At 38.8% G+C, this 118,400-nt stretch overlaps 2 protein-coding genes across 5 annotated transcripts; one reads left to right on the forward strand and one right to left on the reverse strand.

Annotated features, from left to right (window-relative positions):
• Positions 1–13,193: 13,193 nt before the first annotated feature.
• Positions 13,194–54,470, reverse strand: Plag1 (PLAG1 zinc finger). 3 transcript variants are annotated; one of them, XM_090338635.1, is made up of 5 exons: positions 54,277–54,470; positions 26,397–26,496; positions 18,153–18,251; positions 15,470–15,618; positions 13,194–14,732 (listed from the first exon to the last, which is right to left on the reverse strand). In XM_090338635.1, exons 4-5 carry the CDS (start codon positions 15,589–15,591, stop codon positions 13,475–13,477), a joined length of 1,380 nt encoding a protein of 459 aa, XP_090194761.1. In that variant the 5' UTR covers positions 15,592–15,618; positions 18,153–18,251; positions 26,397–26,496; positions 54,277–54,470; the 3' UTR covers positions 13,194–13,474. The 3 variants fall into 3 exon arrangements, with proteins under 3 accessions (XP_090194761.1, XP_090194762.1, XP_090194760.1); XM_090338636.1 differs by lacking the exon at positions 15,470–15,618; XM_090338634.1 differs by lacking the exons at positions 18,153–18,251; positions 26,397–26,496; positions 54,277–54,470 and having other exon boundaries at positions 15,261–15,592.
• Positions 54,471–54,904: 434 nt separating this feature from the next.
• Positions 54,905–61,352, forward strand: Chchd7 (coiled-coil-helix-coiled-coil-helix domain containing 7). 2 transcript variants are annotated; one of them, XM_090338837.1, is made up of 4 exons: positions 54,905–54,996; positions 58,251–58,318; positions 60,451–60,549; positions 61,215–61,352. In XM_090338837.1, exons 2-4 carry the CDS (start codon positions 58,265–58,267, stop codon positions 61,317–61,319), a joined length of 258 nt encoding a protein of 85 aa, XP_090194963.1. In that variant the 5' UTR covers positions 54,905–54,996; positions 58,251–58,264; the 3' UTR covers positions 61,320–61,352. The 2 variants fall into 2 exon arrangements, with proteins under 2 accessions (XP_090194963.1, XP_090194962.1); XM_090338836.1 differs by lacking the exon at positions 54,905–54,996 and adding an exon at positions 55,007–55,336.
• Positions 61,353–118,400: the final 57,048 nt, after the last annotated feature.

Consider the following 118,400-nt stretch of genomic DNA (forward strand, 5'->3'; position numbering starts at 1 on the left):
TATGAGTTTTATTTATAGAATGTTGTTGGTATTTTGCAATAATATATTTAAAATCATTTGTCCTTTCTTGTTTATAGTAATTTAAAGACTCTACTCTTTCTTGGACGCTACTCTTTCTAGAGCACTATGTGTTTCCTCTGAAACTTCAGAATGATTTGCATAGATGCATTACTTTTCAATTGATGTTTCCTATTATTCATTATAATTTTCTTCTCATCAAACTCATCTTTAATTCATTTTTATCAATTTATTTGATTCTGCTTTATTCTCTCTTTCTTCTTTCCTAAATTGATGTGTTAGAGAGGGAATGGTGTTGCTAAAGCAAAGGCATTCTAAGCCCTGTACTGTTCCTTTAAAAGGAACAGACCTGAGCAGATAGGTGGCCTATTCCATACATCATGTGTGAACTTAAAAACACAGGGACTAGTGGCATGCATCAGCCGCAGAGTCTCTGCTTCTCTGGCTTGAAGCCAAACTCCAATACTTCATCTAGGATCCAGAAGACTCTGACACTCTAGAGAAGAGGTCACTGTACAGAACCACGTAAGGAAAACTGAACCTGTTACCTGCTTTACTAATAGTCCTTGCATGCTTACATTTGTTGTCTATGGCTGCTTTTGACTTACAATGGCAGAGCTGAATTTTTACAGCCTAGACCAAGATGACCCTCAAACCCTTGAAATTACACCCTGAATTATCTTGTCATTTCTTTGTCATGTTTCTATATATCATCAGTAACAACTTCTTTTCTTGTGATCAGTCTAATTCTTTCTTAGTTTCTTTATATCTTTATGGATATTGATAACCAAACTCTTTTTTTTTAATGCTAGTCCTAGAGCTTGAACTCAGGGTGGAGGCACTGTTCTTAAGCTATTTTGCTTAAAGCTAGTACTCTACCACTTAAGCCTCAGCTCTATTACCGGCTTTTTGGTAGTTGGAGATAAGAGTCTCAGCCGGGTACAGGTGGCTCATGCTTGTAAGCTGAGCTCCTCAGGAGGCAGAGATGTGAGGACTACAGTTTGAAGCCAGCCAGTGCTGGAAAGTCCATGGAATTCTTATCTCCAGTTAACAACCAAAAAAATCCAGAAGTGAGGCTGTGACTCAAGTGGTAGAAGGCTAGCCTTGAGTGCAAAAGCTTAGTGACAGTGCACAGGTCCTGAGTTCAAGCCTCAGGATTGGCATATACAAAAAAAGAGTCTCACTGGTTTTCCTTCTGAGGCTGGCTTTGGACCACAATCCTCAGCTCTCATTCTCCTGAGTAGCTTGGATTACAGGCCTGAGCCACTAGCACTTGGCAAATGAATCTATTTTTACTTTTACTTTTTTTTTTTTTGCCAGTCCTGAGGCTTGAACTCAGTGGTATGCACTATCCTTGAGCTTTGTCAAGGCTAGTAATCTACCACTTGAGCCACAGCACCACTTTCAGTTTTTTTTCTGCTCATGTAGTACCAAGGAATTGAACCTAGGGCTTCAGGCATGCTAGGCAAACACTCAACCACTGGGCCATACTCCCAGTTTTAATCTTACTTTTTTACCTTGGTTTTCTTTTTTGCTAGTCCTGGGGCTTGAACTATGAAACTAGGCACTGTTTCTGAGCTTTTATGCTCAAGACTAGCACTCTAGCACTTAAACTAAAGCTCCACTTCCAGCTTTTTAGGTAGTTTGAGTGGAAATAAGAGTCTTATGAACTTTCCTGCCTGGGCTGGCTTTGAACTGCAATCCTCAGATCTCCTAGCTTCCTCAGTAGTTAGGATTACAGGTGTGTTCCACTGGTGCCCAGTTTACCTTTTTTTTTTCTTGGTTCTGGGCTTGGGTTCAGGGCATGAGCAGTATCCTTGTTTTTTGCTGTTGTTGTTGTTTATTTTCATTTATTTATTTATTATTGTTTTTGCCAGTTTGGGACCTTGAACTCAGGGCCTGAGCTGTCCTTGGGCTTTCTCAAGGCTAGCACTCTACCACTTGAGCCACAGCACCACTTCTGGCTGTATTTTTTCCTATGCATGTGGTGCCGAGGAATGGAACCTGGGTCTTCATGCATGCTAGGCAAGCAGTCTACTACTAGGCCAAACTCTTGGCCAGGATGTGTTTTTTTTTTCTCAAGGCTAGAGCTCTACCACTTGAACCTCAACACCACTTCCAGCTTTTTTCTATGTATATGGTACTGAGGAATCGAATCTGGGTCTTTGTGCATGCTAGGCAAGCACTCTACCACTAGGCCAAACTCCTGGCCCCAGTTTACCTTGGTTTTAAGGATGGTATTTGTAAACAATGTGTATATATATATATATATATTTTCCGTCTGTCTGTCTGTCTATCTATCTATCTATCTATCTATCTATCTATCTATCTATCTATATTTTGCCAGTCCTGGGCTTGGGCTCAGGGCCTGAGCACTGTCCTTGGACTTTCTCAAGGCTAGAGCTCTACCACTTGAGCCTCAGCACCACTTCTGGCTTTTTGCTATGTATGTGGTACCGAGGAATCGAACCCGGGTCTTCGTGCATGCTAGGAGCACTCTACCACTAGGCCAAACTCCTGGCCCCAATGTGTATATTTTTAGAAGAAAAAAATCTGTTTTAACAATGTGTATGTTTTTGTAAGTGATTGTAACTTATTATATTTGCATTTGTACTGATTTTAAACTCTAAGCTTATATATATACATAAATAAGTCTGGAATTTCCAGGGAAACATACACATGCACACACACAAACATACTAACAAACATATTTACTATAAGAAATTATTGGCTGTAGGGTTTGGGCATAGTGGTTCATACCTGTAATCCCAGCTCCCTGGGAAGCAGAGATAGGAGGAGGCTGGAAGCCTGCTCAGAACAAATCCTCAGAGGCTAAAAAGGGACTCCATCCCTATTTACTGAAGTTTAGAAATCTACAGCCACAGTCAAGAAAAAAGGTAATCATTTACAGCTACATAATAAGTCAAAAATTTAAAAATGGCTTCTATGCTGTGTTTTCATACCAAAGGCAAGAGAAAACAATATTACTTAGAACAAAATTATGATGCAGATGACAAGTAGCTAATTTCTCTAAGAAAAAAACATACTACAGACCAAAATTAAATCTGAAAATGAGGCAGATCACAGAAGAAAAATACAAACAGCCACGAAATAGACAAAGGCATGTTCAAATTTCCAGGTAAATCAGGGAAATATGAGAAATGTCTGCTTATACACGAGATAGGCAAACATGGAAAAGACATGTACTGTTTCTTGCTAGAGGCTAAGTGAATAAGTGGGTTGTGGTTTTATTTTTTTGTTTGTTTTTTATTTTTTTCGGTTTTTTTGCCAGTCCCGGGCCTTGAACTCAGGGCCCTCATTCTTTTCTCCTTTCCTCCCTGTAAATAGAATTTGTTATGTAAACCATAGACAGTTTAATAATTACCAAATATGATCATTGAGAACATTTGTATTACATGAGGATTTATCTCTTTCAAAAATTGTCAAATAATGAAACTAAGAATTATTAGTCATTTTGATCAAGACTTTTATTCTGCTCTCTGGAGATGTGTGGATGCAGTTTTTGCTTCTTTGGCTATCTGTACTTTTCTTTGTAAAAACATAATTTACTCTTGCGTGCCTTATATGTCAAAGACCACCTTTGGCCTGTTTTGACAACTGGCTTCATATGATTCCTTTCTGCATTTCAGGTCTTGTGTGTGCAAGGTAGAATTCCAGTTCAAATTGCAGTCATCTGGGGCTTGTAGAATTTCCCTTTTCCTAATTCAGAGCTTACAACTCCACTGCTATGGCCTTTGGGTTACAGCTATGAGAACTAGAGTCCTCAAAGATTCATTACTTTTGCTCCATTGTATTGAGTGTTTATTGATTTCGTTCTGAGAAAATAATGCAGAAATGAAGAATTTGCTTCCACTGATGCAGGGAGCCAGAACCAAGTTTTATATGTGACTGTACAATCTTGAATTTCTGAAATGAAATTTTCTAGAGAGCAGAGATTACTGTCAAAGTCGTTTTGTGTTTATTTTCTAGGATCAAACTTTGAAAGGAGAAAGTTTTTTAGTGTATCCTAAAGACTGCTGGAAATCTTTTAAGTAATAACTCTGCTTTTCATCCAACTAGTATAAAATGATTATCTGCCATGTTCTTAGATCTCCATAGAGTTTGCCCCTAACTATCTGGGATAGAACAGACTGTGATTTTACAAACTGTAATAAATGTTTGAAGGGAAATTAAGTTACTGTTTCAGTGAGTTGGACAAGAAACAGCTTCATGGAAGAGAAATTTAAGGAAAGACTAGAGAATGAGTAAGATTCCAATAGGTAGAATTCTTAGAAGAAAAGAAACCATCTAGCCAAAGAGAACATTGCAAAGCGTAAATAGCTCTATAACAAGATCCTTAGACCTGAACTCAAACTTGATATCTGTTGCTTTTGATCATTGGCTAGGACTCTACTAACTGAGCCATGTCTCCAAATAGGACATAATATTTCTATTCTTTTTGTTAGAGCAGACAGAACCTTGGAATGAAGGATATCATAATGAGATATCAGACAAAAAAACAAAAGGTGGACTATGGCCCACGCCTGTAATTCTAGCTACTCAGGAGGCTGAGATCTGAGGATCATAGTTCAAAGCCAGCCAGGGCAAAAAGGACCTGAGACTCTTATTTCCAGTTAACCTCTAGCAAATGGGAAGTGGGGCTTGGCTCAAGGGTAAGGGTAGTAGCCTTGAGCTGAAGAGCTCAGGGACAGAGCCCACATGACCCACCAAAAAAAAAAAAAAAAAAAAAAGGCTGCCACTTCCTACAGGTAAAAGCAAGTTCACTAACTTGAAGCTTTGTCAAAAACGCTAGCAGTTTAGCAATAAATATAGATGCAGGCCATGGACAAAATTATGAAATAGTAAGTATAAAGGTGATGTATGAAAGAGTCACAGTTACATAAGTCAATAAAGAGTGCATTTCTTTTTGGACAGTGTCCCCTCACTGAAAAATTTAACTTAGGAAACTGGATGGTGTCTAACTCACTTTCCTGAAGTCTTCAAGTGAAGACTTTCTTTGTTGTTGTTAAAGCTGCTGATTATCACTCATTCTAGGCTGGGAAACGCTGACCTACCCTAGTATCTTTAAATAGGGTACCATGTGCTTAGGTTATCAGTCTTACACAATGAAAATTCCCAGGGCGTGAAAATCTGGTTATAGGAACCTGCTTAAGAAATGACTTTGGGTGTGTACGAATACTAATGACAGATAATGTATATTTAGAAAGAGAGCAGTTTCCTGACCTGGTTACAATAAGACAACCAACTGCATTGGCAACATAATCAAAAATTTAAAAAATGTTGGGTTTTTTTTTTTGGTCAGTCATGGGGCTTGAACTCAGGGTCTGGGAGCTGTCCTGGAGCTCTTTTGCTTAACAGCTCTAACCTGGATGGCCATTGAGTGGTTAACTGGATGAGTCTCATGGGGACTTTTTTGCCTGGGCTGGCTTTGAACTATGATCTTCAGATCTCAGCCTCCTGAGTAGCAAGGGTTACAGGCATAAGCCACAGGTGTCTAGCTGCAAACACTTTGAGTAGAGACTCAAGAAAGATTAAAGTTTTCAGATAACAAATGGAATAAACTGAAACTTTTCTGCATTCTTTTTCTTCTAGAAATTCTAATACTGTAGGGCAGGAAAGGTCATCTCCGTTATGAGAAGCCTTTTATACCTCCATTCTCATGAGCTCAGAGCCAACAGGTTTCCCTGTGGCATTATTACAAATGGACCAATTGGCTGTTTTCAGAAAAGACTCGTTTACAGAAATCCTCACATGAGCATTTACAATACAGACCCAATAGCTTTCAAGTGTGCTTCGATTAAATAAAGCAGGATCAGCTGTTTACATTTAACAGGATTAATTCATTTGAAGAAATCCATTTTGACCAGCAATTATGGCAGCCAAAGACTGTCAGTACATGGAGAAGGGACTTTTTGGAGGTAGGGGTGTGGCTCAACTAGTAGAGTGCCTCCTGGGAGTAAAATAGCCCAGTGCGAGCTTGAGGCCAGGAATTGAAGCCTCAGCACATCTGAGAACTCTTCCATAGATACAATCACTTTATTTTCTATCCCTTTTCTAGAGCAAACAGAATCAGGGAATGGATCTGGTAAGTTATTATTCAGAAAATTTCTTCTTCCTTCAAAATGAAAAGAAACTCTTCTAAAGAATTAGAAGAGCACCAGTGGCATAGGCCTATTCAGGAGGTTGAGATCTGAGGACCACAGTTCAAAAGTCAGCCCTGGCAGGAGAGTCTGTAAGATTTATTTCCAGAAGTGGAGTTGTGGTTCAAGTGGTAGTGCACTAGACCTGAGCAGCAAAGCTTAGGGATAGAGCCCAAGCACTGAGTACAAGTCCCAGGACATGCAAAAAAAATAAAGAATACATTTGCAATATTAGTGTATTGTAGAGAAAGCCCAATACTTTGTATCTCTAACTGGGTAACAGATTTATTTGAAGGAATTGGCTTACGTGATGGTGAGATTAGCAAATGCTAGACCACAGAGCAGATTGGTGAGCTAGGAAAATTAAGAGTTGAGGTTATAGCTGAGTTTACAGACTGACTAGGAGATGAATTCTCTTACTTGTGAGTTCTCAGTCTTTGCTCTTAAGACCTTCAAATGGTTGTGTGAGCAAGGGCCATCTACATTGTGGAGGGAGATCTGTTCCACTCAAAATCTACTGGCTTAAATATAAATCACACGAAAAAATTCTCTAGAGTAATTGTCTAATACTAAGGCCCAGCTAAGTCGACAAATAAAATGAAACATCAAAGTAGATGAGTCAACATTTTCAGAGTAGAAAGATTTGTAAACATTCTTTTTCCCCCCTTGCTTAAGAAGTATGAGTTGAATCAATGTATAACTAAAGAAAAGTGGCAGCAAAATTCAAGCTTAGTAGTCAGCCTGAATTTTTCCTTCTTCATTTAGTATGAAGATTTCCTTTAATACTAGTGGAAAAAGTCTTTGCCCCACAGGATCTGTGATAAGTAAACTGAATTTTGAATTAACATTTCATAAAGATTATACTTTTCATGAATTAATTCCAAACACACTTTTTCAGAGTCTACTATTCTTGGGTTTTATAATGTTTTTCCTTCTATAAGCTGTCCTTAAAGTATTTCACAGGGATGAACTTAAATAAAAATACATATAGTATTCATTATCAGAATCAATGTGGAAATAGTTTTACATTTTTTGGAATTAGGGGAATGAGGAATAGCTAATATGGGAATTGCTGCTAATTTGCCCTCTAAAGCAGAAAATTCTTCTCATACTTGATGGAGGTGCAGTGAGAGTTACTCAGTTTTTAGAATTAATCTCTTTCTTGGGAGATGTTTTCCTGACTATCACATTTCAGTGTGATAAATTCTGGGTCTATTTGAATGGTCAGTAAGGGATTTTTCAAATTTTAGGAAACAACCCCCTGGTAAACTTCTGAAAAGATGACTTACAGTACTAACAGAAATAGTTATAAAATGAATTTACTAATTTCCAGTACAATCTCAAACAGGAAATATCATTCTCATAGCCATTTATAAATTCTAAATTTACCTAAAGTTTTGTTTTTTTGGGGGAGGGCAGGTCTTGAACTTAGAGCCTGGGTGCTATCCTTGAGCTTCTTTTGCTCAAGGCTAGTGCTACTCCACTTGAACTACAGCACCACTTCCTACTTTTCTGGTAGCTTATTAGAGATGAAAGTCTCATGGACAACCAAAACATGAGAAAGGGTATCAATGTATGTGAAGTGATGCACTTTCTGTCTGGTGAATATAATGTAACTCTTCTATTAATTACAATAAAAATATATGAAAAAAAGTCTCATGGACTTTCCTGTCTAGGCTGGCTTGGAACCATGATCTCAGATCTCAACCTCCTGAATAGTTAGGATTATAGGCATGAGCCACCCCTGGCTCTGGATTAAAGTTTTAGTGTTTCAACTTAAAAAAAAAACCCTATAATTTCTGTGAATAAAAATTTTTAAAAATCAAAACCTCTCAGAACCTTATATATTTCATTTCAATGACAAAAACTGTCCTAGAGGCAATATTTAGAATTCTGTATTTATCAAATAAAAAAAACACTTCATAGTGAAGAAAAAAGTTTAGAGCAAATTATCATCTATGAACACTTCAGGAAGATCTACATTATCTAAAGTCATACTATAATTTTATTTGTATCTTTTGTGGAATTCACATCTTTTTTTTTACAGCAAACATAACACTGTACACCACAAGAAGCTGCAGTACTATTGTTTAATTAGCAGCAAATTAGTATTTTAAATCTGGAAATCTAGCATTAAATAGCCTGCTTTTGGGATGTGAATGTTTTAAAATGTAGTACCACTGCAGCTTCATAATGTGATTGCTATTTTACAGAGCTTGTACACACACACACACACACAAATAAGATCTTTGTCTATATTTTATACAAATACAACAGTAGTTTGTGAATACATTTTTAAGTACATGATATACATGAGAAGCCACTTGATTTCCCAATATCACAGAATAGCAATTTTAAATGCAATAAAAATATAGAAAATTCAGTCTGGAATGCAGATATTTTTCTTCTCTACTTTGATTCAAAACTTTACCATTAGAACATTTTTTAGAGTACTAGTCCAAACACTTTTTCATTAGCTAAAAAATACAATTTCAGCAGTCCAGCTTATGTTCAGGCACGATGTAATCAATCCATTTCCTAGAGGATTCCCAGTTTTCCTTAAATTCAAAGGGCTGCCAGTAACTTACAGCACGTTCTTCACTCCACACCCCATTGTCAAGCCCACTTTCCATTCTGAGTTACAGTCACCTTGTGGACAAAAGCTGGGTTTGTTCTGGTAACATTTGCACATCCAAGATCTCCTTTTGCAAGTGCACATGAATACATTGTGGTGGTGTAAAAGTTTGCTAATGACAAATGAAGTCACAGTATAAAAATATATTGTACACCTTTACACCTAATGTAGTCCTTTTCCTATGGATTAAAAAAATACAACTGAACAAGACAGAGAAGTTTGTAGCACCATGAAGAGTTGTATCCCAAGTTACATTAGCAGCATGATCCAATATAATATGGAAGGAGTGTTTCTGAGAAGATAAGACATTCATTCTGGTTTCTCTGTACCACTGAAGCTTATATAATGAAGGGTTTTATACATTAGCAATAGTTCTGTCATTCCTAGAACTAGATAATTGATCAAACGACACCACCTTCCATCCTCAGAGGCCTAATGTCTTTGTAGAAGGACTTACTGGTGACCTAAGTGTACCATTACCAAGGCTGGTAGCATTGTCTTGCTTTACACGATCTAAAAGGAGCTCTCTATGGGCTTTGAATCACAAATGTACATGATGTGGACCAACGTAATCAATGCATAGGATCTCTGTGTTGCAGACCTGGCAGTTCACACAGTGAGACAAAAACAAGACGTACTCAACTCAGGCACTCATTTGTCAGAGGAAACAGTCTGCCATTGCTAATGACAAATACTCAACATTTAAAAGATCTCCTCCAATGCCACACGGATCTCAGTAGGCTAGAAGCAACTTGGGTGAACTGGTATTTTTTAACTTATAGACTGGGAAGACAGTGTGCTTTGAGACACGTAAACCTTGTAAAAAAATAAACCATTGTAAAACCTTATGAAAAGACACACACTGATTTTGTGCAATATAGCAAATTGATAAGAAAACACTGTAAAAATGTACCTGTTTAAAATATTATCTACCATTTTTGTACACAAAGCATTATATATCAAAGGCCTACATATATATCATCTAATGGCACTTGAAACAAATTATAAGTCTTAAAATAAAAGGCATACCTATAAGAAAGTTTCTGTAAAGGCTTAGATTCATTTTGAAAGTGCTATATCTTGTAATATGTGTAGTATAGAGGTTGACCAAGCTCTATTAAAAAAATATTGGCCTATAATAAGTGTATTGCTCACTAGATGAATGATCCTGAAAATATGTACTCTATAACATTCATTATTAGCTTAATAAAGCAATCAGCTCTGGCTCATGTTTCAGTCAGTATATGGTTTTTAAAAACCGCTACTGTCCAAATTAACACAATATATCACTATTTTCCACAAATGTCTAAGAAAAATAAAGCACAAGCAACAAATAGGCAAACATACACAGCTTGAAAGAAACACTAAATGAAATAAAAATGTTGCACAAAGAGTGGTGCATGGTCAGCCAGGAAAATCAAAATTTAAAAAAACTGAACTTGATAACAAGATTTCAAAATGAAAGTTTAAGTGACCAATAACTATATAAAGATGGTAGGTATTTGCATAAACCAACGGATAATATTGCTTACAGTGCCAAGATGCTTCCACACTCACACTTCTGTGATTGGTGACCTAGTTTGTACCACATGTGGAAGTCAAACTGAATGAGGTTCAATATCTTGTCTGAGGTCCAAATTCTATACTAATACATTTTTATTTCAAGTTAATACCCTCCCCTAGCCCCCATTTCTTCCCCAAGCTAAGGCACTACCAGAAATGTCAAGAATGATGATTCTGGGCACTAAAGAATCAAAACAGCATTGGCAATAACTATTCTTAATCACGTCTACTTCAAATAAAAATTTTACAATTTTTCTAAAAATAAAACCCAATTATGTGTTATATGTTTATTAGAATATCATGCAATTAAACAAATCTGCCTCATCTTTAATAGAAATTCTATCAAAAAGGGTTTAGTGACCACTTCAGTCAATGTAAAAATAAAAATTAGCTGATATTTCTTACCACGAAGTGCTATTTCAAATCTATGGGGCAACAAGAGGCAGAACGGTATATGTAAGAAAATTAAGACTCCACAACTTCAATACTTTGCCCTGAAAATGACTGTTTCAATTCTGTGTTAGGTGAGAATTAGAAAAAACAGATGTGTGTGTGTGTGTGTATATATATATATATATATACACACACATGGACACACACACACATATGGCGCCATTCCCCACTTCCAAAATGCTCTAGTTCATAAATCCAGGTACTCCCTTTTTATTTTTTTAATAGCAGTAAAAAAACAGCCTATTGAAGGCCAACGTATCAATTCACTTATTTGACTTCTTAAGCAAAATTTAGGCAGAACAAAGTAGTGCTTCCACATTTGCTATTTGTGATATCTATTTTAAAATAAGTTTTCTATGTACTTGTGCTCTGTCACCAAATGTCTCTTTTCCTTTTTTATGGTGATTAAAGCAATATTGAACACTAATCATTCAACTGAAGATTTAGGTAAGCAATCTGTTTCATAGAAACTAAAGGAAGCAGTAATGAAGCAGAGCAAAAGCCTACTTTCCATGTAATATTCTCCTAATCAAAAGCTTAGGAGCAGTTTGAAAAAAATTTTAAAATGTATTTCCTTATTAACATATATAATTTTAATGCCTTTGGAACACACTTTTTTAATAAAATGTATTTTTTCATAATAAAATTTAAATACATAAGTATAAAAACTACTGCTCCTAGGATTAAAAAAAATAGGAGCATGATAAAATATCAGGAGCCAAAGCTCCTTCAGAGAGCAACTTTGATTCTATGAAGTGCGATAAACGTGTGTGTGTATAAAATATATATATATAGTGAAACCCCCATTTACATTATTACAATTTACATTCTCTCCACAAATTATACTACTCCCAAATATTTTAAATAATGTATTATGCTCAGTAATCTGCACTCATTTTTAAAATCCGTGGTAAACATTGCAATTTGCAGTGATAAATGGCCCTATGGAAGGAAAGAAGGTCCATATAGGGCTAATGAGTGCTCAGAAATAGTTTTTCTTTTTAAGAGAATATACTCTTCTATAAATTTCCCTCTTTTGTTCTTACCCCAGTAGATGGGGTCCCAATATAAGGCATTAACAAGTGCTTCATAGGTAAGTTTCCTAGGTTGAGGTCGAAATGATCCTTGAAAAAAAAATTGGATCTTTGGACAGATGATGGTGGTTGTCTAATGTGAGGAAAGCCCATGGCTATTTTGTTTTGTGAATACAAAGTTGATTGCTATTTTCCTATTAAGACAATATGTGTTTTATTTTACTTTGTATCCCTCTACAAATTCGACTTCTTTCCAACAATCTCCCATTTCCTAGAGATGTGTAAAGGTGGGGTCTTACTGTATATATTTTTAATTCTGTAAAATTCTGCAGTAATTCATCAAATAGTTTTCTAAGGCATTTGAGTTTTAACTTCTCCATCTGAAAATACCAGGGAAAGCTAGATTTAAGAAGTCATCACAGGAGTATGACTATTGTTTTTGTCTTCTGCTTCTGGCTCTTAAGAGAATGATATATCAAATTCGGCATGTATCAAATTCAGTAAGAAGCAATGAAAATGATACAGTCTTATTTTACTCCTAAAGACTCCAGTTTTCAATCCTGGCAATGCTAGATATGATCCCTAGATAAAGTCCCAGCTTTAATGAATATTTTATATCTACCTTCCTGCGTAAGCATCTGTTACTCCAGAGGCTGACAAGAATATATCCCTGTCCACTCTGGGATTAATGTATCTACTGCCCACAGTTCCACAATGGCTCTAGATTCTGGAGTAACTGTGGACCCATGAGCAAAATAAAATTACTGATGTACCTGAGCTACCCTCTGTCTGGGAAAGGTGGAAAATATTACAGAGTTGTCTATATACTGATGCTGAAGACTCCAATGTCATGAGCTAATTTTATTAAAAGGAGAGATAGTAAGTTAAAAGCTTAAAAAGGCTTACTCCCAGCAAAACAGCCTAATTAAGGGCCAACTATCAATACAGAATGCTATATTACCTTCCTAAGAATCGCTTTTTGCTACAAATACTGGCGCTTTGTGTTTAAGTTTTGTTTCTCTTATTATGTTCATAATATTGTAGCAAATACTTTAGCCAGACTTAGCAAGTCTTCACAACAACTACTGATCTGAAATACGTAGGAATCTGTTATCTCCCAAACTGTATTCTTAAAAAATTATTTAAAAGCACTTGATTATGAATCCATTTAGTGGCTAGTAAAAGATTTAAAACTGAGTTATTCACATACATTTTAAGAAATTTACATTCTACTGCAGATTTTTAAAAAATGAGCCAAATGTCAAAAGGTAAAGCCATTGTTATTGGGAAAAAAAATCTAAAAATAATTTGAATATGGAACATGTAAAACTTCATTAATAATAATGGCTTTTCTATATGGAAAAAAAGCTCTTAAGACTATGGCAACTGGCAGTGAATCAGGATAAAATACCCAGGTAAACATAACTGCACATGAATGTTTCTAAAGCTCATTGAAGAAGCTGGTTTCTATTTTATACTGGCTTAATGAAACCTGGTATTATACAAAAGCAGAAACTTTCATATTGTCTCAAAGGAGGCACTACAAGTCAAACAGTCATTTAAGGCAGGACTACACATACATTTCTGTACTAAGTCCATGTCCCAGAATCCTACTGAAAAGCCTGATGGAAACGTGGTAGGGTGGTGCTGGTGCTTAGGCTACTGGTAAAGGCGGCGGAAAGAGAGTGCAAAGACCCAAGACCTATAGTGTTTGCAGGATCCTGAAGATCCTGTGCTTGTGAGGGGAGCTGTGAAACAGAAGAATGTGCTTCATCTTGGGAATAGCTCATTCCAAGGCTGCCCACTGATATGGGGTTATAGGGCGGGCCATTTAAAGGTATGAAATTAAACAACTGAGAGAAATCCAACGCTGGTGTGTTGAGGGGGTCACTGATAGAGATAGAACTCTTTGACAAGGAAAGATCTCCTGTACCATCACCTAGGGACCCGCTCTGAGGATCCAGCCCTAGCTTAGATGATGATGCTTGAGAATCCTGGGACGAAGAGGGCATGCCTCCTTGTAATTCCATCAGGTAACTCTCAATCTCCCCCTTTAATGGCTGATCTTTTTCAGGAATAGAAATTGCATATGAGGTAGAACTGAATGGATATTTGAAAGAAAGGTGGTGAGAAGGGTGGACAGTATCCATATCTATTGGGCACGTCATTCCCAAAGGTAAAGTTGTGATCATTTGGTGGGCAGATCCCGAGCTCTGCATGGACTGAAATGGAGTGTTATAGAGGTTGAGCTGCAAAGTGTTTGTGAATGGCTTTGATAACAGTTCACTGGAAGGTAAGGACATCACTGGAAGGAGCTCATCTTTTATAGGCACAGACACATTACAGGTAAATGGATCCAGGAAATCTACTGGTTCGGTTTTGACCTTCAGAAGCTCTTGATTGTGACTCTTCTTCATATGTCGAGTCAGGTGATCCTTTCTTCCAAATCTCTGTGCACAGTACTGACAGAGGAAGTCCTTTCTTCCCGTGTGCACTACCATGTGTCTCCGTACATCCTTCCGGGTGTAGAACCTGCGATCACAATGCTCGCACTGGTGCTTTTTCTCTTTCACCCCCCCGGATGACTTGCCTGCATGAGATTTAAGGTGCTCCAGAAGCACTCCTGTGCTTTCAAAAGTCTGCAAACATACCTTGCAAGTAAGGTCACCGCTGGTTGCGGCATGCAAGGCCAAGTGCCGTTTAAACCCGAGCTTAGTATTGTAGTTCTTGCCACATTCTTCACATTTGAATGTCTCTTTGTTAGGGTCATGGGTATGAAGGTGATTCTTTAAATGATCTTTCCGGTGAAACATTTTCTCACAATAATTACACTTGTGGCTTTTCTCAGGAGAGTGGGTAGCCATGTGCCTTTAAACACAGATATATTCTGTTAGTGATGATCACCACAAAAATTGGTTATGTATTCACTTTTCAAATGGGAAACTAACCTATCCTACTAATATAGAACTCCCTTAATAACAGAAATTGCTTAACTTAGTATGAACCATAAGAACAGTTAATATACCTAAATACTGCAAAACTGGAGCCATTTAAGTTGCCACATTAATTTTTTGCTGGTTTTTAGCTAGCATTACAGAAACAAATGAACAACACTGAACATACTCACGTAAATGTCCATACCCTTTTCTTGTCGCAATTTCTTTCTACAAATGGAAATTCTACTCTCATTAAGCATTTTATTAAAAAAACAAACCAAAGACATTAACACATAAAAATATGTGACTTAGAATACTAAGAACTAGCTAAAGTCTAAGCTACTTAACACATACTCTGCAAATCAGCTGAGAAATGTGTATACAAACACATAAGCTTACAATGGCTTCAAAATGGCCAACAAGAGAAAATATAATCTGAAAGACAAATAGAGCGTAATACCTTTGTAATTTGTACTTAGAAACAAAGGCCTTGGTGCAGTCCTGTTGTGTGCACTTGTAGGGCCTCTCTCCTGTGTGAGAGTAGGAGTGAACCTTTAATTTCTCAACACTGTTAAAGGCCTTGTCACACAGTTGGCAAGGAAAGTTTTTTCTTGGTTTGGTTTCACCACGCTTACGTTTCCCTGAAGGGACTTTCTGGGTATCTCTTACTTCTGACAAGTCACCAGGAATGACAGTGGCCATCGCAGCCTAAACCAGGCCTTCTTGTTGGACACTGGGAACTGCCCAACTCCACTAAATGATATAGCTTTAGGTGGCTTCTCAAGTTTCATGTGGTCGTAAAAGAAAGCAAAAAGGGACTGGAAAAAAAAAATAAGAAACAACTAGTTTGTAACTAAACTCAATTTTTTAAAAAAATTATTTGCTATGTGATGCTTTTGAATTAAAAAAGAAACCATAAAATGGATTCAGCTGGTCCAATGTAATATCTGTAGGTTTCTTTATATTAGTCAAAACACATATAAATGCATTGCTCAGAATGAACAGTTCATACATACCCTGAAATTCCACCTGACAATGTTGTATTTAGGCATAGCAGTAGCAGTTTCAGAAACTCTCAGGAGGCATCAAAACATGATTCTAAAAGTGGCATTATTAAGCTTTCATTTTTTCACAAAGGTAAGAGAACATAAATCTGACTAAAATATAAAAATGTTTCAGCAAGTAGTTTAACATCTAAAAACCACTGTAATTCATGCATATACCTAGCCATATTGTACATTATATGAACAAGAACACTTTAGCACTGATAACTTAATCACTAAGTCCATAAAAGTAGTTAAGATGAGACAGTACAGGCCTGAAAGAATTGAATATACCACCTAACGTACAAATTTAGTGTTGCGGTACTGTGTCCACACAGTCCAAAGCAGAATGAGGGGAACGTGTAACAAACACATTCTTGAAATGGCAAAAGCCTTTGGTGGCATATTAGATAAAGGGTATGGTTACTTACTGTCTTGGAGGAAAGATATGCTTTACTTTTCTCAACATTTTTAATAGCATAGAAAATGATTATGTTCACTAGGTATTTTAAGGTGGCAGATAAGCCAATTTCAGTAAGAGCTGAGTGGGATCAGTGAGATAATACCTTTTGGGACTTCTCACTGTAAAACAATATCTGTGCAAGAAGGCATCACAGAAGTGTTTCAGGTGGGTAAAAAGTTATATGAGTTTCAATTCATTATTGGTGTTGTTAAAGAAGAATGAAATGTTTTACCTCGTACTGCAAAACCAATGTCTTTTTTCATTTAAATAAAAAGTTAAAACCTATATAAATGAGAGAACTAAGTGCTATCAACTCTACTTCTCAGACTAAGAAAAGCAACTCTCCAAAGATTTAATGATTCCTCAAGGTTTCTTCAAGGTACTTTAATGAGGTAATATTAAGAGACCACATAAATGATAGCACCTACAACCTCTTTCAAAAAGTTCTGACCTTTTAACTGAAAACGTGAATGTGGACAAATGACTTGTCATTAATTAACTGAAGTTTTCATACTATCATATACCTAAAAAAAAAAAAAAAAAGAAAGCCAACTTCCTTGCTGCACTTGTATTTCTGGTATTAGACTGGCTGGCACCTGCCTTTAAAAGCTAGGTCTAGACTCTATGTTGGAAATGAACTCTACAACTAGGGGAAAGAAGTTGGGAAGAGAAACCTGGGAGTGAATGAGGGAGGGGGTGACATTGTTCAAAAGGGAATGTACTCATTACCTGACTTAACTGTAACCCCTCTATACATCATCTTTACAATCAAATTTTAAAAATTAAATACATTCAAATAAAAGGTAGGTCTATTACACTCACTTTCACAGATTCCCATAGTACTTTTGCAGGAGCTCTAAATACCTATGTTTTCATAAAATTAAAGTGTATGCTACAATAAATCTTCATATTTTAACATAAGAGGCTAGGCTGTCTCTAAACAGACAAAATTTAATAATGATCTACTAACCTGACTACAGCAGCAAAGCATACGGGTAAATTAATCAAGTATTCTTTCTTCTTTATTAGGCCTGCATTGTCTGAAAGCCTCCCCCATCCCTTGCAGGTTAAAAGTGAAAACAGATATTGCTTGTGCTAATAACGTATTCCCTTTGGCTTTACATTTTCTGAATATCAGACCTGTCCTCTTCCTATCTCATTCGGAAGATAGCTTCTTTGCTTCTTTTACAAATTAGAGCTGAACAGCTATTTTGCTGTAATTAGTAATGACGGTAAACTGGCATAAAGAATTCTGTATTGGCAGGAAAAAAATGACTTCCATTATTTTATTTCCTCACATACCTATTTAGATCATCGACAAATTAATCGTGTTCCAACTGCAGAATCAAAGTATTTAAATCCTTACATACAACTAAAATCTGATACAATTTCCAACTGTTGTAATTGTTATTGCTGCAAAATCTAATTGCGATGCAAAGAATTCCAGTTGAGAAAAATAACTTCGGTATTTCAGAAAACAAAAAAAATGTACTAAACTTTTGAAGCAATATATAAACATTTGACTGTGCTAAAATTGGTGATACCCAATATAGAATAATAAATTTGTTTATCTTTGTATGTACATACTGAGCAATGAAGAATTGCACTGATTTCAAATATTACACTTTTCTAAGACCAGCTGAAATTTTTTCATGGCTAATAATGCCTTTTAAATCATCATTACATCACACAATTCAAATTAATTAGCATAGGCACATTTAAAACTATAGGATCATATAAGGTTATGAATGTAATATCTAATAAAAGGCCATATTCACAGTATGTATCAACCAAATACTTCAAAAGTGCATGCACAGAATTACAGTGATTTTTGTTCAGTACATACCTGATTACAGATGGTAAGCGCCTCAGACTTTGATCTTAGCCAGTCCCATTAACTCTTCGTGGAAGAGAGTGGAATCCAATCCTTCCCATTTTGGCTGACCTATAGGGGAAAAAAAAGAATGGACTATACTCTAAATAGAAGGAGCGTGTAAATGATAGAAAATAAAGCACGGAGCAATTGCAGTTTCATGACACATGCTTACATTCCATACTCTGCTGAAGTCATGCATTAACTTTCACCAACTGCATGTTTATTAGTCCTAAGCAGATTTATATGAACGAATGAATGCAGAAATTAAAAGCAAAATAGCATTACCTAGATAAATGGCAATTTGTGATGCTGAATGACTCCTCACTTATTTCTCAAGTTCAACTTTATTAAATGTTTTTAATCGCATGATATTAGGGTTACTGTTTATAAACAAAACTGGTCAAAATGACATTAAGCTTAATTGTATGGGAGAGATGAACTTGGTTTTCTGTCAGAGAGTGCATTTGGAAATACACCAAAGCACCACCACGTATGTCCTATGACAGTGCTCTCACCCACATTGCACACATTTGTGCAACTGGGGCTTCTCAGAGCCACCTCAGTACCTGCCAGTTTTAACTTAAGAATGTGGTAAGGACTGCTGGAATGTAGCAACAACTTTGTATTGTTTAGATTAAAAATAAGGCAAGGGAAATTAAATATGGACTTGATCTGTCATGTGTGTGTGTAGTAATAGAAAGAATTCATCATTTTTTTTAAGATTACAACCATTTTAAAACATTTTAAAAATGCTTACTACCAATATCTTTAGTAGACTGAAAGTACATTTACAAAAGTGTGTTAATAATTCAAATAAATGGCAAGATATGGTCAAAGGCAGATCTAGAATTATTACAGAAGGGTACAAGGGATACAGAGATTAGCAGATTCTAAGTATTTCAGTGTTATGGGGGCTTGAACTCAGGTCCTTTTACTGCTCTGCCACTTCAGTCATACCTCCAGTCAAGTTCTGAGAATTTTTAAGATAACTATTCAGAAATCATTACTTACAAGAACTTGAGAGGGATAAGTAAAATAGTGAAAATTAAAAAAATGATATGTCAATGACAGATTAGGTAAAAATACCTTTGAGATTCAAAATACCAACATGATTTTACTTGAAATAAAATATTCAAATACTTTAAGATTTTGTATTATGTAAGTAAAATATTTAGTAGACATTCAAGCACCATTACAAAAATACCAAAAGTATATGTGAAATCAGCATTATTTTCATAGTTTAAAAGATAAGAAAAATTAAAATTGAGACCAATTAAAGTTATTTAGGATAAGAAGATAAAGCAAAAGCTCCATTCTTTGTAAAGCACAGGACATGCATAAAATGGAAGGACTGAATTCTGCACATAAAAATTGCAAAATAGTAAAATTAACTTTTTAAATACTTACTTGCTTATGGCACATACTGAGTTTTGGTGGGATAATTTATGAAAGACCACTTTAGGTATTGTTATTTTAATACAAATAATATACCTTAGGAGTACAGTGTATTTTCATCTCTATTGTCTTCCCTGAACTCAATAAATCTGGAAGGTGGAAACATTTATCACTGCCAACAACTTGATGGCTTATGCATGATAAGAAAGGGAATTACGTCAAACTCCTATTTGTTATTCAATTGTATTCTATGAGAAGGCAAACCAATTTGAAAGTGGATAAATTTTGTCATACTCAAAAGATCAGAAGAGGCATAAATACCGATTTTCTTTGTTAGTTGTCAAAGAAAAGCTCCGAAAGAATAAGTTTAAGATCTAAAAGACAGCTTACAAAGTAAATATTAAGTACTATTCAAAAATGTTGAAATGACTAGAATATTTAAGAGTGGATAAACAAAATATTTTAGAAACAAATCTAAAAGCAACCAGTAGATAACATATATTTTCTTATCCACCTAATATAAATTTTATTACATCTTTTTTTTTTTTTTTTTTTTTTTGCCAGTCCTGGGCTTGAGCTCAGGGTTTGGGCGCTGTCCTTGGACTTTCTCAAGGCTAGAGCTCTACCACTTGAGCCTCAGCACCACTTTCGGCTTTTCTTTTCCTATATGTGGTACCAAGGAATCGAACCCGGGTCTCTGTGCATGCTAGGCAAGCACTTTAACCACTAGGCCAAACTCCCAGCCCAAATTTTATTACATCTTATATTCATAAAATATTCCTCTATGTTTGCTGTTCAATGGAAATTCAACAGTCATATGTATCTTGTTTTAAGATATTCCAATAGTCAACAAGTCAATGCTGCAATATATCTAATTATAAGCTAAAATAAGTTATTTTAATTTTAGTTTATCCCCAAATACACCTCCCAAATCATGTTTAATTTCCCCACATTCAACCTATTTTGCATTCTTACTAGATGCCAAATACTTTCAAAGAACTGCTATTTCCTAAAATGAATAAACCAGAAACTGATTAGAATTCATCATTATTTAGGTAAAATAAACATATAAAATATATGTAGAGCTTGTTTTTATGTAATTGTAACTACAATTGTCTGTATAATATGTGTGTGTATGTGTTAGCCTTGCAATCTCTAATTCTTGCTTCATTTAAAACTGGTGTTCTACCACTTCCAGCTTTCGCTGGTGAACTGGAATTAAGAGTCTTACAGATTTTTCTGCCTGGGCTGGGTCTGAACTGTGGTCCTTAGATCCTAGACTCCTGAGTAGCTAGAATTAATTAATTAATTATATGCATGAGCTATTGAGGTCCAGCTTTCTTTCAATTTTTATAGGATCAAGAAACACTTGTAAAAAGTTACTTCAATTACTGTTCAAAAAAGCCAGTAATAAAACTTACACTCATCATTTTCTATTTTTTTTTTTTTTAGAAAACTTGTTGAAAGTTTGCTTTTTTTTCAAGTGGTGAGAATTCTTCTTTGCCATGGTCTAAAGAATTATGAAAGACAGTATAAAATACATATACTCATTTTAAATTGAGCTAAAATGCGACTGCAATGATGATATAAGCCTGTAATCCTAGCACTCTGGAAGCTGAGGCAGAAAGATCAAAGGTTTGAGGACAACATGGGGTTTTATAAGCAAGACAAAGGAAAGAGATGGAAAAAAAAGATGAAGGGAGGGAAGGATGAGGGAGGGAGAGAATGAAGGAAAAAAGGAAGGTGTTTTAAGAGAAAATAAGTGTCTTCAGAATATGCTTCCAGTTTCTGAACAGGCTTTCTCCCCTATTCCATTTTGACTTTAAATACATGGTACAGTAATTAGAGGGAACATTCTAAGTTAATACACACAAGTTTTTTTTTTTTTTCTTTCTTCTGCCTGAGTTTTTTTTTTTTTTCTTTCTTCTGTCTGAGTTTCTTTTTTTTTTCTTCGCTATTCCTAGGGCTTGAACACTGTCCTTGGGCCTTCTCAATGCTAGAGCTCTACGACTTGAGCCACAGCACCACTTCTGGCTTTTTTAAAATATATATATGTGATACCGAGGAATTGAACCCAGGTCTTCATGCATGCTAGACAAGCACTCCATCACCAGGCCAAACTCCTGGCCCCTGCCTGACATTTTTAATATAATTTCATTATTACCTTTATCAAGGTGTTATACAGAGGGGTTACCATTTTTTAAGTCAGGTAGTGAGTACATTTGTTTTCTGGATAATGTCACCCCTTTTTACCCTTTCCCCCAGTTTCCCCCTCCCATCCCTGCCCACAAGTTGCATAGTTTTCCACATTGTATATTCTGAACACCATGATTGCATTTGTTCATCCTTCCTGCTTCTCTTGCCAGTGCCCTTTGTCCCCCTAAAAATAACAACAACAAAGAACCCAAAGCAAAACCAAACAATACCAATACCACTATCTTAATCAAAACCCAAAACAAAACCATATTTCCATTTCCTGGAATTTTTGCAATAAATAGCATTTTAAATGTTCGGAGGAGTTATGCCTTTGGATTCCTCCCCTAAGAATATTCTTCTTTAGTAGCTGAATCACTATTTTAGAATAACAAGCAAAAGTAAATCATATCAGCAGGGGTATTAAAACTAATTTTTATGAGGTTCCAGGCAAAGAACAAGACCATATTGAAATCTCTTCTATATTTTAATTTCCATAGTTCTGATAGTGACTTTGTTTACAGCTGTGAAGTTTTACAGTACTTACCTGTATTAGTAACTTTTATATGAAAAGTCAAAACAGATTTTGCTAAGGGAAAATGCTATTCATCATCAAAGTTTAATTCTCCCTTATACTATTCATAAAATAACATTAGTAAACATTTCAGAAAAAGATTGTCAATATTTGTTGAGAACATTTTCCATAGAGAAAGAGAGAGTAAAGAGGTAGATTACAAAAGTAAACTTACCAGTTGTCAACATTTTAACCTATATGAAACACTAAAAGAGTTTTGAATAACAGCAACTGAAATAATAAAAAGCTGTTTAAAATATTTACTTCAAAAATAAGCATTGGATCTTAATTGTAAGGAATCAAGTAGCAAGAGTAAATCACATTAATTGTGCCTTATTTCTAATAAGAAATTTGGAAGTGAAAAGCATGCATGGTACCTATGTGGGTACTTAGCTGAAGCAGGAAAGAAGATGGAAAGTTTGCAAGGGGCTGTTGTTTCCTATAGAAAAGGGCAAGGAGCCACAGTGCTCAGCTAGAAGCAGGCAAGAGAGATGTGCAACTAACTCACCTGACTTATAGTATGTCCGAGAAAACATAGTTAATAACTGGAATATGGAAAACTACAATACTGATTTCCTTCACTAAATGTCATAGCTCATAGCTCCAAAAATCCATATAATGATACCGTTTTAAAAATTACATTGATATTTTCAGCTTATTTTAAGTTCACTTAAGTGTGCTTCTAAGATGATTTTGAAATTTGCCAAAAAAATTAATGTGGTTTCTAGAAATGGCTTGTGTTCAGTAATATATATTAAATGGAGATATGAAAGGAAAGCCAAATTATTTGCTTTGAAGAATTGGAAAACATTGCCAAATTTCAAAGCTGTGATTCTAGAGTTAAATTCCATCATCAGTTTATTGACTCATCTGTTTGGTGATGACATTTCTTTTCAAGGCCCTGAGCTCTATACAGGGCCCAGCCAAATGAACAGACACCTGACGAAGACAGAAGAGTCATAAGTGTGATCTTCCAATTCAGAAGTATTTTCCTCTGTTATTCATTTCAAGGAGCAGAAATGCCAGGGCAAAAATGAAGTTTTTTTTTTCCTTCTTCTTAAAGCTCCCTCTATATGAACCATGACTTAGAAGCTAGCATTTCCTTTTAATAGCTTCGTGTGTGTGTGTGTGTGTGTGTGTGTGTGTGTGTGTGTGTGTGTGTGTGTGTGGTCGGGGCAGGGGTTGATTTCTCTTTGACTGCATGTTTTTATAAAAATAAAAACTGAAAAACACAGATGAGAACATTGGAGTGTTTTCATTTTCTTTACAGAGGGAGTTAGTATTTGCAAATACAAATAGGAGAGGAATTGTACAAAATAGAAGCAATGATGCTAGAAATTGGTAAAGGGAGCACTATGCAAAGAACTACAATTATAATAATAAAAAGTAAGATTTTTGTTGCTTCAAAACCTGTATAAAACATCTCCCAAACACTCTGAGCTAGCTATTACTATGAAATAGGTCATATTTCCAAAGTGTTATAAGCTTTTTGTCTTATTACCAGTAACCATTTAAGTTTCTGGGGGTATAACAAAGATATCTAATATTAGTTATAAAAATGTCAACAGGGAAGGGCCTTAAAGATTTGAAAAGAATTCCTTCATTCTTGAATAATTTCATTGAAATCATGGACCTCTGTATAATGTAACTTAATTTTTAAAATCAGATACACAATAATACAGATTTTATATTTGAACTCTCAAGTACCCACCATACTTTACCTATAAATTCAAATAAAAAGGTAGAAGTTACACGTAACGTAGGAAAAGTGCTAAGGAAAGGAAGTTCAACTTTTACCAAAGCACATGCAGAGAATTAGTTTTAAGCCATCTCAAAGGACAGTGTACTTAAAATATGGGCTTGTGTTATATATAAAGAGGCATAAATGTGTAATGCATATGCGAGTGCTTAAACATACATGCAGAGTCCTACAAACAATGTAATGAAAACTGAATCCGCTCTTGGATTAGTCATTGTATACACCATCACCATATCCTCTCTGTTATGCCTATGTGGCTGTCCAGAATAAAATCACATTCAAAACCACTATGCCTAAAGAGCTGAAGACCAGTCCCAGCTGAAATTGTCAATTCAAGGGTAGGCACTCATTTTTCTACCTCCAGAGACTCCAGGGGATCTCTTGAGTATGGAGAAACCTGTTGGGTTCTTAGTACACCCAAATTTCCAGAACATTTCTGTCTGTAAATGCTCTTCCAATAATTCTTTGGGCATATGTAACCTATTTTGATAGTGACTGGTTTAAAAATAAACAACAAAGTTCTACAGGAAGGAAAAAATAAAACTTTAATTCTAATTCTTATTATGATTTGAGGTACTGGGCCTAGTCCTTGAATGGTTCACTACTTCAAGTGGCTCACTATATGAACCACATCTCAAGCTCTTTCTTTGTTAGCTATTTTGAAGAAGTCTAGTGAACTTTTATGTCTGGGTTAGCCTCAAGCAGCACTCACTCAGATCTTAGCACCCTGAGTAGCAAGGATCACAGCTGTGAGCCACCAGTACCTGCTAACATCTTTCTTTCCTTTTTTATTATTTTGGTCGTCATGGCTCTTGAACTCTGTGCCTGGGTGCTGTCCCTGAGCTCTTCGGCTCAAGGTTAGCACTCTACTACTTGAACCACAGTGCCACTTCCAGTTTCCTGGTGGTTATTTGGAGATAAGAGTCTCACGGACTTCTGTGCCTGGGCTGGTTTTGAACCACAACCCTCAGATCTCAGTCTCTTGAGTAGGTAAGATTACAGGTGTGAGCCACCAGAGTCCGGCTAAAATTCTATTTCTTTAAAGTTGATATCCTTCATGTGAAATTGAAATGTGAGGACGACACTGAAAATGTCAGAGAAACAATTCTGAACAGTCACAGGTACAGGAGGATCAAAAAGGAGAAAGTGTGCATAAATGGAGTCTGGTTTAATATTTCCTTTTCCCCCCCTAGCTACTAAAAAGGTAGCTTCAATAATACCATTTAAATAATGAACACTGATTTTTTTTTTTTGCCAGTCTTGGGCTTTAGCTCAGGGCCTTGAGCTTTCTCAAGGTTAGAGCTCTACCACTTGAGTCTCAGCACCACTTCCAGCTTTTTTCTATGCATGTGGTACCAAGGAATAGAACCCAGGTCTTCGTGCATGCCAGGCAAGCACTCTACTACGGGTCTTCGTGCATGCTAGGCAAGCATTCTACCACTAGGCCAAACACTGATATTTTTTATTAATTTTTTTCTAGTATACAAATGGATAAAAATTTACCCTAACTTGATTTTTATCTCCATAGAATATTGTGCTTATTAGAAAACGTTAGCCAGATTAATTTATGCACCTTTTGTTTTATTTTAAAGATTCCTGGCTTCCATCCTCCTTTGTACTGTCTGCTGTAAATGGAGAATGTAGAATTTGAGTCCACTCCCTGAGTCTAGAAAAAGCCACCATTTTTTCTTCCAGTCTCTCTGGCCTAAGGCTTGTGGTCCTGACCTCTAAACCTCAACCTTGTGTTTGAAGTCCTGTGAACAACTTACCTGGAACAAATAGGTATATGCCTAGATTTCCAAGTATTGCTACAGCTATTCTGTGCCACTGAGCTACATCTACATACAAGTAGGGAAATTTAGATGCATGTTTATGTGTATCCTTTCCTCAATAAAACTAGCAAATGCTCTTGTTGAAATGTGTTCCTCCCTATAGCACCTACCCCATCCTAGGAATCTAATGCTCCCGTTAGTAAGTTTATTCCCAGCATAGCTGGCAACAGGCATAGTCTACAACTCTGTAAGATTCAGGAAAAACAGAGCTTAATTAAGAGTCTATCTGGAAAAAAGGAACAAACAAAATTTTACATTAGCTATGTTTTTTGTCAGAGTGAGGATTGCCACTCTTTATCTTCCATTAGATTGTACATATTACTAAGTCCTGATAATTACAATGCATATTGACCCTAAGTGGTATGCTTGTCAAAGCTTTTAATATTACTCTTATATTACTTAGGAACTAGAATACCTGATTACCTTGAGACTCATGGTATATAAGATCAAAAGCCACCTACCTGAGGCTCTAACTCTAGCCAAGGCAATCTTATTAATAGACCAACACAGAATGAAGCATTCTGAGTGCCAAATACAGCCAAGGTAGCACCAAGAGGCAACCTAGAAGGAAAGAAAGAAGAAATATAGTTAGAAATTAGAAAAGCTAGGGTCAATCTGGTTAACAGCATATAAACCTAATTGTTTACTGCTATTCTTTGTATATATCATTTATACTTTATACTTTATTGAAAAATTAATCTTGTATCCTGCTAGAAATAAATGTGAAGCAAAGTGTTTATGGTTTACATTAAAAAATAGAAACACATCAATTTCTAATTTTGCCCTTGAATCACAGTCATTTAATTATTTTTATTTTCACTGAGTAAAATGTTACCCCAAGTTTATTTCTTATATTGGCCATTTTCTTCTTATATTATAAACAGCTTTCAGTGAAGTCTGGAGGAAATTCTGTTCCTTATGAGTGCTTCTTTGGTTTCTCAATTTTTGTTGTTGTTGTGATTGTTGATCATGGGAGTTCAACCCTGGGCCTGGGCTTTGTCCCTGAGATCTTTAGCTCAAGGCTACTGCCCTACCCCTTGAGCAACATCGCCACTTCCAGTTTTCTGGAGGTTACATGGTGAAAAGAGTTTCATGGACTTTAGTGTCCTGGCTGGCTCTGAGCCATGATCCTCAGATCTCAGCCTCCTGAGTAGCTAGGATTATAGGCATGAGCCACTGTGCCTGGCTGATTTCTCTGTTTAAAGAGAAGTCCTCAGGAGGAGGCAGAAGAAACTGAGTACAATTCATGTGCTTTTTGAGTTTTTCTTTATGATAGGACTAAAATTTACTTTCACATGAATTCCCAGGATCTTTTTTTTTTTTTTTTGCCAGTCCTGGGCTTGAGCTCAGGGCCTAAGCACTGTCCTTGGACTTTCTCAAGGCTAGAGCTCTGCCACTTGAGTATCAACAGCTCTTCTGGCTTTTTTCTAGGTATGTAGTACCGAGGAATCGAACCTGGGTCTTTATACATTGGGGCAAACACTCTACTATTAGGCCAAACTCTTTTTGATTGTGCACTAATGTAATGTAATAGACACTACTGCTGTCTACCACATACAGCACTAACCTGAATTACCATGGGTATACTGACAAGACATGATCTCTACTTTCTGGGAATTGTGTCAGAATGCACACTTTGGGTCATGTTAAGAAATGTATCTGTGAAGTCTATAAGTTAAGAAACTTTCACCAGGTGGTACTGGTAATAATTAATGTGAAATCAACAGGTAGAAACAAATACACACACACATACATACACACATACACACATACACACATACATACATACATACATACATACATACATACATACATACGCTGGTAAAAAGCTCACTGAAGCTCAGAAAAAAGTACTATGGACTTTTTTTGTCTTGAAGAATGTACTGTTAAGACAAGAAAAAGGGGGGGAAAGGAAGAAAAGATAAAGTACAGGGGTCACAATGGTTGGAATAAGTGAGCATGACCGCCAGAACTCAGTGGTTAGAATTGCACATTATTATAAGCTCTATGATGTTCCCTTGGCTGCAGTGTAGTAGAATGAAGTTTAAACATTTCCTATGAACTCAAATGAGTAAAGAACTCTAAGAACAATACTTGGGAAGATAGGTGGAGAGAAGGGATAATGGGGAGAGATTACTTGTTTCCAGGGGGCACAGAAGAAATGTGTTAACAACAGTCCAAACCTGAAGTAAACCCCCCCCCCAAATGTTTTCTACAAAAAAATCCATTTTACATAAGGCCATATAGGATGAGGTCAAACTAATGACCTCAAGGACATGGAAACAAGAGCTTAATTCTGAGTAAATATTGTTCTTAATGTACTATGTTTTTGTTTTTTTTTCTCTCTTCTCTTGTGTTGCCTTTTGGTTAATCTCATATTGTTACAGTATCTGACTTTATTACCTGGTATATTATATATATATTTATTTGTTTATTTGAAATAAGAGGGGAAAAAGATTAGGGGAGCGAGTGGGGGAGGGAAGTGGGGACAAAAACACGAGAAGTGGTATCAATGTGTGAGAAATAACACACGTTCTATCTGGCGAATGTAACTGTAACCCTTCTATACATTAAAGTAAAAGAACAAAGAAAAAAATCCATTTATATGCTTAACAAAATTAATGAAGAGATTAAGAGGAAGGAGGACAAAGTACTGGTTAACTCACCTGAATCCCAATGACCATCATCAGGAGACACACAATGAGGTCACTCCAGGATAAGGAAAAGGTGAAAAATACTACTAAGAGCTAGAGAATAGACCTACAATTCTTACCAAATGGTCTCCACGTAGGCATGAAGACACTAAAATTCCCTAAGGAAAAGAATAGGTTGGGATAGGGGAATGTGGGAATGGAGAGAAAGACAAGATCAAGGAATGAGGGAATGGAGAGACAGAAAAGCTAGTAGCCAAATGATAAGGAAATAATTTTCAACAGAAGGCTACTTCAGAATTTTGTACCTACTGAAAAGAGAATAACTAAAGTTAGGGTGATAATTAAAGGAAAACTTAGGATCCCAGGTAAAGAAGAGGAGAGACAGTGTTCTGTGCTGAGGTGGCAACAGAGCAGAGTGCAGCTTTCAGAGGAAGCAGGCAGAAATGACGACAGAGAAGAGGGAGAGATTCTGGTATTCAGTAAGAAAAGAGGCTTCTCTATACATATACAGAGAGTCTGTCTATTTATCATCTATCTATCTATCTATCTATCTATCTATCTATCTATCTATCTATCTAGCCATAACATAGAAAAGGAAGAAAGTCAACCAAACATATTCTATGAAGCCAGTATCCCTTTGGTATACAAATTGGATTTGGACACGATGAAAACCAAAAATTGTATGCCTATTTCCTTGATGAACATAGATACAAAAATTCCAATGAAATACCTGAAATTGTAACACAACATTAAAATGATCATTCACAAAGATTTTTAAAAATTTTAGATATTCAAAAGAGTATTCAACACATGCAAAACAGTACTTATTATAGCACATAAACAGCATAACAAAATCTGATCTCAACAGAGAAAAGGCCTTTGATAAAATTCAATATCCCTGCATGATAAAAGGTCTGAATAAAAGCCTTAATAAAGTTTATATATGACAAACCTACAGACATTATCATACTAAAGGGAGGAAAAATCTGAAACTCTTTCCTTTAAAGAAAGATTGAGGAAGGGGGGAAAACCAAGACGGGTGGGGGGTGTGGGGGGGGAGGGAAATGGGTACCAAGACATGTGAAATGGTATCAATGTATGTGAATTAATGCACCTTCTATCTGGCAAATATCATGTAACCCTTTTACTAATTACAATTAAAAAATGCAAAAAAAAAAGAAAGATTGAGACAATGTCCACTCACTCCACTCTTATTCAACACAGGGCTTAAACTTGCAGACAGAGTAAGAAGGCAAGAGAAAATAAAAAACAAAACTAAAGGGCTACAAACTAAAGAGACAAGTCCATTTATCCTTATTTGAATATGTTATGATCCTGAACTTACAATGAAAACTATAGAACATTGAAGAAAGAAACTGAGGGCATTAAAAGATGGAAAGACCTCCTGTATTTATGAATTGGTACAAAAAGTATTGTGAGAAAGGCTATACTACTGAAAGCAATTTATAAATTTAATACAATCTCAATCAAAATTAAAAGGCATTTTCACAGAAACCGAAAAATCATCTAAAAATTCATAAGGAAGCATAAAATACACAAATAATCTAAGAACCAAAAAAACAATCCTGGAGATATCATAATGCTTGACTTCAAATTATGCTACAGAGCCATAGTAACAAAAATAGCATGAAGACCAATGGAATAGACCAAAACACCTGGAAATAAGCTTATATAGCTACAACTATGTAACTCTTAATGAAGGCACAAAAAGCATTATTGGTGAAAAGACAGTCCTTTCAACAAATGGTGTTGGAAAAACTGGATGTCTACATGTCGAAGACTAAAGCTAGACCTGTATTTATCACCCTATACAAAAATGAATTTAAAATGTTGTAAGGCCTGAAACGTGGAAACTACTAGAGGGAAAATACTAGAAGACATAGGAGTAGGAAATGATTTTTTGATTAGGACTCTTAATTGTTCAAGAAATAGAAGCAAATGGATTGCATCAAATTAAAAGGCTTCTGCACATGAAAGAAATAATGAATGAAGAGACAGTACAGAGAAAGGCGGAAAAACCTTTTGTCAGCTCTTCATTAAAGGTTTAACATCCTGAATACATGTTCATTATCCTTAGCCATAAAGGAAACAACACTGAGACACCATTTTAACCCAGTGAGAATGACAACCATCAAGAAAGCAAACAACATATGATGGCGATAAATGGGGTGAAGTGCTTTTATACTGTTGCTGGGAATGTCAATTAGTGCAACAACTATGGAAATCAACATGGAGGTTCCAAAAACAAACAAAAACTCCCATGTGATTCTGAGATAACACACACATATATATAATATACAACAGAGACAGATGCATGCAGATTGTAACAACATTAATTCATAATAGTTAAGCTATGGAATCAGCCCAAGTGCCTGGCAATTGATTAATGGAGGATATAAGAGATACATATAGATAGTTTATCATGAAGAAGAATAAGCCAGATACCAGTGGCTCACATCTGTAATCCTAGTTACTCAGGAGTCTGAGATCTGCACTTCATAGTGTCAAGGTAGCCAACTCTTATCTACAATAAAATAACTTTTTTTTTTTAAAAAAGGGTGGAATAGAGTTGTAGCTCAAATAAATGGTAGAGGGTTAGCTTTGAGCAAAAGAAGCTCAGGGACAATATCTAGGACCTGAGTTTAAGCTCTAGGACCAGCATGGGGGGGAAAAAAAGAATGAAATAGTTTCGTTGGAAGAAAGTGGATGGAACTTGAGATCATCAGATTGAGATAATCCAAAATTTTCTTGGATTTGTTCAGAAATATAGACAATAATAATGACAAAGAGGTCCTTTGGGGACTAGCAAGAGCGCAGTAGGGAAAAAGAGGACAGATAAGGTCAACATGCACATGCACGCACACACACGCATTTCACTTGGAGGAAAACAACATAATAAACTCACAGAATACTGAGGGGAAGGAGGCTCCGAGACAGTAAAATTGATCAAAGAACATTACATATATGCATGTAAACATAATTTTTTGGGCAATCAGTTTATTTAATAAAAATTTTAAGGAAAACCCCTGAACTCCGTCCTCATTGAAGAAAGGGAGAAAAAGATATAAGGCCGCAGCTTAAATGTGAGTTGCCTTCATCCCTTACTAGGAAGGAAATGTATCTAGGCAGTTTAAGAGCCGCATTCTCAGCTGTTAAGCGAGGAGGAAGTCAATGTAATTCACCTGTTGGTTAAGACGTATCATACTACATGACTTAAAGTCTCTAGAAATACATTTCACTGGAACTGACACTTGCAGATAATAAATAGTTCTGAGATAAGTTTCATTTATCAAATACCAAAGAAAGTTCCCACTGAAGAATTTGAATTCAATTGCAGTCACAGCCCTTTGCCTTGTGATTTAAAAAAATTTTTTTTTTGCTTCACAGCTGTGCAAGTGCCCATATACAAAAACATGAGAAGGGGTATCAACGTTCGAGAAGTAATGTACCTACTACCTGAGGAATGTAATTGTAACCTCTCTAACATTACCCTGACAATAAAATACAATAAAGAGTGCTCATATAACCCTTAATTTAATTTTTTATACTGTACTTAACACATTACATGAACTATTCAACAGTTTTATAAAATAGTTTGCATTAGACATTTCTATCCAACATAGACTGATATAAGTAGGAATTCTGAGCATATTTAAGGACATAAAGGCAAAGGATGTAGCTTTATTACCAGAGCCCTTGTACGATGCTTACTTTCATGCTTAAACCTTGCAGGAATGTTTCAAAATCATGTATAATTCTAACTAATTCATACTAGGTCCACCTTGTCAAAATATAACTTTAAACACCAATATGCCAAATTTCTAACTTGTTTTCTTGTTGTCTTGCTGGCATTGATAATAAAGGAATGAAAGATATATACAATTGAAGATATACATCTGACTTTTTTTTTTTTTTGCCAGTCCCAGGCTTGAGCTCAGGGCCTGAGCACTGTCCTTGGACTTTCTCAAGGCTAGAGTTCTACCACTTGAGCCTCAGCACCATTTCCGGCTTTTTTTCTATGTATGTGGGACTGAGGAATCGAACCCAGGTCTTCGTGCGTGCTAGGCAAGCACTCTACCACCAGGCCAAACTCCTAGCCCCAGAATCTGGCCTTTTTGAGCTCTAATATGTTTAACTAAAGAGAACACAATCAATTCTTGACTATGTAACTAGGAAATAGGGGAGAAAGCCATAGACAAACATGGTTAAAACGAGTCATTGCCTGTTAGGCTGAATCACATTTGGATAATTTTTTTTAAATCTATGGACTATCCATATTGGATATGAAAGGATAAAAAATGACTTCAGAAGAAGAAAACAGCAAAGGAGCTCTTTTTTTTTTTTGCCAGTCCTGGGCTTGGGGTCAGGGCCTGAGCCCTGTCCTTGGACTTTCTCAAGGCTAGTACTCTACCACTTGAACCTCAGCACCACTTCCAGCTCTTGTCTATGTATGTGGTACCAAGGAATCGAACCTGGGTCTTCGTGCATGCTAGGCAAGCACTTTAACCACTAGGCCAAACTCCTGGCCCCAGCAAAGGAGCTCTTGTTTCTGACAACAAAGTTTTCATTTCTCAGTGATAACCTGAAGAATCTATGCTCTGTCCCAGCAGGGATCTTGCCTTTCAATGTCTAATTCTGCATACCCAATAACTAGAACCTGAATGTACACCAAAAGTATTGCATGCCTGTTGATAAGAAGAAAGAACGGGAGAAGGACAGGGAACGTTCTATCTTGTTGGCCCACTGGATGTGTGGAAGAAAGCAGTGGCCAAATCTATTTGATTACCTGTTTAAATGATCAGAAATTGACAAAATGCTTGAACTTTGAAAGTTATCCTGAATTCTCATTGAGTGTATATCTGTCAGAGATACGTTTCTTTTTCTTTATTTGACCAACTCTCACTAGATACCAGGAGGCTGCAGTCACTGCGCCACCTTGTGGCCATGTCTAGAAAATTCACTCTCTTTGATAGTCCCAGATAATTCTAGTTGCACAAAAACACCATGAGTGAGCTTGAAGAACAAGTTTAAAGACAAATCTCTACCTTTAATATCACTAAATATCTAAGTGTTTCGTAGAACACAAAGATTAAGCCTTCATAACTTCTACCATTAAGGAGCTTGTAGTCTATTAGGAGAGGTATCTGAAAACAATATTTATGATTTATTGATAACCTAAGATAGAAGGTAGAAAATGCCAGAAATTACATACAAACTATGTAAAATGAAAGCCCACAAAAGGAAAAGATTCTTCCAAACTTCAGGGAAGAGACTTTGAGGAGGAAGAGCCAAATGAACTGAGTGGACAGAGCTTAGGCATTGGATTCAAGCAAGTGAGGATGGAGAGTTAGACAGTGGGTGGCAGATACAACAGCAGAGCAGGGCAGAGATGGGGGGTGTGCAGACCAACGGAGGAGCTAGGTCTCCCTTGTTTGGAACCGATGGTGTGTCTTAAAAAAGAGCAGCAAGTATGGGTATGGAAAGCCAGGCTGGGAGAAGATACGTTGTTCAAAGGCCACTGCTTTTTCAAGTTTTAGCAGAAGGGATGGTTGTTTAGTTGTAAAATGAGGTAATTAATCTCTACCAATTAGTAGAAAAATGATATTGTGTATATTAAAGTATAAAATGGTATTGGGCATAAAGTGCATACTACAGTGAGCAACAGTTAAATAATGTTAAGCAATATTCATCAAAGTGAAGATCTTGAATGGCAGTTTATTTATAGTCCTTGGGAGCAAGAAGGAATGAAGGGTTTAAAGAGTCGGGTGAGAGAGGGGATGTGACAAGTGGTAGAGCACTGGCTTAGGCTGGATCCTTAGCACCACACATACACAAAAGTAATAAAGAACAGGATTAGCAGTAGAGAAAGTGGTCTGAGGCTAAGACATGCGACAGCAGGAGTGTGGGGAAGGAGCTGGAGTGGAAACAGAGGAGCTCCACCGCTCAGAGAAGACAACAGAGAGACCCATAGGAAGGTGGAAAGGAGGCCATGAAGCTGTTCTGCAGTTGCGGGAGCAAAAGAAAGGAGATATTTGAAGGAGAAGGCAATCTGGATAAGGGCTGAGCCTGCTTGGTTTAGTTACAGACAGGCTTTTGGTAAAATTGGAAATCACTGTCTAAGGCGAACCAGCACAGAGTCTGAGGGCTGGGGAAGGACTGCCATGGGAGAATCTGGAAATATTAAGTACTCCTAGCTCTTAGGAGAATGCTGCCCATCAAAGCAGAAGGTACAGAATGGAGACAGCTATCACTATTTCTCTTTGAAAGATGGCAGATGTACAACATGCTTAAGTGCTATTAGGATAAATCAAGTGGAGAGGAAATGTAGAATAACAGATTCAAGAAGATGGGGTACACAGTGCAAGAATAGGAAGGGGCAGACCAGGAGTGTGCAGATGCACAACCCAAGAATGTTCACTGCCACAGATAGTAAATGATTTGCTTCAGAGAGGAGATGCACATGACAATGACATACACTAATGATGAATGGGTGTTGACCAGTGGACAAAGAGGTAAAGAGAAGGAGCAAGGGCAGGCAGGGAGAAGAGAATGATAAGAGTCTGGTGCCACAGAGGACAAAAGATAGGACAGAATGTCCTCAGCACATTGAGTAAGCTAGCTGGAACTAGACTTACTGACCTGCTTTACACAGGCTACTTCTACATTGCCCAGCACAGCTCCCCAGTCATCTTCAGGTCGAAGCAAAAAGGAAGGTGGGCTGGGAATGTGGCTCAAGTGGAAAAGGGCCGGCCTAGCAAGTGGAAGGCCATAAGTTCAAACTCCAGTACCGAAGAAAAAGGGAAAAAACAAACAGTAATGAAAAAACATTAAAATAGCAAGGAGGGGACATCTTTCAGGGTGGAGGGAAGTGAAGCAGCTATCAAGCATAGTGGATGGAGTTGAACAAACTAGTGCACTAGCTGGAGCCAGCTTACGGGTGGGAAACAAGACCAGAGGGAACTCATAGAGCAAAAGAGAGGTGTGAAAGCTTAAAGTTTAGTGAGCAGAGGTAAAGGTTACAGGACATTAGGGTTCATATTCACAGGATGAATACTCTTTCCAAGCAATGATGGTAAATGATGGTATGCTGTAAAGCATTACTCAATGTGAGGTATTTTTAGTATGCACTGTAATTTCAGAGCTTCTTGATAATGACTGGGGAATAGTCCTAATACTTTAGATTTCTCAACTGACATCTCTCAGATTGCTGATGTACCAATTTGAGTCTTAAAAAAATTTTTTTTGGAAGTGGTACTTTGGATCAAGTGATAGAGCCCTAGGCTTGAGCTGAAAAGCTTTGGGACAGTGCCCTGGCCCAGAGTTCAAGACCCACGACCAACAACATCACTAAAAAAAAAAAAAAATCAAAGAAAGGTGACTTGTTGGGTAATGTGATTACCTAATGTGTAAATTTATCTGCTTCATAACTTCTAATTAATTAATTCAGTTTGGCAGGTGAATTTTTTCCTTCACTATGAAGTTGTGATATTAATATAGAAGAGCAAAGTCAATGATCATAAAGATGTCGGAGGCCAGAAAGGAGGAACGCAGGCTCTAAAGAACCAAAGCTAAAGTTCCAAATCCACACAGACCATGGGCTTTTTATAGAAGTATGTATAATGCACCTCTATGTTATAACTGGTATTTTTGGCGTAGGGAAGATTAGCAGCTCTGGATCAAAGGAAGATGTAATGACAGAGGCAAGAGGTAACTACTAAGAAGGGAAAACTTGTATGAAGTAGTGCAGAAAAGGATACATTTTAAAAAAGCTTTAGATATTGGCAGGGTTTCTTTAGGTGACTGGCCTACACTGGGGAAGTTTAAGAAATGGGAATCCCCATGTGCTACTACTAATGATGACGTCTTTCTTAGAGATCCAACTGGCCATATTACTACCAAGACAAATGAAAGAAGACAAAATAATTAACAACAAAACAAGGATATCTTTTTGCCTACTCCTTTCACATGTGAGGGGGGATGCATATAAAGGTTTACACCTAAAAAAACCAGATGCACATAAAGGTTAATGCACAAGGCATTCATCATTGCATTATTTAAGACTACAATAACCTCCACAGTCAACAACTGGGAGAAAGGTAAATAATCTGGCGATTATTCACATGAATTCAGCCACTCAGAAATCCACAGAAGTACACAGGAAGCAATCCAAGTTTTTAAAAAGTAGGATATAAAACAAAGACTTCAATTCTGTCTTTACCAGTACTACATGTTTTTAAGGAAAAAAGGAAATATTTGTTTATGTACATTTCATAAAGGGAATTCTAAAGTATTAGGATCAGAAATAAAATACTATAGAGGCATGGCAATACAGTAATCACTCATTTATTATATTCATATCAAGGGGTCTCATGATTGCTTGATTATGTCACTTAATTCAATATTTACTTCTACTGCTTTTAATTACCTCCTTATTCAATAAGAATATAACACATTGAGAAGCACAAAGCAGAATTTGTATGTTTTGGGGGTGGGAGGTGGATACTTGAGTTTGAACTTGGGACTTTGTGTTTGGTGACCAGGCACTTTACTACTTGAGCCACACTCCCAGTCCCAGAACCTGGCTCTGACATAAGGGGCTATGTCTCTAATAGTTCATTCTCTAACCGTAACCATTCAGGAGACAGATATTGGATCATTGTTCTAGGCCAGCCTGAAGGAAAAGTTCATGAAACCTTCATCTCCACCAAGAGCTCAGTGTGTGTGTGTGTGTGTGTGTGTGTGCTGGCACATGTCATTACCCACACTAAAATAGAAAACATAAAAAGGAGGATCATGGTACAAGCAGAAAGGTCTAGAAGTGTGGCTCCAGCAGCGAGGTACCTGCCTAGTAATCACAGAGCCCTGTGTTTAAAATGCTGCTCCGCCAAAAAATTTACGTAAAATTGTCAGCAAATTTTAAGAGACTGGGGGAAAAAGAAGAAGCAATAACCCATGGAAATATCAACCAATTGTTCAGTATAAACGTTATTATACTGGAATCATGCAGTTGCTTTTAAAAAAAAGGAGACAGCCATGGAGATATTAGATATTGATGATGTTAAGGAATTTTTATTTTGGGGGAGGATGTAAATAATTACTGTGAAGTCTTTACTTTTTTTTTTTTTGTGGGTCATGGGGCTTTGAACTCTGCCTGGGTACTGTCTCTAAGCTCTTCATCTTGAGGCTACCACCCTACCCTTGAACCAAGCCCCAATTCCCGTTTTAATTGGAGTTAAGAGTCTCAGGTCCTTTTGTGCCTGGGCTGGCTTTGAACCTTGATCCTCAAATCTCAGCTTCCTGAGTAGCTAGAATTACAGGTGTGAGCCACAATGCCCGGCTTAAGACTATACTTTTTGAAAATATTAAATACACACACATAGGGCATGAAATAATTTGCACATCAAAATGGTCGACAGGAGAGGAGATGAACATGGGTCATGACATAGTCAAGACTGTCTGCTGAGGTGATAACTGATTATGGGTATGAATAGCCATTCTCCTATTTTGTTCCTGTATATCTTCAAAATATTCAGTAGTGAAAAATTAAAATGTATCTCTGAAGGCAGCATTATACTTAATCCTACACAGTAAATGCACCAACCCTGTGGGTGCTCAATAAAAACTGGGTGACAGTGACAAAGACAGAAATAATTTACTTACAGTGCATGATGCTTACAACTTCTGGTAACTAAGAAAATGACAAGATCATTTTTGAACCCTTGACCCTGCCACAAAGGTCACAGGCCAGTCACCAATAGTCTACTATATTGAGGCCAAATAGTGTTTTTTAAGGGTTTGAGACTGACGTATAACACAATAACAAATAATTTTACTAGTTATGGGCTTTCTCAATATCTAAATTACTTTTAACAACAAATATTGTTTGGAAAAAATTTTAACTTTTAGGTTGCCTAGCAATCAATCATTTTGCATACAATGACTGGGTGATTTTTAACTGCACTAAGAATGAGGGGTAAATGAGTATAGAAAGATTAAAGACTATTGTCAGACTATGGGGTCCCTTATTATGTGAGAAGACAGAAGAGCATATAGACAGAACACCATTTGGTGGACTTGATGGTAGTGTATACCATATTTGCGTACACGTGTGTGTGTGTGTGTGTGTGTGTGTGTGTGTGTGTGTGTGTGTGTGTGTGTGTGTATGTGTGTGATGAGGTTTTTGCCCAATGGGACCTGGCCAAAGCCACTTTAGAATGGAGAGTTGATATAGAAGCTTGAATTGGTGTGGTTGGGGAAAGTCTGCAGGAGAAAAGGAAATGGCTGGAGAGAGATGACTATGAACCACATGGTCTGGAATCCTGAACACTGCTACTGATTGAAGACCTGTAGTCAATGGGGCTGAACATAATTCCGTATGCAGTAGAATAGGAAAAAAGACGTTGAGCCTTGGGCAGGAGGCTGAGCTTCTCAGCAGCCAAAAAAGGGGAGAGGTAGGACTACATACATGGGATTGCAGACAGTGCATATCAGATGGACTCACATTTCTCAGTGAACGTGGGGTAAAGTGACCTAGCACATTAGAGAATTGAGGTCTACAAGAAAATGATTACAACCATTATCATATTTAGCGAGAACGTCATAAAACAGAATGATTTAGAAAACAAAAAACTTGTGTGTACTTCCATGGACCAGGTACCATACAGAGATTTTCTTTCATACATTGTCTCATTTAACACCTAGCTTCTTAAATTCTCTGTGTCTATTTTCTTGTGTCTGTTACAGAACCCATTTTTAGGATTATGGGCAGAATAACTGGTTAAGTGCTCTAAGCAGAAAGCATGGAGTGAGCACTTGGTCATGTCAGAGAAGGAAGGTAAAACGCCCCATTCACAAGATGAGTGACCTGTAGTCTTTGCTCCAAACCTAGCTGCCATCCCTAGGAGACTAGCAGAGTCCCTATTCTCTCTCACTGGGTGTAAGCCGGGTGTATATCTTCTCCTCTCTGTTTATATCTTCCTCCTTTCTTGTGAAATAATATAAACAGAATTTATGCAGACATTGCCTAGACAGTCTCCCCACATGTGCCTGCCTCCCACTCCCATTGTGTTTGGATCTCTGTGTGTCTCTCTCAGGGACTTTGGGTTTCACCTGCCTCTCAGTACACTGGGGGTGGTGGTGGTGGTAGTGGTGGTATTTACTCTCCTTCATGTAAATGTTCTCCTTGTCTCTGTAGCCCCCATGACAATACTTGATGCTGTAGAGGGTCAGCTTCTGCCTGGTAGTTGTCAGGGATATGTGTATGTGTTTGGCAGAGCTTAGCTATCAAGAGCAGAGGGTACAAGGTCAGCGGGGAGCAGACAAGAAAATGATCCCAGCTATTGCTGTTTGTCTTGCACTTCACAAGTGACAAGGTCCAAAGGCCCAAATAATCCAGGCCTCTTCTTGTTGACCTCTCAGGCTCAATGCTTTCTTGGGACATCTTTCTGAAGAGTGACTTTGATCTCATGCCCCTGCCCCCCCACCAAGTGCTGCTCCATGATTGCTTAGCCTCCATTTGCCACAACTGATCTATAGTAACCCTGAAAATAGAAAGCCCTGTTCCTGAGGCATATACTATGTTCCCAGTTCTCAGAGAAATCAGGGAGCATCTGGCTCCTGTCCGTGTCAGCTCATCAAGAAAGCTGGAAATGTGTGGATCAGAAAAGTGTTCTGGAGCAGGTGAGGAGGCACAAGGAGGTGTCATCACAGCCAAGTGAAGCAGGACAGGACCCCCACAGATACAAGAAGTGACCACCTGAGGTGGTACATATCCCAGGGAGCTGTACTTCTCAAAGGTGCTATGCTCAGAGGAAGGGATGCCTTTCAGGTGCTTGGATCCTGGAGCCAAAAGCAGAGGACAGCAAGATGAGGACAGGGGGATAAGGACAGAGTAAAATGCCAGGGTTTCCATGGTAGTCCCCAACAAAGGCACAAGACGCCTAGCAGAGCAGCTTTCTGGTCAGCTCCTATCTAGCACTCTCTGCATTCAGTGTTGCTACATCGTGGCAGAGGTGCTGTGTGGAAACATCCTTCCAGATTTCTCCTGGCTTGTTCCTTAAAGCTTAGGCCCCTACACAAAGATTCCTTCGGGCAGGGTACAATAGCTCACATTACTTGGGTGGCTGAGATACAAGAAGCATTGTCTGAGGTCAGCATAGACAAAAAGTCAGAGAGACTCTATCTCAAAAAAACAAGGCAGGTATGGTGGTGTGTATGTATATACATAAAATCTAAGCTATCAGGAAGTAATTACTAGGAAGGTAGGGTGCAAAGCCAGCCCAGGTAAAGCCTTAATCTAAAAAAAAATAACTAAACTAAATACCACCTGGAACATGGCTCTACTAAGCATCTTCCCAGCAAACATAAGACTATAGGCCCCAAGTTCAAACCCCAATACAGAAAAAAACAATCCTTTGTGCGGATGTCTTTTCTGGTTGAGAGTCTATTCTTCCTGGCCTTCTTACTGTATTCCTATTGCTTGTCACAAGCTGAAGGAACTTTGCTTATTGTACTCCTCTGTTACTGAGTGTGGGATCTGATTCAGTACCTGACTCAACGGGTCTGCTGAATGCATACGAGATGGGAGGCAAGATACTAGAAGAGATAAATAGAAAAAGAGGCCCAAAGGACCAAGACAGAGGTAGAGACACAGGCTTCACTAGCCTGAAACTTTAATCAAAAGACAGGAAACTGGTATTCTGGGAGTATATATAAAGAGGGGGAGAAGAACAGAGAAGTGTGGATCCTAGGAAATGCCAACACACCAGTGACCAAGGACAGGTGGGAGAACTGTTGGCATCAGAACAAAGTACAAAGAAAGTGACAAAAAACAGTAGAAAGTAGAAAAGCAAGAGAGGTTGGAGTTTGCAACGCTGTGAATACTGCAGATCAGTTGCACAGGGACAGAATGGAAAAGACACACCGCTGCATTTGATGCCTAGAGGCTGGACATGAGGGTTCTCTTCTAGTGCAGGCTCACAGTAACTGTTAAGATGGTTGGAGAAACAACAAAGGAGGAAAAGAATAGGTGCACACAGTCTGTTCTCTCATGTAGTTTGGCACTGATGATGAGAAAGATACTTGAGGAGGGAATGGGATGAATGCGAAAGGTCTGAATTTTGTTCTGATTTCTGTTTTGTTTTGGATGTAGGAGATTTGAGCATATTTTGCAGGCAGAGCAGAAGGAATGGGAAATTTCAGGATGGGAGGGGTAACCCAAGTCAGGCAGGAATAATGGTGGGCTTCAGCTGTCCGAGAGAGTAACATGAACTGCTATGGGGTAGCACTACTTCAATCACACCAACTCAGGCACCTGGGGCCCCAAAGTAGGGCTGGGCCATCACAGTGGATAGGGCAAAAAATTTGAAATTGGATAGGGAAGGGGGGGAAACAAGATGAGGGGTGGGGGTGGGGCGGAGGGAAATGGGGACCAAGACATGAGAAAGGGTATCAATGTATGTGAATTAATGCACCTTCTATCTGGCAAATATAATGTAACTCTTCTATTAATTACAATAAAAATATATGAAAAAAAAAAAACACAGGGCAGGAAGCTGTGCCGAGGTTCCCCCAGGGTGCTCTGGGAACAAGGCAAGACATCTGGCTAGTGGGTAGAGCTAAGAAGGTGTGAGAAGAAGGTTAAGCATTGAGAACTGGTGATAGATTAGGAATGAGGCCAAGCTGGAATGTTAGTGGGCCAATTTCTCAACAGAATGAAAATCCTCATTGTGGCATTCAAGACCTGATACGTTGTGTGGCCTTCTCACTTCTAGCCCTTTAACCACCTTTCTGTTCGCCATCATGCCAACACTCGGTTGCAGGACTGAACTCCACATATACAGAGCACGCAAAGGGCCATGCATCCTCATCCTTACTTCCCATCCCATGCTCTAGAGCCATCTCCTCTAACTCCTTTCTTCCTCTTCAGTGTGTGCAGACAGTGTCCACACACAAGTACTGAACTTATAACTGAAGTTACAAGTAAATGTAGACGAGGTGGCCACTCATAACATCACTGAAAAAGTAAAACAAGAATAATAAAAATAACATCACTGAAGTCTGGACTGAAGGTTTTAGGGATGTTGAGAGTACCCTGGTGGTTTTAGCAAACAGGCACTTGATAAATGTCTAGAACTTGCTGGTGAGAATGAATGAAGCTAGTGATAAGGACCTACAAGGGACTCCATTTCAAAGGCAAAGCATTAACACTTCTGTAACTAGTTTCAACCTTCTACTTAATCTCTTCAGGATTCAGTCAACTGAAGATTTCTCACCCATCCTCTTCTACCCAAAGGTCTACAATGCCTTGTTTAATACACAACATAACCTTCTCAGGCTGCCATTCAAGGCTCTCCTCACCAGGCCTCAGTATATGAATCACATATTTTTCTTATAATGTCTAGTCTGTCTGATCATGGTGGTCACTCGAATGTCATCCTTTCTTTTGGTTATTCCTAGTTCAGGCCTTTTTTTCAAATCCCATCACAAATTCTACCTCTCCTTCATTGAATTTCTGTAGTTACTACATTCTTTATCATTCACTGGCATTTTAAAACTTTGTGCTTTCTCTTGTACATTATCTCATCATTCAAAAAGCAATTAAGAAGGAAAAAGTAGACCAATTAGGCACCCTCAAGGCACAGCTTGGAGCAATCTCCCCATTTCTTCCTCCACTTAGCACAAAAAATAAAAACAAAACACTTAAATAAAGGGGATGCAAAGCAAAACCAAACTTCCTGTCTCTTTATAGAAGGTAACCGATTATCATTCTAAAGTAGCAGTGCTGTTCTCACAATTGAGCAAAGACATGAAACTTATGTTTTAAATGTTATGTTGTATATAGTTTTGTAAGGGTCTTCCCAGCTCTTCCATGGCATTTGAAATAAGGGCCTTGCTTTCACTAGGCAGGCACCCTATCACTTGAGTCATACCTCTACCCCTTTTTGGCTTTATTTTCCAGCTAGGGCCTGCCATTTCATCACTGGGGCTGAACCACAATCCTCTTAACAGAGCAATGATTCCAGGCAGGGACCCCATATACCTGGCTTATTTGTAAAGATGGGATTTCACTAACTTTTCCCCAGGCTGGCATCGTCTCAATCTCTACTTCCCAACTAGCTAGGATTTGCTGGTAAGGGTTATCATGCCTCACAAGTTAACTGTACAAACTCTTTCACATTGCTTTATGAAAACAATGATAGCAGATGCACTTGTCTGAAGGCTGCTATAAAGAAAAAAATGAGATGAAGTAGAGAGTTTAAAAAAATTCTTCCTTTTAAGGTGATACTATAGTAGCTCTGATTCAAAAATTTAATCATATTTCCCATATCAATCAAGTTTAAAAAATTAAAGTGGTATTTATGTGTGTGAGACACACAAAGAAATCCCTAATCCCCCCCAAACTATGAAGAGCATGACATGAATATCAAAATGGAGATCTTGAACTTGGAACTTTTAATTATTATCTTTGGTGCTGGTCAGGGCCTGGGTGTAGCTCCTGAGCTTTTGTGCTTAAGGCTAACACTCTCCCACATGAGTCACATCTCTACTTCTAGCTTGATTTATTTGTTTTTGGTGGTTTAATTGGGATAAAAGTTTCTCAGATTTTTCCAGCCTGGTGGCTTTGAAGAAGATCCTCAGATCTCATCTCTCTGAGTTGCTAGGATTATAGGCACAAGGACTGGCACCTAGCTTGAACTTTGCATTTTATAGTCATCAGAACAGTATCATACACTGTACTGATCTTTCCAGCTCTCTTACGGTGGTATGATCCTCAACAGCACTTCTGCCTTAGAAACCTAGCATCTAAAATTAACTAAAATAAGCAATACTTTGAACTGCTACCATATAGAATTACATTGTTCGCTGAACTAAAGCCATTCAAAAATTCAGGAAGAAAAGCTGATTATTCTAAAATCCGATGGCTTTTCTAGAAATTTGTTTTAAGGCAAAAATAGAGCTATATCTAGCTAAAGTCCTTAGTATAAAATAAAGTTTAGGGTTATGTCTTTAACAGTCTTCTTTAGCCTAGAAAGTTTATAAACTTTTGCCAATTCCTTATGTATGGTTTAAAAATAAGTAGACATAATTTCCTAACCTGAATTATTTACTCAGAGTCAACTTTATGTCAAAAATGTTTTTCTTTTTGGGTAACAATTTACTTTATAGATATAGTAGCCTCACCAAGTGCTAAGGAATGAGTAGTTAGCTTGTTGGGTCAGTCCATTCTGAAGACAGTGTAAGAGGTAGCAGAGTTTCAGTTCCTGTACTCACTGATGCTTCTTGCATGCACATATCTGTACTTTTGATCTCACACTTGCTGAGAGAATGAGGAGAGATAGCATAGGTGAAAGCAAAGGCTTTCATATAGCCAAAGCATGTGCTGGCTGGAACACAGCATCAATACGCAGAGTATTTTGGGAGATGTAATTTAAAAGTCATGTTGGCTAGTGATTCGGGGACCAATTTAACCAATCAAGTTGAGTTTCTTTTTCTTTTAAGCAGAAACAGTCATACAGTCTCTTTCCCCTCCCCCACTCCCATACTCATTTTTGGTTTTGTTTTTACTAGTAAGAACTTCTAAGTAAACCTTGGCTAAAATTTTTTAAAAAGTAACATCTCTCATCTTTAAAAATTCAGAACTTCTAGTTTTCTTACTTGATCAGTTTGAAGGTACATTTAATAAATGAGTCCAATTCTACCTTATTTTAGGGAAATGATGTGAAGACAAAGGTATTTGAATTAAACATATTTAAAATATTTAAAACTTCTATTTAAGTATTTTAAATGTTCTAAATTTTAATTTTGTCAGCTGGAAACCGTGCTCCTGAACTTTATGACTTTTAAAATAAAGATTTAGCACAGTTTTAAACACAGAGGTAGAACACAGTTTTCAGGTTGGTTTCAGTATGTATGCCCGATTTCCAGGAGTGGTCTGCCTGACAGTGAAGCACAGCAGATGAATGCAAGGAGCAGAGGCACTGCCATACACAGGGTGGCAGCACTGAGACCAAAACAGATCCAAACAGCAAGGACCCTTAGAATAGCCACTGGAAGCTTACAAGTTTGTCAGAAAGGCTGGTGAGGAATAACAAGTTCTTAGACTCAAAGGTATTTGGGGTTGAATTGGTTGAAATTCCTTTAAATTCTGGCAGTGGTATCACGCCTTGTAGAACAGTACTCTGAGTCACCTCTGAATAGGATCAATCACACTTGTTTCCTTAAGCTGTTTTTTCTTCCTCTTCCTGCCCAAATCAGTAAAAGGTGAACTGAGTATGATCATCTAAGTACCACAGCAGAGCTAGTGTTTAAGTAAGCAATTGTATCTCTAGTGCATATTTTAAAAGGTTAACTCAAGCCTGATTGAAAATGTTCCCAGACAGGAATTTCTTCTAAGAATTATAGGATCCTGGGAACAGAAGTACTCTAAAAAAAATAAAAGTAGTTACAAAGTTACAAGTTAAAAAACAAAACAAAACCATTTGAATTGAGTTATAATGTTCAATTCAAAGGGCTTTATTTTTAAGGAAACTTCAAAAAAACTAAATTATCACTAAAAGTATTGAATATTTAGGATTGTGGTTAAAAATCTTAAATATTTACCTGAGTTCCATGAACATACTATTTTGGGCATTTAAAAAAAATTAATTGTCATACATTTATAGACTACCAGGATTCTGCTTGTATTCACTTTGTTTACACACTTCTAGGCTTCAAAATAGGTTTCAATTCAAAAACAACTCTTGATGAAATTTATTTCAACAGTAAATCAGGTTATTTAGCTAAACAGTTAAGACTTCATTTTATTTCTAATTAAGTTTATTATTTTATGGTTTGCTTTCATTTTACTTTAGGCAAATAATTGATGGCAACCCATTTTATACAGAGTGTGCTTTAAAGTATGATGTATGCTACACTTATACCTTTTCCTAACAGGTAAACTGAAGCAAATCACATTAAAACCCAAATCAGATACATGTACTTTACAAAGAATAGAAGTGAATGAGTTATCTGCATGGTAGTAGCTCTGAGGATGCTCATGTTTTATGAAGCAAGAAAAGTATATATATATACATATATATATATTTATTAACTCCTGTCCTGAGTCCTGTACTCACAGGCAAATGTTTGAAACATTTAAAACCCTTCCAAAGAAGAGTCAGTGGATTCACTTTTACCACAATGGGAACAACCTACCTTAATATATCTCTCATTCTATTCTCACGTGAAAATCATATGCATTTGATGCATATACATAGTGATATTCAAATAAAACACTAATATTAGAAGAAAAACATAAATAAGGTTGAAATTTAACTTAATTACTCCAGACAATAAAAACTAAAACATGTAAAAACATTTTTAGATTTAGAAAACAATTTTAAAGGCACAAGAAAAGCAAATTCATACATATAAGCATTAGCTTAAAATAATATATGTTAATATTCATTTTAAGGTGATAATAGGTCTAATTCAAATATATACATGTAACAATTCTCCCATACACTGCAAATTTTTAAAAAATTTAATTTTAAGGTAACAGAGCTAGATTCTCTTCTTTAGAATGAGACAGTTAAATATATCATATTTAGAAAATCCAAAAATCAACTTAAGAGGAAATTCACTCTTTCAAAAAATGGCATTTCACTTCACTGTCTATAGCTGATAAGAATACAAGCTACTTATTACAGTTGATAAAAATACAACTTACTATTGCTGATAAAATTATGAACTACTTATTCCAAACCCTTTCAAGGTATGGGGGGGTAAGTGGGCAGTATTAATTCTAAGCATGGGACATACTTCTAGGTTTGATTTCTTAAAATTCTCCTGTCAAGAACAATTTCATCAACTTGCTAATGTATCCTCAAAGAAATAAAATTGATTCCAACAGGTTCTAATTTTGCCCTGTAGCCAGAAGAGGCGAATTCCTCATTCCTTAATTGATTTCTAGTATCCTGGAATGTATGTTAACAGTTTCTAATGTCTACCTAGTAATTAGAAAAACATATATTCATTTTAAAAAGTCAAGTGGTAGTTTCTTAATTGTAACATTTAATCTGAGAATATTCTTCTATTTAGAAACTGATAGGAAATCATAAATAATCAATATGTACATATTGGTGTAAGATATTGGTGTCTAATATTGATGTAAAATAATAAGTCAAACAAATAACTGAAATTTGAAAATGAAGCTCTCCCTTCAAAATAGAGTTCAAGACTCTGAAATGTCCTATCACCCACACACTGTGGAAGATTCTGACATCTTAAAGAGCAGAAGCTCCTTGAATTCTTAAATTTTATTTTTCAACATTAAAGGCAATTTCCCCTTTAGAACATAACATTTACAGGATTAAATTCTGCTTCAAAAATTAAGTGGTAATTAATAAACAGAAAGCAAAAATGCTTTAATTAGGAGTATCTATCTAAAAACTTGAACTTGATTGAAGGAATGTTTTAATTTTTACCTAAGTGCTTTAAAGTTTAAGAAATCTATAAGAAGTACCCAATTTTCCCTAATTCTAGAAGAATAAATTATTCTTATACTGAAGTTTTAAAATGGACTTCACTATGATAAAGGAAACATTAAGCTTTCTGATAAACAATGAAGAAAATAATTTTCAATGGTTTTTAAGGCTCTCAGAATACTTGACAAAGATATACATTTAAAATAATCTTTAAAATATTTTTAAATACCAGAAAATGGCTTTTCTTATTTTTTAAAAAGAACTTCAAATAATCCCTGTAAATTACTCTTAGAAATTAATCTAGTTTAATCCAAATCTAAGACAATAAGGAAGAAAAGCTTTGTGGATCTAACTTTTAAAGATGGTTATTAATCTATAAGTTTTCATTAGAAAATATTCTCTAGTAGTTCCCACCAAAGTATCATTTCCACTTTTTAGTAAATTGGTAATTTTTGCAATATGGTTGGTTATTTTTTATCCACATAAGTTAAAATTTAAATTAATCATAAAGGTTATTTTATTCTGAAATCCTTCGCTATTTAGTTCTTTGTCATCCTTTTTGAACATTTTAGTTTACACTATGCATTGTTTTACATTTTCACTGCTTCAAACTTACTTTTAAAAGGTATTGAAAATATTTTTTGCTCTTGAATGCCTTTCCATTTATAGTTGTGTGTTTTAAAATTAGGAAAAGATTCCACTTAAAAACAAGGTAGGGAACTAATTTAAACAAACTGCTTTACCTAATAACCTAGAATATAATTTAGTAAGTTCATTCATTCTTCAGATGCATATACACTCTCAGGTAGTCATCTCAAATTCCCAACACATATTGTGGTTAGTTTTCATACTATGATTCTGAAGTAACTCTGTTTATAAGATACCCAGGGACTTTTAAATACTAACAATTTTAGTGAAATATCACATCATTGTATATTTTAGAAATGAGGTATTATTTGTTTTCTATTTTTTATAATTGGAAAAGCATTTTTAAAAAAGAGTAAACTTCTTAAGAATGACAAACACCAATAATACACAAAATCAGAAAACAAATATACTCAAGTGTCCTTGGTAATTTCACACTACCACAAGCTGGTCAATACCACCCTGGAAAAGAGGAGTTAGGTACAGATCCATATACTAAGTAAAATGCAAACTCCAGGACAAAAGGCCACTCAACATAAAAGTAAAAATCTAATTAAACCTCTGTAATAATTTTTGCTAGGCTTTCATACAGATATATCCCTCATAGCTTCAAATGTTAGTAACTACACACCAGCACTTCCATAAAACAGTGTGATCTAAAATTTTCCATTTTATTTCTTAAATTAAACTTAAATATACAAAAAAGATATAAAAGTTGCCCTGATATAAAGGACAGCAGTAACACAGTGAATTTCCAGCTCAAGCATCTCCAAAAAAAAATTAAGCAATAAAATGAATACAGAAAATCAAAGATTAGTTACCACTAAAGGATTCTTAGGGTAATAGTAAAGTGAATTCCTCTGCATGAATCCTAAAAACATAGTCAACTTTACAGTTTATCAATCTGATGTACTCTCCCTTCACATTTAATTTATTTGTAAATACTTCTCCAAGGTTACCTTAACACTTACTAATCAGTTAAATATGCTGCCTACATTAATTCCTGTTAAAATTAAAGGAATTAAACGTTCACTTCTATTATATTCTTTTAGCAATGACTGATACACTTTAACCAATATTCAGTGTTTGAGAAAAGGTGTTTATCAGATTCTTAAAACATTTAAAAAATGGCTCAAGGGATACTTTACAGCCATTTCACCTCAAACATATTCATTATCTTAAATTTTACTGAATAGACTCAGTTTTCTTCTTCTGAAGCTCTACATTCCTTCAAATAACTAAAGAATCCAATACTTTTATCAACAGAAAGAACAAATATATTCATTTTATTACACATTTGCAAACACATCCCAAAGAAAATGTATTCAGGCGGTGTAGGTAAATTTATTTAATAATTTTCTTTTATGTGCATCTGTGTTTTATATGTGTGCATTTGTGGGTAAAACAGGTAATTCTTCAGAAGTTAGTTTCTCAAATAATAAAATTCTAGATAAAAACATTCCTAGAAGAGCATTTTGATCATAACTTAAGACAAATTACTGAAACAAACTTCAAAGACAGACACCCATATGTTTCAGTTGTCTGTCTTTTAAATTTTCAGTTAACATAGGAACATTACATCTAATTTAGAATATAATAATTTAATCCTCATAAAGGTAAATTTCCAGAACACCACACCAAAATATAGGTAGTAAAAAAACAGGCTTATTTTTAAAATGAAAGAAAAATCCTTTTTATTTCATGGTTAATATTAAAACATCATTAAAAATTTTAAACTCTGAATGAAAAGCAAATTGGCTAATTTACTTAGCTATAAAATACCTGGTTCTTAAAATGTTTTGGTTACAATGAACATACAGACAGAAAATTTTATCAGTATTAGCCCACATATATAAATCATCCTCCACAGCAATTAAACTTCATAGAATGTTGAAAAGTAAAACAGACATCTGAATTTCAAGTAAGAATCTCAATCTGTGAGATTCTATTTTTAAGTGAAGAATTCGGGGTATAAAATATTCTTAGGATATTTCTGCAAAATGAGATACAGATAAATGTGCTCAATAGATAATACACCTAAGGCATCTATAAACCTCAATCAATTTAAATTCCACGTTGTGCTGAGTCCTATTGAATAAGATTCTCTAAGAAATGATAGATTTTGTATATGTGCACTGTCAGTGAATTTTTTTAATTCAGACATGTGGCTAGTTGTGTAAAACCCAAACATGAAGTTTTATGTCTCTCTGTGTGAAAAACAAAACACAAAACAAAACAAAAAAAATCACAATACCAGCAGTATAATTTAGGCTGATAATAAAGGAATTTGTCCAAATAACCTAAGTGCCCCTCAATGATCTAATACAAATGGTAGGAATACTTTGCTTCACTTTTGCAGATATTGAGCTTACTGATATTAGCATCTGGCTTATTAAAGTGGGAACTAGTCAAGATCTAAAAGTTTTATTAATTTTAAACATAAACCTAATTCTGTATAGTTACTATAAATGTCTTGTCACACACACACACACACACACACACACACACACACACTCACCATCATCAATGAAAATGTGGGATAAACTCCAGAGGGTTTTTAAGTACTAATGGAATTCTCTTAACCCCTAGACAGATTGGGAGGGGAGGGTGGATATCTATCATTTCTTTATTGATAATCTCTTTCCAATCAATTTTGATATAACTGTGGTTCATGGTATTGTTTTTTAATGAGTTCTTAGAAAGCTGCAATTATTTCCAAAATAAGACACCAACCACAGATGATGTATACTCAAATATAACACATAATATTGTTATGGTAGTATTTACAAAGTGTGCAAAGAGCTCACTTGTGAACAATAGCTTTACATACAATGGTCTCTAAAATAATAATCTGTTTATTCAGGATGCAAGAAAGTTTAACTATTCAGCTCTAACTTTAATCCAGCTCTGTAAGTCACAAAAACAAAGGAAAATAGATTTATGTCAGAAATTTCATATATCTGTGGAAAATGAATACAAGTAAGTCTATCTAAGATTAGCCTTCATTCCGAAGGGGTATAACTAACAATGTATACATCATACATTAAAAAAGTATTGTGGACATCTAAAATAGAAAATCTGGTAGTTTACAATTAGAAAACATTTCCTGTGAAACAACACATATTCAAGTTAGAAGATGCAAACTGACAGGTCTCATGATTTTAAATTTCCATTTCAAAGGTGCACAAGTTCCAGCATATGTACAGGATGGGCTTTAAAAAAGGACACATATGTCAACTTTTCCATGGTCTTGGTGTGTGTGTTTCCCCCTCATCCCCAAAATGTCTGCTACTCACAATGTTTAAGAATCTTCATCTCTCTGTTTTTTCAACCAGAAGTCCTCAATATACATCTAGCCAAATTGAATATTAGGTATTTTACAGCTTTTACAAAATGGCTGTAAAATCACATTATGGGCATACATAGCTCTTTGATCTCACTGCACAGAATTCATAACTGTTCAATAATGCTATACCATTACACCACACACCTTAAACTATTTCCATTTTTCCACAACCCCTTCCAAAATCAGCTTCCAAAGCAATGTAACATGAAAAGTTCCTGGGAGGGCTTGTTCCACAAAAAGAAACTTCTGGATACACACTAAACTCTATACACATCTCCATCTTCTCCTTAGTTTGTTTCTCCCTCCATCACTCCTAAAAGGTGGGTGCACTTGAGTAATGGAAAGAGAGAAAGCCTTTCCATCACCACACCCTCTCAGCCACCCTGCCTTGGGTCCTCAGACAGTGAGTCTGTCTAGGTGATGAAAATGCCAAGAAAAGAGAAGCTGTCCCTTTAAAATGCCCTGCTGGGTCCCATATCCCACGTGGAACCAACATCAGCAGCACTTTCCCATTAACATCAATGGGAAGCCAGAGGCACCATCCTTTGAGAGAGTGAGGGGGGGCGGGGGAGGGAGAGAGAGGAGAGAGAGAACCAGAAAACCTCAGCTTCACATTCCTGAGGGAGCAGGCACAGGTGAAAGCAGTGTCAGGAAGGGAGAAGACCAAACAACTCCCCCAAAAGGTACAGCAGCCTGGCTCTCCAGCCCCTCAGGGCAGCATCACCTCTCCACCCCTCCTCTGGAGAGCCCTGCTCGAAGAAAGGAGGGAGCCACTAACAAAACCTGAAGCCTAAATGCGACGAAAAATGCCAACGAAAGCCCGGGTGGTGTATTCTTCCAATCACACATATTAACTCTATTAAGAAAATGGCATCACTTTTTTTTGACCCCCCCCCAAAGAAAATAAATAAAGAAATTAAAAAAAAAAAACCACCCAAACTTCGCAAAGAACACGAAAAGGGAGTGATAAAATAGGCAAATGTGGTGTTTATCTTATCTCAGATCAGCCCCCATTACCAATAAGTTTAGCAGTTTCTGCACTACCACCTCCCCCCTCCCTCCCCCTGGCTCCTCTCGCATCGGATTTTCACGTTTTCTCATTGTCGGTGGAGTTATAAAAGGCTTTTGCCCTTCGAAAGTTTCAAAAAAAAATAAATAAATATTAACTCCTTGGTCCCTGCAAAGTCCAAACGGACTTCAGAGGAAAGGCGGTTCCTCCTTTTACCTTTAGCGAGAAAAGGGGGAGCATCCCGGATTTTTAGGGATTTTTTGCGATTTTTTAACAATTTTTATTTGGTTATATGCCTGAGTTCTCCCTCCATTTTGGTTGTTTATGATACTGACAACAAGCTGTCCCTGCTCCGTGCCGATCTCCTGCTTTCATTTAGCACCCCCTCCCCCTACCCCCCCTCCCGCAGCCACACACCCCGGGCTCACACCTCCCCGCAGACCCCGCACCCCGACCCCGGCTCGCCCACCTGAGCAGAGGGCAAAGAAAAACCCAACCAAATTCATTTCTCCAGAAAAAGAAGGAGGAAAAAAAAAAAAAAAACTCTTTTGGAAAAAAAAAAAAAAGAAGGGGGCAAAGTTACCCCAAGTCACTCCAAGTGCCCCCCAAATATTGCCGACTGCGGTTTTCCGCCAGGCCCTTTGGGAAGGGACCACCCCCCGGGATGTTTTGGTGGAAAACGCGGAGACTTTACTCTCAAAACTGAATTTATATTAATTTTTCCCTTATTTTTTCGGGTCTCTAATGTCTTCCGCTCTCGCTGCTGCCGCAGCCGCTGTCACAATATTCACAGCACCAGAGAGGAGGAGGAGGAGGAGGAGGAGGAGGAGGAGGTGGTGGTGGTGGAGGAGGAAAACTTTTCAAACTTTCCAGACCCTGAATAAAGGGTGTTCTTTTCTTTTTTTTTTTTTTTTTTTCCCACCGACCTCACCTTCGGGTCCCCAGCCGCATCGCCCCCCTGCCCTGTCAGAAGCGACTTCGGGAGTCCTCGCCGCCCCGCGGAATTATTTTTATTTTATTTTTGTATGATTATTTTTCCCCTCTGGGGTCCTGAGCAGGGGCTGAAAGTAGCACAAACTTTTCCTCCTCCTGCCGCCGCCGCTGCTCCTCTGCCCCCTCGGCTAGTCCCATAATTTAAATAACCCTGATATTTCTCCCGCTAAACGCCTCTCCGCCGCCCCGAACCCCGGGAGAACTCACCGCGGGGCTTTAACATCCTCCCTCCGGCCCGTCCGCCGCCTTTACACCGCCCGCGGAATTTCTAATAATTTTTTTCTCATATTTCGGGCTGGACGCGGCGGGCCTGGAAATTGTTTCCTTACGCCTCTTTCCAGCAGCCATTGTAGTGTATGCGCTGCCCCTGCAGCCCAACTTGCAGCTGCCGCTGCCGCCGCCGCCGCCGACGTCGCGCCCACCGCCGCCTCCCCCGGCCTGCTCGGCCGCCGCCCCCGCCTCCCGCCGGCCCGCCCTCCGCTCCCCCCACCCCACCACCCTCCACGGAGCCCGCCTCCTCGCGCGCGCTCCTCCCTCGGGCCGGCCACTCAGAGCCGCCGCCGCCGGATATCGGCCCTCCCATTGGTCCAGAGTGCCGCCCGTCAGAACCAAGTGTTAAGAGGTAGCCCTTCGGCGGGGGGCGCAGCGGGGCGGGGGCAGAGGCGGGGCCACGCTCCGCGCCCCGCCCACTCCTCCCGCCCGGTCCCTGCTCCCTCCAACTAGGGGCGGGGCAAGACCCGCCCGCCCCTACCGGGCAGAGCCTGGCGCGCCTGTCAGTCTGGCGGCGCCGCGCGCCGATTGGGCGGATTGCCGCTGGGGAGCGGGGGCAGCATGTTCGGGTGCGCACTACTTAAGGTCCTGCTGCGTGAGCCATTGACGTGTTTGGAGCTGGAGACGGCCTGGGTTCTGGGCAGCCAGCGGCCCGAGGTGAGTGGTCCTCCGCCTTCTCCCTCTGCGGAGGCTGAAGGGAAGCGGGAAGAGCGGGGCGCCCGTGGGTCGCCGCGGGGCTGCCTCCACCTCCGCAGCCCCTGGCCGCTGCCTCCCGGCCTCGCCGCCTCCGCGGGCCCCTTCCCCGGCCGCCCAGGGTCTGTTCGTCCGGCTGGGGCCGGCCCAGGAAGGTGACCTCTGCCGGGTCCGGACTCCTCCTTCACTTCCATCTCCAGCCTTCGGAGCGCGATGGCCCGTCCTACCCCTGTCCCCCGCCTCCCTTCCGCCCCCCTCAGATCTCCTAAGTTCCGGGTCCCCCTTGGACGCCGAGTGAAGCCAGGTAGGTTCACCTGTGCCCGCCGTCCACAGGCAAAGTCCGGGCGGGAGGCAGCCCCGCCGGTTCTCCTGAGACCCCCCCCGCCCCCTCTGCTGTGCGCCCTCGACGTCTCGCCCCGGGCCTCTGCACCCAGCGGTGGGGTGTACATTCTGCTGTGTTGGGGTTCTCCATTTAGCAGTCCCAGACCCTGCCTTGGCCCTGCTCAGCCAGCCTGGGGCATTGATGTGTTTTCAGTAACCTTTCCCTCCCCTGTTCCCTTTGAAAACTGCGTGGAGAGTCGGGGTCGGGGGGGGGAGGGGTGGAGGTGGGGCTGGACAACCGTACAAAAAAAAATAGAGAGCTACACGGTCAGTTTGCCCTCAAGATGATGTCGTGTGCTTCTTTCTTACTGGTTATCCTCTTGCAGGCAGTTAAACCTTGCAACATTTGCTTAGTGCAGTACTTTCAAAAAAGTAAGCAGATAAGGCCTCTCTAGCCAAGCACTCCAACTTGTTCTTCAGACCAGTTCCTCTCTGTTCCCTGACATTTCCTCTTCGTGTCTGTTACTGTGTGGGAATTCAGGCAAAGCAGAGGGCATTCGGAAGTCCACCCTTAGAGTAACTTTTCCTTTGACACTGGAAGGAAAAGGAAATGAAATGTGAATACCTTCACAAAGAAAATCTGATCCGGTGTAGGCGTTGTTACCCAGGGGTCGTTTTTGAAGACTTTAAAGGATTCAACTCGTGATGCTAATGAAATACAGAATAGAATACTTTGATGTAAAGCAAACTACTTAAATTCTATGTCCGATTGTTGTCGTTTATTCTCTCCAAAATGCATGAACAGATAAGCAGAGTTCTGTGTTATCATGCCCCAAGATAAATGTGAAAGAGAAGACTGTGAGTTGTTATCCAAAGAATCAAATCCTCAGAAAGAATTGTGTTGTGGAGGCAAAGAAGCTTGTATGTTTAATGGAACAGCATTTTTAATTTCCTAGGTTTTGTCATGTTTTAAGGAAAGTTGTAAGTTATTTGACAGTCACTAAAAGTTAAAGGATCCCCAGGATAACCAAACCCCAAACTCCAAAACCTGTTCTTCTTTGCCCTCTTCTAACCCCACAGGGTCTCACTGTGTGAACCAAGCTGGACTTGAACTGGAGTACCTCCTGTCTCTGCTTTGCAAGTATTGGGATTACAATCCTGCATTATATCGCCTGGCTTAACAGAACTTTTTTCTGTCTTTTTTTTTGCTAGTCCTGGGCCTTGAACTCAGGGCCTGAGCACTACTGTCCTTGGACTTTCTCAAGGCTAGAGCCACTTGAGCCACAGCACCATTCCCAGCTTTTTTCCCATGTATGTGGTACTAAGGAATCCAAACCCGGTCTTTGTGCATGCCAGGCAAGCACTCTACCACTAGGCCAAACTCCCTGCCTTCTGTCTTTTTTTTTTTTTTGGAGCGGGGGAAGGTTTCTGAATCTGCTTTCATTTAACACAACTTTCTTTTTTTGGTGGGGGGGTATGGTCCCATCTTGCACAAGGAAAAGTGAACTCACTTCATATACAAATTCTGCTTCTATCTGGTTATATCATCCAATTCACTGTGTGATTGTGTGCATATGCACATGTGTTCTCTGTTCCTCTGTTCTGGGGCTTGAATTTAGGGTCTTTAGCTCAGCTTCTTGCTTATGATTGGTTTCTGTCCCTTAAGGCATCCTCCACTCTGGCTTTTTATTGGTTAAATAGAGGATTTGGAACTCCCAGACCTTTCTACTAATCTAGCTTGGAACCAGGATCCTCTATGTCTCATCTTCCTGAGTAGGTAGGATTGTAGGAATGAGCCATGGTTGTCCAGCTCCACTTTGTTTTTCTATTCAGCAGAGTTTTGTAGGACACACTACATTATTTTGCTGGTTTCTCCTTTGATTGTTAGATAGAAGAATGATTAATCTAGACTATGATTTGGGCCAAGTCAACTCCTTAAGCTTAGAACTTTGAAAAGTAGCATAAGTGGTTCATCTTTAGAGGATACCAATATGTTCAAACAAAAACAAAATACCCTATTATGACCATTGGTTTTAAAATTTTTTCTTTTAGTCCTGTGATCTTTTGTTGATAAAAGTCATATGAATTTTAGTTGAACTTCATGTTGGAGAGTAATTACCCTGGAATATAGTTGATATACTTACTTTATTAATATATGATTTGATAACTAATTGACTCTTAGGGAACTCATAATCTGACTTAAAGGAAATCCATATGGCTTTTCATGCAGTGATGTTGCTTTTTGGTATATTGGTTGCCCTAAGATGGTTACAGAGTCAACACTCTGGTACTTTAGTTGATGAATGTTTTTATTAAAGTCTGCCTTACAAATATTGTTCTTTCTTTCTGTGTATTCTAATCAGTAATACATTATTAGGTTTTGTTGGTATGTTTTGTTTATTAAATTTAAGAAATAAAGATAAAATAAAACCAATGTTTGATTCACCTATCTTACTGGACATTATAATCAGTCCAGTTATATACTATTGAATATAGCCTATGTTTTGGTAATGGGACAATGCAAAGGAGAAGCACAGTTGAATGTTTATTGTTATTGGTACTGCGGTTTGAACTCAGGGTCTCAAGATTGCTAGGCAGTTATTCTAGCACTTGAGCCATGCCACCAAGCCATTTTTTTTGCATTATTTAGACTTCACATTTTCCCTTATCACTGGCTTTGGGATGCAGTTCTCTTACCTATGGCCTTGTGAGTAGCTGTAATTACAAATTTGATCCAATGTGTCATGCCCACCAAGTCTTCGTTTCAAGTAGAGGATAATAAAGTTCCTCATCAGATGATCATTATGTCAGAATTCAATTTTTAAGTATTTGTGAGGTTAATGAGATTTAGTTTCTGTCATTCCCTGCCTAACTGCTTTTTTTTTTCTATCTTTCAGTAAGAAAACATAGAATGCCCCTGGTGACAAAGCGACTGAGAGATCCTGACATAAATCCTTGCTTGCTGGTAGGAAAGTTTGCTTTTCATTTTTCTTGAGTATTAAGTTAGAAAAAGAAGAGGAGGAAGAAGGAAAAATACAACAAGCTTCCATTTAATTTTGTGGGCATCTGTTTCCTATAGTTGTTGAATAAAGTTATTTCTGTACAAAAAAGTATTCCTGGTCACGTATTTTATTTCACTAGAGCCTTTCACTGTGCACAATATGGCTAAGAAAAACTTTTTCTTTGTTTTTGTTTGTTTGTAAAAATGCAAGGGCCAGGATTTTGGCCTAGTGGTAGAGTACTTGCCTAGCATGCATGAAGCCCTGGATTCAATTCCTTGGTTACCACATACACAGAAAAAGCCAGAAGTGGTGCTGTGGCTCAAGTGATAGAGCACTAGTCTTGAAAAAGCCCAAGGACAGGGCTCAGGCCCTGAGTTCAAGGCCCAGGACTGGCAAAAAAAATAATAATTGACATTTAATTGCTAGTAGAAAAATAGGCATATGTAACAGTGAAGAAAAACTTTTGTTGAAGTGGGGAGTGCTGGAAGATATCACATGTTTCAATTGTTATTGAATTTATGGTTTACTTAATAGTAACTTCATTGTGTTCTCCAAATAACCTGGTTGAATGTAAAAGTACTGATAGTAGAATTAGCATATTTGAAATTAAGATTATATAAAGCTTATTTTAATTATATCTTATAAATAAATGTTTTAATGAAATAAGGAGTTTGTTTGTTTGTTTTGTTTTGTCATGGGGCATGAACTCTGGGCCTGACCACTGTCCCTGAGCTCTTCAGCTTAAGGCTAATACTTTTCCAATTTCTGGTGGTTAATTGGAGATAAGAGTCTCATGGACTTTTGTGCCCAGGCTGGCTTTTGAACCGTGATCCTTAGATCTCAGCCTCCTGAGTAGCTAAGATTACAAGCGGGAGCCACCAGTGCCCAGAATTAATAACTTTTTATTTGTACTGATTTGGTATGACTTAACAATGCTTTCCTGTGGCTTTGGGTTTCTTGAATCATACTACTGCTATAAAGAATTACACTGATACTATATACTGATGCTATATTCATTTTTCAAAATCATATACATTAATAGGGCTGGCAATGTGGTTCAAGTGGGAATGCCTGCCTAGCTAGCACAGATCCTGAGTTCATACCTAATACTACAAAAATTACATCTACTAAACAATTGTTGTATTAGAATGGCTTTTAACAACTTGATGAAGTAACGTGCTACTTATATTTGTGAAGCAAGAGGTTGTTTAAAACAACCTCTCACAATCACTCTCACTTTGAAGTTTGTCATTTAATCTATTTCCAGATCAGATAGCTTAAATTTAATTTCTAAACGGTATCCACCCTTTTTTAAACTCGTAAACCTGTGTTTCACTTTGGTTTTGAAGTAACATCAGTAATAACTATGATGTTGGTTACATACTAGTGTATTTAGCTTGCATAATAAAGCAGCTGGTAACTTTAAATGCATTCAAATGAATGGTGTTAATGTCAGTTGCCTTGATGGAAACCATTTAGCAGTTTCCTTAGATTCTCAAGACTATCATTAAGATAAAACATAAGTAATTTTTCCAAAAATTTGGAAAAACTAGGACTATACCATGAGTCAGGAAACTGGCATGTGTGTGCATGTGTGCGTGTGTTCACAGGTACTGGTGTTTGAACTCAGCTTCAAGCTCTCACAAAGCTTTTTTGCTCAAGGCTGGCATGCCTCCAGTTTTGCTTTCTGGTCTAGTTAAGATCTTTAGCCAAATGGTAAGAGTTGTAAATACAAATCCCTAGCACCCAGCTAGGAGACTGCCTTCTGATTCTAGCTGTGCAGCAATTGCTTTAAGTTTATTATATCTTTACCTTTTGGATCAAGTGACCACAGTCAATAATTGGATTCAGACTTCCATGATATTGAGAAAACTGGCCCAAACTGTAAAAAGAATAATAACTTCCCAAGCAGAATGAGTCCTGGGATAGCTGGCTAGATAATTCAGTTTTTTATTAGTGTACTGATTGTAAAGCAAACAGAAACGAACCATTTTATATCTGTATTGGGAGGAAACAGCTTCCGCAGTTTTTTGCTTTTGCTATTTATTAGACCATATTTTAGCTGTTTAATGATTACTCTTTTAATACCTTTAAGGAATCAGATGCTTCTACAAGATGTATGAATGAAAATAACTATGACAAGGAAAGGTGTTCCAGTTACTTCTTGAGATACAAAAACTGCCGGAAATTCTGGGTAAGCTTGGTTTGGTAAGCTTTGTGGACTGAGATTAATCTTATCCTAGTGATGACCACATTTCTCTCTTCTGTGTGATATTTCAGCCTCTTAAGGGCTTTTGTTATCTCACTCTATTCTGGGATATAAGAAACAGTTTTAAAATAAATAAGTCTTCTTAGGCAACTGTCTGAAGTCCTGAAACAGTAACTTGGTTATCAATTAGTTTTCCTGAAGATGAACAGAATGTATAACATAACCTGCTCAGACACATCATATTAGACTGCTACTTCTGTCCCCTTTCCTACGATCATTATTGTAGGTAAATTCATCCCCTTTTCCTAAGACATTGATATATAATTCTGTTTGCATAAGCACTGACAGATCCAACTGCTTACTGTTTGGGCTACACAATTTTTCTGTTGTGCGATTGTGTGTGTGCATGTGTGCAGGCATGCTGATATCTCCATCTCAGTTATGTTAACGTATTTCTATGTGAATGGTCCTTCTATTTAAGTGATCATACTGTGAAAATTAATTATCTGGAGTCTCAGAAGAAGGTTTTGGATTAGTCTAATTGGCTTTTACAGTTTTCCTGGAGGAAGCCAGAGTGAATGAATTATTGACAAGTGATTAGCACTTAATACATGACTAATTTTGTTTTCTTTCGTTATGTCTACATACAGAATTCTGTCATGATCCATAGAAGACAGAATGGAGTAAAGCCACCTATGCCTACAGCAGCAGAAAGAGATGAAATTTTGGGATCAATGGGAAAGATGCCTTACTGACTGTTTACATTAAAAATGTTTATTTAACTAGAACTGGTGAATATTTTTCACAAACAATTGCCATAATCTTGTAAGAGTTGGCTCGCCTCACCCAGAAGGATCCTAAGTTCTATAAGGAGCACTCCTGCTAGCTCACAGTCCTTGTTTCTTCTCAGTGCTACATCAGTGGTAGCTGCTTCCAGGCTATACTTCCTAGAGGTAAGGGAGAATGGGGAAGGGTAGTAGTTGAGCTGCTTTGCTGGGTCTTGAAAGAATATTGAGATCTGAACAAATGAAGACTTCATGGGATTGGGAGAAAGGCTGTGGTTCCCAGGACATAGAAAAATTCAAGTGTCTATTGTTTAAAGTGGGTGGGAGTATCGTGGAAAAAAGATTAGGAGATGAAATGTGTGTGAGCCTTAAATTCAGGTGCTATCCTAAAATTTCTTTTCCTTCACTCACTTATCTAAGTAAAGTTAGCACATTCCCTGGGGGAAAATGGGTAAAGGGAAATTATCTGAAGATATGTGTAAAAGAAGTAGTCTTCTATCTTTAAGGAGGGCTTGGGTACAGAATCTGTGGCTAAAATTGCCTGGAGTGATAGTATCAGTACCAAATCTCAATGGTAGAACAAGAGGAAAAATGAATACTCTTATAGGATTTCTTTTGAAGGATGAGATGGATAAGGAGGGTGTAAGGGTTCATCAGACAAACTCCACACTGGGATAAGACAACTACAATTTTTCTTTATGCTATAACACAATGAGAACATTTTGTGGAGATGGGTAGATTATGTTAAATGCTCTCCTGTACCCACTGCCTTTTAAAATTGAATTTGTTCCATTTACAGAATGTAAAGATACATTATTTAACAAAATTTTATGAGTTCTAGAAAGCTCATGAAAACCAGTTACTATATCCTTTTTTATAATCACCTGGATCAAGAGCATAGTTTCAATGGCTATAGACAGTGAACTATGAGAGTCAAAACTTCAGCTCAGAAGTTTTTAAACCATCTGACCTTCCTTGCTAAATACAATTAAATTTGAATTAAAATGGATTCTTTTTAAAATTCTCTTGATTACAGTAAAAAAATGATAGATTAAAATTGGACCCTGAAAGGATTATATGAGAAGCATTTCATTTTTACGTCACTTCTGTCAATCTACATACCAGAACCAGCATTCATCCTGTAGTTATTTGTCTTGACCAAACATTTTCATTTATTTTGCACAAGTTATATTACTTCTGAGTACATCTGACACAGATATTAATGCATGCCTTACTGTGTGGGCATTCTTTTTTTTTTTTTTTTTTTGCCAGTCCTGGGGCTTGAACTTAGTCCTGGGCACTGTTTTGGAGCATTCTCCAATCTAGAGCTCTATCCCTTATACCCCAACACCACTTCTGGCTTTTTCTGTGTATGCGTCCTGAGGAATCGAACCCCAATCTTCGTGCATGCTAGGCTAGCACTCTACCACTGGGCCAAACTCCTGGCTCTGTGTGGGCATTCTTAAATCCCTTGATGAATACTTCAGAGTTGAGTTGCTGGGTTGTATTTTGACAATTTAACTTTTATGAAGATTGGATGTTTTCCAATGTGGCTGGGTGGTATAAGTCCCATCTACAGTGTATGAAAGTTCTAGTTTCTCCACACCCTCAACATTAGTTGTCTGAATTCACATTTATTCTACTGGATGGTAACTGCTCTCTTCATGTAGTTTTGTTTTACATTTCTTTGGTGGCTAAAAAACTTGGTTAGGTATCTTTTCATTTGTATATAGACTATTTGTACCTTTGAGGAATTACTTATTCTGATCCTTGATCTGTATTACAATATATCAGACAACAAGGTAAAATATTGTAACAATATGAGATAACCAAGGGACAGCAAAAGAGATGAGAGATAACATAGTACATTAAGGACAACAATCACTCATTATATGGCTTTTGTTTCTGTATCCTGGAGGTCCTTTCATTTAGTGTCAAACTATATGGCCTTACATATCTAGGTTTTTGCTCTATTGCAAATCTCTGCTAGGAGAGCCCAAGGTTTCTACTGATTATGACAAATGAGGGAAAACATTGAGCCTATGTTCCTTTGAGCCTGGCTTACTTCACTTAGTATGATTTTTTCTAAGTCTTTCCACTTCCTTAACAAATGGGATGACGTTCTTTCTGACAGCAGCATAGAATTCTATTGTTTATAAATACCATATCTTGTTGATCCACTCATCAACTGAGGGGCATCTGGGCTGTTCCATATCTTCTCTATGGTAAATAGTGCTGTAGTGAGCATCGTTGTGCTAGTGAATTTAGTATGTCTTTGTTTCTGGACAATTGGGTAAAAGTACATTACTTCTTGAACATTGTTTCCCCTTCCCATGTTTTTCTCCCACTTTTCCTCCCAACTCCTTCTGAGTTGTAAAGTCCATTTCCAACATATTGTCTTGTGAATATCACTGTTACATTGGTTCACCCTTTGACCTTTGTCTCACATCTTGTTTTTTCCCCTTCCCTTCCCTAAGTCAAATAAATAAATACATATGCAATACACTAGGTACCAAAGTAAAATACAGTAACAACAGGGTCTCCCCATAAGGGATGGAAAAAATAAAAGAAATAACTTCACAAAGCATATTAAAAATACCCACCACATAGACAAACCTCTTGTTTCCATATCCTGGAGTTCATTTCACTTAGCATCATCCTATATGGCCATATGCACATAGCTTTTGAGCTATTGTGGTCCTCTGCTAGGAGAATCCTGGATATGATACATATTTTAATATTTGAGTCATAAGAGTTCTTTATATGTACTAGATAAAAGTTACTGGATGTCTGCTTAGCAAAACTTTTCTCCTATTGCATGGGTTGAATTTTCACTTTATGGTGTTCTTAGAAGCAGATTTTTTACATTTTAGTGAATGGGAAACTTTCACTAAATACACAGTAATCTTGCCAGACACTAATGCTCAATTTGAGCAAAAAGTGCAGGCTCAGTGTTCAGGCCATGAGTTCAAGTTTCAAATCTAGCACATACACAAAACCATTAACTTCTCTACAATGAAATATTCATTTCCCTTTTGCTTCTGGTGTCATGTAAGAAGGCGTTGCCTAGCCCAAGGTCATAAGTATTTACAGCTCTTTTCCTGTAACAATTTTGTGGTTCTACTTCAAAAATTAGGTCATCCATTCATTTTGAGCTAATTTTTGCAGAGACTGAAGTGGGAATCCAACTTCATTTTATACACATGTCTATCCATTTTCCCAGCAATCTTGAAAAGGATTATTTTCTCCCATTAGATTAGCACCTTGTTTTAAATCAGTTATATATGTGAGAATATTTTAATTTGAACTTCCTCCTCATGCCATTTGTATAGATCTATCCTTTATGTAGAGTGCTGTAACTTGGAAGTGATGGCATTGTTCTTTGTGTTCTCTGTGTTTTCCATGGGTAATATTTTAAAAATAATTTTAATTCTTTTGTGCTGTAATGTGGCTTGAATTCAGGGCCTGGTGCTGTCCTGCAGCTAGCTAGCTTGCTTGCTTGCTTGCTTGCTTGCTTGCTTTCTTTCTTTCTTTCTTTCTTTCTTTCTTTCTTTCTTTCTTTCTTTCTTTCTTTCTTTCTTTCTTTCTTTCTTTCTTTGCTAGTCCTGGGGCTTGAACTCAGGTCCTTTAGCACTGTCCTTGGGTTTTCTCAAGGTTAATGCTCTACCAACTGAGCCACAGCACCACTTCTGGCTTTTTCTACATATGTGGTAGACCAAGGAATCGAACCCAGGCCTTTGTGTATGCTAGGCCAAACTCCTGGTCTGCAGCTTTTTTATTCAATGCTGGTGCCCCACCATTTGAGCTACACCTCTATTTCCTCTGTGGAGCATTTTGGTGATCCATTGTTTTGAGATTTTCAATCAACACTCATCACATATCTTATGGCTCCCTGTTCAATTCTAAATTTGTCTTCAGTAATTCTCTAATTCTTAGTTGCTTTACTACCTTAATAACTCTAAGGTAGTATTCTTTTAATCTGTCTTCAATCACATTGTCCCATCTTTGGGGTAGGGGCAAAGTCCCCCAAGTTTTCCTCATCATTAAATTGTATTTCTCCAAGATACAGATTTAAGAGAAGTAACGTGTCAGGAGGTGAGTGAGTGCTGTGAGAATTTTGTTGTTAGGCAAGACTACACGAACTGATCAGGTAGCCAAATGCACAGGAGTCATTTTTACTCTGTTCATGGTTACATGTGGGAATCATCTCATGATAGATTCTCATCCAGATAGGGATGCTTGATGCCCTGTGTCTATCATGCAGAAAAATTCTGAGAATCACTGTATTCATAAGTTCCTTGGAACTTATAAATAAGCAAGTAATAATTGTGTCATGCTTATACCTATGTCTGGTCTGCATCTAGTCTGTGATAAATGATCCCGAAAGTATGTTTGGGGGAGCTGCTGGCTTTTAAACTTGAGAATTATTCTGGTTCAAACAATGAGGAAGGACAGACATTGTACAATAAGTCTTTCTAGAGGCATAAGAGTTTTCAGGATGCCCTTGCATATGCAAGCATGTCTGGGTGCATTTGCTCTGTGCCACAGGAACATCCTAGAGTAGGCAGTGGATGGTACCTTGCTTTTTTCTCGTTTGGGGTTGCTTTTATCTGTGATATTAGATTTACTCCATTTCTGTCAGTGGCTGCTGTTCCATTGTTTGCTATATCTTTTATCCAATAGACCATTATCCAATAGATCATCCTATAGATGGATATTCTGTTATAGCAAAGTTATAACCATCTTTTTTGTACCTAGATCTTTGCCCTGCATGACTTGTCGGTAAGATTTCTGTGCTTTACATTTTAAAGGTAATGGAAAATCAGTTTCTTTCCTGACACTCTCAGTCTCACTGGGTACTTCAGTTTTTTAATCTTCACTAAGCTGATGAGTGAAAAGATGGAACAATTTTATTACCTTTGCCCGCTTTCACTTATAGATAGTTGGCGGGAATGAATTGGGAGTTTCTTGAAATATTAAGGAAATTATTTTTCTCCTTTGTGTAGGCTGTGTACTTTTCCATTCAACTTTTAGCTTTGTTATTGACTCTTTAAAAATATTTCTTCTGGGTGCCCGTGGCTCACACCTGTAATCCTAGCTACTCAGGAGGCTGAGATAAGAGGATCATGGTTCAGAACTCATCCAGGCAGGAAAGTCCATGAGACTTTTAACTCCAGTGAACTACCAACACAGCCAAAAGTGGTTCTGTGGCTACTTGAGCCACTTGGTAGATCACTAGCCTTGAATAAAAAGTTCAGGGATGGCACGCACACCCTGAATTCAAGCCCCAGTACTGGTACACATTCACAAAAAGTTTTACTTTTCCTGTAATTAAATGAATTAATCTTTCTATTTATGTTTTCTGTAGTTTAAAAATATCAAATGCAGCCAACCCTAAGTACTGTTATAGTTCAGTTCTGTTCAATCAGTGTTTAAGTGCCAGTAATAGGCAAAGCTGTGTAGAGGAGCATGGGCAAGGAACTGTGCTGTGCTGCAAGAGAGAATGAAGTAACGTTGTAGTAGGAACAATAGCAAACTCAGAGGGTAAGTGGCCTTCATAAGTACAAAGAGGCAAAAACACGTGCCATTTTTTTGGGAAGCCCTACTAATTAAATACGTGGAGGGAGGCAGCAAGAGGATACTACAAAGGTAGAATGAGTTCAAATGAAATACCTTTTTTTTTTTTTTTCCTGAAGGTAAGAGAAAGCTGTAGAGGATTTTGAGATGGAGCAAATCTAATCCAATTTATGTTTTAAAAAAGAATTCTGGAGGCAAAGATTGAAATGACTGGATCCCTTTTATTGTTTTAGCTGCTTTGAATTCGTCAGCCTTTATCACACTCTTAGCTCCTTTTCTCTGCCATAGCCAGGTAAGTCTCTAAAATGCAACAGTTCCTTCACTTGAGTTTCTCAAGACCTGCCCATCATCTCAAGTTACTGCCCTCTGAGATCTGGCACAGGTTAGAGGAAGTTTTAGGAAGAGATGCATTGGGGGATGGGCCAGACTTACCCTAGTCTTCCAAAAACTTAGATTTCAGGAATCAGACAGGAAAATACAGTACAGTACATTTATCTTTGTCAAGCGCACTCCTTGTTTTCTGAACCTGAGTGATCATACCCTCACTACTCCTCTTATCGCTCCTGTCCAATCTGGCTCAGCTCACATGTCATTTCTCTGAAGAGTTCTGAGATTCCCCCAATCAGTATTCATTGGACCTTTTCATTTCATCATCTGTCTTTCTGTAGCAATCACACACTGTGTGATCTGGCTGACTGGGTATACAGACTACATATAATAAAGTGGCTGGCTAGGTACCCCACTCCATATGATAAAATTACACCAATGAAGTCTGCTAAATATGGTGTTTTTTTCCTTTTATTTTCCAGGGGAAAAAAAGAATGAGGGGCCAGGAGTTTGGCCTAGTGGAAGATTTGCTTGCCTAGCACGTTCGAAACCCTGGGTTCCATTCCTTGGTTACCACATACACAGAAAAAGCCAGAAGTGGTGCTGTGGCTCACATTGTAGAGCGCTAGCCTTGAGAAAGCCCAAGAACAGTGTCCAGGCACTGAGTTCAAGCCTTAAGAAAAAAAAAAATGAACTGTATGATAAGCACCAAATATTTCATTCTGAAGGAAAGGCAAATGGAGATGAGATAGTTTTGGCTTTGATTATAAAGACAAGAATAGTTTCCATCGACGAGTTTCAGTCCTAGAAGCATTTCTGCTGTTGTCAGCCAGCATTGGACAGCCCTCACACTGTACAGAACTGTGTTTGTAAGGCCTGAAGCCAGGCTGCCTGCTGAGCATTCAGCCCCTAGAAGCCTGTTGGATTTTTCTCAGTGTGGCTGGGCTTTTCTTCTGACAACTGGATGGTGCTATTATGCAACAAAATGCCAAAATTGCTCTGGAAACACCTGCTTTCCTCCAGGAAACCTCTTAAATTGTATTTAAAAATGTGGGGGTGAGGAGGCTTCAGTAGTAGAGCGCTTGCCTAACTCGCAAAAATCCAGGCTCCATTCCCGGCATTACAAAAAGAAAAAAAAAGTGTGTTTTTCTTCAGAAAGTTTACCCAGTCAACAATAATCATGTAGGTTTTACACATTCAATTTATTTTTTCTTTTGTCGATTGTGAGGCTTGAACTCTGGGCCTGGGCACTGTCCCCAAGCTCTTCAGCTCAAGGCTACTGCCCTATCCCTTGAGCCACAGCGCCACTTCTGGTTTTCTAGTGGTTAACTGGAGATAAGAGTTTCACAGGCCTTAGTGCTTGGCTAGCTTTGAACCACAATCCTCAGATCTCAGCCTCCTGAGTGGTTTTTGCTTTTTCTATTGCTTCTTTTCTTTTATTATGTTTAGTGACCATGAAGAAAAATGTCTGGGATCAAAGTCAGGGTCTCAGTACTAAGAGTCCTAACAAAATGAAAACAAAACAAAGAAAAAACAAAATAAAGGGTTATATCAAAGCACTGAGTTTTAGTACTGGCGGGCTGAGGGGAAGGAAGGAAGCTACTAGGAAGTTTAAGCAAAGGGAAGAGAGAAAATGATAGAGATCTTGAAATTCTGAGTCATTCACTGAATTCTGGGCAATGGCTGTAGATCAAAGTGAGTCCTGAAAGGTAAGCAGTCATTCATAAAGAAAATAAGGATCCTCGTGTCAGAATCTACACTAAAAGGCACCACTTAGTGTACACAGTAAAACAGCGGGATACAGAGTATTATTACCTTGGGGTGTGAGTCTGCCCTCTCACTAACTGGATGGTCTTGAGTGAACGCTTCCTTTAGGACATCTGTTCCTCTGTGAAATGTATACTTAGAAAAAACAAGTAGACTACTGTGAAACTTGAATAAAGTTACCCATGTATTAAATGGATGAATATTGTTAATTCCTGAGATGCATGAGTGTAAATCCTGGCTTATTTGTAATAAATCAAAGCATCCGTGAATTCTTTTTTTTAATTAAAGAATTTATTAACATTGATTTTTGCATCATATTTCAAATGACGTGTTTAACAAACAAGTATTCAAAAAGGGAATCTATATACAATCACTGTTAATTCTTGATCAATATTAGTAAATTTATGATATTATCTATGGCAACTATTTTATTTGACACTCCCTCTTAAACCTCCCCCAAATAACAGTGATGATGATGATGATGATGATGACGACGAAGATGACGATGATGTTACAAACATCCCCACCAACAAAAGAATCTTGCCACAAAAAGCCAACCAATTATCGTTTCACTCCTTTTAAGAATTCCATTCTCTGATTTGGCCCAAAATGTTCTCATAATTTTCACTCATGCCTTACTAATAACCTGGTACCTTCATAGAAGGAAGTCTGTGGTAAGCAAGAACAAGTACAGGGAAATTATATAAAACAACAAAAAACCTGAATACCTTTAGTTAATGAGAAGAAAAAGTATTGTCCTACATTTAGTACATGGCACACACCACATCATTGACTGTTGACTAGATTGTCCTTCTTTGGCCTTCCCTTTCCTTCTCTTCCCTTCCTCTTCTCTCTCATCCCTTCTCTCTTACCTGCTCTCTCCATCCCACCCATGCTTCCTTAATCTGTCCCTGAAGTCACTTTTGAACCCACCACACAGCATCCCTCTTTCCTGTCCTCCAGGCCTTCACGGGTACAGGTTTCCTTGACTTGGAAACACAATTACGTTAGAACTCATCATTTAGTCCTGGCCTTACAGGCAGAAGTTCTATGTATATCCTGCCTTAAATGCAGAAACAGCACTTTATTCGCATAGCTCTTTGCAGTTTATACAATATAGTGGGAAACGTGACCATATATGAAACTCACTGTAGCCCAGTGGAGTCAGTATTCTTTTAGTTTGCTTGCAGAGAGTAGAACACTTTGGAGGACTGACAGGCATGTTGCAACTAGTTGCCAGGTTGCCCCACCACTTTGCTCCTGGTTGTTCCTCTCTATTTCCTGTGATCACTATTCAGATTCCCATTCATTGAGTCTATTTGAGTTTGTAAACAGAAGGCTTCAGTTTGTACACAGAAGGCCTTGGTGAATGAGAGCTATACTGGAAGAGGAAGTTACAAATTAACCTATGCCTTGGACTGAATGACTATCTATGAAACCTTTGCATTCTAGAGTTTTGGAGAAACTCTAAGAAGTTTTTCAATATGATTGGTTCTTTTTTTTCCCCCTTCTTGCCAGTTGTGGGGCTTGAACTCAGGGCCTGGGCATTGTCCTTAAGCTTTCTCAAGGCTAGCTCTCTACCATTTGTGCCACAGCACCACTTCTGGCTTTTTCTGTGTATGTGGTATCAAGAAATGGAACCCAGGGCTTCATGCATGCGAGGCAAGCACTCTACCACGAGACCATGCTCCTGGCCCTCACAATGATTGGTTTTGTGTACCTTGTTGATCTGCCCCATCCTCTGCTGCTGCAGTAATTGTGAGAAATGACACGTGCTTGTCAAGAAATAATAAGGAAGAGTTCTTTGTAAGTTCCAGGATATGTAGGTTGATTTGCCATTTTCTTGAACTATTCAGTTTCCTGCCATAGTTGGGCTGCTTAGAGACTTGAGGAGTTGTGGATCAAGGTGGGGATGTTTTCAGCTTTATAGTACATATAAGTCTTGGCAACAGTGTCATCTCATCTGTTTCTTTCGCTTCAAATGTATATGTCACCTTGTAGAACAGCATTCCAATCTCTTGACGACTTCTGTATATAATTCCCACTTTTGAAGAATGTCTTTCACAACCCTAATAGACTATACTTCTCTACCTCCTGGGAAAAACAAACCAAACTACCATCACCACTGCCCTTCCCTTCCCTTCCCTACCCCCCAACTCAGGCTGGTTTGCTCTTCCACGATCCTGCTCCATCTCAAGCCTTGTGCAGACTTGTGATGTGAGTGTGTAGACAAGAATTTACATCAGTTATTACTGTCTCTTTGTTTAATCTCCCTGCTTATTTGTAATGTTGGCATTGGGGGATGGGGAGAGAGTGAAAGCTGTGGAAGAAGGTAGAGTGTGGGAGGGAGGTTATTAGCAGTTGGGAGGTATGATTGGTCTCTGGTTTCACTGGCTAGATTTGTAATTCTGCCCTACTTCTTCCTAACTGAATTTGGGATACATTCCTTAAACATAAAATTTTTATACTCAAAGTACAGAGTGCAGTCTGAGAGAATGCTTGTGCATGGACTAGGACGATATTTGTGAAAAACTTAGCACAGTGACCTATTCAGGAGGCAGAGCGCAGGAGGATTATAGAGGGGTAAATAGGGGCCCAGGCAAAAATATAAGATCCTACTTGAAAAGCAACTAAGCAAAATGGTAGTGGAGTTGTGGCTCAAATGGTAGAGTACTTAGAATTCAAGTTTCAGCATCACATCTCTCCCTTCTCTCTCTCTCTCTCTCTCTCTCTCTCTCTCTCTCTCTCTCTCTCTCTCTCTCTCTCTCTCTCTCTGTCTCTCTGTCTCTGTCTCTCTCTCTCTCTCTCTCTCTCTTTCTCTGTCTCTCTCTCTCTCTCTCTCTCTCTCTCTCTCTCTCCCTCCCTCCCTCCCTCCCTCCCTCCCTCTCTCCCTCCCTCTGTCTGTCTCCATATGTATGTATGGATATCTATATATCTATACATAGGATAGATATTTATACATGTATCCTATCTATGTCTGTATGCCTGCTTGCCTGCCTAACTCTGTGTCTGTGCTTTTGGTGTTTTTTTGTACTTGTCTTTGAAGAAGGAAATCCCAACTCAAACAACAGGTTTACGTATGAAAAAACAAAATCAAGGTTCTGCAGTTTTTGTTTTTACTTGCTAGAATAATAGACCAACACTCTTTCATTCATGTGGTTGAACTCCAAAACAGCCTCCTGGTCTTGAGTAAGAATCTTTTAGTTCTGAGTGATTACAAGCCTAATTATAGTTATTTTAGGATCTAGATATGTCTAAGGGGAAGGGCTAGACAGCTCAGTAATCTTCAAGAACACATAAGGGTATAACAAAGATAGTTAAAGCATTATGGTCATTAGTTTAAAGAGAGTTTTCCTTTAGAAACTTTTATAGTTAGGTTATTGATACTTTTTTAAATAATAAATTTAACAATGGAATGATTTTATTTAGAAGGAATGAATAACAAAAGGAGTGAATCATGATATAGTGAAGCTTAGGGCACTTTGAAGAATATGGATTAAGATGGCCAAAGAGATGTGATGAAATGAATTTTTTTTTTTTTTTTTGGTGGGTCATGGAGCTTGAACTCAGCCTGGATGCTGTCCCTGAGCTCTTCAGGTCAAGGCTACCACATTATTCTTGCCAACTTCCAGTTCCCATTTTCTAGAGGTTAATTGGAGATAAGAGTCTCAGGTCCTTTTGTGCCTGGGCTGGCTTTGAACCTTGATCCTCAGATCCTGAGTAGCTAGGATTACAGACATGAGCCACTGTGCCCAGCTGAAATGAAATGTTTTGAGCAACTCCTGGTGTGAGAGGAAAGGAAAAAGGTAAAGAAAGAGAAGAATGACAGGGACAAAACTAATTTAAAAATGTGCCTTACTGGGGGCCGGGAGTTGGGCCTAGTGGTAGAGTGCTTGCCTAGCATGCACAAAGACCTGGGTTTGATTCCTTGGTACCACATACATAGAAAAAAGCCAGAAGTGGTGCTGAGGCTCAAGTGGTAGAACTCTGGCCTTGAGAAAGTCCAAGGACAGTGCTCAGGCCCTGAGCTCAAGACCAGGACTGGCAAAAAAAAAAAATGTGTCTTACTTTTGCACTTAAAAATGAAGTCAGCAAATCGTGGAGTATTAGAGAAGTATTATCTTTCAGTGTTCATTTATTTGCATAGGAAATATTTATTCAATACTTTCTCTGTAATACACAGTCCTTTGTCCTTGAGATTTTTTTTTTATTGAACACAACAGGCAAAATCATCTGCTCACATGGAATTTAAGTGAGAGGGGACAGACAATTCACACTAATTACAAGAAATGAACAAGATATATTAAACCTGTGTTAGGATCCTCACACATTAAAATGCTGTGAACATAAGCACCTATAACAACAAGATAAGAGTTGCTGGGTGTGGCTGCTTAGAGAGTTAGGGGTGTGAAGTAAAGAGATATTGGACGTGGGGTTCGGGCAGGAAAGTATTGAGTATGATAAAGTGAGGACAGCAAAATTCCTAGTAGCAAAGCTGCCGTTCAAAAGGCAACTTTGCTTACAACTATCTGATTTGGTTTTTCTCATAAACATCTCTTGGATTTTAGAATGTGGATGTAAGAGATCGTATGAGTCTCTGGAGGGCAGAACCCTGAAGTAAGGAAAATACAACAGAGAAGAGAGCAGTGTTCAAACTTTCAAGGGGTCCAGGTAGCAAGAGACACTAGAGATGCCAGGACAATGAGTAAGTGCAATAGATTTCAAAGCCAAACCCAGTGAGGAGGAGGAATGCAGTCAAATGTAAAAGAAATACACGGTGCATGAAGCTGCAGATCACTTCTAACTTGAACTGGTAGAATGCTTAAAAATCTTAAAAGACTCCTCAAGTGATTCCAAGATCCTGCCTGAAAATCTCCATTAGCTACCTGCTGCCCTGATGTGGACTTCATACAAGAGTGCTACTTTTCTACAAGTCAAGCTTGCAACTGTAGCCAGCGGGAACAACTGGATCCGTTGTCTCTATGATCTTGAAGAACAAGTCTATGGATGCAGAGGGAGAAGTAAAATGGCAAAGCTGTATTGAAGAAAAAGACTAGCAGGACATCTGCTAGATAGGAAGGGTCCCGAAGAATGGCACTGCCTGGGGCATGTTGTGCAGGGCTAAGGTGTGTTTAGTACGAGAGCTACCATGATGCCCAGGATTATTGGACAGCCTGTTGGCCATGTAAGTCCCCAGAGCCAATCAGAGGGTCCATATGGCCCGCCTGAGTGCTCCATGTGTTCTTCAGCCTCTATGCTTGGCTGCCCGTTCTGACACATGTCTCTGGGATCCAATCAGGCCATATACAAGAGTTTTCAAGGAGCTGTGTGTGGCATGATGTCCACTCCCCTGCGTGTTTGTGACTGCTTAAGGTCATGGGGATATGATATCTACCATCCAAGTCATATGATCTCCCTTTACCTCTGTACACACACACACACACACACACACACACACACACACACACACACACACACACACACACACTATGACTATCTATGATAGAGCCAGAATGTTATCTAATCCACAGGAAGAATTTGTCAACCTCTGGTCCGCTGCTGTGCATCCATTTACTGCTTTCTAATTCCCATCACTGGCCTAGAGAACCAGGTTAGGTAAAATGGAAAAATTGTGTGGCAAATTCAGAGATCTTTCTATGGTCACCTCCAATATGTGATTTCTAGTTTTATTTACACAAGGCACATGGAAAGCCAAGACATGGGCAAGATTTGTCTGAAGTCATCACTTCAGACAAACAGTTTCTCCCTCAGATGCTCTAGTCTGGTGTTTGAAAGCTTAAGATAACAAAACAATATAGTGGTTTTCGGTATCCACAGAGAATTGTTTCTGGGATTTCTACCAATACCCAGGCTCTCCATGCCTAAGTACTTTGTATAAACTAGTGTAATATTCACATGCAGCCTATCCACTTTTTCCTGTAGGCTTTAAATCATCTCTAGATTATTTATACTTTTTTCTACAGTATAAGCATAATAAGTTGTTCTGGTTATTTAGGGAATAATGACAAGAAAAAGAGCCCATACATGTCCAATGAGATGCAAATTTCCTTTTTTTTTTTTGTGGATGCTGCATCTTAAATTGAAGGACTTGTGCTTCTCACTTAGCTTTCTAAGTTTCCTGTCCACTTTTTGGTGGTCAATTGGAGATTATAGTCTCTCAGACTTTTCTGCCTGGGCTGGCTTTAAACTACAATCCTCAGATCTCATCTTCTTGAGTAGCTAGGATTACAGGTATGAGACACCAAGACCCGGCCAGATACAAACTTTTTAAACAATATTGTCTATCTGTGCTTGGTGGAATTTTGGGTACCTTTTTTTTTTGGCATATGATACAGGCAGTGATGAATGAAATGAGTAAACCAAAATCACATCCACAAGGCAATTCATCTAGATAAGAAATTGCTCAAACGAAATATACAAAACATTGCTCAAAATATTCTACAATATTCCCCTTATATTAAAACAATGGGGACAACTAAAAGGTCCAGGAGGCACTTTGTGTGACGACAGGAAAAGACAATGTGTACATATCTTACTACTAATAGACAGAATAAATACATGAAAATTTGTCACTTTATATTTTTGCCATTTGTTTCTCAATTTGGGGGGCATTTCCAACAGATTTTTCTGGGTACCAGGAAGAGGGTTGCAGGGGATATAAGAAAATACAGGTGTGAGGCAGAAAGAAGCAGAGAGCACCCAAAGGTACAGGAAGCACATTTACTTTTAATTTGAATTTTCCAAAGGCAGTCAGAGTTTGTTGGCTTGGACCTCCAACTCTGCTGCTGGTCTCCATTGTTCCATAAGGTAGAAATAAAAAAAAAATGTGTTGTGGAATTGTCTTTTTCTTTTGGCATTTCTCTCACTTTGGTGCAACATGTTAAAAAAAAAGTTGACTGATTCATTCTCAATAAATTCAATTCAGCATAGTCAGCCAACTTAAGTACTTATTTTTAAAAGTACATTTTTTTTACTTTAAACACTTCGATCCATTGTGGTTTATCATGTCAATATGTGTTTTGGAGTGTGTATGACTCAGAAGAGCTGTTAAAATTCCTTCAAGCCGTCTGTGAAAGGCATCAGTTGCAGACACCCAGTTCCCCTGGGCTCAGAGAAAACACAGGGGCACCAAGTCTTTAGGCAGGCTCTCCCTAAGGAAAAATCTCTGCCACCCCTACAGCCCAGCCCAAGCCAAGCCTGAATGGACCAACTAGCTAACTACACTGTTCTTCAGTGAGTACAGAGAAAATCCCCAAGTTTCTGTGGGCTCACACAGTGAAATAAGAAAACCTCCAATTTGTATTGACTTCAATTAATGTTCAATTCAACTTTTTCCTCATCTGAACTGCAATTACAATTTTGGAAGATACAGCAGGATAGGTATGATAACCTTATTTTCACAGATGAGGAAAATAGATTTTAAAAAATGGCCAAGTACTAATGGTTTATGCTTGCAGTCCTAGCTATTCAGGAAGCAGAAATCTGAGGATTATAGTTTGAAGCCAGTCCAGGCAGGAAAGTCCATGAGAATTTTATCTTCAGTTAACAACCAAAAAGATGGAATTGGAGCTGAGGTTCAAGGGATGGAGACTGGTCAAGAGTGGAAAAGTTAAGAATCCGCATCATGGTCCTGAGTTCGAGCTCCAGAATACACACACACACACACACACACACACACACACACACACACACACACTCACTCACTCACTCACTCTCCCCCCCCTCATACAATTTAATGGTACAATAAAGCCTATTAAAACAGGAAGTTGAAGGGAGAGAGTGATGGAGGGGTGTTGATTAAAATACCTTATTTACACATGTGGAAATGCCACAATGAAACCTCTTTCATAACTAATTTATGCATTATACATAATAAAATGCAAAATAAAAAATTCAGTGGTAATCTAAGGGCATACCATTCTACCCAAAATGGTAAATGGGGGACTATTTAAAATAACTTCAGTTTGGCCTTGGTTCCACTCCAAATCCAGTGCACACCTGATATATAATAGTACCTCGTGAGAACAAATTCACTTGAGACAAATACGTTTTTAAAGATCATGATCTAAGGCCAGTGAAAATTTCTGTATCAGAAATGTTAGAAGGGGAGAATGAAAGACATGACACTGATCAAGATGCGTTGTATTCATAAACTGCTTTTTTGAAGGGCAACTTTTTTCTACAATTACTTAAAGAAAAATATGGTAAAAAAAAATAGAAATGGGGGCCGGGAGTTTAGCCTAATGGTTAAAGTGCTTGCCTAGCATGCACGAAGACCCGGGTTCAATTCCTTGGTACCACATACATAGACAAAAGCCGGAAATGGTGCTGAGGCTCAAGTGGTAGAGCTCTAGCCTTGAGAAAGTCCAAGGACAGTGCTCAGGCCCTGAGCTCAAGCCCAGGACTGGCAAAAAAAAAAAAATAGAAATGGCAGGGATTGTTGTTTTTGTTATTCCCCCTAAATGAGATTGTGATTACTGTTTTTATGAATATTAAAATCACAGAAAAGACTATAAATTGTTATTATAAAGATGATATACAGAGGGATTACAGTTATATAAGACATGTACCTGTCTTTTTGGACACTATCACCCCTTCCCTTCTTCTCTCCCAGTAGGAAAGACTTTTTTTTCCTTTTTGTCAGTCATGGGGCTTGAACTCTGAGTCCAGGCACCGTGTCTGAGCTTCTTTTGCTCAAGGCTAGCACTCTACCACTTGAGCCACAGTACTACCGTCTAGCTTTTTTGAGCAGTTTCTTGGAGATAAAAGTCTTTCCTGCCCTGGCTGGCTTTGAATCTCAATCCTCAGTTCTCAGCCTCCTGAGTAACTAGGATTACTGGTGTGAGCCACGGTGTCTGGCAGGAAAGACCTTTTTTTTTTAAACAAACCAAATGGAATAGCTTATGAAGGGAAAATATATTTCTCCATCTAGAATATTTCTGGACTCTGTGCTCTTCCTTACACTGTTCAGAGAAGAGCTCCAGTCAGGATGGGAACTTTATTTCTGCCAAGAACATTTTCAGAGGTATTCAGAACTAATAATTACAAGTTGTCTCCTCAATAGACCAGCATTATAACTACTGCCGCCACCACCGCCGCTGCTGCTACATATCGTGGACATGGCTAATTTTCAGATGCTCACCAAGCAGAAATCAGTGAGCCACCTACTTGAAGTATACATTGCTTTTCCTTCTATTTATTCCTCAGGGTGACTCTCATGAAGAGTCATGCGAGAAAACTGCAGCTTGAGGTTAAACAATTTGCCCCTAGTCACATAATTAACATGGATTGGAGCCAGGAGTTTTACTCAGTAATTTAACTTCAGATTTCCCCCAGCCCACATGTTACATGGCTTTGCCTCCTGGTCCTTTGCTGCTGCTATACGGACACGCTTAGTAACTCACTTAGTTTATGGTACTGGAGGCTGGAAGTCCAAGATGAAGAAGTTGAAACATATGAGGGTCTTATTCCTGTATTGTCCCAGGGCATACATTATCACTCAGTAATGTAGATAGACACAGTAAGTAGAGATGGCACTTGATTAATACGTGGTAGATGATATGTAGATATGAAGATAGATAAATGACAGACACCTTAAAAATTAGGAAACCACTCCTATCATAATTAAGTCATTCACATGATAATGATATGAATGTATTTATGAGATATGAAAATGACATCAATCAATCCTTGAACAGGATCATTATAATCTAATCCTTTACCCCTCCCTCTCTCTCTCTCTCTCTCTTCTTTTCCTTTCCGGTCCTTTCCTTTCCTTTCCTGGCTGCACTTGCACTCTGGGAGAGGACACCTTTTAGCTTTTTATGCTCAAGGCTGCTGCTCTACTACTTGAGCTACAGACCCACTTTCAGTTTTTTCCTAGTTAATTGTGGATAAGAGTCTCGCAGACATTTCTTCAGGGGCTAACTTCAAACCACAGTACTCAGATCTCAGATGCCATGGAATTCTGGTCTCTGGTGAATCATTTCTTAGTGGTTCCACTTCTTAACCTTGGGGATTGAGATTCTAACCCATATTTTGGAATCCTAATGAAACTAGGCAACAAATATCAAGAGGATTGCAGTTTGAGATCAACCCTGGCAAAAAGAACCCCCTCTCAACAGAAAAGGCTGGATGTGCATGCCTGTCACATCAACATTAAATAAAGCATTGCCATTCAGGTTGGCCTGGGGGGAAAAATAAAATCCTAGTGCAAAAAAGGCTAAAGATCCAGCCGCTGGTGGCTCATGCCTCTAATCGTAGGTACTTGGAAGGCTGAGATCTGAGGATCATGGTTAGAAGCCAACCCAGGCTGTGAGACTCTTATCTCCAAAAAAGCAAACACACACACACACACACACACACACACACACACACACACACACCTACCTGGAAGCGGCACTATGGCTCAAGTGTTAGAGTGCTAGCCTTGAACAAAAGAAGCTGAGAGACAATGCCCAGGTTCAGAGTTCAAGCTCCAGAACTGGTAAAAAAATTAAAAAGGATGGGGGGGGTGCCAAAAGTGTGGCTTAGTGATATAGTGCCTGCCTAGCAAGTGTAAGGCCTTCTTGATGTCAAACTCCAGTTCTAACAACAACAACAAAACAATTTTAGCACATGAACTTCGAGAGATTTATACAAACTATAGAAGCCTTATGGAAATGTATATATTATTAAATAATAATAATAATAGCTGAAACATATTACCATCCAACTTGTCTTCACAGAAACATGAAGGAGATTGACACAGATGGAGTGGTTTTCCCACCTCACACAGCCAGCACATCACAGAACAGGGATGCACAGTTACATGGTGATTCCCATAAAAGACAGATGGAGCCTCACAATTCTACTTCCCCTTCCTTTGAATAAGCTCAGAAATTAAGTGATAGGTCGTCATTCTCCTGAACAAGCTCTTAGATCTGTTATACTTTTCCTTGGTTTCTTTTTCACAAGTTTTTAAATACAAGTCAAGAATACTCAAATGTCATTCCAGGAGTTTGGCTTAGTGGTAGAGTGCTTGCCTAGCATCCATGAAGACCGGGATTCAATTCCTCGGTACCACATACCCAGAAATGGTGCTGCGGCTCACGTGATAGAAAGTCTAGCTTTGAGAAAACCTAAGGACAGTGCTCAGGCTCTGAGCCCAAGCCCAAGCCCAGGACTGGCAAAAAAAAAATTCTCAAATGTACAAGATGATTGGGAGGGGTTGGAGGGAGGGAAATAGGGACAAAAACATGAGAAGGGACATCAATGTGTGAGAAGGAATGAATGCACCTACTCCCTGATGAATGTAACTAGAATCCCTCTATATATTATCCTGACAATAAAAATAAAAAATTTAAAAAATAAGATAAGAAAATCTGAAAAAAAATCCTGAAACGTTGAATTGCTGATGAAACACATGTATTGCCTTAGAACATGATGGCTGACAAAACGTTTGGAAGACCTGACTAAGTCTAGGGTTCTAAGACCTGCCCATGTTAGACTCAGGTTTGGTGGCTGTCTCTTGGAATAACAAGATTTGGGAGAAAGTATGTCATCACAGATACTTGCAAAGCTTTGTTCTCATATAACCCCTCAGGATCATGGGAAGAATCTACGTAGGACTGAAGGTGGCTCATTGCAGTGCTTGTTGAGCTGTGTTGCTCTGCTCTTCCCTGGCAGACATACAGTCCAATGGAAGCCACCATCAGTGATAGATCTCAGCAGTGTTTTTATTCCTGCTAGCAACTCTAACAAAGGGGCTCATCCTCTACCATGGGGGTGCCCTTAACTCTATCTTCTCTGTGTGGGAATATTCAAAGGAAAGATCTGGTATTGAATGTCCCTATGAGATATGGCTGTTGGCTTTGGCATTTACTTTGAATGCAGAGAACATACAAGGTGCTGGCACCTTTACAAACAATACTTGAATAAAAATCAAAGCCCTGGGAAAACTGTGTGGCCCCAATCTCCTACAACCACTGCACAGAAAGAAAAATAAAAGAGAATACATGAAAAAAAAAGAGAATACATAAATGGTGTGTCTGAAGGGCTTCCTGCTTTAAGAAACGGACTTGCGTTCCATCAGGAATCTGAGGGCATCCGTCTTGGATCACCTCCTTTTCTATGGAGAAGAGGACTTTCTTTCTGCAAATATCTCATGGCCTACCTAAGCTGGCAGGCTGTCTTAACTAGACGTATGAGTAGGGGTAAAATGTTGGAATCAACTCCAGAGATAAGATATGGCCTTAGCTTAGAGAATGGTCCCAGATAACTATCAATGTCTGGTTGGAAATATTCTATGGAGGTTGGAGGTGTGGAGGAGTTCACGAAGTGCCAGCCAATGAGTAAAATGTCAGGTACCGAGTTTGAGTCTCAGTCTCGAAACCTAAAAAGAAAGAAAGAGAGGGGGGATGGAGAAGAAGGGAAGGAGGGAGGGAGGAAGGAAGATAGACATAAAGAAAGAAAAGAAAGGGAGAAAGAAAGAAGGAAAGAAGGAAGGAAGGAAAGAAAGGAAGGAAGGAAGAAAGAAAGAAAGAAAGAAAGAAAGAAAGAAAGAAAGAAAGAAGGAAAGAAAGAAGGAAGGAAAGAAAGGATGGGGATGAGCTTCACAGGCTTGAGAAACACAGCTAGGTATCCTGGGAGTGAGGTCATGGTGCAGCATTCTGTAAGATCTTTGACAAGCCATGCAACCAGCCAGATTTTCACTGTCCTCAGGTTGGACTTGTTTATCAACCCTTCCCTAATCATTCTAAGTACTTTGATCTCTGGTCTAGACCTGTCAACCATGCTTTCAGAATCATTGATCTAGTAACCTAAAAAACCTCACTCTACGTCCCAAGCTCTTGATGTATAAAGGAAGCAGGGCTTACTCACTGAGAAATGTCTCTGACTATTTAATTACAGGATTTGAGGATGTGTCACTCAACCATAGCTGGTTCAAGTCATGGTCAACTGTTTTATTAAGTCATTTATCATCTTTCAAAACATATACTCTGTAATTAACTAATTCTATTCTACCAGTTGTGTAAGGAGTTTGTGTGAGGGGAGTCTTCTGTCCTCTGTGTCCAAACCATAAAATAAACCCATGTCTTTCATGACCATCATACTTACAAAAATTTCTGCTCTTGATTTTTTGTTATTTCGATACTTCTATTGATCCTGACTCAACAATCACAGATCACAGCTGCGAATGAGTTTTAGAAATTTAAAAAACTGAGAACAAGAAGTATACACAATTTGTAAAGACCTACAGCTAGTTGGTTCTTACTGAATGCCCAGTACTTGATCTGCACATTTATGTTATCTTTACAATGCCAGGGAGATCAGGTGGCTGTGATCTACTCAGAAGACAGATCCAAGCCCATATGATCGAAGAGATTTGGATACAGATTCTTGCACTCAATTGGAGAACCTTAGTGTGAGACAGAACTTCGGAAGCCAATTAAAGGCATAATTTTAGAGAAAAGGGGAATGTACACACACACTGTATTGCAATAAAAATGTACAGCTGAGGCAAGTAATATATAGTTCAATGCTAATGTGGGGAGAAATATATTGATTTTAGCACCAGTATATACATATTTTCAGCTTTGGTATATGCATATTTTCCTAAGGAGTTAATTGGATATATGGGTTATGAGTTAAAGGAAATCTAATTATAGCACGTGCTATGTATTTCTGATCTTGGAAAAATCCATTTAGTCGTGAATTAAAAATGAATGGAAAGCCAAGTGCTGGTGGCTCATGTTTGCAATTCTAGCTACTCAGGAGGCTGAGAAACGGAGAATTTCAGTTTAAAGGCAGCCTAAAGTCCATGTAATTCCATCTCCAATTAGGGAGCAAAAAGCCAGGGAGGGTGGACCATGATTTAAATGGCATAGCATCAGCCTCATGGAAACAATCAAGCAAGTTGAAGCTTTTAGTTCAAGCTCTAGCACAGAATAGTTTCCAAGTGATCCTATAGTGTTTTATTCCGTGGTAGGTCACTTTAATGTTGTTCCTATTTCTAGTTCCCTAGGGATTCAATCATTTGCATCAATGAAATTTGATAGACTTTGGACTTCAAAGAAAACATGCTTTATTTGTAAAACAAAACAAAACAAAACAAAACAAAAACACCAAACCACAAAACCTATTTCATAGGCTATTTGGTGTCTGAAATTGGTCTTCAATAATATTGATGAACGGGTGGCATTGACCAAAATGGATTATACTCATAACCTAGTTTGTTGAATTGAAACCTCTTTGTACAGCAACTTAAAATAGAAAAACACATTGATGGATCAATGCTTGATTTTCCTGTGTCCCCTCCCCCCCCAAAAAAGCCATCACCTTTACAAAAAAATTAAAAAGTCACTAGCTTTCGGGGGTTTATTTTGTTTTTGAACTAATCTCGTTAAGGTATGATTTGCTTGTAAGCATGGCAAAGAACGTTTTGTCTTAACAACACTTCTAAGCTGTGGCTGAGCCTGCATGGGTTTATAAAGAACAGCCAAAATGCTTACTGTTGAGAGGACCTGGTAATTTCTTTCCTTTGTGTGTAAAATGATTTCGTTTTAAAAAAGAAAGTCAGACTTACTAGTTACTCTAGATTCCTCCAAACAGAAAGGAGAGGTGTGGAAAATTGGATGGAAATAGGGTTTCAGAAACACCAGCATTCAGGGCTTCTATGGTATAATAGAGGGAGCCTAGCTGTGATAATTCCTATTTCCATGGCTGTGAACCAATTCATTTCAGTCTGATAAAGCTTCAATGCTGCCCAAGGGCGAAAATGGCGGTGGCCCCATGCTGCCATCTGGTGGTGTAATGCTGCACTGTCTTCCCCACTGTGAGACCTAGGCTTCTGCTTATGGGCCCTTGGCTGGCCCACGTGGACCATTGAGAAAAATTGGGAAATCCATTCAGTTTGACTGTCTAAAATATGCCATGAGAACATCTCTCTGTTTTTATCCTCTATGGGATATGTCTTCTTTCCCCTCAGATAACCTGGTGCTTTTTGTATTCTTTCTTTTCCCTGTTAGTCCAGTAACAAAAATACAAATAAGAGCTTTTATTCCTTCTTAACTGTCAGGCTTACTAAGTAGTCTGTAAATTAAATATTACTCTACTTAAGTCTGTCAATAATAGAGTGGGGGAGAGAGAATGGTTATCTCATTTTAAAGATGACGAAATACAGTCCATGTGGTTGAACCTATTTATTTATTTATTCATTCAATTATTTGGTTGTGGGACTTGAACTGAAGGCCTGAGAACTGACCCTAACCTTTTGCACTCAAGGCTAGTGCTCTACCACTTTGATCCTTAGCACTACCTTCAGGTTTTTGGTGGTTAATTGGAGATAAGAGCTTCATGGACTTTCCTTCCCAGGCTGACTTTGAATGGCTGTTCTCAGATCTCAGCTTCCTGAGTAGCTAAGATTAAATGTGTGAGTCACCGGTGCCAGGGTAGGATTATACCTTAAGAAAATATAACAAGCATTTGTTAACAGGTTGCAAAAATATTCTAGGCATATAGAGAGATCTGTATTCCTACTGCTCCTTAAAAACTGACCATAATTAAACATGTTTCTAAGGTGGATGGTGAATCTAGAGAAAACAGAGTGAAATACTACTACTACTACTACTACTACTACTACTACTAATAATAATAATAATAATAAAGTAACTTGAAAGAGATGCTACAAGTGAGCTGGACTGGATATTCTACACCTGAAGTCATTACTGTTATGCTGGAGTGTTCAGTTGAATCTAGTTAAAGCTGATATATGGTCAATGCAGTGTATTCTTCAGAAAAGGATAAAATGTTCATTTCATGGCATGTTTGAATTAAATATAATGTGTCTAATTTGGAAAATTTATAACTTAAATTTTAAATCAAGACACATATTTAAAGAATATTCAGTAAATATTTTAATGTATTTTGTATTATTTTATCATGTATACTTAAAGATAAAAAGTAGTAAGCTAAATTGAAAGGACCTCCAGGATATTGAAACAAAAGCCCTATAACAAATGATTGTTGTCTTTAATGTACTATGTTATCTCTCATCTCCTTTGCTGTCCCTTGGTTATCTCATATTGTTATAGTATCTCACTTTGTTATCTGATATATTGAATTTATTTGTATTTGGTTATTTGAAATTTGATAGGGAAGGGGGGAAAACCAAGACGGGTGGAGAGTGTGGGGGGGAGGGTAATGGGTACCAAGACATGTGAAAGGGTATCAATGTATGTGAATTAATGCACCTTCTATCTGGCAAATATCATGTAACCCTTTTACTAATTACAAAAAAAAAAGTAGTAAGCTAGTCAATCAACCCACCAACCCACCATCTGAGTACTAATTCTCTTTTGTTTTTCTTCTGAGTGTTGAAGAACGAACCCAGAGTTCCATGTATGTTAATTAAGCACAAGCTCTATCACTGAGATATACCCCAGCCTTCCAAGTACTGGCTCTTATTAAACCTGCCAATATGATTTTATACTAGCCACTATATATCCAAAATTTATTTCTATTGTGGCAGGTATTAGATGTCCCATAGATATTCCTCTCTGTGGTTCTGATTTTCCTGTAGCTCTTTTACCATTTACTTTTTATGTTTATGTTTTGCACTAATGGGGCTTGAACTCAGAGCCTGGGTGCTGTCCTTGAGCTTTTTTTGCTCAAGGCTAGTTAGCACTCTACCACTTGCGTCAAAAAATCACTTCTGATTTTCTGGTGGTTAACTGGTGATAAGAATCTCACAGACTTTCCTGCTCAGGCTGGCTTCAAATCTTGATTCTCAGTTTTCAGCCTCCTGAGTACTAGGATTACAAGTGTGAGGTGTCAACGTGTAGCAGCCATTCACTTTCCTTCACTTTAAGTGTGTGATTTGTGAAGATCTCAGAGTGAGATCACAGGCTGTATGCATTCACATATTCAGGCATGACTGGACTTCTCAGGGATTAATTCACCTGAGATGCCAGGGATAGCATGAGAAATAGTTCCCTTTAAAGGACCTGGCACACTTGAAAAACTTTTTTCAAAGATAAATTTTGGGGTTGGAAGACAGGGAAATCATAGCACAGTTGGTGTGTTACGTTACTAGTGTTCAGATTGCTCACTGGTATGTGACAGTCCATGGTAAGTCTCATGAGGAAAGAAGAGTGTGATACATACTCAAAGTCCCAGTCACCACATACCTGACAGTTGCTGCTGACAGTAGCTTCCATGCTTAGGCTTAAGAGAGAAGACTATTGTGTCATCATGGCCACACAATGACATAGTACACTGAAGGAAAGCACAAGCAAAGGTACTAAGTCACACAGTGTACTTTGGCTACCCCTAGAGTCATTCTCAGTGTCTTTTAATCCCTCTTCTACAGGGACTAGAAAGCTCAGACCCTCACTTTCCACTATAGTTTAGATCTAGACTGGCCTCCTAAAGTCTATGTATTAAAGAGACTTGGGCCTCAGCTTGTCACTCAGAGGGGGTGGAAACCTTTGAGAAAATGGGCTCAGAAAGAGATGTGAGGTTATTTGGGGTATGTCCTTAATGGAGATTGGGAGATGCTGGTGTTTTCCTTCTTTAGTATCCCAGCTTCCTATTCCTTGTTCCCTCTTTTCACCATAGTTCCAAAGCCCTGAGGCCAACCAACCACAGACTAAATTTTTCTAGTTCCTCTTGCAGGGAAAGCTGCCTAAGTCCTGATTCTCGGCAATGAGATGTGAGTGGAAGCCAGTAGACTGGGCTATAGCTACTGATTTTTACAAAGGCTGGGATGCTTGCTTTAGCCTTGATCCTTCCTTCTCCTTTTGTAGAACAAACCCCCTTTGGTAGATTGTTTTCAATTGGATACACAAACACCTATTTTATTTAAGCATCTGTAATAAGAATTTCTTCCATTGACCATTGGTTGTCTTCCTATGGTTGTCCTTCCATAAATAGCTCTGTGTCAGGTAGGTGGTAGATGTTAGCTGATAAGCAACAGGGTAGGGTAGCCAGCTGGACACGCCACACTGGGGAATGAAGACAACATAGGGAACGACATAGGGCGACAATATAGGGAAGGGTACAGAGAAGATTGAGGGACAGCAGGAGCATTTGGCCAAGATTTTCAGTAAAAGGCTAGAAAGTAAAATATTTCAGCTCTGTAGATTCTAAGCTGGATTTGTCCTGAAATTGTGACATGAGATTTTGATCTTGAGTTACAGAGAAATTGAATTAGGAGTCCTTCTTTGAAATCCAGCAACTGGAAGCAGACACGTGTGACCCCAAATCTTCTAGCCTCCAAAACACTGAATACTGTTAGAAAACGGAGCCACAAGGGTAGTAAAGCAAAGAAGGAGCAGAAAAACAATCTCAACAAACCTGCTCAGCTCTAATGGAGAACTGAAGAAGGACACCATGATGGTCTGAGGAGAGCCAGGAGACACAGGGCCTGGTGCAAAATGGCAGCTGAGCAGGTCCAGGCCTAAGTAGGGTCCTGGTGAAGGGAGCTCAAGGTCCTGCAAGTTCATGGTATAGGTTTGGCCAGTCCAGAAAGCTATTGTCCAAGTCACCACCCCTGCCTTTAGGAATTCAGGCACGCCCATCACCCAAGGGCGGGACTTCACTTTCATCCAGCAAGAAGCTAAGATGGTGCCAGTTAGACCCAAGTTCCTATCATCTGCCACATTGTCAAAATGGTGCCAGTTAGATCCAGTACCTTTAGTTCAAAATCTTATTTGCCAGTACTTTGTTTTCTTCTTGTCTATCGTCTGTCTGTCTGTCTGTCTGTCTGTCTGTCTATCTGTCTATGTATCGAATCTGCCTTTTACGGATTATTATAGAGGTGGAGTTCAGTGAATTTGTCTCCCTTGGCTGTCCTCAAATTGTGATCCTTTAGATCTCTGCTTCCTGTATTGCTAGGATTCCAGGGTTGAGCCACTGGAGCAGGCTTCCATAAACTAAATAATTCTAGAAGGATTTCTCTATAGCCCTTAGATGATATCTTGTAAATTCGGGACCAGTTCTGTTTCTGAAGCACCCATATTCTCCTAGCAGTGTTTGTGAACGTGAGGTCAGAACACAGTTCTGTGAGATATCTCCGGATAAATCGATTTGTCAAGCACTGGGTACAAAAAGTGAATCTAATTTCTTTTTCTTATATGGTACAACGTCTCTAATGCTCATTAGAAGTTTGTGGCTTATTCATTTCTGTTCCCCATACGATCCATCTCTAAGTCCTATTGTTTTGCTTCTCAAGTATTTCCTCAAGTATTTTCTCTGTCTCTCCATTCTTATTCCCCCTAGTTCAGTTCCTGGCTTCCCCTAAAAACAAAACAAAACAAAAATCCTTGTTAAAAAGTGCAAATCTCAACATGGCTTTCTCTTATCTAAATTCATCAATGACCAGAACTCACTGGCCAGGACAGCATTTTCTAACTGGTATTCACTTGGGATGTTCAATGTTACCCAAGATGATTCTGTATGAAACCTTAGAAAGAGCAAGTTGAACAGTTTTCCTCTCAGTACTTTTCACTTATGAATGTACATGTGCCTCGTGGAGGCAAGAGGAGCCCCCTACTCCAACCCCTACATGCACTCTCCACTTTTCTCATAGCACTGGATGGTGGTGGGGTATCGTTCAATGCATGTCCTTTGGGAAGCACTGTCTGCTAGATGGAGATGGCAGAGACCTCATGAAGGGAAACTCATTCAACACCTCATCCCAGTCTGAAGATGGGGGCTTCTCCTTTGCCATAGGGATTTTCCTTGGTGGAAGCCTCTATCTCCCTCTAACAACAGACCGGGCAGGGTAAGGAAATATAAGTTTTAACCTCAAGGGAACTGATCTTTGAATTTCGTTAGCTGCATGCACTCGGCGAAACTTCTTCAGTTTCTTTTGAGTGTCTTTGTCTTCCCATTGAACTTCATATAACAACATGACCAAATGTGAACGCATGTAAAATCTATCAAACATTTGGGTTCGAAGAAGTAGAGAGCGAAAGGGTGGTTATAAAAGGCCAGGGTGGTGCATGGGTAGCAGAGGACTGGCAGACTTTCTGGACACAGTTGATCCCAGGAGGAATCCTGTTGGCAATCTCTTGCTCAGATGTGGCTTTGCTAGGAGTTAGTAGGCAAGCAGGCAGTGGCAGAATTAAGGCTTATGCAGTTTGCAGATGCAGGAAAACGACAAATGACAACCAGACTGACAATGAAATGGGGGTACAGGCTACAAGAGAATGGGGAGGTAAGCAGAATAAAAGAAATGAGGACAGTTTGTGGCATCACAACTTAACCAAAAGAAAGAAAGGAAAAGGACCGGAAAGAGAATATCCACCAATCAGAAACCTGTCTTCAAGGCCAACAATACTCCCTCTTTAACCCAAGGACAGTTTCTGTAACCCAGAGGATGGAGCTAGATGGCTGAGATGGGCTGAAATGCCGGCATGACCGTGCTATCTGCTCTCTTTCTCTGTCTTATTTCTCTTCTAATAAACTCTTCTATCATCTTTGCTATGTTGGCATCTTGCCTGAATTTTTCTTTTGCCAAATACAAGGACCAAGGTCAACTTTGCTGCCCTCAATTTGTGGTAACAAATATGATGCATTGGCTGGGAACTTAGGGTTTAATGAGGTCTTCTTCTAACTTGGACTCATCAAAAGGTAATAACTGTAGTCATCAATAATGTACATTTCAAAATAAACAAGAATAAATGTCAAGTGTATGACCACAAAAATGTGAAGTGAGTGAGCCATGATGCATTAATTAGCTTGATTTATTCATTCCACCTTGTATGCATGAAATTAACACACCACATTGTACTCCATCAATACACTGAAATTGTGATGTGATAATTACACAGACTGACTGAAAAAGAAAAGCTTCTCTCCAACAAATGTTCTTATGATTACTTGGTGAAATGGCACACTATATTTGAGGTAACGGTATCACGAATGGCTTATAGAAAAGCCTCAGTAAAGGCTATTTCGGCTTAGGTTTGAACTCTCAGGGGATCCTAGCACAAAGCCAGTACCTATCTAAATACTTAGTCCCTTCTGTTAAAGGAAGGATCTTAAAATAGTGTTGTAGACCATTCACAGAGTATTTGTTGTCTGCATGACATCTGTAGAGACTAATGAGCAGATTTTTAGGTATCATGGTCTTTCTGTCTGTGGTCAGTCTGGTGTGATAGCTGATGTATTTTCCTCCTTTTAATGTAGCAGTAATGTCTTTTTCCTGAAAGTTCCCACCTTTGTATTTAATTGTTTATCATTTTTTGAATAATGTAAAAAATCTCTGGATTTCTTTTGTGTCAGAAATTCTATTTCCCCCCACAGGCAACAGTAGGGTTTTGGGAAAAAAAACCCGTTACTCAGGAGGTAGAGCTAAGGCGGAACTTGCTTTGAGGACAGCCTGGCAAATCTATCTCAACCCATAAAGCTGGGTATGGTGGCATTCACCTGTGATCCCAGCTCCAGGGGATGCAAAGGAGAATCGAGGTCTAGGTTGTCTGGGAAAATTCTTGAGACACTATCTCAAAAACAACTAAAGCAAAAGGCTTGAGAGTATATTCAAGTAGCAGAGCAACTGCCTAGCAAGTCTCTGAAAAATTTCCCCCCTGAGTTTATTAATCAGGCAAGTGCTAGCTCTATTTTTAATGAATAAGAGCCATTAATTTGGAGATGTGTTGTCCACTCATTTTATTAAAAAATTCTGGAGGTATTTTTGGGAGGGGATTATAAACTTTAAAAGACATATGAACAAAATGTCAAGCATTTATAAATGAGAATGAAGTATTTATTGAGATGAAATGGTTTCTCAAATATAAATGCTTTATAACATAATAGTGGACAGAGCAAGTGTTTAGGACAATGCCAGGAACAATTTCAAAATAAGAAATCTAATTTTCACTATTCTGTTATGCTACATTGGCTCAGTAGATGGCAGCCTTCTCCTAACTTTAAACTTTGTTTACACTGAGGTGTAAAGGGCTGCTAATTCTTTGCAATAGTTACTAAATCCTCTTTGAATCTTAGCTAATTGCTTGTATTCCCACAGGATTCATAATGTTATGCACATGAAATAGACTACAGCAAAGAAACTTCATTTATGTCCGTACTTGAGAAATCTGATTCTTTCCTATCATCTGGGTGATTTGCAGCCACAGTCCTAGTTTTCTATTTTCAACTTGCCAAATTCACCCTGAGCTTTTATCCTGGACAGCTGAAATTCTAATAAGAAGATTAAATCATTTGTTTCATTCCTTCATTCCTAATATCTCATTTATTACCTACTCTGCTAAGCTCAAAGTATGCAAAGATACACGAATTGACATTGTCTTTAAAGAGCCCAAACTTCATTTGGAGGCTACAGACAGAAGTATAGTCTTATTATGGACCCAATTATGCTTATTACAGTATTATCATATGTTCTGGATTAAAAGGAACCTGGGAAAAGTAGAAAAAAAAACAGTGGCATGTGAGAGAATTCCTTGGAATAAATAACTCCCTAAGCCAAGACAAGACTTAAGAGGAGCTGGTCTAGAGGCTCTTAGGGCAGATCTCCCTCCCAGGCAGGCCGTAGTATGGCAAAGGCATGGAGGTGCATCATGGGAATGTAGAGCATGACTTAATTGCAAATACTGTCTGGGCTTCTTGTAGGGCTACTTAGTAGGGCCTTCTGAAAAACAAAAACTACCAGTCCCTGGAATTCTACTTTAACACTGAAATATTTTGGAGATATCTGAGTAGTGGTGTATTTAAACTTTTCTATGTGACTTTTTTATTTTTTAATTTTTTTCATATAAAAAGGTGAATTTATTGGGGAAGTAGATGATGAACTGACCGGCCAGGGATTCTATGTGATTTTTACAAACATTGAGTTAGGAAACACTGTTCTTGTTGGTGAGTGACTATAAAAAAAAGCTCAGGAAGGTAGGCAGGAATCAATATTTTACTGTGTTTAAGATCTTTCAGGCCAGGCACTTGTCGCTCACACCTGTAATTCTAGCTACTCAGGAGGCTGAGATCTGAGGATCCCACTTCGAAGTCAGCATGGGCAAGAAAATTTATGATATTCTTATTTCCAATTAACAACCAAAAAGCTGAAAGTAGAGCTGTGCCTCAAGTGATAAAATGGCAGCCTTAGGCAAAAAAAGCTAAGGGGCAGTGGAACAGGCTCTAAGTTGAAGACCCAGGACTGATACGCCCAAAGATCTTTCAGTTAAAACCCAGCAATTATGACTTAGAGGATCTGAGATGAATATGAATTTGTCAGTGTGATACCATAGAAGAGATTTTGGGTTGTATGTTTGTTTGCTTCCCCCCCCCCCCAAGAGATTGAGATGGTATGGAAATGACACTACCCACAGAAGGGGTCCTGCAGCCAGGCCAATGGGAAAACCATGATCTGGATAGCTGAGAACCTCTTGTAATGCTCCCGGGGAGAAAATAGGAGGCTGAAGTAGAATGGTGGCTTTTAGGACTCAGTGAGAGTAGGGAACAGTGAGGGTTCTAGACATGTAGAATACCAATGGGTCATGACCTAGTGATAAATAGTGGGTACCAGGACTACACTGAGTTTAGTGTCCTCAGCAACTAAAAGTAATTTATGCCACTTCATTGAATCTATTTTTTTTAAAAAGACATAATAATGGACCACCTGAGAAAACTATCAAGCCAAGCTTTTTGAATTCTTTTCCTATAATTTTCTTTTCAGTTTTCCACAATTGAGTATTTCCATTTTTTTTCTGTAGAGTCCTTCATATGATAGCTTCCTCAACACATGTTAGAATTAATAAATGGGAAACTCAATATGACAGAGAGAGAATCAAGGGTCACAGATTGCGTCTGGTTTATGGTGACTTACTTATGATGATGGAAAAGCCATATATACAGCCATCAGAACGCATTAGGGTTCTCTAGGGTTAGGGCAGTGAGTGGTCAGCAATCAGTTTCTTCTGGTGGTCTATGTGATCATTAAAGACAGTCATGACACTGGTCTACTGAGATGTGATGGTTGCGAGGTACTACGGGCATACCAACACATTCCGGACCTAGGGCATTTTCAATTTGAGTGGTTGAGATCCACTTGTAAGTTGAGAAGCATCTGTGCGTCTCAAGTTTCCAGGTGAACACAGAGAATGAACGGGAAAAAGGGTTTGCTCTATTTTGGCAGGAGAGATTAGTGCGGATGTGTTGGGGACCGACTGTGGGGTCAATGACCTTGGACCTGACCTTGGACCTACACAACTGTATACACAAGGAAGTAACTCTGATCAGGATGACTTTAAGCAAAGTCAATCAGTTCTTATCATGATGACTTTAAGCAATGTCAATCAGTTCTTATCATGATGACTTTAAGCAATGTTAATCCTTTCTCATTTATCCTATATGTGATTTGTTTACTATTTTGTATAAATGTAGCCTCTGGCAACTCCAAGTTTTAAGAAGAGTATTTAAGGTCGGAACTTAAAATAAACGAGAGAGTCTTAGGCGGCAGTCTGGAGCTCACAGTCTTCTTGGACTGCTGACTTGGGCTGTAGTCCTCCCGAACTCCATCTGTTTGTCTCTCTTCTATTTTTTCCTAGTCCTTGCCCCTATTTCAGGAATCCCAATCCGCGAACCCTGGTTTGCTGCCGGCTGGCCCCGGCAACTGGCGCCCGAACAGGGACCTGAAAATCTGGGACAAGGAGAAGGACCCCCCCTGTGAGGGCATGTATGTGTTTTCTCACAGGAAGAAAATGATGCCCGCTGGCTGCCCGATCGCTATGTTCGGATTGTGGAGAGTGACAGTGGTCATCCAAGCAGCGACCCACTGGACCTTCACCCCCAACTCTCCAGTAATGCATCCAGTAATGCAGAAAAGACCTGAATTCATGTTTTTGTGTTAAGTGTAAAAGTCTCTGTTTCTTTGTCTTGTTCATGTTACATATTTTTTCTTGTCCAGTTTTGTCTTTGAAATTGGTACCAGTTTTAAATATGGATCCTTATGTTTTTTCTAAAGTTTTGTTTTGAACCTGGTTCTCACCTGCAAGAGTAAAATTATGTTACATATTTTTTCTTGTCCAGTTTTGTCTTTGAAATTGGTACCAGTTTTAAATATGGATCCTTATGTTTTTTCTAAAGTTTTCTTTTGAACCTGGTTCTCACCTGCAAGAGTAAAATTGGCAAAGCTCTCTTGACACAAACTTCCGGAAAATGAATGGCCAATATTAATTTTGTGCACTTTAAAATCTTTGAGTATGAATGTGTGTGAATGAGTGAGTGAACATGTTCAAGGTTTAATCAAGAAAATCATTTATGTTTGAATTATTGCATTGTTTTAAAGAGGGGGGAGAATGGAATGTTAGATCAAAAAAAATGTACTTGATGATTGTATGACAGCTCTTAAGTCCCATTAAGAAGGTCGAATCAGTAGATTGGAGAGAGAACTCCGAGATCATAAAGGGAGGCACTTGGAGCAGAGAAAAGAGCCTCAAGAACCTACTAGTAAGGTCCCAGAACAGCAGAGACTGATCACGTTGAAAACGACTGCAGCTTCTGAAGAATGAGGAATTGCCAGCACTTCAGATCCACCAACAGCCAATATCAAGCCAACTGCTGTTGTTTCTACTCCAAGTAAAGTGACAACTGAAGCTATGGTTGGGAACAAATCAACACCTATGGCCAGTAGCCGTCCAATGGTCACATCTGCAACAGTCACCAATCGAACAACTCCGCAGTTCTAAGCCCCAGATGGATGAATTCCCCCCCCCCCGAGAGGAATCGCAGTCAAGGATGGGATAAGAGGGGACGCTCTCTGACCAACCTAAGACAGGGCCTTCAGCTTGATCTGAAGAAGTTCCCCATGACGGGTAAGGCAGAGTCAGCGATCCACCCAACCTAAGACAAGCAAGACCGCATCTTTTAAAAGACAGACGGGGGAGATGTTGGGGACCGACTGTGGGGTCAATGACCTTGGACCTGACCTTGGACCTACACAACTGTATACACAAGGAAGTAACTCTGATCAGGATGACTTTAAGAAAAGTCAATCAGTTCTTATCATGATGACTTTAAGCAATGTCAATCAGTTCTTATCATGATGACTTTAAGCAATGTTAATCCTTTCTCATTTATCCTATATGTGATTTGTTTACTATTTTGTATAAATGTAGCCTCTGGCAACTCCAAGTTTTAAGAAGAGTATTTAAGGTCGGAACTTAAAATAAACGAGAGAGTCTTAGGCGGCAGTCTGGAGCTCACAGTCTTCTTGGACTGCTGACTTGGGCTGTAGTCCTCCCGAACTCCATCTGTTTGTCTCTCTTCTATTTTTTCCTAGTCCTTGCCCCTATTTCAGGAATCCCAATCCGCGAACCCTGGTTTGCTGCCGGCTGGCCCCGGCACGGATGTGTATGAGGCTTTGGGATATCTATGTTTTGGGGCTGTAGAGGCAGATCTGGGAGTTATAAGCACATGACTGGCTGTTGAGACAACAGGGCGAGGGGATGATCATTATTGCGTTATGAAGTAAACTTGACTCTTTAACCAAAGCAAGTGCCAAGAATGCAAGGAGTGATACAACGAAGAAACCTTAGGGCTCACCAGAACTTGAAGGCAGGTGGCAGAACATGTGGAAAGCTGGTACAAAGTACATCAGTGAAAGGGGAGAAAAGTTTACCAGATGTCAAACCAGCTGATAAAGACAATAGACTGAAGTAGGCAATAGACTAAAAAACAAAATGAATAATAGAATTATAAAAGAAGGGGCCGGGAGTTTAGCCTAGTGGTAGAGTGCTTGCTTAGCATGCACAAAGACCTGGGTTCAATTCCTCAGAACCAAATACATAGAAAAAAGCAAGAAGTAGTTCTGTTGCTCAAGTGGTAGAACTCTACACTTGAGAAAGCTCAAGGACAGTGCTCAGCCTCTGAGTTCAAGGCCCAGGACTGACAAAAAAAAAATAAAGAGCATGGGAGCTGGGCAGTAATGGTTTACACCCATATACTCCTAGCTACTCAGAAGACTGAGATCTGAGGATCTTAGTTCAAAGCTAGCCCAAGCAGACAAATCTGCAAGATTCTTACTCAAAATTAACCAGACAAAAAACCCTGAAAGTGGAGTCTATGGCCCAAATGGTAGAGCACCAGCATGATTGAAAAAAAGTCAAGATGGAAGATAAAGCTTTGAGTTCGAGCCCCACCATCCTAGAACAAAAGAAATAATGAACGAAAGAAAGAAATAGGAGATGATGAGGCAGGACAGGAGGACTGATGAGAAAAAGGGAGAGTGTAAACATGAGAATTAGAGGACAGGTGGGAATCAGAATAAAGTACTTAAAAGTAAGATCTGGTGGGCAAGCTACAGGGAAGTCCACAGATGAGGTAAGTGGATCCTCCAGGTACCATATGGCAAAGTACTAAATCAGTTATGGGTGTGTTGATGGCGTTATTCAAGTTATCAAGAGGATGATAAGATGGGCATGTGTGTGTGGCCAAGAACCTAGGAACTGGGTTCACATTCTTCTATAAATGAAAAAGTAATCGAGTTAATTGGTAGGTACTAGAGTGACAAGAGAGCGATAGAAAAGGAAAATGTGAAAGTATTCTTTTGCTCAGAGATGGAGGAGTAAGTCTAGAACTCATTAATATTTGTTGGATGTTTGAAATAGTCGTTCAATATTTTAAAGGTATTAAACATGTTAACTTATTTAATCCTTGCAACAACTTTATAGGATAAATTCCATCATCTCCCTGTTATATATGTAGTAATCTCTCCTCGTCACCAGTCTTGCAAGTGGTGTAATGTAGATTTGAATCCAATTCTCTGGCATCAGGAACTACACACTTCTAGTCACTTTCCTGGACATAAAGATAGTTCATACCAAGTATTCCTTTTTTTGATGTCAACATCTCTGCTTTTTCCTAATGTTTGTTTTCTGCCTCCTCTTAGTTCATTATGAAGATATGGTTCTACCCCGAGCTGCCCAGTTAACTCCTGCTTTTGACCTAGGCTACTCTTGATGTTATTTATCTTCTCAATTCTGTTTGTTTTCACTTCATAATGTTATGTTATTATCCTTATTATTCTCTTCCTGTTTTCATCCAGAAATTGCCTTGGCTATATAATAGAGATGACACTCAGTAGTATTTTTGTTAATTCTCAGTTATAGCCTCCTACTGTTATGAATCGTCTTGTAATGCTGCATTACTTGTAAATGTATATTGTCTCCTTCCTTCTTTCCTTCCTTCCTTCCTTCCTTCCTTCCTTCCTTCCTTCCTTCCTTCCTTCCTTCCTTCTTTCTTTCTTCCTTTCTTTCTTCTGGTCCTAGTGCTTAAATTTAGGGCCTGGGCACTGTCCCTGAGTTCCTTTTTGTTCAAGACTAGCACTTTATCTCTTTTTTGGGGGGGGGGTCATGGGGCTTGAACTCTGGGCCTAGGAGCTGTCCCTGAGCTATTCAGCTCAAGGCTACTGCCCTACCCCTGGGCCTGGGCATTGTCCTGAGCTTTACAGCTCAAGGCTACTGACCTACCTGAGATAAGAGCCTGGAGATAAGAGCCTCTTGGTCTTTAGTGCCCAGGTTGGCTTTGAACCTTGACTCTCAGGCAGGAGCCACTGTGCCCAGCTTAGCACTCTACCTCTTCAGCCACATCTCTACTTCTGGCTTCTTTGGCTAGTTAATTAGAGATAAGCATCTCCTGGGCTTTCCTGCCTAGGCTGGCTTTGAATCAATATCCTCAAATCTGAGCCTCTTGACTAGTTAGGATTACAGGCATGAGCCATCAGTGCTCAGCTGTATTGCAATTATTAAATACTTTTTTTGGGGGGACTTAATTTTCTATTATTATTAAGTTGATGTACAGAGTTATTATTGTTTCATAAAGCAGGTGACGAGTATATTTCTTTTTGGGCAATGTCACCTCTTCTTTCACTCTGTCCCAGTTTCCCCCTCCATCCCCACTAACAGATTGTACAGTTTATTTTCTTTCTTTCTTTTTTAAAATTTTATTGTCAGGGTAATGTATAGAGGGGTTACAGTGTTTCTTTCTCTTTTTATTTTCCCATAAAATAACTTGAACTCAGGGCCTGGGCACGGTCTCTGAGCTTCTTTTGCTCAAGGCTAGCACTCTACCACTCTACTCACAGTGCCACTTCTGGCCTTTTCTGTTTATATGGTATTTAGGAATTGAACTCAGGGCTTCATACATGCTGGGCAAGCACTCTACCAGTAAGCCACATTGCCAGCCATTATATATAGTTCATTTTCAACACAGGGTCTACCGGCTGCTGCATTTGTTCACCCTTTGTTTAGGACTTTTTTTTTTGTTATTATTTGCAACTTCATTATCTTGGGGTTTAGGGACCTGGTCAATAGGAGATACTTTGAAATTAGCAAATAATTTTTTTTTTTGCCAGTCCTGGGCTTGAGCTCAGGGCCTGAGCACTGTCCTTGGACTTTCTCAAGGCTAGAGCTCTACCACTTGAGCCTCAGTACCACTTCCGGCTTTTTTCTATGTATGTGGTACCGAGGAATCGAACCCGGGTCTTCATGCATGCTAGGCAAGCACTTTAACCACTAGGCCAAACTCCCGGCCCAGCAAATAATTTTTATATATCTTTCATGGTGCTAAAATAGCACCGGTCTCTAAAATGACTCCAATATCACTTTCCTCCCGCGTCTCAATATTGTCTAGGACAGTTGAGTGAGAAAATGAATTAAGATTCTCCAAGATTAAAAAGAGTATCTCCAAGATTATAAAAGTAGAAGTAAAAATTGTATTCTTAGATGAAATGACTTATGTGTAGAAAAACCCTAAGCAATCTACTAAAAATTATTGAAAGTAAGAAATAGGTTCAACATAGTTGAAGGAAAGATCAACATAAAAAGCCTATTGTTTTTCCATCAGTAACAAAGTACAATCCCCAAATAGATTTTATCAAAAAAGATCAATAGTTTAAGATAATGAAAGTTCTTAGGGAGAAGATTAAGAAATGATTGCAGGAGTTCTGTGAAATTGTAAAATGTTGCCAAAAGAAATTCAAGAGGATCTAAATAACTGGGAAGATATCTCATGTTAATAATAAAAAGATTCACTGAGATATACAAATGTATCCAAATCAATTTGGGATCTATTAATATTCAATGCAATCCTCACCAGAATTCTAGTTGCATTCTTTGTAGAGACTGACAAACTAATCTTAAAATCCATATGGAAACTCACATATCCTAGAATTGTTAAGAGAATCCTAAAAGGCAGAACCAAGTTGGAAAGCTCATACTTCCCTTCTTTCCTTCCCTCCCTCCCTCCTTCCTTTTTTTCCTTCCTTCCTCCCACTCTCCTCCCCACCTCTTTTTTTTCTTGTCTTTGAACTCTAGGCCTGGGTGTGACTCCTAAGCTCTTCTTGTTCAAGGCTAGCACTCTACCTCTTGAGCTACAGCACCACTTCTGGATTTTTCTCTGATTAACTGGAGATGAGTCTCACAGACTTTCCTGTCTTGGTTGGCTTTGAACTGTGATTCTCAGATCTCAGTCCCCTGAATAGCTAGGATTACAAGCGTGAGCCACCGGCAGTGGGCTACACTTCCCAATTTCAGAACTTACTTTAAAGCTCTACCTAGGGTCTGGGAATGTGGCTTAGTGGTAGAGTGCTTGCCTAGCATATATGAAGCCCTGGGTTCGATTCCTCAGTACTACATAAACAGAAAAATCTGGAAGTGGTGCTGTTGCTCAAATGGTAGAGTGATTGCCTTGAGCAAAAGAAGCTCAAGACCAGTGTACAGGCCCTGAGTTTAAGCCCCGGGACTAGAAAAAACAAAAAAACCAAAAACCAAACACAAACAAACAAAAACAACCAAAAAGCTCCACCTCATCAAGACAGTGTGGTACATGTATAAGAATAGACAGATTGTCCTGATGCAGTGGTTCATGCCTCTAATCCTAGCCACTCAGGAGACTGAGCTCTGAAGACCAAGCTTCACAACCAGCCCAGGCACAAAAGGACCTGAGACTCCTTTTTTTTTAAATAAATTTTTATTATGATTAATAGAAGGGTTACATTATATTCACCAGATAGAAGGTGCATAACTTCACAAACATTGATACCCTTTCTCATGACATGGTCCCCATTTCCCTCCCCCTCTCCCCCCACCCCCTGCTTATCTTGATTTCCCCCTTCCCTATCCAATTTCAAATAACCAATCAAGCACATATAAAATATATCAGATAACAAGGTGAAAAATTGTAACAATATGAGATAACCAAGGGATGGCAAAAGAGATGAACGATAACATAGTACATTAAGGACAACAGTCACTCATTATATGGCTTTTGTTTCCTTATTCTGGAGGTCCTTACATTTAGTGTCGTACTGTTTGGCCTAATGTCTCTAGATTTTGTTCTATTGTAAATCTCTGCTAGGAGAGCCCAAGGTTTCTACTGATTATACAACAAATGAGGGAAATCATTGAGCCTATGTCCTTTGAGTCTGGCTTATTTCACTTAATATGATTTTTTCTAAGTCTTTCCATTTCCTTACAAAATTGGATGATGTCGTTCTTTCTGACAGCAGCATAGAATTCCACATCTTGTTGACCCACTCATCAACTGGACATCTGGGTTGGTTCCATATCTTTGCTATGGTAAATAGTGCTGCAATGAACATCATTGTGCTAGTGGATTTAGTATGCCCTTGTTTCTGGACAGTTGGGTAAATGCCAAGTAGTGGAATTGTTGGGTCATAGGGGAGCTCTATATTTAGTCTGTTAAAGAACTGCCACACTGCTTTCCATAGTGGTTGAACGAGTTTGCACTGCCACCAACAGTGTAGTAGTGATCCCTCCTGGCCACATCCCCTCTAGCATCTGTTGTTATTAGTTTTCTTGATCCTGGCCATTCTAAATGGAGTGAGGTGGAATCTTAGAGTTGTTTTGATTTGCATTTCTTTTATGACCAGAGATGTTGAGCATTTCTTCATGTTTCTATAGGCCATTTTTATTTCTTCTTCAGAGAAGACTCTGTTTAAGTCTTTGGCCCATCTTTTAATGGGATGGTTGTTACTTTGGAGATTAGTTTTGGAGTGATTCAATTTTTTGAGCTGTTGACATATTTTAAATATGATGCCTTTGCCCGTTGTATGGTTAGTGAAGTTCTTCTCCGACTCTGTAGGCTTTCAAGTCAATTTGCTAGTTATGTCCTTTGCCATACAGAAGCTCTGCAGTTTAATGCAGTCCCACTTATCCAGACTTTTTCTGATTTGTTGTGTTTCTTGGTCCTTATTAAGAATGTTTTGACCTGTGCCAAGGAGGCCTAGTGTATCTCCTATTCCTTCTTGTATAGTTTTCAGTCTGTCGGCTTTTACCTCGAGGTCTTTGATCCATTTGGAGTTAATCCCAGTGCATGGTGACAAAGAAGGATCCAACTTTAGTTTTCTGCAGATGCTTAACCAGTTCTTCCAGCACCACTTGTTTAAGAGGCTGTCTTTCTTCCATTCTATTTTTTGGCTCCCTTGTTAAAGATTAGGTGGCCAGAGGTCTGTGGTTAAATATCTGGGTCCGGACCTGTGACTCTTATCTCCAGTTAAACTCTAGAAAATGGGAAGTGGGGCTTGGCTCAAGGGTAGGGCAGTATACTTGGAGCTGAAGAGCTCAGGGACAATGTCCAGGCCCAGAGGCAGGGTGATAGCCTTGAGCTGAAGAGGTCGTGCAGGCAGAGTTCAAGCCCCATGACCCCACACACAAAGAAATAGATTAAAAAGCCATGTAACCATGACTCACATCTGTAATCCTAACTACTCAGGAGGCTCAAATCTTTAGATCAAGGTTAGAAGACAGCTAGTCAAGCCCTTGGAACTCATGTCTAATTAGCCACCAAAGAAGCCAGATGTGGAGCTGTGCTAACCTTGAGCACAAATGCTCAGGGGCAGTGCCCAGCCCTAGAGTTCAAGCCCCAGTGTAGGCGCATGTGCATGTGCGCACACACACACACACACACACATGCGTGCACACACACACACACACGCATAGACATATGATCATATGATCAACAGATCAATTGATTTTGGGAAAGAGGTTAAGACTTCTCAAGGGGAGAAAAAATATCAATGTCAACAAATATTTTAACAACTGAGTATCCAAATGCAAAAAAGGAACATTGAAGTCTTTCTTCATCTCATGTATATAACATATTAAAGACTCAAATATAAGAGCTAATATTATCACCTAGAATATATGAAGAACTCTAAAAATTCAGTTGTAAAAATAAAAATGTAATAATCCAATTGGAATATGGGCAAAAGCTCAACAAATTTTTCTAAAGGTTACCTATGCTAAAATAACATTAGTTCTTGTGGAAATGCAAACCAGAATCACAGTGAAATTCTGTTATCCTTCTAGGAGGATAGCCATGATCCAAAAGCTGATAATAAACATTAGGTTAAGGGTATGAAGGAAGTGGAGCACGAGTGTATTGGATGCAAAATGGTTCAGCTGCTTTGGAGAACAGTCTGGCTTTTCCTGATAGTTAAATACTCAATTCTTGGAACTTCCATAAGTTTTACTGTGGGTACATACTTAAGAGAAATAATGCTATCTGCCCACATAGAAACATATATATGAGTATCTACATAACTGTTCTTTACAATAAAGAAAATATAGTAACAATCAAAATCAATACGCTGCTGAATGGGTAATAAAATACAGACTATTTTCCAACCTTAAAAGGGAATGAAACACTGACATATTGTAGAACGTAGATGCATATTAGAAAGATTATTCTAAATGAGGGAAACAGTCACAAATGACATCATGTTATACGATTCCATTAGTACAAAATGTCTAGTATAGAGAAACCCATTGAGATGGAGAGTAGATGATTGTTGGAGAGTAGATGATTGTCAAGGGATGAGGCAGGTGAATGGTTAACTGGAATGCAAAATTAAGAGTATACATGAAAACTCTTGGAGGATAAGGAAAATGTTCTAATCTTGTGGTGATGGTTGCATGACTCTGAAAATAATGAAAACACTCCAATCTCTATCCTCTTATGTGGGTGACTTGTATGTCAAATATGTATCAATCAGGCTTGCTATTTTAAGCAGCTAAATTGTGGACTGGGTTGTTGCATAGCAGTAGATAACTAATAAAACACTTGGGTTGGTTGCAATGGTCAAGAAAAGTCTGTTAAATTAGCTTTTCTTTTTTTTTTTTTTCCAGTCCGGGGCTTGAGCTCAGGGCCTGAGCGCTGTCCTTGAACTTTCTCAAGGCTAGAGCTCTACCACTTGTGCCTCAGCACCACTCCCGGCTTTTTTGTATGCATGTGGTACCAAGGAATCGAACCCGGGTCTTCGTGCATGCTAGGCAAGCACTTTAACCACTAGGCAAAACTCCCGGTCTAAATTAGCTTTTCTTTATTTGATTTCCCATGCTACTATTTTCCTACTGAATTTTGGATTTTCAAAAGATCATCAATTGTGCTGTGTGCCGGTGGCTCACACCTGTAATCCTACCTACTTGGGAGGCTGAGATCTGAGGATCTTGGTTCAAAGCCAGCCTGGGCACAAAAGACTCTTGTCTCCAATTAATCACCAGAAAACCAGAAGTGGTGCTGTGTCTCAAAGTGGTAGAGCACCAGCCTTGAGGTGAGGAACTCAGGGACAGCGCCTAGGCCCAGAGTTCAAGACCAACCAAGAAACAAAAAAGAAGGCATCAATTACTGAATGGAGTACATTAAAATCTCCTATATGGTTAAATATGTGCATGCTATTCCTTTTTTTCTTAAAGTTTTATATGTCGGCTTTGGGGAAACATTATTAGATAAGTAGTAGTACACCAAATATCTTAACATTTTGCAAGGACCCACTCTGTTAAGAGGTGGATCCTTTCGTTCAATATGTCGATAAATGACTGAGTCCTCCCTATTGTCTTCTCCCTTCCTTCCTCCCTCCCTCCCCCGATTCTTTCTTTCTTTCTTCTTTTTTTTTTTTTGCCAGTCCTAGGGTTTGAACTCAGGGCCTGGGCACTGTCTTTGTACACTTTTTTGTGTCAGTACTGGAGACTGAACTCAGAGTCTCAGGCTCCCATTTCACTTTTTTGCACAAGGCAGGTGCTTTACCACTTGAACCAAACCTTCACTTTTTTTTGTTAGTTGTGTGGCTTGAACACTGGCCTGGGCCCTGAGCTCTTCAGCTCAAGGCTAGCACTGTACCATTTGAGCCACAATGCCACTTACTGTTTGTTCAGTGATTACTTGGAGACAAGACAAGGACTTTGGTGTCCGGGCTGTCTTTGAACCATGATCTTCAGATCTCAGCACCCTGAGGAGCAGGGCTTACTGGCATGAACCACCCCTGCCTGGCTCACTTTTGGTTTTTTGGTGGTTAATTGGAGATGAGTCTTGTGGATTTTCCTGTCTAGTCTGGCTTTTAAACCATGAGCCTCAGATTTCAGCCTCCTGAATAGCTAGGATATAGGCACAAGCTACTAGTACCAGGCTTGTGAAATTTAGAATAAAGATTATTGCTATGAAGAAAGTACATACATATATATATACATATATATATATATATGCTATACTAAAGAAATCTTCTACGAAGTGGTGCTGTGGCTTGAGTGGTAGAGCTATAGCCTTGAGCTGAAGAGCTAAGGGATAGCACCCAGGCCCAGAGTTCAAGCCCCACAGCCGACAAAAAAAAAAAAAAAAGAAATCTAGTATGAAGTGTGTGTGTGTGTGTGTGTGTGTGTGTGTGTGTATGTGTGTGTGTGTATTTTATTCCTTCCACTCTATATGGTAACAATAGGACACCAAGAAAAATTGACCTGGAAGTCATGAATATCCTAAATATCCAGGACTGGGAGTGTGGCCTAGTGGTAGAGTGCTTTGTCTAGCATGCACAAAGACCTGCGTTCGCTTCCTTGGTACCACATACAAAGAACATAAAAGCTGAAAGTGGTGCTGTGGCTCAAATGGTAAAGTGCTAGCCTTGAGAAAGCTCAAGGACAGTACCCAGACCCTGAGTACAAGCTCCAGGACTGGCAAAAAAATATATGTATACACACACACACACACACACACACACACACACACACATATATGACTCTAAATGTCCAAAATGTGTTTGCTACTAAAAGAAACTAAAGTTTCTTGGAGCTGATTCTAAGATTGGAGCATGGAATATATCAGATGTGCCAGGAAGGTTTATCATATCGGATAGCACAGAAACTACCAAAAACTCTTAGAATCACGTGGAAAGGATTTGAGAGGAACACAGAGGCCCCTAGGCCAAAAGCTGAAGAATGAGAGCTTCAAAAAGCTCAGTATGTTACCATGATTAATTCCATAAATCACTAGTGTTGTAATTTGAAACAAATACATCTGTGCCCTCCTTATTCATGCTAGTATTTTTTAATTCTAAGATATGTAGGAGATTATAGAACTAGAATGCTCAATAATTACTAACTTTTGGTAATATATACCACAAATATGCTTAAACTATCAGTGCTAATATGGCTCCTTTCTATTTACCAAGAAGACAGCACTTTTTAATGTTCCTATTTCCTCTGCCATTTTTATAGCTGTATATCATAAAATCAGTAAGTATATATTACATACCAGAATGTCCTCTCTTTAACTCCCACTTAGTTATTATGTAGTAATTACATATGCAATGCTCACAACCAGTCCTTAGGCTGATGTCTGCACAGGCTTGGCCAATGACAAATATTTGAGGTGCCACATTCACACCTCTTCCTCACTTTCTGACAGCAACTGTTTGAAAGAGTTCCCTAAACTGTGTACTCATGTTTATGAATTTCCTCTAAAAACTCAATTGCACTCATGGTTAAAGTTTAATACATGGGAAAGATTTAGATTAAAAGCACCTAAAAAAAATACCTGGGATGCAGTCAGCAGAGGTAGCAGAGAGCTCCCATTGGCTTTCCTTCTGTGTGGAAATATGCACAGAACCTAGAGTTCTTGCTGCGATTCCATCATGTAGGCATGACAGATAGATTGCCAATGTGATTGATCTCTAGGCCAACCAATGCAATGGAGTAAAAGCCCCTACTTGACTCATACTGTTGTCAGTCCCCCATCCTAAATTGTCTTAGATTCTCATTGTGACCCATAGCCCCTGAGTAAGTAAATATAGTCCAATCAGCCATAATAGTACAAGGTCCTCCAGACTGCTTCCTGGTGGGCAGTGGAAGTACCAGCCTTCCTTTTGAGTAAGATTGAGATTTTTTACTTCATATATTGTCTACATCTTGAGCTATAGTAGAGCCCACAGGAAGGAATAACAGGGGCACTTGTTTCTGGGAATCAGCATGTTTTCTACATTTTTGGTTTTCTTTATGCTGGATATAAACTCCAAAACAACAAAAACCCAAGCAAAACTAATACTAAGGCAACTCCAAATATCTCATTTAAGACATACAGGCAGGAGAAAATCACTTTTAACAACATGAAAACAACCAAAAATGAGGCTTTCATTAAAACATTGCTCATATTATAAGCATTAAAAAATACAATTGTAAACTTTTTGCTTCAGTGCTCAAATTCCTCTGTTACCAATTTTTCTCCATGGTACTTGGAGAAAAAAGCTTTTTGGATTATGTCTCATATAACCTATCAAACCACCATTTCCGGGCCTGGGAGTGTGGCCTAGTGGTAGAGTACTTGCCTACCATGCATGACACTCTGGGCTCCATTCCTCTAGACTGCATATACTGAAAAAAAGCCAGAAGTGGTGCTGTGGCTCAAGTTGTAGAGACCAAGGACAGTGCTCAGCCCCTGAATTCAAGCCCCAGGACTGGCAAAAAACAAAATAAAACAAAACAAAACAACAACAAAGGAAAACACCATTTCCAGGTATGGGTGAGAAGAGAGAGAGAGAGAGAGAGAGAGAGAGAGAGAGAGAGAGAGAGAGAGAGAGAGAGAGAGAGAGAGAGAGAGAGAGAGAGAGAGAGAGAGAGAGAGAGAGAGAGACAGAGACAGAGAGAGACAGAGAGAGACAGAGACAGAGACAGAGAGACAGAGACAGAGACAGACAGACAGACAGACAGAGACAGACAGACAGACAGAGACAGACAGAGACACAGAGAGAGTCAGAGACAGAAAGAGACAGGGACAAAGAGAGAGAGACAGAGACAGAGACAGAGGAAAGGATAACTCTGCTCATGCTTCAGACTTTGTGGTATTCTACTGTGTATAGTCTTCTCAGTGTGTTACAGATGGGTGTACTGAGTAGTTTTCTCCTTCCTTCCTTCCTTCCTTCCTTCCTTCCTTCCTTCCTTCCTTCCTTCCTTCCTTCCTTCTTCCTTCCTTCCTCATTCCTTATTTCTCTCTTCTCTCTTTCCCCATCTTTTCTTCTCTTTCTCCTTTTATCTTTCTCTTTCTTCCCTTCTCTCTCTCCTCTTCTCTCCCTCCCTCCCTTCCTTCCTTCCTTCCTTCCTTCCTTCCTTCCTTCCTTCCTTCCTTCCTTCCTTCCTTCCTTCCTTCCTTCCTACCTTCCTTTCTTCCTTCCTTCTTTCCTTCCTTCTTTCCTTCCTTCCTTCCTTCCTCTCTTTCTCCCCCCCCGCCCCCCGCATTGGAGCTTGAATTCAGGGTCTGGACACTGTCCCTTACTTTTTCATTCAGTTTCACAGGACAGATCATTATATAGAAGGGCCATCTTGTCCAAGTCTTAAAGTGCAGTTTCACATTTTCTGGTTTGACAGTTCATACACTGTCAGGTGATAGCTCTTTACCTGTGATGATGATAAGATCATCTTGATAATGTCTTTAATGGACAGTTGTTTCCCAATAATCTTTCACAATATACCATGTCAAATCTCAAGGGCTGAAAAAGATAAGCATCTATTTGTTCATTTTTTGCTAACTGATTGGTAGGTCAGTTGAGGAGGTCTTGCTTTAAGCCTTGGCCCCATACTATGCCTCTAAATGACCTGTTTTATCCCCCATCCAAAGCAAGTCAATGGTCAAGTACCATTCTACTCCCCCCTACACACACAAAAAAAGGTAGATTCTTTTTCTCAAAGCTACTGGTCTACCACTTGAGCCACAGATCCATTTCCAGCTTTTTTTGGGTCAGTCCTGGGCACTGTCATTGGATACTTTGCTCAAGGCTAGTGCACTACCACTTGAGACACAGCGCCACCTTCCGCTTTTTCTGTGTATGTGGCATGTAGAAATGGAATCCAGGACTTCATGCATGTTAGGCAAGCACTCTACCACTAGGCTACACTCTGGCTGTGCTTTTTTTTTTTTTTTTTTTTGAGTAGTTTATTGGAGTCTTGCTTGGACTAGCTTTGACCCATGATCCTCAGGTCTTACTCTTTTGAGTAGCTAGGATTACAGTCATGAGCCACTGGTGGTTCTTACATTTACCAACAAAAGGTATCTTAAAAAAAATACTTGTTCCAATTATAACAAAGAACTTTGAGAAATGTTAAATCATAGTTCTTTTTTTAAAAAAAAAACCCTAAAGTGAATATATTCTTTTTTTCTCTCTCTCTTTTTTTTTTTTGCCAGTCTTGGGGCTTGAACTCAGCCTGAACACTGTCCCTGAGCTTCTTTTGCTCAAGGCTAGCACTCTACCACTTAAGCCACAGCACCACTTCCAGCTTTTTTTTTTTTTTACTGTTTATATCGTACTGAGGCGTCAAACCCAGGGCTTCATGCATACTAGGCAAGTAATCTACAACTAAACCACATTCTCAGCCCATCTTTGAATATATTCTTAGGAAAATAAGCAAACTGTTAGAGGAGGAAAAAATTTCTAAATATTGCATGCATCCTCTAATTCTTCACAATTCTACTTCCATATAACTTTGCTAAGGTACTGTGAATGGTACCATCTGTAACAATTCAATAAGATCATTTAAAAATTTATATATTCTACAACATACAACATACATGATTGCCATCTGGCCACTTAGCTCATCAGCATGCATTTTTGTCCTTTTTAGCATGGAAAAGATTGAATATCATGAACCATCCCCCCACCCATGCCACCAAGGGCCTGGTTCGTTTCTGTGAGAGACAATGCCAAACTGGAGGGCTCAGAGCTAATAGGCTGGAAACTTAACAACAGTATCAGTAGAAGTGGTCCCAGTAAAAAGGAGCTCATGATAAAAAGAAATCATGGAGGACCTCTATGTAGTTCCATCGTCTGCTTGAAACTGGCATTTTCTTACCTGAGACATTCTCCCAGTCGTTTTCTCCTTATTTTTCAGATAAGATCTTGCTTTATCCCAAGACTGGCCTTGGACTACCATCCTCCTACTTGTCCCGCCGTCTTAGTGGGATTACCAGTGTGCGTCATTATGCTTGGCATCTTCGTAGTCATTTCTTTTTAATTGAACCATTGTTCAAAGCCTAGAGCAGTAGACAGCAGAGGCAGATAGGCTGGCTGGCAGCCATGATCCAACTCAGACTCTTTTTTAGCTGTATTTCCTGAAGTGTTGCTTCTGGTAGGCATAAATAGGAAGATCCTCACCTACTGCAACCATTCTCATGAATTGACATGCTTCTTAGGTCATCTCCCCTGTCTTATAGTGCAAATTGGTTCCCTCTAGTTCCCCAATTACCCACCATATCATTTTCCACTGCATAGTAGTTCATCATGTATATCTTTACTTTGCCCTACTTCTGTTTTGTAAGAGAGGCAACCAGATGCTATGCTTGCAGCTGTCCCTTGGAATGACTTCCTTTTAGCTCTTCTAATACCTTGTGGGATTGTGGTGTAGTAGCAGTCTTCCTTTGACCCATCTATGAACAGAGGTGAAGATTTTCTTCTATCACCTTGTCCCGTAGGTGTGAATTGAGAATGCCATCATTGCAGCAGTGGCATAGATCACGGGAGCGCTTTGACAAGAAAAACCTGTTTTGCATCCCCTGATGCCTTTAAGGCCAGCCCATACTCTGGGATGTCCCCAATTCCATCTTTTTTAAAATGTATTTTTATTGTAATTAATAGAAGGGTTAAATTATATTCACCAGATAGTAGGTGCGTTACTTCACATGCATTGATACCCTTTCTCATGTCATGGTCCCCATTTCCCTCCCCCTCTCCCTGCTGCTCATGTTGTTTTCCCCCCTTCCCTATCCAATTTCAAATAACCAATCAAGCATATATACAATATATTAGATAACTAGGTGAAATACTATAACAATATGAGATAGCCAAGGGACAGCAAAAGAGATGAGAGATAACATAGAACATTAAGGACAACAATCACTCCTTATATGGCTTTTGTTTCTATATCCTGGAGGTCCTTTCCTTTAGCCATACTATATGGCCTTATGTATCTAGATTTTGTTCTATTGTAAATATCTGCTAGGAGAGCCAAGGTTTTTACTGAGTATGACAAATGAGGGAAACCATTGAGCCTATGTTCCTTTGAGCCTGGCTTACTTCACTTAATATGATTTTTCTAAGTCTTTCCATTTCCTTACAAATGGGGTGATGTCATTCTTTCTGACAGCAGCATAGAATTCCATTGTGTATAAATACCACATCTTGTTGATCCACTCATCAACTGAGGGGCATCTGGGTTGGTTCCATATCTTTGCTATGGTAAATAGTGCTGCAATGAATATCATTGTGATAGTATGTCCTTGTTTCTAGACAATTGGGTAAATGCCAAGGAGTCCCAATTCCATCTTTTATTGGACTAATGTTGTATTTGCCTGGTCGTATGACTTGAAAAATAAAAGGATCTTCATCTCCTCTGAGATATTCTGGCCACATTGTGAATTTATGTCCACAGTCAAGTGCTACAATCTCTCTATTTGATCATAGAATTTATCTGAGTCATACTTTCCAACTATAGGGCTGCTGGTAGTGTAGCTTGATTATGCATCCTACAGGCCATACTAAGTCAGCAGCTATCCACACTACTCATTAACTATGTTGGTATGCTATTATCCTCCAATCTAGAACACTTAGCTTCCAAACCCCATGGGACTTACAACACATTATTTTTCTTCCTTACAATCGTAAGTTCTAGGTAAAATAACTTACCCTTTAGACTAGAACGGATTTGCTGGCAGGACTAAAAATTCATCTATATGTAAAGCTATTTAACTCTTGCAGGCCCTTGTTTCTTGCTATCTGAAGTGTAGGTAATTTATCATGGCATCTAGAGTTCTTGCTTTTTCTTGCTAATCAGATCATATTAATGTGATAGTATTAATATAGTGAAATACTGTGTTTTTATGGCCCAGTTGGTGTCTTTGGACAATATTGTAATAGAGAGAAAGGATATTAACAGCCTTTGGGCAAGAATCATCAATGTGTGTCTGTCTACACAATGATTAGTGGTTTTTTTTCATAATGAATATTGATATATGTATATGACAGATAAGTATTTGAACTCTCCTTACCACAGGCTCTGCTCAGGTACTGCAATAAACAAAGGCAGGTATTGGTGGTTCATGCCTACAGTCTGACCTGCTTAGAAGAAGCTGAGATTTGAAGTTCTGGAAGAAGAGTCCACGAGACTATTATTTCCAAGGAATCATCAAAATACTGAGTTTGGAACTATAGCTCGAGTGGTAGAGGTCAAGCCTTGAGTGAAACAGCTCAAGGACAGAGCTTAACACTGAGTCTAAACCTTTCAAGATGTCTTCACAGCCAAAGGCCAGGAGTGTGGCCTAGTGGTAGAGTGCTTGCCTAGCATGCACGAAGTCCCAGATTCAATTCCTCAGTACCACATACATAGAAAAAGCCAGAAGTGATGCCGTGGCTCAAGTGGTAGAGCTCTAGCCTTGAGAAAGCCCAAGGACAGTGCTCAGGCCCTGAGTTCAAGCCCCAGGACTGGCAAAAAAAAAAAAGATGTCTTCACAGCCAAGAGAGCAATTTGAAGGTAGACATGAACATATGAGATGTGAATAAAGACCCTGGCTAATTTCTAGAGTCAGGAAAGCCTCTACTGGGTCTGGTCATTCTACTAGATGTAGCCTCTACTGTGTCTGCTGTTCCTCCAGGAAAATGGTGGCTTGGCAAAGTGTTCTCAAAGGTGTTATTCTTGTCCTGTGTTATTGTTGTTTCTTGCCTGCCTATTTATTTTTCCATATATTTTAATTGTAATTAATAGGTTTACATTATATTCACCAGATAGAAGGTGCATTACTTCACAAATATTGATACCCTTTCTCATGTCTTGGTCCCCATTACCCTCCCCCACCCCCGACCTCATCTTGTTTTCCCGCCTTCCCTATCCAATTTCAAATAACCAAATACACATATATACAATATATCAGATAACAAGGTGAAATACTGTAACAATATGAGATAGCCAAGGGACAGCAAAAGAGATGAGAGATAACAGTACATTAAGGACATCAATCACTCCTTATATGGCTTTTGTTTCTATATCCTGGAGGTCCATTCATTTAGTGTCATATTATATGACCTTATGTATCTAGGTTTTGTTCTATTGTAAATCTTTGCTAAGAGAGCCCAAGGTTTCTACTGATTATGACAAATGAGGGAAACCATTGAGCCTAAGTTCCTTTGAGTCTGGCTTACTTCACTTAATATGATTTTTTCTAAGTCTTTCCATTTCCTTACAAATGGGTCGATGTCATTCTTTCTGACAGCAGCATAGAATTCCATTGTGTATAAATACCACATCTTGTTGATCCACTCATCAACTGAGGGACATCTGGGTTGGTTCCATATCTTTGCTATGGTAAATAGTGCTTCAATAAACATCATTGTGCTAGTGGATTTAGTATGCCCTTGTTTCTGGACAGTTGGGTAAATGCCAAGTAGTGGAATTGCTGGGTCATAGGGGAGCTCTATGTTTAGTCTTTTGAGGAACTGCCACACTGCTTTCCATAGTGGTTGAACGAGTTTGCACTGCCACCAACAGTGTAGTAGTGATCCCTCCTGGCCACATCCCCTCTAGCATCTGTTGTTATTAGATTTCTTAATCTGGCCATTCTAACTGGAGTGAGGTGGAATCTTAGAGTTGTTTTGATTTGCATTTCTTTTATGGCCAGAGATGTTGAGCATTTCTTCATATATCTATAGGCCATTCTTATTTCTTCTTCAGAGAAGACTATAAGTCTTTGGCCCATTTTTTTTTTTTTTTTTTTTTTTTTTTTTTGCCAGTCCTGGGCTTGGGCTCGGGCTCAGGGCCTGAGCACTGTCCCTGGATTTTTCTCAAGGCTAGGGCTCTACCACTTGAGCCACAGCACCACTTCTGGCTTTTTTCTATGTATGTGGTACCGAGGAATTGAACCCGTGCATGGTAGGCAAGCACTCTACCACTAGGCCAAACTCCCGGCCCCTTGGCCCATTTTTTTAATGGGATGGTTGTTTCTTTGGATATTAGTTTTGGGGTGATTCAATTTTTTGAGCTGTTGATATATTTTAGATATAAGTCCTTTATCCATTGTATAGTTAGTGAAGATCTTCTCCGACTCTGTAGACTTTCAAGTCAATTTGCTAGCTTTGTCCTTTGCCATACAGAAGCTCTGCAGTTTAATGTAGTCCCACTTATCCAGACTTTCTCTGATTTGTTGTGTTTCTTGGTCCTTATTGAGAAAGTTTTGACCTGTGCCAAGGAGGCCTAGGTCTACAGAGACCTTTTTGTTTTTTGGGGGTGGGGGAGTCTTACAAAATGAATTGCCTTAACACTATCAGTGATGTAGACAACACTTGATGAATGGGTTTGTTGCTAAACCCCTGCAGGGCAGTGATCACAGAATTATAGGGATGAGAACAGAGCTAAGCAAGAGTTAGACAAGTTAAGTCTTGCTTTGGTCTGAGTGGGAATAAAGGGATATTATGGAACTTAAGTTACATCACCGAGTTTTTCTCCCTTATATAAGGAAACAAGTAGACACTAGCTATGGAGGTGGTTGTGGTTGACTCTAGTTAGGCAAGAAGGTGTTTGGGGAGGTGATTGCGAGGCTGGTAAAAATTGCTTGTATGATTGCATATGGGTAGCAGAGGATGGAGGAGATCTGGAAGAGCACCAACGGTAACTAGGCACAATAGAGCAATGCAGGAAAAGTCATCACTCCTCGGTATATTGCTCATGGAAGCAACATCTGACATGTTGGTGCATTTCCATGTGACATTCCCAAATGATTTCTTTTTCTGTTTTTTCAGTAGTGGACCTTAAACTCTGGTCCTGGGCACTGTGCTTGAGTTCTTCAGCTCAAGGATAGCACTCTACCACTTGAGCCACAACACCATTCCTGTTTTCTATTGGTTAATTGGAAATAAGAATCTTACAGACTTTCTTGCCAGGCTGACTTTGAACTGTGATCCTCAGATCTCGGCCTCCTAAATAGCTAGAATTACAGTCGTAAATCACTGACACCTGGCTATTACAAGACTTTTATAAGTGATTTCTGTTTTTGTCAGTCCTAGGGCTTGAATTCAGGGCCTGGGCACTGTCCTTGAGCTTTCCCTAGACTAGTAAATCTACCACTTGAGCCACAGTACCCCTTCTGGATTTTTCTATGTATGTGGTACCAAGGAATTGTACCTCAGTCTTCGTGCATGCTAGGCAAGCACTCTTACCACTAGGCCAAACTTTCAGCCCACTGTAAATGATTTTTAACAACATAAACTTTTATTTATTTATTTACTTATTTGTGGGTCATGAGCAAATATCCCATTTTAATAGACTTGAGCCATTGTTCTTTTTGAGCCACTGGCACCCAGAAGCAGCTTCTTTTTTTTTTTTTTTTTTTTTGCTGCCAGTCCTGGGCTTGAGCTTAGGGCCTGAGCACTGTCCTTGGACTTTCTCAAGGCTAGAGCTCTACCACTTGAGCCTCAGCACCACTTCTGGCTTTTTTTTATGTATGTGGTACCGAGGAATTGAACCCGGGTCTTCATGCATGCAAGGCAAGCACTTTAACCAGTAGGCCAAACTCCCAGCCCAGAAGCAGCTTCTTAAATAAAGTTTAAGAAGTAACCAGTACCAGCATAAACAGAGAGGTATAAACTAACCCTAGTGCACAGAGACAAGGATATGAAATGACAAATTATAGATGAATAACTGGCAAAAACTCAGAAATGCATTAAAGATGCCTTAACAAATCAGAGAAATGTTGACTTCTATAGTCAATGAGTTGATTCTTGGCTATTAGACTTACTTGGTATGAAAAAATCAGTATGCCAAGTATGGAGTTCAAAGTCTTAACAGTCTCTAGAGGCCCAGACCTCAGGAGAATTTGGGTGTTTACAATTCATGGATTCCATATTTGTGAAGTCTCTTCCTTGCTAAAATTTATTTGTGACTTCAAAATCCTGTGGCATTTTTTTTGTGGTCATTTGTGGACATGCTAAGGGCAATAAACATTTTGAATCATCCAACATTCACATTCCTAACTGAGGTTGAACAATTTAGCGTTCTGTTTTGACCGCTCATGTGGGTCTGTTTAGTGCCACATTTTTGGCATGTTTTTGTTTGTTGTTGATGTGATTTTGAGGTTTATGATGCCTTCAAAATGTAGTGCTGTCGTGTTTTTATGTTCCTCAGTGCAGGAAGGCTGCAATGTGACTGCAATGAAAAAATATGTGTGTTCAACGAGTTTCCTGCAGATGTGAGGTTTCGTCCTGTTAGTCACAGTTCTTTAAGCAGAAACACCAGCAAACATGGTTGCAACCTGACAGATTGACAAAGACATTGTGACGTGAGGCTTGCAGGAATCTAGCTTTGTAGCCCCACTAGAAGCAAAGCCTCAGCCATTGCTAACTCAGTGTTTGCCCCTCTATAGAAATGCAACACTGCAAATAATGAGAATTGGCAAGCGTAAGGTCCATCTCCCTCTACGATGCTTTAAACTAGGAATAGTAACCTGTTTATTCAGTCTCTCCACTCAAGTGGGACACACCACAAACAGCCTGTGATTTCCACTTCTTCATTCTGCTACCACACCCTTCTCCTTTTTAGAAGATATCAGAAGCAGATCCCAGTCTCGCCTTTCATTCAAAAAATGTCTTTCTTCCCAGCTCAGACTTTAAATTTGTATTAAGGAGGGATGGTAGAAGTACTTTCTATTCCTACTTCTCTTTGGTATTTTTTCTTTTTTTCTCCCTCCCTCCTTCTCTCCCTCCCTCCTTTCTTTCATCCCTCTCTCTTCCTTTCTTTCTTTTTTTTTTTTTTTTTGGCAGTCCTGAGTCTTAAACTCAGGGCCTGGGCACTGTTTCTGAGATTCTTTTTCTCAAGGCTAGCACTCTACCACTTGAGCCACAGTGCCACTTCTGGCTTTTTCTGTGTATGTGGTACTGAGGAATTGAACCCAGGGCTTCATGCATGCTAGGCAAGCACTCTACCACTAAGCCACATTCCCAGCCCCTCTTTGGTAATTTGTCTTGTACATATTTCATAGTTGCAGTCCTCCAGGATTGGGGGGGGGCAGTAGGAGGAAGGAAGAAAGGAAAATTGGGTGTAGTGGCACCTGTCTGTAATCCCAGTACCTGGGAGGCTAATGCAGAAGAATCTCAAGTCGGGGTGGGGGGCAATGGTCATACTAAACACACGGAGCTCTGGTCAGAGATGAACTAATATGGTTGCCAGTATCTGTAAAACAGAGGTCTAAATGCTTTCTCCCTTTGCAGTAGAGTGTATGATTTTGAACCACTTTACTCCCCCCTTGCCCCAGGAAGCACTCACATCCCTTACTGAGGGATACTGCAACTTTTATTTGAGCTGCTTCTGCTTCTCCTCCGCCTCCTCCTCTTCCTCCTTATTCTCTTCCTCCTCCTCCTTCTGATGATTTTGGTGCTGTTCTTGAGGCTTGGCTTCAAGTCAGAGTCTAGGCACAGGCACAGTCCTTGAGCTTCTGTGCTCAAGGGTAGTACACGATCACTTTCAGCCACAAAGCCATTCTGGTTAAGGTGTATTGTCACTTTCATATAATTGAAAATAATGTTTAAAGTATTTTTTGAAGGCTTCTATGATTTAAACTATTTTGAAGTAGGTTGATGATTTCCAAAATATTTAGACTGTTTTTTAAAATTTCTTTTTGTTATTGATTTCTAGTAATTTTTTTTTTGTGTGTGTGTGTGGGTCATGGGGCTTGAACTGAGTCTGGGCACTGTCCCTGAGCTCTTCAGCTCAAGGCTACTGCTCTATCCTGGAGCTAAGCCATACTTCCTGTTTTCTAGAGAATAGGAAGATAAAAGTCTCAGGACCTTTTGCGCCCAGGCTGGCTTTGAACCTTGATCCTTAGATCTCAGCCTCCTGAGTAGCTAGGATTACAGGCATGAGTCACTATGCTCAGCACATCTAGTCAATTCTTATGTGTTTAGTATATGTACTTTGTGTGATTTCAATTGAATATATGTGTGTAATATATATTACATATATTATATTGGACATGGGACTTGAACTCAGGGCCTGGACACTGTGCCTCTTCAGTCATCTCTGTTTTTTTGGTGGTTAATTGGAGAGAAGTCTCATGGACTTTTATGATTGGGATTGGTTTTGAACCTCAATCCTCAGATCTTAGCCTTCTGAGTACTAGGATAACAAGTGTGAACCACTAGTGCCCGACATTCTACTGAATATTTTTAAACAGTGATTTAAAAAATTTAAGGACACAGCTAGTAAATTAATTAGGAAGCCTACAGAGTGGGAGAAGATCTTCACCAACCAAACAATGGACAAAGGCCTCATATCTAAAATATATCAACAACTCAAAAAATTGAATCACTCCAAAACTAATCTCCAAAGTAACAACCAACCCATTAAAAAATGGGCCAAAGACTTAAAGAGAGTCTTCTCTGAAGAAGAAACAAAAATGGCCTATAGACACATGAAGAAATGCTCAACATCTCTGGTCATAAAAGAAATGCAAATCAAAACAACTCTAAGATTCCACCTCACTCCAGTTAGAATGGCCAGGATCAAGAAAACAAATAACAACAGATGCTGGAGGGGATGTGGCCAGGAGGGATCACTACTACACTGTTGGTGGCAGTGCAAACTCGTTCAACCACTATGGAAAGCAGTATGGCAGTTCCTCAAAAGGCTAAACATAGAGCTCCCCTATGACCCAGTAATTCCACTACTTGGCATTTACCCAACCATCCAGAAACTAGGGCATACTAAATCCACTAGCACAACAATGTTCATTGCAGCATTATTCACCATAGCAAAAATATGGAACTAACCTAGATGTCCCTCAGTTGATGAGTGGATCAACAAGTTGTGGTATTTGTACACAATGGAATTCTATGCTGCTGTCAGAAAAAACGACATCGTCCCATTTGTTAGGAAATGGAAAGTCTTAGAAAAAATCATATTAAGTGAAGTAAGCCAGACTCAAAGGAACTTAGGCTCAATGGTTTCCCTCATTTGTCATAATCAGTAGAAACCTTGGGCTCTACTAGTAGAAATCTGCAATAGAGCAAAACCTTGATACATAAAGCCATATAGTATGAAGCTAATTGAAAAGACC

This window comes from Megascapheus bottae, chromosome 9 (assembly GCF_031878675.1).
Source record: "Megascapheus bottae isolate mThoBot1 chromosome 9, mThoBot2.hap1, whole genome shotgun sequence".
In the NCBI taxonomy this organism is placed as follows: Eukaryota; Metazoa; Chordata; class Mammalia; order Rodentia; family Geomyidae; genus Megascapheus; species Megascapheus bottae.

Coding starts and splice junctions, on each gene's coding strand:
- Plag1 (XM_090338634.1), bottom strand. CDS start 15,502: ATGGCCACTGTCATTCCTGGTGACTTGTCAGAAGTAAGAGATACCCAG. Junction 14,733..15,260: donor TCTAAGTACAAATTACAAAG/GTATTACGCTCT, acceptor CTGTGTTTAAAG/GCACATGGCTACCCACTCTC.
- Chchd7 (XM_090338836.1), top strand. CDS start 55,246: ATGGCCCGTCCTACCCCTGTCCCCCGCCTCCCTTCCGCCCCCCTCAGA. Junction 55,337..58,250: donor TGGACGCCGAGTGAAGCCAG/GTAGGTTCACCT, acceptor TCTATCTTTCAG/TAAGAAAACATAGAATGCCC. Junction 60,550..61,214: donor AAAACTGCCGGAAATTCTGG/GTAAGCTTGGTT, acceptor GTCTACATACAG/AATTCTGTCATGATCCATAG.